At 39.8% G+C, this 141,829-nt stretch overlaps 13 protein-coding genes and 2 long non-coding RNA genes across 18 annotated transcripts in view; 5 read left to right on the forward strand and 10 right to left on the reverse strand.

The window, feature by feature from the left end:
• Nucleotides 1-13,874: 13,874 nt before the first annotated feature.
• Nucleotides 13,875-15,928, reverse strand: LOC116246477 (UDP-glycosyltransferase 72B1-like). The gene has a single exon (XM_031618373.2). The coding sequence runs from the start codon at nt 15,557-15,559 to the stop codon at nt 14,117-14,119; it is 1,443 nt and encodes a 480-aa protein (XP_031474233.1). The 5' UTR covers nt 15,560-15,928; the 3' UTR covers nt 13,875-14,116.
• Nucleotides 15,929-23,719: 7,791 nt separating this feature from the next.
• LOC116252518 (UDP-glycosyltransferase 72B1-like) lies at nt 23,720-30,087 on the reverse strand. Its single transcript, XM_031626837.2, has 2 exons — nt 28,914-30,087; nt 23,720-24,371 (listed from the first exon to the last, which is right to left on the reverse strand). The coding sequence occupies exons 1-2, from the start codon at nt 29,961-29,963 to the stop codon at nt 23,991-23,993; spliced, it is 1,431 nt and encodes a 476-aa protein (XP_031482697.2). The 5' UTR covers nt 29,964-30,087; the 3' UTR covers nt 23,720-23,990.
• Nucleotides 30,088-34,578: 4,491 nt separating this feature from the next.
• On the reverse strand, nt 34,579-35,391 carry LOC116268337 (UDP-glycosyltransferase 72B1-like). The gene has a single exon (XM_050075716.1). It carries the CDS (start codon nt 35,389-35,391, stop codon nt 34,579-34,581), a length of 813 nt encoding a protein of 270 aa, XP_049931673.1.
• Nucleotides 35,392-35,443: 52 nt separating this feature from the next.
• On the reverse strand, nt 35,444-36,270 carry LOC126409720 (UDP-glycosyltransferase 72B3-like). The gene has a single exon (XM_050075672.1). It carries the CDS (start codon nt 36,137-36,139, stop codon nt 35,444-35,446), a length of 696 nt encoding a protein of 231 aa, XP_049931629.1. The 5' UTR covers nt 36,140-36,270.
• Nucleotides 36,271-38,823: 2,553 nt separating this feature from the next.
• On the reverse strand, nt 38,824-46,355 carry LOC116246774 (uncharacterized). The gene is made up of 2 exons (XM_031618639.2): nt 45,921-46,355; nt 38,824-39,553 (listed from the first exon to the last, which is right to left on the reverse strand). Exons 1-2 carry the CDS (start codon nt 46,297-46,299, stop codon nt 38,970-38,972), a joined length of 963 nt encoding a protein of 320 aa, XP_031474499.1. The 5' UTR covers nt 46,300-46,355; the 3' UTR covers nt 38,824-38,969.
• A 1,594-nt stretch (nt 46,356-47,949) lies between these two features.
• LOC116246420 (probable GABA transporter 2) lies at nt 47,950-54,943 on the forward strand. Of its 2 annotated transcripts, XM_031618286.2 has the most exons (7): nt 47,959-48,483; nt 49,082-49,312; nt 50,447-50,544; nt 51,331-51,517; nt 52,023-52,153; nt 53,620-53,856; nt 54,061-54,940. In XM_031618286.2, the coding sequence occupies exons 1-7, from the start codon at nt 48,363-48,365 to the stop codon at nt 54,448-54,450; spliced, it is 1,395 nt and encodes a 464-aa protein (XP_031474146.1). In that variant the 5' UTR covers nt 47,959-48,362; the 3' UTR covers nt 54,451-54,940. The 2 variants fall into 2 exon arrangements, with proteins under 2 accessions (XP_031474148.1, XP_031474146.1); XM_031618288.2 differs by lacking the exon at nt 49,082-49,312 and having other exon boundaries at nt 47,950-48,483; nt 54,061-54,943.
• A 514-nt stretch (nt 54,944-55,457) lies between these two features.
• Nucleotides 55,458-59,816, forward strand: LOC116247462 (uncharacterized). Its single transcript, XR_004170851.2, has 2 exons — nt 55,458-55,724; nt 59,512-59,816. It is a non-coding gene; the product is annotated as an uncharacterized LOC116247462 (long non-coding RNA).
• A 965-nt stretch (nt 59,817-60,781) lies between these two features.
• Nucleotides 60,782-63,300, reverse strand: LOC116265179 (high mobility group B protein 6-like). Its single transcript, XM_031645729.1, has 10 exons — nt 62,826-63,300; nt 62,610-62,732; nt 62,378-62,512; nt 62,162-62,298; nt 61,959-62,064; nt 61,787-61,852; nt 61,614-61,679; nt 61,434-61,538; nt 61,118-61,288; nt 60,782-61,034 (listed from the first exon to the last, which is right to left on the reverse strand). Exons 1-10 carry the CDS (start codon nt 63,237-63,239, stop codon nt 60,861-60,863), a joined length of 1,497 nt encoding a protein of 498 aa, XP_031501589.1. The 5' UTR covers nt 63,240-63,300; the 3' UTR covers nt 60,782-60,860.
• A 2,222-nt stretch (nt 63,301-65,522) lies between these two features.
• On the reverse strand, nt 65,523-69,694 carry LOC116246098 (protein trichome birefringence-like 25). The gene is made up of 3 exons (XM_031617800.2): nt 69,088-69,694; nt 68,119-68,396; nt 65,523-66,703 (listed from the first exon to the last, which is right to left on the reverse strand). Exons 1-3 carry the CDS (start codon nt 69,332-69,334, stop codon nt 65,930-65,932), a joined length of 1,299 nt encoding a protein of 432 aa, XP_031473660.1. The 5' UTR covers nt 69,335-69,694; the 3' UTR covers nt 65,523-65,929.
• A 6,078-nt stretch (nt 69,695-75,772) lies between these two features.
• On the reverse strand, nt 75,773-81,865 carry LOC116261424 (protein ENHANCED DISEASE RESISTANCE 4-like). 2 transcript variants are annotated; one of them, XM_031640174.2, is made up of 7 exons: nt 81,578-81,865; nt 81,303-81,489; nt 78,619-81,208; nt 78,019-78,079; nt 77,676-77,899; nt 76,752-76,918; nt 75,773-76,000 (listed from the first exon to the last, which is right to left on the reverse strand). In XM_031640174.2, the coding sequence occupies exons 2-6, from the start codon at nt 81,415-81,417 to the stop codon at nt 76,864-76,866; spliced, it is 3,045 nt and encodes a 1,014-aa protein (XP_031496034.1). In that variant the 5' UTR covers nt 81,418-81,489; nt 81,578-81,865; the 3' UTR covers nt 75,773-76,000; nt 76,752-76,863. The 2 variants fall into 2 exon arrangements, with proteins under 2 accessions (XP_031496034.1, XP_031496043.1); XM_031640183.2 differs by having other exon boundaries at nt 76,744-76,918; nt 81,303-81,865.
• A 5,169-nt stretch (nt 81,866-87,034) lies between these two features.
• Nucleotides 87,035-92,674, reverse strand: LOC116262199 (uncharacterized). 2 transcript variants are annotated; one of them, XM_031641337.2, is made up of 3 exons: nt 90,239-92,674; nt 87,611-87,800; nt 87,035-87,375 (listed from the first exon to the last, which is right to left on the reverse strand). In XM_031641337.2, exons 1-2 carry the CDS (start codon nt 92,335-92,337, stop codon nt 87,611-87,613), a joined length of 2,289 nt encoding a protein of 762 aa, XP_031497197.1. In that variant the 5' UTR covers nt 92,338-92,674; the 3' UTR covers nt 87,035-87,375. The 2 variants fall into 2 exon arrangements, with proteins under 2 accessions (XP_031497197.1, XP_031497205.1); XM_031641345.2 differs by lacking the exon at nt 87,035-87,375 and having other exon boundaries at nt 87,399-87,800.
• A 1,254-nt stretch (nt 92,675-93,928) lies between these two features.
• Nucleotides 93,929-97,098, forward strand: LOC116247500 (uncharacterized). The gene is made up of 2 exons (XR_004170854.2): nt 93,929-94,575; nt 96,701-97,098. It is a non-coding gene; the product is annotated as an uncharacterized LOC116247500 (long non-coding RNA).
• Nucleotides 97,099-101,308: 4,210 nt separating this feature from the next.
• LOC116254988 (protein SUPPRESSOR OF PHYA-105 1-like) lies at nt 101,309-110,724 on the forward strand. Its single transcript, XM_031630677.2, is given in 9 exon segments — nt 101,309-101,555; nt 102,320-104,103; nt 104,708-104,865; nt 106,565-106,677; nt 106,680-107,461; nt 108,326-108,472; nt 108,972-109,289; nt 109,371-109,430; nt 109,636-110,724. Coding segments are annotated over 8 exon segments (3,498 nt in total). The 5' UTR covers nt 101,309-101,555; nt 102,320-102,375; the 3' UTR covers nt 109,828-110,724.
• A 220-nt stretch (nt 110,725-110,944) lies between these two features.
• On the reverse strand, nt 110,945-113,887 carry LOC116266727 (uncharacterized). Its single transcript, XM_031648037.2, has 2 exons — nt 111,642-113,887; nt 110,945-111,446 (listed from the first exon to the last, which is right to left on the reverse strand). The coding sequence occupies exons 1-2, from the start codon at nt 113,539-113,541 to the stop codon at nt 111,295-111,297; spliced, it is 2,052 nt and encodes a 683-aa protein (XP_031503897.1). The 5' UTR covers nt 113,542-113,887; the 3' UTR covers nt 110,945-111,294.
• Nucleotides 113,888-134,306: 20,419 nt separating this feature from the next.
• The window catches only part of LOC116252195 (tubulin gamma chain), a 9,058-nt gene continuing 1,535 nt past the window's right edge, over nt 134,307-141,829 (forward strand). Inside the window, exons 1-9 of the mRNA XM_031626346.2 lie at nt 134,307-134,583; nt 136,498-136,698; nt 137,108-137,219; nt 138,769-139,169; nt 139,387-139,440; nt 139,811-139,915; nt 141,184-141,258; nt 141,338-141,382; nt 141,539-141,667. Of these exons, the coding sequence (XP_031482206.1) occupies nt 134,455-134,583; nt 136,498-136,698; nt 137,108-137,219; nt 138,769-139,169; nt 139,387-139,440; nt 139,811-139,915; nt 141,184-141,258; nt 141,338-141,382; nt 141,539-141,667 (1,251 nt within the window). The 5' untranslated portion in view covers nt 134,307-134,454. The remainder of the gene's footprint in view (nt 134,584-136,497; nt 136,699-137,107; nt 137,220-138,768; nt 139,170-139,386; nt 139,441-139,810; nt 139,916-141,183; nt 141,259-141,337; nt 141,383-141,538; nt 141,668-141,829) is intronic.

Below are 141,829 nucleotides of genomic sequence, written 5' to 3' on the forward strand. Positions count from 1 at the left end.
GAAGATGGCATGTCTAGCTCGATCTGAATCCAAGACATGGAAAGGCGAGACATGGAAAGGCGATTCAAAAAATCAAAGTGGTGGTGGGAATTTCCAACGAAACCACAGCAAACTAAAATGTTCTCATTGCAGAAAAACGGGTCATCTTCGACAAAGATGCTGAGAACTCGTCGGCAAACCTGCACAAGACAAGGCGACAACCACTCCTCAAGTTGATCTTGCTCATTTTGTTACAAAAGAGGACTTAGAGAAATTTTTCCAAAAATTCTCAAAAATGAACCTCGTCACTTCTCAACCGGTTTGAAGGTAACAACCTTGCCCTCCTCACATATTCTAGTAAATCTATGTGGGTTGTTGATACTGGTGCCACCGATCATATGACAAATGATCTGACAAGACTGACCACTATTGATCATATGAACAAAAACCTGTCTTCTCAACCAACGGATCACATATTGCAGTTGATGGAACTGGAAAATTTTCTTTTTTTGAAAACAAATCATCCTCAGTTCTTTATGTACCAAATCTCTCCACTAGTTTGATGTCAGTTAGCAAGTTGACAAAGACTTACAATTGTATAGTTGTTTTCTCTCCCAAGAATGTGATATTTCAGGATCTGGAAACAAAGAGGGAGATTGGTAGAGGACGGGAACAAAATAAGCTTTATGTGGTGGAGACTCCAGAGTCAAGCTTCTTAGTACACACCAATAATGAAAAGAAGAGGCACGAATACCAGATGTGGCTCGCAAGACTTGGGCATATTTCAGACAGAAGCTTGAAAATACGTGTTCCTAATGTCACCATTAACAAACACTCTTGTGATGCTTGTGAATATTCGAAGTTAAGTAGGCTGTCGTTTCAAACATCCACTGAACGATCTACGGATTTTTTTGATTTGGTACATTCAGACGTGTGGGGACCAGCTCCTGTGGAATCCAATACGGGATATAGGTATTATGTGTCTTTCATCGAAGATAAAAGTAAAGTGATGCATATAAACGTAAAGTTAGAAATAAAAGTAAAGTTGTTAAGGTTTTCATAAGAAATAAAAGTAAAGTTGTTAAGGTTTTCATTAGAAATAAAAGTATATACACATGTATGTGCATCTTATCTATATTCCTCTCTTTCTATTCAAACCAATAAAGTTTTTACAATCTTTCATATATGTATATATGTGATAGTATATACACATGTATGTGCATCTTATCTATATTCCTCTCTTTCTCTTTTTCTTTTGAAAGTTTCATTTTCCTTCTTTACTTAAATTCAAATCTCATTTTCGTAAACTTACATATATGTATGTATACGTATATAGATATAGTTGTATATGTATATGTGTATATTTATACGAACGCATATTTTTTTTTCTTTTAAATATTTGATTTTGTGATTTTCAATATTTGTTTCTCTCTCTCCTTCTTTATATTTTTATTATAATCAAGTATCTAATCCTTTGCATCCTTTTGGACATTTTTCTTCTCCAAGATTATTTTCATTTACTGACTTCACTAAAACCATAACTCAAGCAATGACCCAATAATGATTCATGCTTGATGGTCTATAACCCCAATCCAATTTCAAAAACTTTTCTGTCTTTGTAAAAATATTTATGATAACTATAACAGAAATGTATGTTGTAGTAAGAATGCCTTTTAGATGAATATTGTGATAAGAATGCTTAATCATATAAGATCAATGCATTCATGCATTATACTCACTTAACATCACTTGTGATAACAAGCACCACTCCAAAGAATTTTAGCAAGATTAGATGAAACTCAAACTACGTGGTAACCGAATTAGAGCAATATCTCAAACCAACTTAAAGTCTGAAGAGAACACTAAAATGACTTCAAAATGATTTCCCAAGCTTTTCAAATGATATTTACAAAGATTTTCCAAACCTACTTTTTCTCAAAATGTTTCACATTGTCAAGCAATTTTTCAAGATCCTTTTCAAAAGTTTAAATCATCAAATCTTCAATATTCTTATACACCAGATATGAAAAGGATGTTTAAGCCAAAATGAAATGCATCAATAGTAAACATAACCCTTGGATTGATTACCCTCGATAAAGGTGTCGGGAACGGTCAATCCTTGTACCAACGAGTGAGTCCTTTAGTTGCTCATTTTCAAAACAAAACTCATTTTTCTGCAACAATTCAAATACTAATATTTTAGGATTGCGAACACTTAGCTTTTCTCCAAATCCTAGTGGCGGTTAGAGTGAGAGATTTTTTAGGAAAAGGTTTAGATAAAGATGAACTTTATCTCATGAGAAGTTTTTGAGTTAATCCCGTAACAACAAGGCAGTTACAAGAATTACGAATAGGGCTCAATGGCCACCTTTGCCCCTGCACACTGATCACCAGATCCTTAACATGTTTAAATGCATGACGGTTTGAGTTTCTGTGTTTTTGGACCAAGGGCGTGCGTTGAAGCAGCAGCCATGGAGGGGTCTAGTCAAGCTTGACATTCCACGCGAATTGTTAGTGTGTCCTTCTCAAAGGCCATTCAATTGTTTTTCGCTTATTTATGTGCCCCATTCACTGCAATGGCCTGCACAACCTGTTTAACAGTTTAGTCATTAGAACGAAGGTGCTTAAGGAATTCTCTTATAGGCAATATTACACTCGTAAACCTTTGGAGTGACCAAAACTCGTGGGATTATAAATAGTACCATTAATTGCGGCTAACCTGGCATAAATAGTACCACCGGCCGGACAATACACGAGTCTTTGAGACTGAAAATATTTTAGTTCAGAGACACGAATCGAACTCTTCTGACCTAATTTTAAAAGAGATTAGATGGACATGATACAGCATGATGTTTCCCATCGCTGAAATTCTTATAATTAGATCTAGTGATTAAAAATGCAAACGAAAACTAAAGAAACGATCGATACCAATAGCATGACGGAAATACTTACTCCCAGTTGATGCTAAATTTTCACTTTTGGGGGCACAAAAAATGTTCCGGACATGAATTCCAGGTCCATCAAACGCTCACCCTCGAGTATACAACTTGCTTCATCATTGAACTTGCAACATTCTCCGCACCATGTTTATCTGGTGGGGCGTGCCAATTCATGACTAATAAAATATTTGGGTTCTGCCGCACTTTTTGATGTATGAATTTCCAGATTCATAATCATCATTGAAACAAATGAAATAATACACCACGAGCTGATTCATGAAGCCCCTGAGTCAATATTAGGAACTTAGAATAGTGCCATGCATTAAAAAGTGAAGCTAAAAACAGAGAAATACAGTCATTATAGATAGGTTTGACACAAGTTATTTAGTTGATGCATTTATTAAGGACATGATTAGTTTTAGACCCGGCCCTCAAGTTTTTATGTATTTAATAAGGACATGTTAATTTACTGTCATAACCAGTTTATTTGATAACTGAAGTGTTGCAAGATCAACTATTTTTTCAACGTCAATAATTCACTTTGTTAAAACTATTGTCATCTTGTTCAAGCACTTTAGAACGATCATCAAGTTAATCGGATGATTCACATTCTTTTTTTCAAATGCCAATCTGGCGACCCATGTAAAAGTTTCCGATCTTCAATATGAAACAATAGTCGAAAGCAGGATCCATGAATTGGCTCCATCAGAGAACCTTTTCATAATCTCAAATTTCAGAGACCACATTCGAGAAGGTGGCCGCTTTGTTCGTAGCATGGTGACAAACCCGGGTTTTGTGATGAAGATGTAAAATGATTAACTATGAACTCAACTTGGGTACGCAACTTTCAATCTACACCCAAACTTCAACCCGGTCGAACTTAAATTTAACAGCATGGACAAGACAATTAGATGCTGGTCGAGTTTCAGTTTGAGTTTGAGGTTGGGTTTCAAATTTAATCCTTCGTCCACTTTGACCTGAATATTCAAAACTCAATTAAGTCAGACTTGGTAATGCATGCCTCGACCAGACCCGGATCAGATTGGAACCAAAACCCTGCTGCTCTTAGGCTAAAATAGAGCGCTGAAGAAGGAGAAAAATATTGGTATACTGGTCATATGATTCAGACCTTCGAGAGGGGAAAAAAATCCCAAGCGACTCCTGTAGGCAAGTATCCATTGCGATTCCGCGTGCAGTTCATATCTGGGCAGTGTAAGGAAGGTCTTACTAAATTGAAGCTGACCACAATCCACATTTTAACATGTCTTTTTTTTACGAGTGAGCGAAAGGAAAGAAGTATTTCATCCTACTGCCTATAATCCTACCACCCAAATGAAGCACTGGTGGACATAGGATTTTTCTATGAGGGTATCAAATTATAGTTTCAAAAGTTCAACTGAGACCAAAATATAATTTTTTAAAGATTTTATATAAGATAAATAAAAACTTTTAAAATTTACATGCAATTTTTCTTTTTTAATTTTGAAAGAGAAGGCGACCATGGCCATGGCCCATGCATGTCTCCTTGGCTCCATCCTTGCTCCAAGGTATAAAGTATTTTTTTGGTGCTTCGGAGTGCTGACATGCTTTAACTTGCATGTTGGTGACCTCTGGTTTGCGGCATATGTAGTGTCAGTGTCGTCAATTTTAAAAGCAATCCACATTTATATAGTTATAGTTCAGTGGGGCTTGTTGGATCTTCCTATCAAGGAGAAGAGGAGATCACGTTAATCAATTACGACATTCTTGGAAAGAGATGAGGAGATTGCGTCGATCCTGGACAGAGATTTTTGGAGATATCTCTTTCAAGCTTTTCTGGTTTATCCCTAACGTTTCTCTCCCTCTCATCTTTAGCCGATTGTAAATTGCTGCTATAAATATCTCCCTTGTATCTCTGATTGTTTAAAGTTCTGAATAAACAAGAGCTCCTCTCTTCTCTCGTGGATGTAGGCTAACATGCCGAACCACGTATTTTTCTGTGTGCTGTGATTGATTATGAATGTGGTGTAACAATCACAAAGTTTTCATCATGGTATCAGAGCTCATCTGAAAAGGGGATTCCGGTGATTTCCTGCAATTCTGGCCACCTGAGTTCTTTCCAGTGACCGAACGTGATCTTATCAGAATCACCCATCCCTGTAATGCTCATATGAGCAATTGGAGTTGAATCTGAGCATAATCGTGCAAAAATTGAGGACGATTGTGTTGCTGCCAGAAAACAGGGGAAGATCCGGCGCGAGTCTGCCGCTGCAGCGTTGTTCAAAGTGGGAATTATTGCGCAACGTCTGTTCACGAAGTTGAGAAGCTATCTGTAAGGAGCGTCTGATTATCCAAGTTCTGCTGGTCTTCAGGAAGCTGTCCTGTGACTCTGTTCACAGGGACTGAATCTTCTAGTTTCCTTTCCTGGTGATTAGAAGGATCTTGACGACCTTCCTGCTCCTCACAACGCTCGCCAGATCGACTAGTCAATTCCTCAGTGAAAGGCGTCGTATAGGCAAGCTTCAGATTAAAAATCTGATTTTGTGGCAGCCAGCGATAGTTCAGACTTGAATCACATCATACGCATTACATTTCTTCTCAAATTGTTTTTCCTACCATGGCGACAACTCACTCTGTCGGAGATTCGCCAAACAGCTTTAAGAGTGGGAACCATGACCAAGGTACGATAAAGATTACTACTGTTTTCTTGAATGAAACAAATTATCTGAGTTGGGCAAAAGCAGTTCGTTTATTCTTGAGCGGACGTTCAAAGATAGGCTATATTAATGGAAAAATCATGGCTCCTCTTCCATCTGATCCCAAATTCGATGAATGGCAATCAGAGAATGACATGGTTATGTCATGGATGATAAATTCCATGGAACCATCAATTGCAAATCTGTTTCTATATCAGGAAACAGCCAAAGGCGTATGGGATACTTTGAAAGAAATGTATGGCCAGCAGAACAATTTAGCTCGGGTGTATCAAATACAACTTGAAATTGCGAATCTGCAGAAAGAAGGTAAACAAACTCATCTCTACTTAAATCAATTGCGTTGTCTCTATGATGAACTACTACAATATCGACCAGCCGCTTCTGATCCGGAGGTTTACAAGCAGAGATTTGAGGAAGATAAAGTGTTTAAAGTACTCGCAGGACTCGGAACTGACTATGAAAGCCTTAGAAGTCAGATTCTCATGACTAAGCCACTGCTGAAGTTTAATGAAGTATGTCAAGCGATCCAGAGGGAGGACGCACGCAGGAAAGTTATGAATGTCACGTCCAAAGATGAGATTAATGAAGGGACTCAAGAACGAATGGTGTGTCTTGCTAACGAAGGTAAACATGAAGGAATGGCATACTTCACTCGACCTGAAAAACCCACGTATAAGGTGGAGCATAGAAACCAGACAAATACAAATACTAAAAATCGCAGCAAGTTGCGGTGTTCGTATTGCAAGAAAGTTGGTCATGCTCGTGAGAAGTGTTGGGAACTTGTCGGCAAGCCCACCAAGGAGAAAACAATCTCTTCAAATCAGGCAGATCTTGCACACTTTGTTACCAAGGATGACTTAGAAATTTTTTTTCAGCATTTCTCCAAATCCAACCTCGTCTCAAGTCAACCAGTTGGATCATCTACGGAAGGTAATAACCATGCTTTATTTACTCAAGCAAAGTCTCCTTTATGGGTTATCGATTCTGGGGCAACTGATCATATGACCAATGATCCTCTTAAGTTAGTCGATCTTGATAGAGGAAATAAAAAACCAGTGTTTACTGCTGATGGTACCACTATAGCTGTCACTGGGATTGGAAAAACCAATTTTTTTACAAATCATAAGACATCTAATGTTCTCTATGTGCCAAGAATCTCTACCAATTTAATGTCTGTTAGCAAAATCACTAATGATTATAACTGTGTGGCGATTTTCTCTCCAAAGGATGTGATTTTTCAGGACTTCCAAACGAAGAAAGTGATTGGTAGGGGTCGAGAGCAAGATGGTCTATATGTGATGGAGAACTTTGGAGTGAGTTGTTTTACTCGTACAAGCATGAAGAATAAAGAGTACCTCACATGGCACGCTAGACTTGGTCATATTGCTAATCAAAGCTTGAAGACCTTGGTCCCTCATCTCACTCTAGAAGAACATTCTTGTGACGCATGTGAATTCTCTAAGTCTACCAGGCTACCATTTCATACCTCTACTGAAAGGTCCACCAAGATATTCGAGTTGGTTCACTCAGACGTATGGGGACCTACTCCTATGGAATCGTATAATGGTTACAGGTACTATGTGTCATTTGATGATAAAACTCGTATGTCATGGATTTTCTTTCTTAGAAATAAGAGTGAAGTGATTGTTGTATTTGAAGAGTTCTATTATATGGTATTGACTCAGTATGGGACCAAAATTAAAAATCTTAGGTCTGACAATGGGGGGGAATATGTGAATGATTCCTTTTGCAATTTCATGAGAAAAAATGGTATACAACCTCAATACACGTGTGCAGGCACTCCACAACAAAATGGAGTTGCAGAGAGAAAAAATCGTCAGCTACTAAATATTGCTAGATCTATCATGATGCATATGCATGTTCCCCAAAATTTTTTGGTCTGATGCTATTGGTACAGCATGTTATCTTGCCAACCGAATACCAAACTCAAGTGTTGAAAATCAAATTCCTTTGGAACTCCTACTGCAGAGGCCTATTTCTATACGACATCTTAAAGTGTTTGGGTGTAAATGCTTCGTTCATATTCAGGAAAAATTTCGAAATAAACTTGAGAAGCGAGCAATGAAGTGTATTTTTTTGGGGTATTCCAGCAAGAAAAAGGGCTACAAATGTTATGAGCCAGTTTTGAAAAAATTGTTTGTGACCAGAGATGTCAAATTCTTTGAACATGAGTCATTCTATGAGAAAGCAAATCAGGGGGAGGCACACGCCCATGGAGATGGAATCATGGCATACAATGATAATATTGTTCTTCCTTTAGTGGATGTTTTTACCTCGACTTCCAAATCTATTATGGAAAACCAGCCTTCACCCACCAATTCTATCCTTGAACCTATCCAAACTAGTGAAGCTAACCAAGAAAATCAACTTCTTCGCCGTTCCACTCGTCCTACTAGACCTCCATCTAGACTTAGTGATTTTTATACATACCTATCAACCAACCATGATCATTCTATAGATAAGTACCTAACATTCGAGACCATGTCTAAACCTTATCGATCCTATATCTTAAACACTTATACTCACCAAGAACCCAAAACCTATGAAGAGGCTAACAAACATCCACAATGGAAACAAGCCATGATGGAAGAACTTTCAGCATTAGATAAAAATCAGACTTGGGATTTGGTTCCTCTGCCGAAGGAGAAGAAAACTGTGGGATGCAAGTGGGTTTACAAAATAAAATATCACAGTGATGGCACCATAGAACGGTATAAGGCTCGTTTGGTTGCAAAAGGTTTTACTCAAACTGAAGGGATTGATTACAATGAAACGTTTGCTCCTGTTGCTAAGATGAACACAGTTAGAACTCTTATATCTGTGGCTTCAAACAAAAGATGGAACCTAACTCAACTAGATGTTAAGAATGCTTTTTTACATGGAAAACTTGATGAAGAGGTCTACATGGAAGCACCGCAGGGAATATCCAATGAAAAAGGGTACGTATGCAAATTGAAAAAAGCACTTTATGGTCTGAAACAATCTCCAAGAGCATGGTTTTCTCGACTAAGTGATGCTCTTGTTAGTATTGGTTTTAAGAGAAGTGTTGCAGATTATACTATGTTTACATGTATTCGAGATTCAAAAATAACTATTCTACTTGTGTATGTAGATGACATCATTATGACAGGTGATAATGAGGAGTTTATGATTCATGTAAAAAAATACCTCAACAAACAATTTGAGATCAAGGATCTTGGAAAGTTGAGGTACTTCTTGGGGATAGAAGAAGATAGAAGTTGCTCATTCAGACAAAGGTGTGTTTCTATGTCAAAGAAAGTACACTTTAGATCTTCTAAAAGAGACAAAGCACTTGGGTGTTAAAACTGCGGACACACCTCTTGAACAAAATTGCAAGTTAAGAAAGGACGAAGGAACAGAAGTAAAGAACATCCAAAGCTTTCAGAAACTTGTTGGCAAACTTATATATTTGACAGTAACCAGGCCAGACATTACTCATGCTGTTAGTACTATAAGCCAGTATATGCATAAGCCAAGATCCACACATGTTGATGCTGCAAATAGAATACTAAAATACTTAAAGGGCTCCCCAGGAAAGGGCATTCTGATGAAACGTGATCAGCCTATTGATGTGGTAGGCTACTCTGATGCTGATTGGGCTGGCGACCCAAATGATAGAAGGTCTACTTCCGGATTTTGCACATTTGTTGGTGGCAACTTAGTTACATGGAAGAGCAAGAAACAATCTGTTGTAGCCCGATCAAGTGCCGAAGCAGAGTATAGAGCTATGGCGGCATGTACTTGTGAATTGGTATGGATGAAAGCTATTCTAAAAGACATGAATATTGAAGTAAAAGAGCCAATGAAACTTATGTGCGATAATATGGCAGCTATATACATTGGAGCAAATCCTGTCTATCATGAACGCACAAAGCATATTGAAGTTGATTGTCACTTCATTAAAGAAAAAATTCAAGATGGAACAATTCAGACGCCACATGTGAAGAGCGAATACCAATTGGCAGATATTTTTACTAAGTCTCTTGGGAAGGAACGACATAGATATATTGTTAACAAGTTGGGGTAGATTGATATCTGCGCACCAACTTGAGGGGGAGATTGTTGGATCTTCCTATCAAGGAGAAGAGGAGATCACGTTAATCAATTACGACATTCTTGGAAAGAGATGAGGAGATTGTGTCGATCATAGACAGAGATTTTTGGAGATATCTCTTTCAAGCTTTTCTGGTTTATCCCTAACGTTTCTCTCCCTCTCATCTTTAGCCGATTGTAAATTGCTGCTATAAATATCTCCCTTGTATCTCTGATTGTTTAAAGTTCTGAATAAACAAGAGCTCCTCTCTTCTCTCGTGGATGTAGGCTAACATGCCGAACCACGTATTTTTCTGTGTGCTGTGATTGATTATGAATGTGGTGTAACAATCACAAAGTTTTCATCAGTGCTATCCAATTGGGTCGAGAAATTAGAAGCCACTGTGATTGGGTCTGGACCTCATTGGATATTTCAGATTCAAATTACATTGGACTTGTGTGCCTAAACGTTATCCCAGTTTCCCATCCGCTAGTAATTTCAGATCCACTCTTTCACACTGAATCTTACCGAACCATCTTTACCCGATTTCAAATTCATCACAATTTAGAATGGATGTAATGAACGGCCCATATCTTTATATTAAAACTCTCCGCGGTTCACATATGCAACAACTGCATCCCAGTTGAGCCAGATCCGATTTAGGGTTCAAGTTTTTGTCGTCTTAAAAATGGTTGAAGCTTGGGTTAGATCTGGTGGGTAGTAGCGGGGGTTCAGCCTCATCTTTCAGATAAGAAGCCATGGGTTTTGATCTTCACACGCGCTTGTCACTCTTGATGCAAATTGTGCTTTCTGAAACCGAAGAAGTTGAGTCAAGAGCAGTTCCATTGCTGCTCGTCAAATTAAAGAAACATCTGGAAATGAAAGAAAAAGAGAAAGGAAATGCTCTAAATTTTAGTGGATTTCTACAACTACTGGTCGCAAATCGGATACTAAATATAGAGATTAGAAGAGCTGGTGACCTCTCGGATAGTAAGAGTTCTCAAATATTATAAGGAGCAACGTATACTAGTTAATGAAACAAAGCAAAAAAGAAAACAAAATGAAACTAAAACATGCGCATAATATTTAATAAAAAAGAAACATACCTACAACCTTCCGATACACTGTTAAAACGCATCTACGTTTTGCATTATTAATAACAAAAAAAAAAAAAGAAAATCTGTCAGTTAAACTTGGGTGTTACTAGCTTAAGTTGAAGGATATAGAGATAAAATGATTAAAATGCCTTTAATAAACAAAATTCCATGTTCATTATAAATTATCACTTTTGTTAATGTTGATAGAAAGCTGTGTGAAACAAAGAAGATACCTCTCTCTCTCTCTCCACCTTTTTCCCCCTTCTTCTCATGATGGATGAAGTTTGGCACATAAATTAAGAAGGATCCAATTGGAAGCTGACGATTATAAAGAAAGAAGTCGTCTCCTTCGTTTGAATTTTTGTGAAATTGAACGCATGAAGACATAAACTTTACAGCTTCGGATATAATTACTACTGTAGATGCATCACATATCTCAACGGGAAAACGCATGCAAGGCAAAAAGCGTACGCACGATTGGTTGCTGCCTATTTCCTGATCTGAAATCCTTGCACTTTGGAAACCGCCGTTTATGAAAGCAGTGTTGAGATGCCAACTTTCTGCTTCAGATCTTAGATCTGCGAATTGAGATCCACAGATATCAGGTCCGAAGGGTTCCCCTACTTTTCATATCTTTTAAGAGGAACAATCACACAAAAACCATACCCTCTAAGACCTCAGTGGCCCTGCCTTGTGAATTCATACTTCTGCTTAGTTAAGAATTTAAATGAAATCTTTTTGAATCAGATATCCAACCAAACTGTAAAAAAAAAAAAAAAAAAATCGGAATGGAATGTATTGAATCCGTTCGCTTACTGAGCCTCACACAAGATGCCATTGTCAAACCAGAAGAAAAAACAACAAAGACAGGGACAAGGACGATCAATTTGGATCTACGTGCCTCCTTCTGCCTCTTCACGAACTGTTTTAACCGAGGTGAACCGTGCAACGCTTTGTCATTGTGGGGGCAGTTTGCCAGATCATTTTTGCTGGTCGGATGGTTAATAATTTTTCATCTGTCGTACTTACTGTGCTCTCACAGGGCTACGAATTACTGGAAAGAATAGAGAAGCGGAAACTAAAAGCCAACAAATACCAGAAGAATGTTGAGATTCTACAAGGTCCAATGAAAGGGAACAACTAGAAATCTGTGAAGACAGAGAAGAAATTAAGATGGGCAGAAGATTAACCAAGAGAAGAAGCAGTACGCAACCTCCACATAGCCTGAAACTTTGGGGATGTCAACCGGTCGTTGAAGTCTATTGCCGACTTGAAATCAGAACTATTTAGTCAGATCCGGTGATCAAAATAGGACATAAATCCAAATTGGATTTGAAGTCTATATATATCATTTGGGTTGGAATGTCAACGGATCGGATTTTGAATCGCATGTGTTCTTAACCAACGGATGCTTACATATTGAGATTCACACGCAAATGAAAAAAGTCAAATCTCAATCCAAATATGAAATATGATTCCACAATCTGAACGTGGTCCGAAACTGATGCTTGAAGCCGAATTTTAAATTGAATCCAACTGACTTTGAAAATCTAGGGACATTGTGTATAGAATATTTATTTAAAAATAAATCCAATCTGAATCCAATGGATGTTCATGTATATTACAAAATCCGAACCCAAATTCATTGGGCGTCATTTCTTTCATCTGATTCTGACTTATTTCTCAATCCGATGTTAAAATTTTGTCCATATCACTTTTTTTTTTTTTATGATAACCGATATCCCTAGATTTGGGCGACCAAACTTTAAAAGCGAGTCTCATATACTCGAAAAATCGGAAAAGAAAGCCTGATCTGGTACATTGAGTCGAATCTCATAGTTGTGGTACATCTGGAAGTGAGTTTTAGAAATTCGGGTTTGAGTTGAATTCGGGATCTGAATAGATGTAGGTGTAAGTTGAATCACATGAAAATCTCATTGCCTGATATAGACGAGCTCTATGTACAAGTAGACGAAGGCATTTGCCAAATGAAAGGCAGAAAAGTGAAAGCCTTCCAACAACTATAAAAACGGGGAAAGTAAAAAAGGAACCATTTCGTTTGTTGATTGGGCTTGTGAGTGGTGCACCACTGCCACTGCCACTAGACTCAGTGCTCGTTCCCTCATGCCTGCCAAAAACTAGTGGCGCACACGGTATAGCCAATAACTGGATGCTCTGGTTCGAATTAGGGTTCGAGTTCCATGAGTGTCAGCTCTCTGCATAACAACTGTTTAGATTTCAGAACTCGGGCTGCATAACACATATCGTCTCAACCAGTGGCAGACCAAAGAGAAAATGATTAGAGGGTAAAACCAATAAGTTTTTTTTTTTAAACAAACTTTATAAGTGTCCAGTTCACATTGTCATAGCCATTTTTTGGAATCGAGAAAAGTGCTAGCGTCGACGACAGCAAGACAAAGTTTTTTTTTTTTTAGAAAAAGACCTTTCAAGCCATCAAACATGGCCTCGATTTGAAAAAAACAAAATTTTACCCTCTATAAACTTTTCCTGAAAAGTTTACCAGTCAAATATATACACTGCCATCAAAACCTACCTACCTAAATGAAGAAAAAATGTTTGAAATAAAAAAAAATATATATATATATATATATATATATATATATACTTAGATATGCTGTCAAAAGAATATCCAAAAACAGGTGCCATCCTCAAATCAAATCAGCCACTGAGTTAAAATCAATTTGACACACACAGAACGGGCAAGCTCTCCAATCGGGTCAGACCTCATGTTGAAGCTGCGGCGGAGATTCTGCCGCTGCATCGCGCGGGGACCACGCCCCATATCTTGAATATCATGCTCGAGCACCAAAAACCGGTCATTCTGATCAACACGTGGCGACCCAGTACTGAAGGAATTCATAGATTTCGCGTGCATGTTCCTTTTAGTTTATGCCAGCTTATATCTGTAAGGAAAAGAAAGAAAGATACCGCATTTAAGAAGAAAGGGTGGTTAACGCTGTGGACGCTTCTGGTTGCATTGAGAAACGCATCTTATTAATTGTTGTCTCTGCATTTACGCTTGGAAAGCAACTACAAAAATTTAGTCACATGTGGGACGAATTTCATATATCAGAGACAGCCAGGGATTCTAGATTCTCATTACCATCCAACAACAAGAAGACAACAACCGATAGGCCATACAACAACCAAACGATGCTCGAGTCAGATCAATGTGATCGACAAACAATATCTCCAAAAGAAAGATATAAAAGAAAAAACGAAATCCGCCTCTCTATTGCTCTTATCCACTGTTGTTCCTTTTTTTTTTTTCAATTTTTGCTTTACTGAACCTAGTCTAAGCTCCAAGCTCTAGGATCGATCAAGCCGGGCGGAGGGCTTGGTGTTGGCCCACTGGTCGGCGAGCAGGGCCAGGCGACGAGAAGAGGATCCCTCCTCAGCGAGCGCTTGGCTGGCGGCCTCTTTCAGCTCGCCCACTCTCTTCCTCAGCTTCTTCCCGACCTCGCTTTCCATCAGCAACCTCACCACCCGCTCGACCTCTCCTCTGGGCACCAGCCCCTTCTCGTAGTCCACGCTCACGCTTATGCCGATCTCATCCGCCAGCATCCGGGCGTTCATTCTCTGCTCCGCGTACAGCGGCCACCCGATCATGGGCACGCCGTAGACCACGCTCTCCAGGCTCGAGTTCCAGCCGCAGTGCGACAGGAACCCGCCGACGGCCTCGTGGCTCAGCACCTTCACCTGCGGCGCCCATTCCGGCACCACCAACCCCACCTCCGCCGTTCTCTCCACGAACCCCTCGGGCAGGAACCTCGCGGGGCTGTTGTCCTCTCCGGCTCCCGTCCCGAAATAGGCACCCGCGGCGAAGCTCTGCGGCTTCCTCACCACCCACAGGAACCTCTGCCCACTCTTCTCGAGACCCAGAGCTAGCTCCGCCAGTTGCCCCTCCGTCATTGTCCCTCCGCTCCCGAAGGAAACGAACAGCACCGAACCGCGCGGCTGCCCGTCGAGCCACCTCAAGCACTCCTCCCGGCTTTCGCCGGCATCGGAGCTCGCCTTCTTGACCAGCGGGCCGATAGGGTACACCGGCGGGATGTCACCGTTATAATCCCGACCCCCCAACAGGGACTTGATCGCCCTGGTCTCGAGCTCGTCGAAGCTGTTGACCATGATTCCGGTTGCCTCCCTGTAGCGGCAGGAATGGTGAAGGAACCACCTGTAGGCGTCGTCCTGCCGGTTTTGCAGCGGATCGATCAACTCGGTCCCCTTGAAAGGTGGGCAACCGGGGGCCTGCACCGGCTCCTTGAGATCCCTGTACTCCCCTGGGATCCTCTCATGGAGGGTGCGCAGGTAAAGCATGAAGGAGAGGACGGTGGCCGTCGAGGGGAAGAAGACGTAGGTCGGCAACGCGAGCTCCTTGGCGACGTCAAGGGTGTCAGTGGAAAAGAGGTCGGCGACGAAGGCGGTGATGGGGCGTATCTCGGATAGGACTTTCCTCAGGGGCTCGAGGGAGCGCTTGATGACGACGGACATGATGGTCTCTATCATGGTGGTCGGAGGGTAGTCGGAGGTGTCCACCGGAGGGAGAGTGATGGAGTCGATGCTCGGGTGGTCGGAGAACTTGGCAAGGGCGGAAGCGGGGAACTGGCCGGAGACGGTGACGAGGGTGATGGAGATGTCCCGGTGGCAGAGCAGGAGTTTGGCAAATTCCATGATGGGGATGAGATGGCCCATGCCGGTGCTGGGCATGATGAGGACATGAGGCTTCTCGCTGTTGTGATTCACCACTTCCATGGCTCCTCTGGAATCCTCGGTAGCCTGCGCAGGCAGATTCAGGAAGCAAGAAAGAAAAAAGGTACTGCTGCAGACTGTACAGATGGAAAACAAACGGAAGAGAACAAGCTCTCGCAGTTTTCTTTTGTCGTGAAAGAGAAGGTCGAGAGGGACTTTTTATAGACAGCATTTCTTATCAGGCAGTGGACAACTCTTCGTCAAACCACCAGCTCCACGTGCTTTTCCTCTGCGTGCAATCTGCACCCACCCCACATATCCTAAACGTGTCGCTTTCTGATCCCTTCATCTTCCAGATGGACGGCGCCCGCTATTCCAACGGATGGTCGAAGGTTGGAGCCACCCAGAAATACAACTTTTAACTGACTAGTCTGCCCACCATTTGACCAAAATTGGACGAACTGTGAACGCCTTGTGCATGAGTCCCATCGTCATGTGCCGTTTCTTGCGTCAAACGAGCTTAAAAACTTTTCTGCGCCCTTGCTAAGACGGAAAAGGAATTGAGTTGCGTGCTTGGACGAACCCAAGTAATTCACCCTTTGAATTGGCAAGTCATTCCATAAAGAAAAAAATAAAAATAAAAATAAAAATAGCCCGTGATTTTTGCTTTTGGCTGGTGTTTAGAAAGACCAAGGTCTTCATGTATAACATTGCAAAAACAAAAAACTAAATGGGGATCAGCTCGGCAATCCTCCAACAGCAGGGACATGAGAAATTAGTACGTCCATTTGAGTTGAGCTCATTGGTGCGACCAAGAGAGTCTTCCTCCGTGGAGGACGTACCTGTTCTGCCGCTCATGGCGCATACCAAACGGCCTGGTCATCCCGTTGACTAAGGAAAAGTGGGTGCCATCGTGGGGCCAGACGATCTTTCTTCGAGATGAACCGTGCTTGTGTTTGCGTGTCTAGATCCTGAATGAACGTGTATGGGTCGGGCTTGGCAACAATCGACGTTCCATCTATAATTCTAGAAACGGAGTGGAAACACAACTGGCTTTATTTGAACCAGCTTGATGATGCCGGGAATCTTCTCCTAGTCATCGTCTCCGGAACAAACACGAACTTGCTCCTTCTCCTCATCATCGTTCTTCCCGTTTCTATATGCAAGCGTTTGCTGCCAACTCGGCTCTACTCGTTCTACACCGTCTCGCTTCTTTTACATCCAATTATTTTATAGAAACAAGTTGAGATAGAGATGTCCATGATTATTGATTCGTCCTGTCTTTTTTTTCTTAGTCCAAAATTCTCTTGTTTCTACGGAGCAAATTAGTTAAACCTGCCTTCACTGTAGTTGGTTGGGTTGGTACTAAATGGAATCATATCGTTTTCATTATTAACCCAAATGTATTGGGTCAGTAACCAACGCAAAATACAACTCTACACCTTATTATTTGTAATTATTAAAAAAAAAATTGCAATTGATAAAGTGAAGCTCGGCTTGAAGGTTAGGTGACGAAAATGCTGACCGAAGCCGTGGTCAAAGGGCATAACGGGAATTTCAAAAAGTGGAGCCCTTCTGGCCCAAGATTGTCGGGCAAACACCGCCGTATATCGTCCAAGAAGAAAATAATAAATAAGAGTATTTTTAATAAATAATTTTAGGTGTCCGGTCGTGCGTCACCCTTCGTTCATCAGCTTTTGTGGCGTGGGAACGGGGAGCTCCAATCAATCCACATTCCAGAAGGAGGAGGCGGGCCCCACCCCCCCCCACGTCATCCTCACGCAATGCTGATTATATGCTCGGACTTTCGGATACCGGATCTCGTCCTTACTATCCAGCGCTCTGGAAATTGGACACTGAACCGAGACGGCCTGGTTCCCGATTCACTGAATCCGATGAGTTGTGAATCGGTAAAAAAAAATATTACTTTGTTGATTTTTTCTTAAAGTTGAGATGAGAAAATATGTAAGAAATACATCAAATTTTAAACTAAGTTTCTCCTTGTATCTTACAAGCTATGCGTTTTTGCATGGGGTGTTTGATGGCTTGATTCTAGAATCAGAATTCTAGAATCGAATTTCCATCTCAACCTGAAATTGGAATGAAAATTCCAGTTTCAATCTATCTTCGTGTTTGGTGGTTACAACCTTAAACTCAAGTCCCTGCATCTGAGATCGAGGGTCATCTAGCGTTGATGAGTATGTGAGGAAGTAATTACATGCTACCATATTAAACATCTTCAAAATGCTTGAAATACTCGTGTGCTATCTACCATTTGAGTCCTCTTGAGATATAATTGTTAGTAAAACTAAGCATATCAGGTACTTGGGGCTGAAGGACTTCAAAATAATTGCTAAGAAGACAAGCATATAGAAATATAGCGGGGAAGTGATTTCAAAGTACTGAAAGTAAAGTAAGCCTGGCATCCTGTGAGACAAAGAGAAATCTTCTTACGCAGTAAGGTGAAATACTCTTCTGGCTCAACCAAAATCGCCTCTCTCAATTGACACAAGGGTCTCAGAATGGATCCTTTGCGCACAAGTGGACAAGCTTTCAATCACATTTTTCGTATGGATGGAGATGGGTATAACCTTCCCCGCTGTCTCTGTTCGTAGTCAACCAAAGCAAGATAGGAGATTTCCAAATGAAATTTGAAGTTAGAAGAACAAGAATGGTCTGGTTGTTTTTGAGAAGATTAGGTGGGAAAGCGTAGTTTGAATGGCAAAAAACAATGACTAGCGAAAAGTTTCCTCGTTCAACTTGACAAAAAAGCAAAGCATTCGAAAGCAGAGAGTAGACAACCATTACTTACAGCTCCAGCTCTAACAACCATAAGGACAGCTCAAATATGGTGTCGAAAATGATGACAGAAATATGTTACAAAATTAGGAAAAGAGAGCAATTCCAATCCCAAGAATCTCTCGCCTAAACGCATGAAATATCTGGCTGTATATCTGTCTTGCATTGTTATTTTGTTTTAACATCAAATTTCATGAAAAAATCATAAAAAAAAGGGAAAACTGCCCCCCCTGAAAAAACCGCTAGTTATATAAGAATGTACAAATGATCAACGTAAAAACGCTTATAACAAAAGCAGACTAAGCAAAGATTGACATTTCACTGAAGCAAAGTACAGCTCCGCCATGAAGGCTCTTACAAAGAAGATTTCTCCCGCCAGCAAGTTTTCTCCTTCGATGTTTTCTGCAACAACGACTGTTACCGACCCGTGCAAATGATAATTCGCACGGTTATTATTGTTCTCACCACTAACAGTGATTGTCGAAGCACTACATTTGCTGTTAGACAAGTGATTTAATATAAAGAAAAATGTCTGCCCATCTGCCGCACGAAGCGATATTGTCATAAATTTTCAAATATTCATCTGCATAGTTGGCCAAATGCTCAGCTCACTTGGGTTGAGATGTCCAACGCCAAGGTCCGGCATCATTACCGAATGAGGATTCTCGTCGCTAGTGATTGAACATCGACCATCCATTGACCCTCACCTCGAGAAGTCAAGTTGAGTGCCCAACCCTTGGTGGGCAGCGAGGGCATCGAGGGCGGGGTTGCTCGACCGCGCTTGCTGGAAAGCAAAGGTGGAAAATGCTGTCCTGTAACGTTAATGGAGTTCGGAACCTGACCCTTGCCGGGCAGTGAGGGCATCGAGGGTGGGGTGGCCGAGTTAATATGGTTTTAAAATCACCTGAAAAACGCATGAAATATGGTTCTAAAATGCAGGAGATCATATTTAACAAACCAACCGAGAATCGACCGACTTAATGCTAGAAATTTCAAGTTTTCCCCTGGATTTGGACAACAATCCACTGGTTCAGTTTTGCGTCAAAATCTAGTCAAATGTTGTTGTTTTTTCATCAATTATCGATTAAAATCATTCCAAAATATCTATAAAAAAAAAGCACCATTTTAATCAAGTTGGAAACCCATGTTTGCATCAAAACTCATGAATTGCCAAGAGAATAGATCAAGAAGAACATATCCAGCACAGATAACAACGATTAATTGATCTCTCGACGTTTTTTTTTTTTTTTCTAAATCTTGTTTCAGAATCTTCTAAACCAGTCTTGAGACTCATTGAGTACAAAATGAATCAAAACAGACAGAAAATTTTGAGACTTCGCTTTAGAATCACCGTTGCACAATTTTCATGCAGGTTTCTGATATTTCAGGTTTTCGAATAAACTTTTGAGGCAAACAAAACAAAAATTAAACATCTTGATTGCCAACTGCTTAAGAAACTATCACAGATTATAAATCGAGTCAAACTATCTTACTTTTCACCCTTGCAGATAGGGGCGACGCCCCAGCCACATAGGTCTCTTTTTTATTTTTTAAAAGTTTCACTTGAATTTAACGGGTCAGATTTGTAAACTAATCTCATATTTTAATGTTTCTTTATACAAAAGGGCTGTTTGTGAGCTTCCGGAAAAAATTAAGTGCTTACTTGAGTTGATTCAAAGGTTGAAGGCCTACTTGTTATTGGGGTTGTCCTTTGTAACTTTTTCGTTTGATTATTTACATATTGTGTGCCCCGTAATTACTTGCCTAATGTTTCTTAATCATTTTATTATGTCTAATATTTTTTGAATGAATGTCCTTCGATAAAAAAAAAGAAAAAAAAAAAAGAATTCCTGGCTATGCCCTTGCCCCTAAGGCACAAGGTAATCCCATAGTAATTGATTCAAATCCATAAGCATGAGTTTCAGTGCAAGAGATCTTGTAGGACTTACCAATACCAATTAGTAGTATTACACAACAAAAGATCAATTATTGGAAACAATTAGATCGGATCTTTCGCTCGTGCGCCTGTTCTGGATTTCGTTTTCTAGACCCACAATTTCCAAACGATGCACAGGCGAACTCATCGTCCTCAATGTATCTTTAAACATGTTCGAAGTTATCAATCAAACAAAGATTAGTTACAGCTCCATTTCTCCCAACTTCACATTGACGTTAGCGTGTCCAACTCTAAGGAAGATATCGACAGCTCAAGTAAGGTGACGATGATCATAAGAACAAGGTTGGCAAGATTTGTAATATAAATATGTAACAAAATATATTAGAAAAGGAGGGGAATTCCGATCCCAAGAGTCTCTCGTGTAAACGTATAAAATAGCTGGCTGTGTAACAATCATATCTGTTTTGTACTTTTATTGTCCTTAGATTTGTGAATGGAATGATCGAGCGTGAGTGAGCTCGTCCTCCATGGATGTAAGTTCAGTTCCCACGTTAATCAATAGCCTTCATTTCCTTCTATGTTTTCTTTACTCTGATTTTCTTTGATCTAAACAGGAAATACTGTACATTTATGCTTGGATACACTTCTTTGAACTTAGCAAATATTCCAAACCACTGGACTCGAACAACAACAAATCTTATTGTTCAAATCCATTAGCTACTTTTGGCTCGGCCCGATTGTCGACAAGTTGAGAGATCCGCTGGTGAGAGAACCCCTTCTATGCATAATCAGTGTGAACTTTCTTATTGCTCAACTACTTTTCTTGGAATAAAACCAAGTATAATATTATATATCGCCAAGCCATAAATAATATCCACATCAATGAATAATTCACTTAAGCTGAGGGGCCACGAGATGAGCTACGCAACGGAAACAACATTGTTTGGGTGAATTGGAGGAGTATTTCATTGGTCGGGTAAGAATCTTGATCTTCATATTAAAAAATTACATACCGCCCACTCAATGAGGTATAATGAATAAAATAGTTATCAAAGCTTGCATGAACTAAACTGATTGGAGGCTATACATTCCCTTCTAATTAATGATGGGTCCGTGATATGAAGGGTTTGTTTGATACAAGTAACATTGGTCACTATTTCATGAATCTGTCATCGAACACTTATTTAAATAAGTGGACCATGAATATACACTAATATTTAGGAAAATTTCATTACACATTCATGCCAAACAACCCCAAAGGGGTCTGACTCTAAACATACAACCTTGTACATTTAATTAAATGCAGTGTACCGCCCAAAATCTGAACAATATAAACGTCTCATTAATGCAATGCCGGCAGATGCATTTTCCATGGAGATTGAGTTACAGAGTTGGGGTCTTTTAGAAATTTTTTATAAAGGTATATACTTTTTAAACTTTTGAACATTTTCATCATTTCATTTTTGTTCTTTTAAAAGTCTCCTTTTTTTTTTTTACTTTTTGGAGAACATTTTTACCATTTCAAGGTATGCAAGTAGCCAATTTCTTATTAATTGTAAAACAGACAATAAATTTACCTACGGAAAGGTGGGCAGAAAGCCATACAGGCCATAAAAGCGTATAGGCCCCTTGCCTTTAATACCGAAACTGGATATTTACAGGAAAAGAAAAATAAAATAATAGAAGGAGACATACACATTGAAGAAATATTAGTTCTAACAATCAGATTGATCTTCTCCCATTTGTTGATTTAACTTGCCAAGGACGGGCGGGTCACCACTGTCTTTGTCAAATGGAACCATGCAGTTTCATGCAATGGTATGTAGCCGTAACATTAAGAGTTATTTGGCAGCAAAAAAACACTTTGGAAGTATTTCACGAAATTGAGGGATATTCAAGAAGCAAATTAGTTTCGAGGAATCAAATTTGCCCTAAAGATTGAGGTAGGTTTATGAAATATTCACATAGCATTCCCGACATCATCAAATGAGCTCTTACAACCTGTTTGGGTGGAGAGAAACGAGTGGAAAGAAATGAAAATGGAAGAAAATGAAAGGGGACAAGATGTTTGGATGATGGAGAGGGAAAGAAAAGGTTAATAAAAGATTAAGCGTGTTTAGTTTGGAGAGAATGAAAATGAAAGCTCCCTTTTGTTTTCAAGCCCTCAAAAAACGGAGAGATTTGGATGGAAAGTTGAGGATTCTCTCCAAAATTCTCACGAGCCCAACCAACTGCCCATCGTCCTTTCCTTCTGCTTCGTCTAGTTAGAGCAGCCATTGCTGCTATCTCTGAGTGTCTCAGTGGCCATCGATAGAATATGGCCCCAATGGAGGATTCCTGAACGGCATCAAGACAAGAGGGGCTCTTAACAGCCAGATGCAGGCCCCATGACAAGGACATCACTGCTGCCTCGATGGGGCTTGGTTTACAACTTATTGCTAATGACGTAGGGCTTATTTTGTGAATTTAATGAGAAAGTTTTATTGACCTTCGATCTTGGTTAAATTTTCCTTGCACATTATTTGTTGAGCATGAGCATGTATTTTTTTAGAACGATAAGTGCAACGACCAACATGATCTTACTTGACAATTGTCATAAGTAGTTAGGTGCAGACCATGCAACAGAGATCTCTGTATTATGTCTCACACCTGGTAAATTTATGATGCAAGACTCTTGCAACAATTTTTTAATAGTTTTAAGATTTTATGCAAATTTATATCATTTTTTTATTTTGTTAATTATTTTATACTTCTAAATGATTTTTCTAAAAAAATGCATTTTTAATCAAATTTACTATTATAGATTGAAATGTCAAGTGTATTTTGCTGAATTGAGTGAAGCAATTGAGTAAAAATATTTTTATTTAGAGAATAAGTTGTTGAACGTTAGGTGTATTGTTGCAAAGCAATATCTTTTTCTTTTCTATATCTAATCTAAACAAACATGATATTAACAATTCATTTCTTTTTTTTTCTTTACTATTCGAACAAGCTTTACAAGAGTCTTTTTTTTTTCTCTTTCTTTTCTTTTCGTTTTCCACCTTTTCCTTCTCTTTCCTTTATAATCATCACACACACTGAAAAAGAAAAAAAAAAAAAAAGGCCAAACATCATGTCAGCAAGAGTGTCAAAATTTAAATGGCACCATTTTTGCACGGGTAAATGGAACAAACTTGATCAGCAAAAAATCAATGTTTCCTAATGTAGTGGAAAAACGTCGGGAAAAATATTAACCACACAACTTTTACTGACGTTCGCAGAGTAAAAGTTTTGCTAACATTTTAGTTATTTTTAGTGGTCAATTTCTTGCGTAAGAAAAGGCCCCCCTCTTTTTTTGGTAGTGAAAATAGTTGGTGGGGAAAAACTCGGGTCAGAAAACATTTATACTCGGTTTGCAATTCGAACTTAACCGTTAAGCCTAGATTTTGTGAGCCAATAAGATGTGTGTGTTTTAAAACTTGGTCCTCTTCAGGAAGAGCACAGACGCATAAGATTGCTACTTTGAAACTCGTTCCACCGTAGCCATAATCAACTTAATTTCGAATTTGCTGATCCCAACAATGCAGTTCTTCAACAACAACTCTTCGAGACAACAAAAGGGTTCTTGACTAATGAACTAGGAAAGAGGCTTACAAACCAAATTAGACTCAAGCAACAACACAACACAACCAGCCAACAATTTTCCAGCCACACACTATAGCATCACTTAGTGCTTACTTAATATTCCAAACCAAATTAGACTCAAGCAACAACACAAACTGAAACTATGATATCGAAATCGAGATGCAAATAATTGAGTCACAAACCATTCGCTAACTTTCCCTTGGACCAGTTGTTCACAAGCTGCGCGATCTGCTGGTGAGACGAGCCCTTGTCCGCAAGTGCCTTGGTCACTACCTTGCTCAGCTCCCTTGCTCTCTTCCTTAGCTTCTCCCCCACCTCCCCATCCATCAGCACACTCACCCACTGAGCCACCTCCTCTCTCAGAACCAGCCCCTTCTCATAACTCACACCCACTGCTACTCCCATCTCCTCCACCAACACCCGTGAGTTCATTCTCTGCTCCGCACACAGCGGCCACGCGATCATGGGCACCCCGCGTGCGATGCTCTCCAGTGTCGAGTTCCAGCCACAGTGTGAGAGGAACCCTCCAATGGCTTCATGGCTCAACACCTTCACCTGCGGCACCCACTGCGGCACCACCATCCCCACATCGGCCGTCCTCTTCACGAACCCTTCTGGAAGAAAGCTCGTCACGTCGTCCGCTTGGGTTCCCCCTCCGCCGAAGTATGCCGCATCGGTGACGTTGTTCGGCTTCCTCACCACCCAGAGGAATCGATGTCCGCTCGTTTCTAAACCCCATGCGAGCTCTACTAATTGATCCTGCGTCAACGTACACACACTCCCGAAGCACACGAACAACACGGAGTTTCGTGGCTGCATGTCCAACCACTTCAAGCAATCCTCTCCATCTATCTCCTCATTATTATTCTCATCCTGTTTCTTGACAAGCGGACCAACAGGGTAGACTGGTGGAATGTTGCCACCATTGTCGCGACCCTGCATCAGTGCTCTGATTGCGTTGGGTTCAAGCTCGTGGACGGTGTTGATGATGATCCCGGTTGCCTCCTTGTATCGACGGCAATGGTGAAGGTACCACCAGTAGTCAATACCCTGACGGTCTAGCATCGGGTCAACCAGCTCCGTGCCTCGGAACGGCAGACAGCCGGGGAGCTTGACCTTGTCCTGCAGGTCCTTGTACTCTCCAACAACCTCCTCATGAAGGATGGGCGTGTATAGAAAGAGAGACAACACTGTGGCGTTGGTGGTGAAGAGGATGTAGGCGGGGAGCTCCAGCTCTGTGGTGACATCTAGTAGGTCTGTGCTTAAGATGTCGAGTATGACGGCTGCAATTGGCTGGATCTTGGGGAGGAGGTTTCGCACGGGTTCAACAGAGCGCTTCGTCAAGACAGAGATTCCGGTGACGACCCCAGTGTTGGGCGAGATGTCGGAATTGTCGACGGGAGGGAGGGAGATGCAATTGATATTGTTGGAATATTCGGACAAGATGGTCATAGCAGAGACGGGGAAGCGACCAGAGGCAGTGAGGAAGGACACGGTGAGAGAGTGAAGAGAGAGAAGGGTCTTAGCCAGCTCGATCATGGGGTTGAGATGACCGGTGCCGGCACTCGGGATCATGACGACATGAGGCTTCTGGTTGTTCTCCATCCTACAGGAGGCAAAGAACTTGTGTGCGGAGTTGAATATACAGAATCCTTTCCTCTCTTGAACTCTATTTGATGGTAGTGCGTTTTGTCCATAGAGATGGGTGAGAGAAAGGATTTATAGGCGGGTTGAGGTGTAAGAAAACCCGAACTTGTTCATGAAAATGTATAACATGTAATGTCCCGCTTTACAAAGAACTTATGTAAGGTTTTTTTACGTAGTTGGTTGTTCTTATTCGTTCATTTGAGATAAAAAGAAAAGCTCAGGAAGGGTGAGTTAGGATACGTCAAAAAGGGCATTGAGTTAGGGTTGGCTCGACCGCCATTGCTAGAAAGCAAAGGTTGAGAATGGTGTCTGGGAACGATAATGGAGGTCGGGACCTGCCGGATATTGGAGATTGAGTTGTAAAGTTGAGGTATTTTAGAAACTTTTTATAAAGGTATATACATTTTAAACTTTTTAGACTTTTAAACATTTTCATCATTTCATTTTTATTCTTTTACATTTTAAACTTTTTAGACTTTTAAACATTTTCATCATTTCATTTTTGTTCTTTTAAAAGTCTCCCTTTTTCTACTTTTCCCATAACATTTTTATCAATATACATTCATGCACATGGGTATGGAAGCATACTATTTCTTATTAATTGTAGACCAGACAATAATTGTCCTTATGGAAAGGTGGGCGGAAAGCCATGGAGGCCATAAACGCGTGTAGACCCCTTGCCTTTGGATAGTTACAGGAAAAAAAAAAAAAGAAAAAACCTTGACCAGAGATAAAGAGTAAAACCCATGCAAGCGCGCTAATGGATCGGTCTTGTGAGTGGAAACAATGAAAGAGGTTTTTGTGGCAAACAAATACTGAACGCAGCACTAACTTAAGAAGGATGACTATTGACATATACATTGAAGAAATATTTGTTCTAACGATCAAAATGATCTGCTTCCATCTCTTGATTTAACTTGCAAAGGACTGGCGGGTCACCGGTGTTTTTGTCAAATGGAACCATGCAGTTCATGCAATGGCATGCAGCCGTTCCATTAAGAGTTGTTTTGCAGCAAGAATATTTTTTAGAGTATTTCATGAAATTGAAGCATATTCAAGAAGCAAATATATTTTTTATGAATTTAATTTGTTTGAGATTGAGATAGATTCATGAAATACTTATATAATGTTCTTGTCATCAAATGCCTCTTACAATCTGTTTGGTTGAAGAGAAACAAATGGAAAAGAAATGAAAGAAAAGGAAGAAGTATGTTTGGATGGTGGGAAATGGAAAGTTTAACAAAAGGTTAAGTGTGTTTAGTTTGGAGGGAATGGAAAGGAGAAAAGAGAATGAAAATGAAAACTCGCTTTTGTTTTCAAGCCCTCCAAAAATAAAGAGATTTGGACGGACAGTTGAGGATTCTCTCCAAAAGTCTCACATGCCCAACTACCCATCGTCTTTTCCTTCTAGACCTTCTCTTTGTCGTCTAGTTAGAGCAATCATTGCTGCTATCTCTGAGTATCTTAGTTGCCACCGACATAATATGGCCCCAGTGGGGACCCTTGATGGTCATCATGACAACAGAAGTTCAGGCCCTTCTGAGTGTCTCAGTTGCCATCGATATAATATAGCCCCAATGAGAACCCTTGATGGTCATCATGACAACAGGAGTTCAGGTCCCTCTAAGTGTCTCAGTTGCCATCGATATAATATGGCCCCAATGGGGACCCTTGATGGTCATCATGACAACAGGGGTTCAGGCCCCTCTGAGTGTCTCAATTGCCATCGATATAATATGGCCCCAAAAAGGACCATTGATGGTCATCATGACAACAGGGGTTCAAGCCCCATGACAAGGACCTAACTGCTGCCTCGATGGGATATAATTCGCAAATTATTGTTAATAAAGGTATGTAACAACATAAGGACTAAATTTTATGGGGTGTTACAATCCACTCTTCTTAAGGCACACTTATCCGTCGTATAGGACTACAAGTTCGAGTGTTGAACCGGCTCTGATACCATTATAACGACTCAACCCATTCTCGAACTCGGGCCCCTGGTTCGGTGGATCCCGACACACCTCTCTAGCAGTTTTAGTTACAATATCAAAAAGATTAAAAACCAAAACAATCATCTCATTAATTACATTCATTTATAAGCCTTTGAAGATTTCTATCAATCTTAAATATGAAAATAAACCTGAGATGTGGTGTTACAAGTAGGGTTTATTTTATCAATTAAATGAAAAGGTATTTTTAAACCTTCGATCTTGGTTAAATTTTCCTTGCACATTATTTGTTAAGCATGAGCATGTTTTGTTAGTATGATATGTGAAATGAGCAACAAAGATCTTGCTTGACAATTGTCATGAGTAGTTAGGTGCGGACCCTGCATAGGATCATTGCATTATGTCTTACACAAATCACACCATGTTAGCTGCAAATATCATGTCAGCAAGAGTGACAAAATTTTAGTGACACTTTGTTTGCAGCGGTAAAAGGAACAAACATCATAACTCTTTTTTAGTAACAGTTTTTTTTTTTTTTGTCAGGAAAAATTAATGTTTGTTAATGCAGTGGAAAAACGTGAAAAAATATTAGCCACACAACTTTTACCAACGTTCCTAGAGTAAAAGTTTTTCCAAAATTTTAGTTATTTTTAGTGGCCAATTTCTTGCTTAAGTAAAAGTCCTTTTCTTTTGTAGTGAAAACAGTTAAGGGGAAAAACTCGGATGAGAAAACATTTATACTCAGTTTGCATTCGAACTTAACCGTTAAGCTTAGATTTTGTGAGACAATAAGATGCTAAAGCTTTAAAACTTGGTCCACTTCACAAAGAGCTCAAACGCGAAAGATTGCTATTTAGAAACTCATGCTACCATGCCATTATCAACTTATTTTCGAAATTGCTTGGTCCCAACAAATCAACTCTTATAAACAAGAAAAGGGTACTGAATTGAAATAGGAAAAGTGGCCTACAACTCCACCACCAGCCAGAGGATTCAACGTAGCATTCCAACACATACTATAGCTTCACTTTGAGATCACTTAATGTTCCAAACGAAAGTAGATTCAGGTTACAACGCAAACTCAAACTATTCTCTGGAAATCGACATGCAAATTCAGTCATAAATCATTTGCTATGTTTCCCTTGGTCCAGATGTCCACAAGCTGTGCGATCCGCTGGTGAGACAAGCCCTTCCCCACAAGTGCCTTAGTCACCACCTTGCTCAGCTCACTTGCTCTCTTCCTTAACTTCTCCCCCACCTCCCCATCCATCAGCACCCTCACCGCCTGAGCCACCTCCTCCCTCCGCACCAGCCCCTTCTCATAACTCACACCCACTGCTACACCCATCTCCTCCACCAACATCCGCGAGTTCATTTTCTGCTCCGCAAACAGCGGCCACGCGATCATGGGCACCCCGCGAGCGATGCTCTCCAGTGTTGAGTTCCAGCCGCAGTGTGAGAGGAACCCTCCAATGGCTTCATGGCTCAACACCTTAACCTGCGGCGCCCATTCCGGCACCACCATCCCCACATCTGCCATACTCTTCACGAACCCTTCTGGAAGAAACCTTGTCACATCGTCCGCCTGGGTTCCCCCTTGGCCGAAGTAGCCAGCATGGACGACATTGTGCGGCTTCTTCACCACCCAGAGGAATCGATGTCCGCTCGTTTCTAGCCCCCAAGCGAGCTCTACTAATTGCTCCTGCGTCAATGTACCCCCACTCCCCATGCACACGAACAACACGGAGTTTCGTGGCTGCATGTCCAACCACTTCAAGCAATCCTCTACATTGATCTCCTTATTATTATCTTCATCCTGTATCTTGACAAGCGGACCAACAGGGTAGACTGGGGGAAAGTTGCCACCATTGTCGCGACCTTGCATCAATGCGCTGATTGCGTTGGGTTCAAGCTCGTCGACGGTGTTGATGATGATCCCGGTTGCCTCCTTGTATCGACGGCAATGGTGAAGGTACCACTCGTATTCAATATCCTGACGGTCTTGCATCGGGTGTACGAGCTCTGTGCCCCGGAAGGGCAGACAGCCCGGGATTTTGACCGTGTCCTGCAGGTCCTTGTACTCTCCAACAAGCTCCTCGTGGAGGATGGGCGTGTATAGAAAGAGAGACAACGCTGTGGCGTTCGAGGTGAAGAGGATGTAGACGGGGAGCTCAAGCTCTGTGGCGACATCTAGTAGGTCTGTGCAGAACATGTCGAGTATGAAGGCTGCAATTGGCTGGATCTTGGGTAGGAAGTTTCGCAAGGGTTCAACGGAGCGCTTCGTCAAGACAGAGATTCCGGTGACGACCCCAGTGTTCGGCGAGATGTCGGAATTGTTGACGGGAGGGAGGGAGATGCAATTGACATTGTTGGAATACTCGGACAATATGGTGATTGCAGAGGCGGGGAAGTGACCAGAGACCGTGAGGAAGGACACGGTGAGAGAGTGAAGAGAGAGAAGGGTCTTAGCCAGCTCGATCATGGGGTTGAGATGGCCGGTGCCGGCACTCGGGATCATGACGACATGAGGCTTCTGGTTGTTCTCCATCCCACAGGAGACAAAGAACTTACGTCGCGGAGATGAATATACAGCAAGTAAAACAGTATCCTTTCCTCTTGAGCTCTATTTGATGGTAGTGCGTTTTGTTCGTATACATAGTTGAGAGAAGGGATTTATAGGCGGGTTGAGGTTGTACATGATATCGAAGAGAACCCGAACATGTTCATGGAAATGTATAACTGGTACTATCCAGATAGATTTAAAAAATTTAGTCTCAAATTTAATTGGGGACTTATGAAAGGTTTTTTTAACTGGTTGGTTGTTTTGAATCCGGTATGAGAGAGAATAGGGTCGTTTCATAATATGCTCAACTACTTTAATTGGATTTAAAATATTCGAACAACGAGTTGAATTCGAACAAAAAAAGATTCTAGATTCTTTTATGCATAATTGTTGTCTCACCCTGCAGAGCTAATCGGTACATGATTCTTTTTCGTTAAAGTAAGTCCAAAAGCGGTACGTGATTCTTGTTCTTTATGAATGGGTTCCTGGTAGAAGACCAAAACAAATATATCTCTTAGTTTGCAGGCACACTGTTTCTCTAACGAAGTGGGATGGGACCACAATTTCCCGGCAGTGCAGCATCGGAAGTTATAATCAATATCCATGTATATAATCATATTTACGCCACGGATCCACATATATAAAAGCACTAATATTATTCCTGGACAGAACAAAGTGTCCAACTTACCTTTTATTCTTCATATAATGAAAAGTAGCAATTATGAATGTCAAAGCGAATCTTGTTATGTGCTTTTTTGGTGGTGCCCTTATTGATTATAAGTAAATGAGGGATCATGTATTATATGCTGAAAATGAGGGATCATGTATTATATGCTGAAAATGAGGGATCATGTATTATATTCTGAAAATGAGGGATCATGTATTATATGCTGAAAATGAGGGATCATGTATTATATTCTGAAAATGAGGGATCATGTATTATATTCTGAAAATGAGGGATCATGTATTATATGCTGAAAATGAGGGATCATGTATTATATGCTGAAAATGAGGGATCATGTATTTTGGTGGTGCCCTTTTTTGGTGGTGCCCTTATTGATTATAAGTAAATGAGGGATCATGTATTATATGCTGAAAATAACTAAAATGCCCTTATTGATTAAACCCAAAACCCTCCTGGAGTCCAAAAAAACCTTCTCCAAATTTAATTAGGTTACCAAAACTGCCCCTTTAATAAAACATGGGAACATGTCTTCCCAGGTTGACAGCATAACATGAAATTTGTCCTCGCAATTGTCAACGTTCACCGGCATATTTTTGCGGCTTCATTTCTTACTTTGCCGGGATCAACCAGTTCCAGGGAACAGTTGGCACGCATAGTGAGGAAGCAACATATGAATATCACTAGAAATTGGCCCCAAAAAAAAAAAAAAATTGATTAAAAGCAAAAGTGTAAAAAATTAACTTGGAGTTTCATAGTCAAATTCAATGGTGGCATAGACAGCCAGAAGTTCGACTCTAGGATACGTAAAACTATACTTGATGGGGAAGTTTTTATTAATATGTATTGGAATTTTGACAAGTAAATCGAAGGGAAGATATGTGATAAATGTATAGAACTCAAGCCTCTCCTGCAGTTGTTGCCAACGGATGACATCCTATAATTTTGTCATCAGGTTACTTGTGATCTATTTATTTATCGTCAACTGGGTGAGAACAGAAAGCAGCTCATGCAGATAATGCAAGATAAAGCACCAGGTCTCAAATGTTTCATGTGTGTACTCGACCGATCTCCTCATTATTATTTTCATCCTGTATCTTGACAAGGGGACCAACAGGGTAGACTGGTGGAATGTTGCCGCCATTGTCCCGACCCTGCATTATTACGTTGGGCTCAAGCTCGTCGACGGCGTTGATCATGATCCCACACAAATTGACAGTTCTTTATTTCAAGGAAAAGTTACAAGACACTTTTTGTCTTTACTAACAGCACATTAATTCCCTGATTTGTGCATTGTTTTTAACCCTTCGCTAATTACATCATTACATCCACCATATTGACTAGAGATGCACTTCCAACATGACGAGATTCTTATCATGTTTGATCTCATAATTATAAATACCTGCCATATTAATCATCATATGTACCCTTCACATTCCCCCTCAAACTGGATGGCGGAACGGAAATTCCAGTTTGTTGTAGATTTTTGCAAAAGCAAATCATCCTATCACATAGGCGGTGATTTGGCGAGCCAAATTTTCCTTCATAAAAATTTTCTTCAACAGGATGAAGTCCTCGCTTTGGTGAAGAAAGCAACAATCTCTTTGCTAGTCTGCATGCCATCTTTGGTCTTCCATCTTCCTGAACGAGCATTTTCTCTGATACCATGTTCAGAAAAAGTAAAAAAAGGAAAGATAAAAGAAGACGAGGGAAAGACTACTTTCATTCATCCTTCATGGTTTTACACCATGAAAAGCTATTATTGGCTTTAGTTTCACATCGTGCGATCTCTTTCATTTATAAACCCACACAAATAGATAGCTTCACTAACAGCACATTAATTCTCTGATTTGTGCGCTGTCTTTAATCGTTCTCTATGTGCATCACTATCATGCTCTTTGCTACCATGTTGGCTGCTGATATATTATGTCCACGATAATTAAATTTTTAGCATATGTGATCTCATGATTTTTGTTGTCTTCCATATTAATCATGATATTTATACTTTACAGGATCGTCCTTTCCAGCTACGGCCGTTTGAGACGCCCATTCGTCGTCTTCCTCTGTCGTTTACCAAAGCACTCTGAGCTCATGATCTATAAATATTGATTACTCCATCGTCATACACTGTCTCGAAACGTCACTCCTAATGCACCCACGTATACGCCCCCACTGGCTCCAAGAGGCCAGGGAAGAAGAACCTGATCAAGCCGCCGGTAGGTGGAGCCGTTCTTCCCCCTTGCCACGACGGCCGATGGTTTTCAATCTCCTCCTCACCTCCTTCCCCTCCTCTTCTTCCGTCAGCAGCGTCGCCGCCTCCTCCACCTCCCCAATCCGCACCACCTTTCCCCTACTTTTTGACATTTATTTTATTAACTAAGCTTTAAACTTTTAATTTAGTCGTCGTTAATGACTAAAATGCTTTTAATTCACACTGAAAAAAACTTTTTGTAAAAATAAAAATAAAAAACAAAAAAAGTAAAAAGACCACAAAGAACATTTTTTTAAATTATAAAAATACCCATTGCTCTTTTACTGCTCAAAACGAATTCAAATATAGTTGTACGTGATTCTTAATTGTTTATGAATGGATTCCTGGTTCTGTCCTTTGGAAAGACCAAGAGAACAATATCTCCTAATATGCAGGTCCACTTTTTCTCTCTGGCGAGTAGAAAGCAGCATATTCTTTCCGCACGTAGAAAACAGGTTATTCTCTCGCTATTAACATAACAAGTTTAATTTATATTTTAATATGGCAAATACTTTCTCATCTCATTTCATGGGGCTTGGATCAAGAGAATGTGAAATGATGCAGACTGAAAACTCCAACAATTAATTGTAGAAAACCACTTGATCGTAATTGGTTTCTTACGCGTGGGCTGATAATAAATTAACGAAAGCTTGAAATAAAAGGTGATGTATGCCTAATTAATTTCTGTTCTTATCGTGATGGTTGGCTTCTAAATTCTTCATTTAATAGGATGTGTGATTTTTAGGCATAGCGACAAGGGCAGGGAAGTGTTTTAAGCAATAGAACATTTTTTCAAAAAAAAAAAGACAAATAAAAAAGGTGTATTTCGTACTACTTAATGAAAAAAAAATGAGAAATTAAAAAAAAAGTGTATTTCGTATTAGTAATGTTTAAAATCATCCCAGTATAAGGGGCTAATGAGTTCAATGTACGGGGTATATTTGACAAGCATTTGGCACCAAGTTTTAGAATTTCGAGTGTTTGGGTGTCAACAAAACCGAGAACGATGAAAACTTAATCTTGTCAAAACCTGGCTTTATAAAAGGATTTATGTCATTAGTGGGTGCAACCGTCAACGGCTTCTAGGTCTCGAGTTCGAATTGCCAGGACGTTCGTTTGAGCAATCACATTTGTAGACAGGCTTATTCTTATTGTTCTTTTTACTTTATACTATTAAATGTCCTAGGCATTACCGAGGGCCTCCGAACCTTTCAAGAATGAAGGGCCGATTTGGGCACTAATATATAAATAAATAAATGGTTAACCAGAAGGCTAATATGTCAACGCGCGTATTAATAATTTTTGTTTTCCATTGTGCACTTCGGTGAGTTTTTGTGAGGAAAATTAAAACTTGGTCGACTACACGAAGAGCTCAAACGCGGAAGATTGCTATTTAGAAACTCATCCTACCATACCATTATCAACTTATTCTTTTGCTATGCTCCCAACATTGCGATTCTTCATGCAACTCTTATGAACAACAAAAGGGTACTGAATTGAACTAGGAAAAGAGGCCTACAACTCCACCACAAGCCAGATGATTCGACGTAGCCTTCCAACACATAGTTTAGCTTCACTTTGAACTTACTTAATATTCCAAACCAAAGTAGATTCAGGTTGAAACGCAAACTCAAACCATTATGTGGAAATCGACATGCAAATTGAGTCTAAACATTCGCTACTTTTCCTTTGGACCAACTGTCCACAAGCTGGGCGATGCGCTGGTGAGACAAGCCCTTTCCCGCAAGTGCCTTAGCCACCACCTTGCTCAGCTCACTTGCTCTCTTCCTTAGCTTCTCCCCCACCTCCCCATCCATCAGCACCCTCACCGCCTGACCCACCTCCTCTCTCAGCACCAGCCCCTTCTCATAACTCACACCCACTGCTACTCCCATCTCCTCCACCAACATCCGTGAGTTCATTCTCTGCTCTGCATACAGCGGCCACGCGATCATGGGCACCCCGCGTGCGATGCTCTCCAGTGTCGAGTTCCAGCCACAGTGTGAGAGGAACCCTCCAATGGCTTCATGGCTCAACACCTTCACCTGCGGCGCCCATTCCGGCAGCACCATCCCCACGTCCGCCGTCCTCTTCACGAACCCTTCTGGAAGAAAGCTCGTTACGTCGTCCTCTTTGTTTCTCGCCGTGCCGAAGAAGGCAGCATCGGCGACGCTGTACGGCTTCCTCGCCACCCAGAGGAATCGATGCCCGCTCCGTTCTAGCCCCCAAGCGAGCTCTGTTAACTGCTTCTGCATCAATGTTCCCCCACTCCCCAAGCACACGAACAAAACAGAGCCTCGTGGCTGCTGGTCCAACCATTTCAAGCAATTATCTTGACCGATCTCCTCTTTCTCGCTTTCATCGACCATCTTCACGAGGGGGCCAACAGGGTAGAGGGGTGGAATGTTGTCACCATTTTCGCGACCCTGCATTGGTGCCCTGATTGCATTGGGCTCAAGCTCGGCGACGGTGTTGATCATGATACCGGTTGCCTCCCTGTATCTACGGCAATGGTGAAGGTACCACCAGTAGTCAACATCCTGACGGACGGTCTAGCATCGGGTCTACCAGCTCTGTGCCTCGGAAGGGCAGACAGCCGGGGAGCTTCACCTCGTCCTTCAGGTGCTTGTACTCTCCTACGATATCCTCGTGAAGGATGGGCGTGTGTAGAAAGAGAGACAGCGCCGTGGCGTTCGAGGTGAAGAGGATGTAGGCGGGGATCTCAAGCTCTGCGGCGACATCGAGTAGGTCTGTGCAGAAGACGTCGAGTATGAAGGCTGTAATTGGCTGGATCTTGGGGAGGAGGTCCCGCAGGCGTTGGACGGAGCGCCTCATGATGGTTGAGATGGCGGTGAGCACCTTTCCGTTGGTGGGGAGGTCGGAAGTGTCGACGGCAGGGAGGGAGATACAGTTGATATTGTTGGAAAGCTCGGACAGGTTGGTGATGGAAGAAGCGGGGAACTGGCCGGAGACCGTGAAGAAGGAAACGGTGAGAGAGTGGCAAGAGAGAAGGGTTTTAGCGAGCTCTATCATGGGGTTGAGATGACCGATGCCGGCGCTCGGGACCATGACGACGTGGGGCTCCTCCCTGTTGTGTAGGATCTTCATGCTTTGGGTGGGTGGAGACGAAACCTGACTGTCTCGAAGTGCGCAACTTTGGCAGAAGAAAGGGTCGCGAACTCTCTCCTTTATTAGGTGCTTGGGGCAGCAAGATTTCGAATTCGGCATGACATGCTATCGTTTTGTAGTGTGGCGCCAAGTAATCGGCGCTGTTCTTTATTTGGCGACGGGTGGATGTGTGATCCTGCTGAGTGTTGAAAAGCCAACCCCCTTCATGGTTGTGAAACATCTGGAAGGGTCGTCCACCACATATTGCATTCTCCTCCTTTTGCTTCTCATACTTTTAGACGTAAAAAAAAAAAATCACATTATAAAGTTCTAAGATAGAATTGCCAATTATATTATATTGAACAATTCCATCCATGTTGCGCTAATCTCTCAGTTGAACAAGTTTAAAGTTAGAACCTTCTACTGTATTAATAAGATTATTTAAAGTTCGAAGGTCCAACCCTTCGGGGTCTATACATTTCTAGTAGTTGATAGAGAAGTTTTTGCCGATTAATTTTTAGATCACAGGTATGACTGTCGTGTTCCTTTTGTTTTTTTAACCGATTAATTTGACTGTGACAAGGGGTTTGACCTTAAAGAGATGAATTTCGATCTCCCAAGTGCCACGCATATGAAGAAATTCTCGATCTTAAAAGTATTCTTGCCGATGGTGACATCCGAACCATTTTTGAGGAAGCGGCACTAACTTTTTTGTTAAATCACAACATGCGCGTCACCTCTCATGAAATATATATGATTTTTTTTAGTTGTTTGTGTTTGTCCTTGTAAGGACTTTTTTTTTCTCTTCCGTTATCTCCGTCTTCTTTGTTTTCAATAGGAGCAATTTTTTTTCTTGGCAGACGAAAATAGTGAAAGACCATACGAACAATTTCTTTATTTTGGGTTTTGGCTTCACGGTCAGTTATAATGCTATAATAAGAACTAAGGCTTTCATTCCAACGAAAAGTCAGCTTTCTTGAGGAAGCAACTCGACCGCTTGATCTGAATCTGATCGGACCAACACTAATAACCATCTTCCTTTAACACGTAGTAAACGCCAACTCTTTCCGATGGCCATGGAAATCCATCAACGATGCTGCTGACTCTGTTCAGTAGCCGATTACCCGCAGGCGTAATCACCATCCTCCATTCTGATCACGTTGATAGAGTGAAAAGAGAGAATGAGTTGCATGCACGCAATCAATATAAACCAAAAGAAGAACAAGGGTATTTTGGTCATTATGTTAAAATGTTGTTTTTAATCTTTTTATCAACTGATGTCAATAAAAAATAAATATCAACTTGTTATCGGCCAATTGTATTCATTTTATATATATATATATATATATATATATATATATATATATATCATTGATTACTCCCTCCAAACCGCTGTCGCTCAGAAGTTCTTTAGTTGTTGGTGATGCTCATGGTTTAATTAAAGCTTATAAATCATTGATTACTTGATAAATTTTTAACGAATAAACTTTTAACATTTATTTTTTGAACTATGCATTGAACTTTTAAATTTTCAAAATTTTAAACTTTTTCAATTCGAAAACAATTCAATTTGATCGATCTTTTGAATTTTTTGAAAATTCTTGGTTGAAAACCAGCTAGCGGTTCCCATAACGTTAAAAATATTAGCTGATATACTTTCTTCTGACACAGATGCTCCAGGTGAATCTTGGAGGGCAAGGGAATGAGAAGGGCTTCGAGTTTTGAATCCATTTTGTCAAATCTGGTTAAGAAATGAACTAAATCCTATTACCAATCAGATTCAGATTGATTGGCAATTTTATAGTTAGATCCAAATTTCACTGCCAATCGGACTGAGACAAGATAAAAGCCCAATCTAATCACATATAGACTTTTGGGTTTATGTTAATTGGTCAAAACTTAATTGAAAAAGAAAAAAAGATCTGAATTTTGGTTTTAAGTTCAATTTCGTAGAATTTTGCTTCAAGTAGATTCAATATAGACTGAATCTGACCTTTTTCATCGCCTTTCATATTCGCCCTGTATGTCCAAAATGTAATTTCCTTTTTCTTATGGAATGATGCAATCTTCCTTCTTTTCTTTCCTAAATATTTTCGACAAAACGACTATCAACGGATCATATTCAAATTATATATACTCTTAACCATATCTACTTTTTAGATATTCACATCTTTGAATTCGAATATGAATGAAGAAAGATCATATTCGGATCTGAAATCCAATTTCACAAACCACATATGATCCAAATCTGATGTTTACAAATCTGAATTTTGAACTGATCCCGACCGATTCTCAAAATGTAAGGATATGATATTTGTTTAAAACTAAATCCGATCGAATCTGAATCTAATCACATATTTATCTATGTCCGAATTTAATCGGATGGTGTTTCTTGAATTTGAAGTCGATATTTTTTTTAATTGGATATTAACTTTTTTTCTATCAGATTTTTTTTCAGAATGATCAGACACCATAATGCTTCGATGTAAAGGTTGCATTTAGAAAGTAGGTTGTAAAGAAAAAAAATGAAAATATTAAATGGTAGTCAGCATCTCTGAATTGTAGTTGTAGCCAAGGCAAGTTGGATTTCGAATTTTCGAGCTGCTAGTTTGAGATCCAGTATCCACACCTAATTTTCGCGATACCAACAACTACGGGAAGGACCAAACCTGGTTAGATCCGGCCGACCATTCATTTGTTGGCTCGATCTTTAGCTTTCGAAAACCTGCAAATGAAAAAGTGGTGAAATTCGGAAAACGGTTGCGGAAAATTCCAGAGAAGGAGAAGAAATCACTGCAAATTACTTTGTCTAATGGCAGTGTTCATATTCATCAAATCGTCTCATCTATTCCTAAAATCTGTCCGTCTTGAAATCTGTTGGTCCCCAGAGAGTTCATATTTTACAGCAATAAAGAAGATGAAAGAGATTCTTCGGGATGGTGGAAAATTTTCAGGCGTAGGAAACGCCAAGAGAAGCGTTGAAGCAGAATCTCTCTGACACCGTCTTCCTCACTCTGGAGTCGTTCTCCTCCGGTATGGATAGAAGAGTTCCGTTTTGGGGACGTGGCTGCTCCCGGCGCATCGGGAGCGCCCGCCTAACGTCACCGCCGGCGTCTCTTCTCTCCGCGGTGGGTCTTGTCCTGAAGATCAGTTGGAGCAGCTTGCTGAAGTGCCGAAGGACCGTCTGCCGCCGCTGGCCCTTCCTGAGCGGTGCTGGTGCCGAAGTTGGTGGCAGAGACGTCGACGCGAAGTGGGGCATGGAGTTTGACCTGCAGGAAACGGAGGAGGTAATGGCGGAGTCGAGATGACGTTTGAAAGATCTGAGCTCGAAGGAGTCGTAGAGGCAACTGTCGCAGTCCCAGACCAGCTTGCTCCTTCCCAAATGCTCTTCCTCCTTCTCCTTGCCTTTCATGGCGGTGGCATCTTCCAAGAAAGAAACTTTCCTTACCCCCATTTCTGCCTGCTCTTCCTCCAATCTCTCCCCCTCCCCTCCTTTTTTTATATGCATGAAATCCGTGTTCTCCGTCTCCCTTGCTTCTCACTGTCAACTACACACACGCAAAGTGCCTGAAGTCGATGTAAAAGTCAGAATGGCACCCGAGAAAGGGAAGGAGATAGAAAAAGATACACGACAGAGAGAACCCCGTGCTGGGAAATGGCGCATTTATCTCTGGAATCAGAATTCTCAAGTCTTGAACAGAAAGAAAGAAAAAATAAAAACTAAAACTCAACAGGAGCGCACATGGAGACCTCGTGCTTAGTTTGGCTTTCAATTCAAGTATAAAGAGTGAGTAGTTTTCCGTAGCTTCACGCTTAGATTGGTGGAATTGGAACAGGGCAGGATCGTTGACGAACAAGCAATTCCAAATCCCAAAGCCAAAAAAGTAGAACACTTTTAATATCTTTCTTTGTCTCTCCATTGCTGCATATATTGCTGTAGATGGTTGATCTGAGTTTTAAAACCGGCGACTTTCAACCAAGAGACTTTGATAATTAGACGTCGATCTTGGCGGATATGATTTGGAAGTGGTCTAAAGAATCCCATTTTATCAATTAAAAAAAAACACGAACAAAAAGTAGTTGGGGTTAGACTTCAACAGTGGATTCGCCAAAGTGGACTCTATAATCGAGACCATTTTCTTGGACTCCCACATGTTCCTTCTTCATTTTTTATTTTCAAGAAGCTACCTTCGTTTTACTACTTGTTTGTTTCTGAGTAATTGTGCAATCTTTATGTAATCTTTCTCTCTCTCTCTCTCAATTTGTTGGAGGGGCACCATCATATTACTAGTTCAATAGTAATACGCAATCGAGTTACAGATATAAGCAGGGTGGTTCAAAGATTAAGGCGGCTTTGAATTAGGTGGAGTTAACATGGCCCCTACTCAGGGGTGGATCAAATTCAAAATTAGAAGCTGCACAACTTCGTTAAATGAGGAAAACATAAATAAAATGGTTGCCTGCTGTCTTCTTTTCTGCATCGAGAAACTTGGTGTGATGAACCTGAACGAGATTATGTGGTAGTAACCGCTTCTGTCTCCAATTAAATCACTTTCATCTACAATCAATAAGGAAAAAAAAAAGAAGGAAAAGGTGAACAATAAGTCAAGGCCTAATCGGCTGGCCACCAAGTTGGCACCTTCCAGGAAGCATGTTATATTGAGAAAACCAGCAGGAAGCGGACAGATGAAAGGCTGCATCTCACCAACCTTCATTTAAATAACACTCCTTTCCCACGGGCATCACTTGATTTTCTGCAACTTTCCACTCCCCACTACTCACGGCGTTATTATCGAACCTTCCTTACAATTTTGCATGTGACAGAGAGACATTCTCACTCAAGTGTGTGAGACCAAGTGGTCTCTTCACCCGAATCCCGAGCATGAGGAGAATTGCTCACCAGTCGAAGCATTACCATCGAATTCATGCTACCGCTGCAGAACAGGTGATGAGAAGCCAACGGTGATCAGTTGAAGAAGAAGAAGGCGACCCGTGAGCTTTCTCGTATAGTTGCTTGCTGAAAGCATGAGATTGGGAATTAATGCCTTTGATGCAATTTATTCTCAGCCAACAACCGGACATGACTAATTTGGTTCAAGAATCAAAGGAGACTAAGAGAACATAATCAACATGTTTGGATGTGATCTTCAAAGTCCCTGTAGTACTCTGGGTAGGGGTTTGACCTTTAACCAGGCGGTGGGTCTCCCTGAAAGGCCAAGAAAAGTGCAAAGTCAGTTTCAGTAACTCCATTCGTAGGTCAATTATCCCGGTTTGGAATAATTTTATTTATGTACATATTAAAATATTTTGTTTGCCTATCTTTCACTGAAAACTCTGTTCTCGAGCTTTTGAAATGCTTTTAATGTTCGTCTGTACTACTTAGATACTTACGTATCTAAACATATCCCAATGCATCCAATTATTGATTCGCCACAGCACCTGTTTGAAGTCTGAACCTGATCCGTTCCCACCAGAGTTACCGGGTGGACATCTGTATCTTTGCGTGCACGAAACATGCAATGTTCATATTCCAATCTCATTTCATTAGGGTCTCAACCATATTAGATCTGGAAAATATACAGTTGTCACCATGTTCAACTAATCAAAGATTGCTAAGTCCGACTCACTGTTTCCTCATAGTTCCGATGATGTTCACATTGATTGGATTTAGAAGCAGAACCAGATGGGATCTAAAATATTGGATAAGAAAATCGCACACAAAGTCGTAACTTCCATTCTTTTAATGTTCATCTCAAACCCAACTACATGAATCAAAGATCAGATGATATGCAGATCATTAACATCCACAAGTGCCATGCTTTCGTCTGCGAGGTCGCCCATTTTCCTGTGGCCGATCCCATCTACCTGATCCGTTTTAAGATAAACGTGCTTCTGGTTATGTCTCCTTGGCGAGACAAGCGAACGTAGAACTATTCTAATATTTTTGACGTTTCTAGCTGGAACAGAACTTTCAATATTTAACCTCATAAAATATTCTTATAACCGAAGAGTTATCCATCAATAATATGCAGGATTCGGCAATAAGATGGTTCGTAAACACAAAGCTCATCCTCCCTTAAGCAATAACGGAGAGAAACGGGCACCTGGAATCAGATTAAGATCGATCTTATATAGTATTTAAAGTGCACTACTAATCAAACATTGGTTGGTAAATATAAAATCTCTAATTCTGATTTTTATTTGCAATACCTTGAATGTAGAGCCACCCGACAGAATTCAGAATAATAGACAATGAAGACATACATATACCAACACTTTATTTCACAAAGACTACTCTTGGCATTCACATATATTGAGACTCATATCAGAATGTATAGTTTCACACAAATGTGCAGTAGGAGAGATGACAGTAGTTCCGTTGGTTAACCTTTAAAAAAACAAAAAACAAAAGTCAGGCATAACATAATTCATACAACGTTCCGCACACTGTATACACATATCCAGTAATGCACATCAGAATAAGAATGAGATCATGCCCAAGCTCCCACAAGGAAAAAAGGGAAACAAGAGAAACTTACATCCAAAATACATTGATGGAAGTTGCACCAGAATTGAATGAAAGGACAAATTAAAGTTGTGCGAGAAAACCAATAAAAAATTGCAAAAATACAACACAAGTATCAGATCATAAGCTCAAGAATTACCAACTCACAAGGTTTTAAATCCAACATTGTGGATACACAATGACAACTCACAGAAACCAAATCGAGAAGCATATAGTCACTATACACCATTCATCAGTCACCATAACCGAAGTTGCTAAAAAAGCATGATCAACATATAAAAGTCGTTCACTCCTGCATGGAACAAACACATAACTCCACTTAAGTAGAGGCCGGTTCGAGTCCAAATAGTACTGACCTGGGACCAGATACCTTGAATCCATGAGATTTTATGGCTGACCCAGCTCAAATATGGATAAAATAATGAGATACAAGTCCGAGTTATGCTGACCTCTTAACAGGAGTTGTTCGATGCATGAGCTAACAATGCCTCTCCATCTTTCCAAGTCAAATTACAGCAAAAGAAACCCTTTTGAATCTTAAAGGAAAACCAATAAAATATTTCCCAAAGACAACGCCAGTATGAGATCATAAGCTCAAGAATTACCAGCTCACAAGGTTTTAAATCCAGCATCGTGTACACTGAAGGACAACTCACAGAAACGAATACAGTCACTATACACCATTCATCAGTCACCAGGACTGAAGGTTGCAAAAAAGCTGGATCAACATATAAAAGTCATTCACTCCTGCATGGAACAAACACATAATTTCACATAAGTAGAGGCTGGTTCACGTCCAACAGGTACTGACCTGGGCCCGCTTACCTTCAAACCATGAGATTTTATAGCTGACCCAGCTCAAATATGGATAACGTGCTCAGATAACCTCCCAACAGGAGTGTTTGGATGCATGAGCTAAAAATGCCTCTTCATGTTACCAAGTCAACTTACAGGATAAAAGAGCCTTTTGAATCATAAATACCACATGTTTCACATTATCTACTTCAGTTCTCAAGGACTGCCCAAAAACACTTCTCGAAAGTCACATGAGGAAAATTGAAGGTGACTATAAGTTATCATTTATTACTGCCATACAACTGAAGCTAAGTTGTGGCTCGATTCTAACTCCTGAATATCATGAAGACCTCCAAAACACTAATTCAAATACTATCCATTGGTTGCTAAAGTTTCGTGATTCCTTCCATTAGTACCAGACCTTGGACAGCTAAAATCCTACAAATCAAACATCAAACAATTAATTAAAATCATGACTCTCACTTAGTTTTAATATGATTAGTTTATACATTTCACAAAAACTTCTCATTATATTTGCTCATTGAGTGGTCAATATAATCCTAAAGCATGTGTTTGGGATACAAAGGAAGTAAAATTCTGCACCAATTCCTGTAATTCAACCACTGGTTGCAACAGGAAGTTCTAAAAATCATGGGACTTTCAAGTTCCAATCTTCTAATCACTCGCACCTTAATAATGATTGACACACTGTCCAGCTTTTGTTCTAAATCTTCCATATAAAAAATAATGTATCTAAAAAATTGGAAAAAGAAAAAGGTGATACAAACATCAGTACGAATTGAGTTATCTCATTAACAACAAGCATAATGCCTTTTCAGCCACAAGGATTCTGGAACACTGGCCAAGGTAAAGAAGGAAACTAAAAATCAAGAAACAGGACTAAATTATTCAACCAAATAGGCGAAAGGAATTAGTACAGTCTCCTAATACCACCTATTATGTGCAGAACACATGTAAAAACATCTTTACAGCCATATTAATTGTTTGACTAAAAAAGTTGAACCATCCATAGAAGCTAAAACATTCGCAATCAACCTCATTGCTTTGATAACAGGATGTTTCTCAAGATACACAAACGAGATCTCCCATAATATCAATCTTTTTACCTAAACAATAATTCATGAAAGCAGAAATCTCTGTCTGTATATGGCAGGACACGTGGACAGGAAAAGAGGGAAGAGAAACCAAACTTATTTGTGATTGATATGGCTTTCTCTAATGACAAAACTGCTGGGTGAAACCCATCATCGAGTAAACTAATTAGTTGACACGAAAATTAGTTAGTTAATGTAGTTTTTTTTTTAAAAAAAAAAGAAATGTTGCAATCCTTTTTCAATAATTTTGAATTTTTCATCAGTTCATTGCGAAAGCTCTTGCAAGTTACTTAACCACATTGTATTGGTTTATAATCTATATATGACTATACAAAATCCTGCATGGTATACAAATAAAACTCAAGTTACTCTTCAACGAACATGACCCAATTGGTAGGAACTATCGTGCACAGTATCCCCCTATGCCCTCTCATCCAAGAACTAAATCTGCTGCAACCATTAAGATCTACCCACTACACTTTTCAGTTAATCTAAAATGTACAATTAGCTTCGTGCACATGAGGGCCATTAGCTTTTGTACACGCACACACACAAAATAGAATGTTGTACAGCCATGTTCCAAAGTTCCCAAGCTTCTATATGCTAAAAGCTCCACGCAAGATGTCCAAATGGAGCTTTTAGACCCTTCAGGATGAGCCACACACGCACGTCTTTCTCCATATCTCTTTTCCCCCTTTTTTCAGTCATTTTTTGACATGATATGAAAAGCAGTCATCTTTATGTTTTTTGATTGCCAAACTGGTGCTTCGGTCTCCTTGTCCGTCTTTAAAAGCAAGTTTTCAGCATTTTTACAGCTTAGAACAAAGATCCATGAATTTCAACATGATTCTTTGATTTTCTAACTCCACAGCAATTTGTGTTGTTCATCATCCCGTCTGATTTATTTTAGCGTTTGCACGTGAAAGGCTTCTTCTACTTACTATTCAGCTTGATTGAGTGTCAGAATTTGCATGATGTATACCAAATGGAAAAAATCTGACAACTTCCGGTTATAATCTTCACAGTATGATATCTTATCTTCATCCGTAAAATCTTTATCGGTATAAGCTGTGGACAAATTTTCAGGAATTAAGTTCTTCTAACTTGTACGAATGTGTACTCAGGAATTTAATGAAAATAAAAAGGCCATATTTTTCACCTAGATGTAGGTTCTCTGAGCCACCTTCTCTACGTATCTGCTATCTCATCTTCATTTTCCCTTCAATCGTTTTATTTATTTTCCACGGACTCTTTGCAATTCTGCCGCTAACAAGAAAGGAACACTATTAACATTAACATCTTCTGGGAGTTTTTGTATGACCTCAACAATTGGAATCAGAAAGATGGTGTTAACAATTAAAGAGAAAATAAAAGAAATAAAGCAGCTACTTTTGCGAAGTATCTAAGGAAGATTGTTCAGATGGGTAGCGAAATCCACCCACCTGGGAAGAAAGAAGTCAGGAGCTTTCAGCAGAAGAGTGAGGAGAAGGGACCTCCGGGTTCTTGCCAAGGGCGTGGGCCTCTTCTTCTCTTGGTAGTTCCTCACGCCTCGAGGGCAAAGGGTTGGAGCCCTTGATGATCCATCCCAGGGCGAAGAAGGAGATGCCGGCGAGGATGGCCGTGCCCCAAGCGTGGGAATACCACTTGCTGTACTGTCGAATGGCAAACCTCCACTGGTCCCTGAGGGTTGCCGCGTCGGGATTCACGGCGTCGGGAGGGTTGGGATAACCGATTTTTCCGGGAAGGGCCTCTCCAACTGGAGCTGATGATGACGACGACGACGATGAAGCCCCAGAACTGCCGGCAACCTTGTCCGGTGGTAGGGTCTGCCGTTTCTCAGTCATGGCTCGCTCGCTCTCTCTCTCTCGAATCTGGAACAGTCGGCCCTCTATCGAACCATTTGAGAGTCCGGACATTCTGGCGGTTCGGATTCACCGTTCACATCCAGTCTCATATCAAAAACTGAATCCAATATCCATTTCATCGGATTCGGCAAACAATATTTAGATATCCACTAGCATCAATAGTCAGATCCAAAACTTTTAGTTATTCGACATCTCTTTTTTAATATCTGAACTGAACCCGATTCTAACCATAAATAGAACAAATAAAAGATTATGAAAGCGTATGAGGAAGTAATTAGCTATTGGTATGCATTGGTGTGAGAACTTTCTAACATTAGTTAAAAAATATTGCACAATTATTTTAAATATCAATAACATAATAAGGTATTCATATATAAATTAATTAATCGTGTTTTAATATGATTAGATATATTAAAAAATACTACATAATTATGTCATAATTTGCTCATTAAGCCTAAGTTATTAAACTAACTTGATCTTTGGTAGAGTAAATCGACTTCTTAGAATGCTGACTTTATGACTTCTAAACCTATCTCTCTCTTAATAAGCATTCAATACTAAAAGCATATATAGTTTTCCATTATCATAAAGAACTTGAAAATCAACCATCAACTACGCATATTTGATTAACTATATATACTAATTGCATATCTCATAAAATGCTTCATAACTCGACACTAACTTACATCCCCAAATCGTAACTCGTCAGGTGATCAACTTGGTGACTTGGGCTATGTTTTATTGAATATTGCTCTTTAAAGAAGTCGCTTTTGGTGTAAAATCTACAACATTGATATTTTAAAAGTTTTGGTTTACTTAAGTGTTTGAACGGACCTATAATACATTGTTCAACTCAAGTGTCGTGTTTGCTACATTTTACAGGCCACAGAAATAACACTTCAAAACGTGACAGCAGATTTAAATGTCCGATCCCTTAAATATATACTGTGTCAATTGCCACCCGGTTGTACGCTAGGAGTTCCATTTTTACCATTTACATTTCTCACTGTAACATTTGTACAACATTTGAAGGGAAATAAACGGACGGAGCTTTCAAGCGTCACTATTTTAGCATATTCCAAAACAACCCCCACTTTTCAATCATTTTCATAAAGGAGCCTTCCGTTTTTTTCATTTAACCGTGACAAACCTATATCAGTCAACAAAATTTCAAAGATCATCATGTCGATACTAAAGAGGGTCACGCGTCCTTCCAAGGTCGATTTCAAATAGAAAGGAAAACGTAATTGTGGTTTTGAAACGAAATAAGGAACACATTAAGTTGGATGTTCTCAAACGAAAAACCAACGATAAAACATTTATTTAGAAAAAAAAAAAGGAGGTTCTCGTTGCCGTTGTAGATTAAATATATGACTGCGATCTTTGTAACAAACTCATGTTAAAGCAAGTAGATTTGTTGATAACATATTCAGCGGTTCCTATGTTCGTGCTTCAGAAGAAATTGGATGTTCAGGAAAGAAGCTAAATCTGAAATCTCAATCGGGTCTTGCTTCTGCCATATCTTTTCTCTATAAGAGCTGATGTTCTTCATGGCGCCTTAAAAAAACAGACGGAAAGATATTTCCTATCTCATGCCAACACGCAATAAGATCATTTCTTCTGAAGCAAATCTCTTTATTTCATGTAACCGAACAAAAGGAAACGTCAGTGGGAATCCAATACGGAAGCTTTCACCATTTCCAATTTAATGGCGTTCTACATTGAGAGATCTCCTATGAGCACCACCACACTGCGTGGCGTCCCCATTTGGTAAGACCCATTTTGCGACGGTATCTTTCGTCGTTTCGCTCCGCTTATCGGCTGCGGGGTCGCCTCGCTGACCGTCTCCCACGCGTTCCCACCCGATCAAAGAAGTAGCTCGTTCTCCGGCGCCCTTTCCGACGATTTTATCCTCATCTCTTCCCACTCGCGGCTGCTTCAAGTTCAAGGAGTCAACCACAAGTTTGAGGAATGTTGTAATGCATGCGTGAAGTGTGTAAAGTCTTTCTCTCTGTAGAATAACCCGCTCTCTCCAGCTATATATGCTGTCAAAACCGTCCACTGGAACGACCACAATCACCATGGGAACGGTCGAACCTCACGGGTTCTCCCCCGGCCGCCGGGACGCAGATGCCGGAGCCATGTTCGTGCTCGAATCGAAAGGTGATTTTGCTCTTTCCTGTTATCAGTTTCTTCCTTTGATTGGATGCTTTGGCTCTGTTTTGCGGTCAGAAAAACGGATCATGCTGTTATGCCAGTGGTCGTCTCTTCAAATGGAAGGTTTAGTCTTTTCGATTTTTTTGGCTGAAGTAGTGGGTATTCGCTTAATTTGCCATATTTTACGGGCAAATATGAAAACCAGTTTCATGGGCACCTTAATTCAACCAGTTCTTGCCAATTACAAACACGTCTATCCAATGTTAAGTAGCTGAAAATTTCTGCAAAACAGAAAAACAAAAACTTTTATAGATGTTTTCGTATGTTGTATTTTTCCAGTTTTCATAGAACAAGGAAATTCGAAACGTTGGAATAATCGGCCCCTCTCGTGACCGCCACATTCCGTCATCAAAATGGAATTTTCTTCTTGTTTGCATCGATGGCCTCCAGATTCTCGCTTTCTTTCCTTCTTCTTTCTTTTAAAACGTCCAAGAAGTTGGGGATTCTTGTGCCATGTTAACGATCGGTGCCCTCTTTAATCTGCAAATTCTGACAGTATCATCTTTTCATCTTCGGGTCTTCTTGGGCATTGTTTTTTCCATAGGGAAATGGTGGCACGCCGGCTTTCACCTAACCACAGCAATCGTTGGGCCGACGATCTTGACGCTGCCATATGCTTTCCGGGGGATGGGATGGGCGGTGGGCATCGTGTCGCTGACCGCGACGGCGATGGTGACGTTCTACTCCTACTACCTCATGTCCAAGGTGCTCGACCACTGCGAGAAGGAGGGCCGCCGGCACATCAGATTCCGGGAGCTCGCCGCCGACGTTCTAGGCAAGATGGCTTCTCCTTTCTTCATATTCTTCGTCATCCTCTGTTTTTCACTGGTCGCCGTATCGATATCGTTGTCCGTCTTCCATCATCTAATTCATCTCGACTTCGACTGATACGTTAACAAAATAACAACCAAACTTGTGCCCCATTTATGTCTTGAAATGGGAATGTTCAGGCGGATGAAACTTGCTTCACGAAATCCAGAAACCTGCAAAACTATTATTCTGAAAATATCAAGCACTTTCGACACAGATCTTGGACTTTGGGAGAGAAGAAGTTTCATTTAGTTATTGAACTTTGGACTTACTTCGGCTAGAGGACTTCTAAGACAAACCTGTCCACACAAGCAAGAACTTTATAGCAATTTGGCTTGGCCTTTTCTTGTTCACATCGACTCCATTTCTCCCTTCATTTGCTCTTGTCGCTCTCAATTTGATCAAGAAATCAGATGGGACCGAAATTCAAAGGCCTCTCGTTCTTGAGCGAGCAGACTTGAAAAATTCTCTGTGAGGACCGAATTTACCGACATGACGACGTGGTTACGTGCACAGAATGGTCCACTTCTAAGACTACGTGTCATGCACAGAAGCTTGTGCATATAACAGCTTCAATAAGATAAGAACAGGCAATCAATTGGGTGTCCTTTCAAGTTTCCTTTCACTATGACCTTAGCAGTCAATCACTCATCTCAATTATTAGGGTCGTTTAATCTATCTTGATATTTTGACAGAAAACTATTGAATTTACAAGCGTCCAAAACAGACTGTGAATGTGATCTTTTTATGGTTTAAACGTGTCTAATTACTGCATAATGCATTGACGTTGTTCGGATTTAAAAAAAAAAACAGACTCAATAAAATAGTCAACTGTTCTGAATGGTATTTTAAAACTCTCCTCAGCCTAATTTACTATGCTCATACTTCTTCCTGGCTAGCATGAAAGTGCTCACATTTATGTCCGCACTGATTGGCTCTATGTTTCCTTGTTCTTGACAACCTAAAATAGTTGAACACAGATACAAAGATACAGATGGATTTGCCACATTCCTTAGTATAATGTGGCTGGTTGAATCCTTCATTTCTTTACTGATTTGTCCAGATTTTCTTTGCTTTTTCTCGTGATCCGTGGTCTCAGGGTCTGGCATGATGTTTTACTTTGTAATCTGTGTTCAAACCGCCATCAATACTGGAGTTGGAATTGGATGCATACTGCTCGCAGGAGAAAGTCTGCAGGTAATTCTTTTCTCAGTTTTCTAGTCCAATTCATTATTAAACCAGATCATATGCTTCGTCATCGATAAATTATTTGTGAAAGAAACAGGAGCAAAAGAATACACAAAGAAGGTGGCGAAGTAATCTTATCAAACTAAACAAAAAGTCGACGGGAATATGTTCTGCAATTTGAAAACTAACTATGCAGCATCCCTTTGCATTAAGTGAACATACAGAAGGGATCATATCTAACGCGAGCAGCTTGTCTTCAAGTTTCTGAAGTTTGAAAGTCCACCTTTACAATGTTCTATGTTTCAATTATGAGATTAAAATAATTTGGAATTTTCTTTTGTTGAAAGAAAAAAGAGGATGACATTTTTTTTAATGGACAAAGGCTACAGCAAATTAAGAAGGCAAGAAAAAGTCATTAGAGTGGGGTCGCATCGACCATTCTATTTAATTTTTGGATAGAAGTTTTTGTCTGAGGGGGCACTAATAGTATATATTTTAATCTTGAAGGGGCGTTCATATATAACTAAATAAAAATGATCTAAAGTCTTCATGTACAAATAAATCAATTTTGTCGACTAGTGTGGGCTTTTCTTTGTATGATCTGTGCAAAAAGGCTTTTCTTTTTTCTCTCTTAAAAGTAGAGTCAACTTAAAACGATGGAAAGAAGGAAGACTGCGAGATCAAGTTTTCCTTGGGAGTGTTCATACAGAAAATTTAATTTCATCTTCAATTATTGTCTTCATTTACGACCTCAAGCTGATCGCCTGCTGACTGTTGAAAAACTGTTGTTGCTAGATCATGTATACAAGCATTTATCCGGATGGGCCCTTGAGATTGTACCAGTTCATCGCCATGGTCACGGTGGTGATGATACTTCTCTCTCAGATGCCATCCTTCCACTCTCTGAGATACATAAACCTCGCCTCCCTCATCCTCAGCTTGGGCTACTCTTTCGTGGTTGTTGGTGCTTGCATTTATGCAGGTTTGGACTTCACACACTTACTTCACAGTGACATATCCTCTTATTTCTTATTCATGTTCCATACGCAGGACATATAATTCATGCTGACCCTGCCCACCTAAGTATGATGAGAAAATTCACACTATATTTACCTTGAAATTTCGTGGACCTGCTTGAGCGGGCTAGGTTTTCAACAATTAATCAACTGAGTTAGGTACGTTGGAACAGTATGTGAGTGTTTCATGAATTACCAACAAATTCCTTGAAACTAATGTTTATGAATCTGCTCTAATCTTTGTGGATTCATGAAACACTTATATACTTCTAATAGAAAAGCTGCCTCATTTTGCAGTTTTATATCCGAAATTTTGGATGCCGAGGTGCCATTTTGGATTGGCTTTGAGTTAACATGCTGGTCCTCTGAGATCTTGGATTTGGATCCAATTTTAAATCTCGATAATGAGCGCGGCAAGATCTAGGATGAATCAAGTGAGCTGATAGTGTTCTTTACTGTTTCTTTTGTTAGGGTACTCGAAGGACGCCCCACCCAAAGACTATTCGCTAGAATCATCAAAGTCTGCACGGACATTCAGTGCCTTCACGTCCATCTCCGTCCTCGCTTCCGTTCTCGGTAATGGGATTCTCCCCGAGATCCAGGTACGCCTGATCCCAAGAATGTTTCATAATCATCTCTTAAATCATCTGCTTTGTTCTAATAATAGATCATATGACTGATAACATTAATTCCACGGGCTTGGATTTGGGCACAGAAAAAATATATATATATATAATTTGTTTCGCATTTGGATGCCCAAAATTACATGAATGACCCCAAGAAAAAATGACAAATGGATAAGATTAGGAATGTTAATGGATCAGATTTTAATCAGATTTTCAAATATTCATATGTTCGCATTTGGATACTAACAAAAAAAATATATTTGGATCTAAATCCAAAATCTAATTTCACAATCCAAATCTGACCTAAATCTGATTTTTGCATTCACTCCCAAATTCGAATCTGAATTTTGAACCGAATGTAATGGATTTTTAAAAATATAAGGGCGTTGGATATATAATATTTATGTAAAACTAAATCTAGTCAGAATCCAAATCTAAATCTGATCAGATTACTTATGTACATCCCAATCCATATCTGGCAAATGTCATTTCTTAAATATGAATCTGATCCAATTTCTTAATTGGATATCAAATTTTGTTTTCTATATCCAATTTTTTCAGAATTGATGGGTTGAATATCCAATCCAAATTAAATATATTGACACCTCTATCTAAGACCCAAATGAAAGAAGAATATTTATCTGCTCATATATCTACATTGTTTCTGGGAAATTTTAAAAATTTAGTTCTATTTTAGATTTGAATTGGTTATGTCGCTTATTCTCATTTTCTCAAATGCTTCGTCGCGGAATGCTTAACGAGAGTTGAATATGGTAATGATATATATATATACTCTACTTGGTGACGTTCCATTAGCGTAATAATGAAAAACTTTAAACTTCTCGTCAATTTTTTTGGGATTTCGCTCGCGTCGATAAACATCCACTCAAGTTCATTGGTGACGGATATTCTAAAATTCCAGTTATTGTTTTACGTATAAAAAATTTAAGTCAAACTCAGCTGATCTCAACGATCTCGATAACGACCAAACCATTGATCTCCACAACTTTGATTGCCATTGTCTTAAAAATTAATTTGTTAGAGTACATTTAACTAAAAACAACAGGAACTACCTGAAACTGGTTCACAATTCCCTTGATTTTTTCAAATTGGCAAGCTGTTAGCCAGGCCAAAAAACTGGGAGATTGTGTTGCGAGACTCAAAATCACCAAATTTTAGCGTGCTATTGAACATTCACCACTACAACGTGGTTGTTTTTTTATGTCCACTTCTCTATAGAGGTTCTCATGTTCTACATCCCAACTCATCCCGAGTCGTCATCCCGGCAGGGGCAGAAGCAGGTGAGGTCATTCTGAGTCAGGCGTATGCTCTACAAAACTTAATTTAGTGTTGAATCTTGGGTGAATCTGAATTCAGAGTTGTATGGGTAATGAGATTGAGTTCATGATCAATTGAAAATTTGTTAATATTTGTGTCTATAGGCGACTTTGGCACCTCCGGCAGCAGGGAAGATGCTGAAGGGGCTGATCATGTGCTACACTGTCGTAATGGTGACTTTCTATTCTACGGCCATCACCGGTTATTGGGCGTTCGGCAACAAAGCCAGCTCCAACATCTTGAAGAGTCTCATGCCCGACGATGGGCCTTCTTTTGCTCCCACATGGCTCCTTGGCCTTGCCGTCGTCTTCGTCCTCTTGCAGCTCTTCGCCATTGGCATGGTAGGCAGCTCGCAGCACAGCCTGTTTCTAATTGCACACACAGAAAACAGCAGCGCCGTCATGGGGTTCGCCAGATCCACTTCTTTCTTACAAACTTCCTTGGCGCCATGAACACTTTTTTCAGAAAATACGAACCATGCTAGTTGCTTTTTAAATGGATTGGGGATCTTACAAAGGAATTGCCTGGCCAATTACCATCTGCAGGTATACTCTCAAGTTGCATACGAAATCATAGAAAGGAAGTCGGCAGATGTGAGGAAAGGCATGTTCTCAGCGAGGAACCTTCTGCCCAGGTTGCTGCTTCGATCCGTCTACATGGCAGCCTGCGCCTTCGTCGCGGCCATGCTTCCCTTCTTCGGGGACATAAATGGGGTGGTGGGAGCCATTGGCTTCATCCCTCTGGACTTCGTCCTCCCCATGCTCCTCTACAACAAGAGCGTGAAGCCACCTCGCACCTCCCTTACCTTCTGGATCAACGTCTCCATCATGTTTGTGTTTTCCGGCGTCGGGCTCATGGGTGCTTTCTCGTCCATCAGGAGGCTGGTTCTGGATGCCAATCGATTCAAGCTCTTCAGCAATGATGTGGTTGATTGATTGGTGTATATCCCATTATGTTCATTCACATTCTTCAAGCTCTGTGGCAATGATGTGGCTGATTGCTTGGTGTATATATATATGCGGACACTTGGGGCTTGGATTTCTCCGTTCAAGTTTTACGACGGAGAAATCCTCCGGCCTCTCACAGCATTCCGCGCATGTTGGAGATAGTTGTTATAAAATTAATAGAACCTTCCCATCATCAACAACATATAAGATCGCAAGATCAAGGGCGGTGTTGGTCGAAAACCATGTCTCAGGTGTTTTAATTTTGAGTTCATCCACGGGCTTGGCTTACCTTGTGGGGGAAGGCTTGCTAAGTTGCTGGGGTTATTCGTCGGTTACCAAAAAAAAAAAAGGAGAAAGAAAACAAGAATTTGAGTTTGATTCATAATGACCTTTTGTAAGAAGTCCCGTCTGTTAATTTTCACTGTTTTATTTTTCCTTCTTTTGTATACAAAAATTATATTGAAAACTAATCAAAGATTGTCATGTTTCACTATCTTTAGCTGCATTCCTGCTATCTGAATGTCACAATTGAAGGGATGACACTTAATTATTCCATCTACCGACATGCCTTTAACAAAATTACAAGGTAGAAAAAACAAATTAATACTAAAGGGGGATGTCAAGTTTGAGAAACGAAGAAAATGGTTCTACGAGAGCAATAACAACGAGATGATGCAAAATCTCTTTACAAGGTGATCATAGATGAGGGATTCAAAATTTAAGGTGATTTGAGAATCTGGAATCTTAAATTTTAATATTTTGAAGAAGGATGTAAAATCTTTTCCTATAATCCATGAATTTCAAGTCAAATCTCTTCTTTTTTGAAGAATAGTGAAGACCTTGAATTTATGATTCTCGAATTTTCAATCTTCTTGTACTTAGACGTATGGAAGATCCAGAGTCTAGATCCATGAAACATGCTAGTACGCTGTTTTATGTATTTTTAAATTGGAAATATTCTGATTATAAAATGGATCGACAAGAAGTGGGTGCATGGTGGCACGCTGCTTAGACTTCACGGGTCCCCAACTGAACCGACCCACATCTCCAACGGAGCTCTTTCTTTATTACCAAACCGTGCAACCCAAGCCGACGAGGCTGACAGGAGAAGAAGGAGAGGAGGGCTGACAGGAGAAGAAGAGAGCGAATCAAGGGAAGCGAAGATGATAATGAAAAAATGGAGTCTGCTCACAGGACCTACCATGATCTTTGGGGCTGTCGCCGTCGTTACCACTGCGAGGGCTTTCTTCGCCCGAGATTACGTGAGCCTTCTTACTTACCCCTCCTGGCTTTGATTAGTCCCTTCTTTTTTTCAACAGGATCGCTTGTATGTGGGGAGCTCCGTTTCGATTGTCGATATGGTTTAAGAGAACTCCTGTGTTGTGTCCTTTTTTGCGAGAGATCATTTCCTTCAACATTAGGTATCGGATGTAATAAATAGGACTTTTTCTGCTTCTTAGTTAAGGATACTTCCCGTTACTTGAAGATCTTTCCTAAATTTCAGGCATGATCTTCCTAAATTGCTGGCATGATTTGGACATGGCCCAAGTCTAATTCGAATCTCGATTAAGCGTTCACGGTTCTTATGTGCTATGCCGTGGTGTTCGTTTGCTTTTCTTCTGTTTGCTTAGATTGATTGAGTGCGCAGGTTAATCGGCAGCTGATTTTGCTTGTGTATCTGGTCTGCTCTTCTTTTTTTTCATCTTATGAGAAGGGGATCTTGTATTTCTGGTTGGTTGAATCTAAACTTGTTTATAGGAGCTTTCAGGTGAAGGGTATCATTTGTTGCACGTTCAATACTTGCAGTGGATAATGCGTTAGGGAATACTAGTTGTGTTGGTTAGAATTGTCACCTGGTTGCATTTCCCTTTCTGTTAGTGTGTAGTAAGCGGTTTACTGTTAATTTTTCTGGATATTTTCGTGCATTGTGTCCTTACATGTTGCTTCTATTGAATGTCAATGCCGTTTTTTTTTTTTCTTTTCGTGTTTACTCGTACTACTGTGTACATGGTATGCAGGTTCGTCCTTCTTGAATCCCTTTCTCCTATTTATTTCTTTGCACATGCTGTAGACTGTCATTTTTAGTCCATTTTTGGTTGTGTAATTGTTGTCTGATGTGAGGTGTAGGAGATTGCCATTGCCTCAAATAAGCCGAAACATTTGTTTGCAATGTTTGGGGAGGAAAGGGGATTTTGAAATGTCTATTTTTTTATTGTTTAGCAAATTTAAGTAAGATGATCCATTCTGAATCTTGATCCATCAGGTCTGAGATGTGGAAGTATTTTGCACGTAACATTCAAATTAACTTCTGTTAGCATGTAAGGGAGAATCCTATTCTTTAAAAGAAGGAAGGTTCACGCCACGCTCGTATCGCAGTTCATCATATGCAATAGTAGGTTTATAACCAAAGACAGGATGTGTAAAACAAAAGTAATCATTCCCATTTGAATCGGTGTTGATATGATAATGGCAAGGCAATGATTTACACTTACAAAAGTGTCTTTCTCTGCATTGAGTTTCTAGCTTAATGGATGTTCCCATCTATTTTCAAGGTTAGCCTTGGAATTTCACTGAAGACGTGTAAAGAGCGCTTGATGCTTTTTCATTGTGATTATTTTCATTTTGTGATATTTGACACGCCATCACTCCTCATAAATGTGACCTCCTTAGCAAGGTATTCAATCTTGAGATATAGTCACAGATTCTAGACTCTGCACAGAACAAATGATGGGCTTCCAATCGATTAAGATGGATAGCTGTGGAACATCCTTAGCAATAGGTAACTCTGTGGCAGTGATGTCCACAAAGCTCAAACGTGCTAGTTCATAATTGTATCCTGAACCTTGGATGCAAATAACATGATAGACGGATAACATTTTGAGCAACAGAAACACTTGAAAAAATTGCCTGTTACAAATTGTAGCTTGCATTTTACTTGTTTACCTCCTGTTGAGGACAGCGCAAGAAATTTTAACTATAATGTTATCTTCTGTTCTTTGTCTCCTACTCTTTTAGCTGCTTAAAAATGTAGCCTTAGCTGTAACTACAATTGGAAAAAAGTGAAACTGTTAGAAGGGACCCAAAACATAGTTCAACGAGTGGGATTGCAGCCACGTGGTAGTGAAAATGTAACATAACTGAAAATCTTCTGCTGAATTTCTAAGGCCTTCCAGGCTTTTACCATGATATCATATGTTCATTGTGGATTTTTCAGGATATTCAGATATCTCATGAACTGAATAATCCTTGGAGGCTCTGGTGTCCTCCATTTTTTAGTCTATAGGGATGAACCAGTAGATACTAATTTGAAGTTGTTTTCCTATCGCTAGCATGTTTCCAGGTACTGTTTATCATTCCTCTAAATGCTGCTTTACCTCCTTCAGACTTATTTCCCTCTGACTTACTAGGTTAAGCTTTCATAGAGAAATCAAGGGAGGCTGTCCTTGTGACTCTGTTACCAAATTTAATGAGCAGAATGGATTTGTAAACCTTGCAACCAAATTCTCTTGAAAGATAGTCATATTCTAAAAATATATTTTCCTCTACTTCAGTAATGAAACCAATATTGACATTTTCTGTCTAGAATTTAGTTAAGTCACCAGTACTACGTCTCAGTCGAACCCACCATTCTCTCTAGTTGACAACACTAATATATGGCCGAGATGGAAGTAAGTCTCAGTAGTGAAAAGAATAAGGTATAATGTAGTTGAGGCACCAGCTCATCTCTGTAAAACCAACCACTCTCTACTAATGTCTGAGCTGATTTCTCAACTGATCCTATAAATCTATCTTTACCATATCCACATATCTGCCATAATTTGTGTGGTTATATTGTATGCTTATTCAAGAATTCAAAGCTTTCTTACTGTTGACTTTGCCCATTTTCTTGCTTAGACGTTACTTTGAATTCTCAAGTCACTAAGTACTTGCTGTAATGCACCTTAAAATGTGCAAGACCAATCATCGTAAGACTAAAAATATCAATTACTCATGGTATTTCTGTACATGTTTTCCTGTTTTTGGATAACTTTGCCTGGTAGAATCAAGTTTGTGATCCATGTTGACACAGTGGCGGAGCCTCATGTGGGCCTGTGTGGGTGGGTTATAAACTGATAGTGAAGCAGAATTTGTGTCTGGAGGTCCCACACACTGGATTCAGGTCCATGCCTCAAATATTTTATTTGATTATGAATCAGTTATCTGTCTCCTGATTGCACTTTGGTCACCAACGGGAGAATCTACTGCTCTCTCTTCAAGCCATTACTTAGTGCCCCTTAGCCTAAAATTTCTAGCTACACCATTGTGTTGACATAACCTTTCAACTACATGTATGAAAACAATTGATGGTGAAAATTTCTTGTCATTTATTTCTATTTAGTAGTTACCGAGCTGCCAATGTTGACTCCATTAATTAAATACGACATTTCTATAACTTCATTCTTTTTACACCCATTGGAGTGACCTCAGGAGAAAATATGTACCCTATGGACATGATTTGCGCGGCTTTCTTTTGGTCATTATTAATGTGTTTATGGAGGTGGTTCTGTTCCAAACTGGACGTACATGCCTGTGCCCTAGCTTTGGTAGTTTTTGACGTGCCTATGTGTGGTCTTATATGAATGAGGCCACAAGGTAACAAAGAAAAGCTGTATTAGAAATGGTCCGTCAAAGATATTCTTAATTCTAGTGGCTGATGTGGATCGTCTACAGGACCATTGCAATAATAAAGGTTAGCATGGTGTTGGGAGAAGACTTAGAGCCAAGGGAAAAACCATTGAAAGGTACGGAGAGAGGAAAATTTAGACTGGAAAACTACTACTCTGCAGGTGACTCCATCTAGCTAGTAGCGTATGTTGAGGATGATTTATGGTGGAATTTCTCTGCTTTGTTTAAGGTCTTCTGAGCTTCCACCATTTTGACTGGTCAAGATAGTTTCAAACTGCTGCCACCTGCTTGAATGGGTCTAGGTTTTAGGATATACCTTGTCAACACTGAATTGTTTGGTTGCATCTGACTAACATAGGGCCTCTTCTTGTTTGCTCTTTGCAGGAACGATACCTAAAGACACCTAAGAAAGAAGCACCAGCGACATGAAGATGGTGAAGGCAATCTCGAGTACAGCTTGGATGTCCTCTATGAAATGATCCTACTTTGCTGTTGACTAAAAAGGGGATTTGGACCGAGTTGCTTGAAAAATAAGCTGAAACCAAAAAACTGGTTGCGTCCACTCCTACTTTGACATCTTTTGGTTCTGTTAGAACATGTTTGGTTTATTGTTGACATGGTCCACTTATTTTCTGATGTTATGGCTCCTGGGTTGATCAAATGTGTCGCCACAAATATTGTCTTGGCTACCGTCCTTGTTGCAGATGTTTTTCTTTTGGCTGCTTTTGTTGCAGATGTTTTTCTTCAACTCCTGCAAATGCAAACCTCACGATGCGAGAAGCGGAATTTTGCCCACCTAAGAAACCAAGGTGCAAACACGTCGATTCCTCGATATAGTACCTCAAGTAATCAACTAGTTCGCGTTTTGCTATTTATTCTCATGCACATTCCTGCGTCCTTTCCTTTAAGGAGGAGATCGACCTCGTCTGGCTCACTGGGACTGCCATACTTTTTGTTCTCCCCTTGTGGGCACCCTCGCTGGCTTCTCACTACCTCGGCCACCTTCAGGCTTGCCTCTTGTTACCTTGCTGCCTTCAGCCCTTCCGTACCTTACCTTCCCAACCAGGCTCTTTCGTTTCCTGGTCCTTCTCACTGAGACATTGTTTTTGCCGGCTGCCACTTAGGCCACGTCAACTTACCTCCTGCTCGTTCTTTCATCACTTTTGGCCTCTTTGTCTGCTCTTCTCCACGCATACCCTCTTCCATGTCAACTTACCTCCTGCTCGTTCTTTCATCACTTTTGGCCTCTGTTTTGGCCTCTTTGTCTGCTCTTCTCCACGCATACCCTCTTCTTTGTCTGCAAGGTGTTTTACCTGGTAGTCTTGGCTTATCAAACTATTGGTGGAGAATCTGGGAGGAGCGGAATAATCGGGTTTTTGAAAGACAACTAATGCAGTTACGTTGTCTTGTGTGGTTTTTCTTACCAATTTTTTGTCAACTGGCTTGCATTTTGTGATGCCAATGAATTTCCATTTTATCGTCTCTCTCTCTTTCTCTCTCTCTCTCTCTCTCTCTCCATTTTGTGATGCCGAATTACCAGTTTTTGTTACCAATCTTCATTTTTTCTTTTGCTTTTTTTTTCTCCTTAATGATGTGAATGGAAAAAATGGAGGATGCTTTTTCGTTTCCAAGTTGTTATAATTGCGCCAAACTATTGGGAAAGAACACTGTTAGCTTGCATTAACTAGGATCCCCTTCAAGGACCAAACTGGAAAAACAAAATCAAATCGTGTTCAATGGACCTCTTTGAACACGTTCAACTTCCTTGATTGAACCTTGTCAGTGGGCAGCGACTTGTTGCCTTCAGCTTCTGTTGATCTGTTGTATTCTTCCATTGCTTTCTTGTACGCTTCCATCTCTTCTGCTGCTTTCTCATTCCATATCTTTTTGTCCGCCTCATTTAATTCCTGTTGGTGAGCCAAGTTCGTTTGGATTAGCACGTTTTAGAATGGGGAGAACAATGACAGTAGAGGCGAGATGATAAAACTACCTTCCAACGCACTGAAATGAGAGCGTGCAATGTGCTGTTGCTGACGCCTGGATTCCCCTCCATCAACGTCTTTCTAGCTTCTTTGCTGAAAAGCAGGAAAGAAGTTGGTGGTTTCTTGGGCTTGTTGGTGTCTCTGTTCTCTTTCTTCTTCTTGTGTGTTGCCTTTACCTTCTGTTAGTATAAATAAAATGAAATACTTGGTCGAAAGTTTATGAACAACTGGATACAAATAAGACAAACATGGATCATCTAGATCAAAATAAGCGTGCCATTCAAGAGCCATGTTAATGATAGTAAAATGAATGAAAACGCTGACCTTGATTATCTTTTCTGTTTTTTCCTTCTTCTTTAGCAATTGCAACGCCTCCTGTTTCTGCACCTTGGTGTTCTCTTCCTCTTGCCGACGGATATTCTCCTCTTCCTGATTCAGAAACAGAAAGAATCATCTGGCTATTCGTGGACATCGGCCACTGCTGCTGATGGTTGAAGAAATTACCTCTGCTTTTTTCTGCTTATAGAGTTCCATTTCACGTGAATATTGTTCCTTTTCCTTCTTTGCAGCCTAATTTTTTTTACCAAGAGAGTGAAAGTTCAGTAGTTAGGTGCAAGAACTTCGCATATATAGTAAAACTCTAATTGATGAAAAGTGCCAAGATTTGATGTTTTTACTTCTTCATATGGTGCCCTATCCTCCTCTGTCATGTTCTTCCACTCTTCTCCTACGATCTTGGAAATCTTCATGGAGAAGCAAGCCAGACAAAGGTTTCAACATTAAGGAAAAAAGTACCATGGAAAGGATGAATATTAAGAGAAGCATGCATCTTGCCGGTTCTGGTATTACCTCCAATACATTATTGTTCTGTGTAACTAGAGACGGCCTTCTTTCATTACAATACAAAAAGAAGGATGACAATGGCTTCTTGGGTTTCAAAGGGTCCTTCTCTTTCCTGCATATTGCAGAATGAAAATTTAATAGTAATAATAAATCCAAAGCAAAGCAAAGGATAAGACACCGAAGCAGAAAGGCTGAGCACGCCAACCTACCCTTTCTTCTTGGCCTCTTTATCCCCATCCTGTTTGAACTGGAGATACTGCTCTAACAACTCCATAGCTATTCTCTGTTTCTGCTGTTCCATGAGCAGCTTCATTGCTTCATTCTCACGCTTCTCCTTCCCAACAATCTGCATCTTACGTTAAAAGGTTAAGAGAGGAAGAAAAAGAAGGGAGAGAAAACGTTTTAAGCCGTAAACTACGTCTTGCCTGTTGGTATGCTTGTTTATCAGCTTGGCATCTGTCTTCATAAGGCTTCTTCTCCTCTACGCTCAAGCTTTTCCATTTTGATCCAAGAATGTTGCTGATCTCCTTAAATTCTGCCCCAGGATTCTCGCTCTTCACCTGTAATGTCACACATCCAGAAAATGGGTAAGTTCAGAGAAACATGGTTCACATAAAGCGGAGGAGCAAGAGAACCGCAAGAGGAAATCAAGGTCACCTGATTCCACTGTTCTTTGCTCCACAAGATATATGCCGAGCATGGCTTCTTATCCTTCTTCTTCTTTGCTTTCTTCTCTTTCTTGTCCTTCTGCTTGTCTTCTGATGTGCTTGTGGGGAGTGCCTGATCCACCAAGAAAATAAGAAACAAGACATAAGAACAGAGTAGCAGCGAAGCAAGATATGTTAGAGAGAAGTTCTTGCTTAGTGTACTAACCACATTGGGATTGAACTCCTTCAGCTTCTGCAGCTTCTTAATTTCAATCTGGAGCCTCTCCTGATCCTTCCCTCTGATCTCGAGCTCCTCTTCCTTCTGCTTCAGAAGCGCATCTCGCTCTTTCAAGAGCTCCTCCGCTCTCTGTTTCTCCAGCGATAGACTTTCGAGTTTCTCCTGCATCTTCTGCAACTCCACGGCCAGTGATTCGGAAATGTTCTTCTTGTTTTTCCGAGCCCCATGTTTGGGGTTCTCCTTGTCTGCAATTGGGATGGATGACAGCCCAACAGGAGAAGGTTCACAGGCATTACCGACCATGATATTATCCTCGTTCTCCGGGTTTTTCCTCGCCTTCAATGGCTTCCTTGATTTCTTGGGAAGATTTGCCGATTGCTGATCTGCAAGAATGGACGCCATGGCTGGGAAATTGAAAGGATGGCTTTCCTGCTCTGAGAGGCGGAAGACAGTAGTTGGCACTGTAAGTAGGATTGGGATGATGAGACTTCATTTTATAAAGACGAATTCCAACGGGTAGATATGTTTTTCAAAATTCAAATTGTTCCCCACAAACGGTCGGCGTGACGGTCGAACCCTTCATAAGAGCCAGAATACTTTTATGGCGCGACCCGAGTTCGACTCTGAATGGGTCCAATGTCCACAGAGCTCCGCAAGCCACAAACAACACCTGCGTTTTAAACACTAGATCTGCCCTTTCTGTTTGATGTTGCAAATGGGTCGGACGCATTTTAGTATCCGATTTGAGTTTGCCTCGTTATTTACACATTTAAATAATTAAGGACATGTTTAATCTTCCAGACAGTGCTTCTGGAGTGTATGTTTACTAAGTGTATTTACATTCTAAAATGTGTGAAGAAAGTCGCATCTCTCACTGATTTTATTTCCTCACCATATGCTTAATTGTTTTTAATTTTGGGATTTGAACCGGATTATATCCTTCGACATATCTGATTTAGTGGATGTTCAGTTGCCGCCACTCAGACTACTCGCATGCCGCTGGACAAGAACGATCCGTAAAGTGATAATTTCAGCTAAAGTTCGATGAATCTAATAGTCACTGGCACCCCTGATTTCTTCTGGTTAAATTTGTCTCTCAAAAAAGTATCTTTTATAGAAGCTGATTTTGTTGCTTGCTTATAGAGAATGCAAAAAAACTTGATTTCTCATCAAATGCTTCCTGCATAGTTGGAGAAGGCAACTGTATGCATAGCAGGTTAACTTAAATCAGCGTGACCAGTTTTCTTCCCAACAGTGGCTCTTTTATTCTTGAGAGAGTGCTTTTTGTGCTTCTAAATAAATAACAGACATTGTTTTGGTTTACAATTGGCTTATTCAGAAGAACAACAGACAAGTTGCCAGTGATTGAAGTAAAAGAGAAGCCAAACTATTTTGGGTTTAAAATTTAGTAATGGTACCTCAAATCTTTTTCCATTTGTTCTTTTCACCAGGTGAGGAGGCCGCTAGCTAAACAACATTAGCAGCAGAGCACACTATTGAATAGGGATGCAAACAAATCAGATCCAAGACAATAAAATGAACTGAGAGTGAAATAGAAAACGAATTCAGTAGCTTATAGATTGACGAATTCTTCAGACTAAATCAGAACCACTTGCAACTCTAGCATGAAAGAATAGTTTATGACTCTAATTTTTCCCTATCATGTGCAAAAGAGAGAGAGGGGTAGGTGGCCGACGAAGTCTTCCACCAAAATCTCTCAGATCTAATACCAAACGCACGGCCGTTGTTATTTCCATTTTTCAAGAGCTTTCAGTAAATAGTTCCAATAAAAGGGTTGCTGGGAGGGTCGCTCCCTACTTTATTGCAGCTTTCAGTAAATAGTTAAATATCAGCTTCCAAGATTAGGTGACTTCTTAGTTCTCAAGCCCAACAAAGAACTGCTTCTCCACGCAATGTGAAGCACTAAACTTGTTATACTTGTTCACCAACCACCATTGCTACGGAACATTGTTACCACCGTCAATTATTATGATTATTATGTGACACCGAGAGGAGGCATTTATTTATGCACTCCAAAAACTAACCTCTAGAGTAGTGCATGCAGGAACGTAGTTGAAAGCTGCTGAAGACGATCATGCCAATGCAGAGAAATGCACATATCGATCAATGCCAACTACGAAAATATTGACACCCTTACCTTGTTTTGTAACATGGAGGTTGAAAAGTAATTGCTGCCACCTTTCGCTTTTGCAATGAAATTTTCTTTTGTTTAACACTTAATTGGAGAGTTGAAGAATTCCAATTTGGAGAGTTTTTAGCTACTATGGCGAAGAACCTGCTGTCTTAATTGACACCACATGGAATTATTTTTGCTTAAAATTATTGCAGAATATTGAAGGAAGTCAATTTGGCAAACATACGAAATAGATTTTCTAAAAAAAAGGGGACGCGTACCCATAATAGAGTAACTTGGATGGCTTACTAGAGAGGCTGATCCTGCTCAAATGACGGAGATCACCAATGACAGCGGTACATGCTCCTCATATCACTGAAAGGTTGAATTTTTTATTTGAATGGAAAACATTCGCATATAACTATTACAGAGAAAAGGCTCCCATGATTTGTTTTTCACGTGATTTGCTTTTATGATGTTCCGGAAGAAACCATGTGGATGTCTTATAAGATTCATTTTTCCTTGTTTGGCAAGGGGAAACACCACAAGAATGATAATGTTGGTGAACCTTAGAATCTAACCGTACTCGAAGAACAGCTCCAATAAGACAGCCAAATAATACAAGTGGAGAACAATTCAAGAACAGATGAACAACACAAATCGCAGAGAAAGACCAACAACTCACCCACTACAATGGACGCTTTAGTATACTGCGGTGACGAAGATAATCTTCACTTTTTGTCACCTATTTGTGGCGTTATAAAATCATCAAATGACTCGCAAACTGAAGTAGTGATGGCCAACAAAGTCATGCAGCAACTGAGTACAGACAGGAGGATTTAATCTTCGCTCCTGTTGCAGATTTCTGCTCTGTCATCATCTTCCTCAAACTGGAATCCAATTGTCTCTGCAAATGATACAACCATCTTCACCTCAATCTGGTGATTGTTGAGGACGCTCAATCATCTTCTACCATCTTCATCAACATGTCATTCCAGGAGTCTATAGGTCCAGGCAGGCACCAATGCAAACAGTCGTTCTGCACCTTAGCATTTTTGTCCTGTGCAAAAGGATGGAGCTGTCTGTATGGCCCAGGATGCCCATCAGGCCGTAACAATGACAGCATGGTTGTGTCAAAAAGTTTAAATTTTGCTGTATTTGCTGTCTGCCTTTCAAGTGCTTTCTCGAATTGCTCTAGCTCAATATCTCGCAGGATCCTGTCCATATCACTGATGCTGATCTCATTTTCTTTGAATGGCCTAGTCCTTTTGCATGTTCCCCCACTAAACCACTCTCCATTTTCAAAGTGAGATGGTGTTGAGGTCCTAAAAAATGTCACAACATTGTGCTTGGATGTTGCAATATAGTCAAATACCGATCCAAGTACCTTCCTGTAGGAATGCTGAAAACCAAGTTCAGTCAGATTCCTTTTTGGGCAATAATGGCAACCAACTATCTTCCCTTCCTCATAGAAAATACTGGTCTTCAGGAACCACTTGCCACCCGCAATAACGACGAAGTCGAATTTCTCGAATTGGTCAGTCCATTTCTTGTCCAGAACATCAAGATGCAACTCAATTTCAGATGTTGAGACACCATTTATGTCCTCAAAGATATCTGCTTTTGCAAGAAAAGGTGACCATATAACTGCAAGAGTGAAGTTGTATGAAGGAAACTGCCAGGTCCGGGACTTGTATTCTTCGTCATGGTAAACATCAACAACTTCAGCCACCTAAGGCAAGATAAGTCAGGACTTAGCAACAAATGCAAGAAAAAAAAAACTTGAACCTAAATTTGTGGCCCAAAATGAAGCCTCAGGTCCACCGGTCGCATTGACAGAAAAGAAAATGCTAGTAATACAATGGAGCCAATTATATCAGAAACATTGTAAGACATTCTTTTCCATTTTTTACTGGAAAACAGTAATGTATTTCTCCTCAAAACTTCAAACTTACCAACAAGACCCAAACTTTGAAAGTTCAGGAGACCAACCAAACATTGTTACAAGGATACTTGAACCAGTTTATGCATAAAATGAAATCTGAGAATCAGATTATTTGTGTTCAACACTTGTAAACTAGGTCATCCGGAACCCAGATGAATTCAGAAGGATGACCATTTCAATGGACTGTGTAAAAGCTACACATCCTCATTGCAGTGCATATGCATGGAGTCATGGGCAGCATCAGTAAGACCCAACTTTCAATAACTGAAAGAAACATAACCAATCAACAACAAAACAAAATTCTTAAAGATGGGTCATTGTCTACAAGGCAACTTAGCAGGTCAAGGGAAGCCACACGTCCTCAATAGTCAAAACTAGGTCATATTCATTAAGAAGAGTCCACCAGAGCTAGAAATGCCATCACACCTTTATAGTAATTAATTATCATTTCATAATATATGATGCTAATTTCTGGATTATCCCTTCTAGTGATAGGTTATAGACCAAGATGCATGTATTGTAGCTACACAGGTCGTGGCAGGTTTGGTATAGGAATCCATCTTACCACAAGGCTATGAATTAACAAATTCTTTTTGAAACCAACAGTCCTTCTCTGACATTGCCAAAGTTTGATCTTCAATCCTACATGCCTCAGACAGAGCCAAGTTGCTTATTGAAAGGAATATCAAACTTGATACCAGTTTTTGAAAAGACATTGTTGAATGAAGCCCAAAAGCAGGACCGATTTCTTTTCTCGAAAAAAGATACCGTACAAAAGACAAAAGAAAACAGAGTTTGGCCAAGGAGAAATGACAAAGAGAGACTGAGACCAACATCTTGAAACACAAAACGTGGAAGGTGCAAACGCAGGTGAGAATCATAACCATATGAGGAGTTGAGGACTAGTAATGCAAGTTCCCTCACAGAAACTAAAAACTAGTAGGTTGTAAACTGAAGCAACAGAATTTGAAACAAAACCATGTACCATACGCAATGAAGCATTCAACAATGTAAACCTCTAGATGGAGCAGTCAAATTTGAGATCAAGAGGACAAGCGCATCAATGTGCTCTCCTTGGGATATCCAAACTCGTACAAAATTTGAGGGACAATTTACTTCCCACAAATCAAACAGTAAAGCACATTTTTCTAGGAGAAAACAATGGCAGCTGTGCCAGCTAAGTCTTAAGAACTATTCCATACCTGAGACAGAAGACAGAGGAAAGACTGAACATGGTTCCTGCTAATGGAGTCCCCAATAAATGCCCATGTTTTATTTCTCATCATCTCTAGAAATTTCTCTCCATCAAAAACCGGCATCTCGCAATACCGAGGCTTCCACCTCCAATACAGATAGTCTGAGTCTGGTCGCCCATTCTTCATGCAATTCTGATGATCTTCAATTCTCGGGCAAGTCGCGTTCGTATATCTAGGCCCAGATGGATAGTAGATCCAGTCTCCAACAAAAAAATCGCATTTTCCTGCATCAAATTGAAGCGTAGCCGAGATAAGCTTTACATGCATCAGAAGTGAAACAGAATTCCTCGATAATCAGAATCTGGGAAGCTCAAAATATAGAAAAGATATTCCCTATGATGTCACATGAAATGGCTCCACCATGAATGCAGCAGCTAGGGGCAAGAAAACATGACATGGAGGAGAAACAGCAAAAATGACAAAGAAGAAAATGGTCAATAAATCACATCCGAAGTTCACGGCATTTCCAGTCGCATAGAGTAGCAAACAAGCCAAGACAACGGCTGGTACCAAAGTCCTTTTATATTTCCTAGTAGATCAACTAAAAAATATGGAACCAATTTAAATATAGTTTATGAAAATGGAAAGCAAATCCGCGACGAAAATCTGATTAACATAATTGATTTCACAAGAACGCGTGAGCTAAATAAGTCGTATATGAATTATGAACTTCTCCTGGCTATTCTCAAACCAACAGAGGAGCCCAAAAAGAGAGAGACGGATACAGAGAAGAAAAGGGGAAATTTAAAATGAACAGCAGAGGCAATCGTCGAATTCCCCAAGTATTTACCGGCCAACGTTAGTTGGAAGTGGAAAAAGGAAAAAAGGCAAGCAGAACAAAAGAAGAAGAAGGGAGCTCGGATGTCAATGGGCCCTTTCAGCGAGAATCCGAAGAAATGGTAGCAGATCACTCACCTTCCCCACTTTTATTCGTTTGGGTCACCGAAGCTCCCGAATCTGGCACCTGGGTGTCCGATCTTTCGCCTGCGTACCCGTCGGAAAAGGAGAGATTGGACTCTCTGACCTCGGAAACCCGCTCCAACCCGCCGGAACTTGAAGCAAACAGACGGAATGCGAGACCAACCAGCAAAATGGAGACGGCAAGCTTTATGATAACGTGATTGTGTTTGCCGTACCTCCATGGACTCCAATCAGAGCCCATTTCCTCTCCCTCTAACACCTCCCTCTCTCTCTCTCTCTCTCTCTCTCTCTCTCTACCGCAACTCCAGTGATAGCCGCAGCATGCCACCACAGCCTCTTCTGTACTCGAAACAAATACCCAAACAAGAATCACACAACTAAAAAAAACAGAGGGAAGGGAAGGGAATGACCGGCCATCAATAAAAAAACAATTATATTATGGATCTGCTCTGTCGGTAATCTTCAATAAGCCTCTGATTTGCGATTAACTTGTTGCAGTTGGTGAACCCTTATCATGTTCGGCCCCGCTTTTTTAATTCGTCCGCTAGATCCGTCCGATTCTCTCAGCTTTTCCAGATGGGCGGTGAGTAACTGGCTCCAAAGACACCTGTTGACGTCGGGAGCATCCATGCCTGGCCTCTACTCAAATCTCACGTTTCTCATGAGATCTCTCTCTTTGGTAAAATCCAGATAATTTAAGTGCAATTTGGTTAAACTTAGTAAAATCAGGAAAACCAAAATCTAAAATTGATTCTTGATAGCTTATGGGACAAAGATGGCCCACTCAATACTGAACGATTACCAGATGTTTTTAAGGAAATTTTGTCCTTGAAATGTAAGAAAACTAGATTTAATTTTGTTCAACAGTCCATTAGCAGTTTTTTGTGGTCTATATTAAAAGCACGTAGTTGTGCTTTCAATATATTAAAGATGCTTTATTTTTTGTATCGCCGTATCGAATAGCACGTCACCGTAAAGAGATCAAGTGGAAGATTGAAGTGGAAGAGAAAGAGGTCCTCGAGATCAAGAATTTTGCGAACATGGTGTTTAAGAAAGGCATCTCCATCGAAAGAATTAATTTCTTTTCTTTGAGTGTTAAACTGTACAATTCTCTGATGTCCTTTACTATTTACCTGAAATTTTAACCTATCATTGAATTTGGTCCAACGAAAAACACCCAATTTAGTTTAGCTGAAATTTAACCTCCCGTTCAGGGTGCAAATTTTTTCTTCTACCTTCTTTTCAGCCTATCAAATGCCCCCATGAACAAGTTAATTGGTGGCAGTAAAGGAAATGCGAATTTGTTCTATATTAAGTAATATTAAAGGAAAAGGAGGTCAAACTAAAGCTGGTCGGTTTACAAGGGCCTGTTGTTAGTTTGACTCTTGTGAGTGTTATTGTCTTTATATTAGTAGGTGAAGTCGATAGGCACCAATATATCTCTGAGGACAAAGAGGAAAGAAACTTGGGCTTTCATCCTGGCATTGGGTATATTTTATTCCGTTCACCTGCAAAACAAACGAAGGTGAAACTAAAAGTTGGGCTAACTATCAAATCTCAGCAGTTCAAACTAAAAGTAATTCCTTAAGATGCACACAATTTCCAGGAGTCTATAGGTTTATGGTAGATCAACTAATTTTGATGCATTTCTGATATGCTTTCAAGAACCGTGGATGCGATTAACTCAGGCGGAGGACGGTAAATCGCTTTTAAAATGAATTGACAGATCACCAGATTTTGTCTCTTCATTTTATAAACATAAACAAGCTGCTGGATGTCAATAGGCCATGGCATATGCAGCAGCTCAATGAGTTGAGGGCCCTGCAATAATTTGTGGCTCAAGAGTGAAAAGAATAACTCAGAATAAAGAACAATGTGGATATCCCAACAACGCCAACATCATTAATACTAAACTATAAGTATTGTAGAGAGAGGAGAGGGAGAAGAACCAGTCTACTTAGTCTTATAATGGTGCTTTTAATCTCAAGATCAACACTACTCCCAAGAGACTGAGGATGTGACTACAACACGCCATCAAGTTCAAACTGATTGTACTACCCATCACTTGATAAAGTTAGGGAGAAAGAGAATACATTTTAAAATTTAAAAAAAAAATTAAAATAAAACTGCTTCCTCTGGATATGGGTAAGACTACACTGACATTTTCCTTCACATCAATAAAATCGTCATAAAGGTTTTGCTGACGTTTTCACTAATCTTAATGAATTGTTTATTGCCTAAGTAAAAACATGTGTTTTTTGTAATGTATGAAGGCACCATGTTCAATATATATCCGCATCATATCGGTTTTTCACTGATCCGGATTTGAACTGACACGAATAACACTCTTGAAAAGATCGAAAATTGCTAAAAGTTATGGCAACGAGAAAAGGTTGAAGAACTGTATTGACTTTATTTTGGTATAATACACACTCGGAACCACAGATTGCATATCTACATCTCGTGTTGAGAGAGAAGTAAAAGACGCAATCTCAGCTTTTCCTTTAACCGAGATGCCCAAAATCTTTACCTTCACTTTATATCTCATCTCAAACGGTCGTGATATTCTGTCCAGTGTCCTCAATATCTTGTGAGTTGTAACAAAAGAGCTTTCCATTTAAATAAATAAAGACTGTAGCTATTTTCATCTTTTAATATTAGATCCATCAACAGAGAGACTGTCAACTCGGAGGGGTGAACAGTGAACTACCACTGCCCACATGGTGGACAAGGATTTCGTCACAACTGGCAAAATTAAGGCGACATTTGTTGCAATATTTTCAGGTCCCGATGGGAACTTAGCCCAAGGAGTTGGCATGTTTTGTTAATGCTTTGAAGTTATTTTAGAGTTATGTAGATCTGATAAGCAGAAGATTAATATCCCAACGTTCAGAGGTCTGAAGACCCTTCATTCCTCTTATTCTTGTGGTTCGGAGCTGCGTTAAGAGTTGGCATGTTTTGTTAATGCTTTGAAGTTATTTTAGAGTTATGTAGATCTGATAAGCAGAAGATTAATATCCCAACGTTCAGAGGTCTGAAGACCCTTCATTCCTCTTATTCTTGTGGTTCGGAGCTGCGTTAAGAGTTGAGTGAAATATGGTACTCCAGAGAATTAAAAGATGGGAAAAGAAGTCTTCGACTTTTTCCTACCGATTTCTGGTACTGCAGAGAATTATAAGATGGGAAAAGAAGTCTTCGACTTTCCTATCGTATATTTGGTTGTCTGGTATAGTGAAAATGACCTCCACAAGAGACAATTATACAGTAAAACTGGAAATATTTATTCCCATTGATCTTTTGCACCAGCCCTGAAGAATGGGTCAGCACCTTTCTGTCCCTATATATATTATGGCCCTATAATGTCAACATGGAATTTGTCTGAGGTCGGATGGAGGGGTCCAATTTTAAATCCATGCATCTCAGGTCTGCTGTATAACAAACACGACCTATTTCAAATCACCTCCAAATCCCAGATAAACAAACGCCCAATAATGGGGAAAAGGAAACAAATTGTATAGAATAAACAGGGGTCTCGAGACTCTTGGTAATTTGCCTAACTTTCCGCGTGGAAATATGGAGAAGGTGGAAATGCCACACATCTGTGTCCAACTCAAGCTTGATGGCACAAAACTGGAGAGGAAAGTGTCAAAGTTGACTAAGGAAATATCACTGACAGACGCATATCAAGACCCCAGAGGCAGGGGGAATGGGGGGCTCTTTGTGTCTCGCTTCAGGCGGTGGGAAGATCCTCTCGCTCACCCGAAAAATTGACTAAGGAGAGTTTATCGACAAGATACTTCTAGTTGGTGCTCTCCCATTAAACAAACATTTTCTGAGAAATAGAGATCAAGTTGTTACCTGGTTGACCCTCGGCAACCTTACATCAAGCTTGTCGGTGTAATCTGATGAGAACAGTGTTATTTCTGGCTGTCACCAAATGCATGTTAACTTATTCACACAGGCAGTAACTTAATTCATTTTTTTCCAGATCCCATCTTACTTGTTCATGAGTGTCTAAAAATGTGATCTAAAAGAACCTTAAACTATTATGAAAATAAATTGATTTAAAAAAGTGAAAAAAAAAATCAGAAAAGTATGCGATAGAATAATATCACAAGCTTAATTTTTCGCCAGTGACACAATTTCGTAGACAAGTCAGTGTTAAAAAATGTACCGCGATATGGTCATCACATTTTCAAGGTAGCAGGTTAGTTCATTGTCACAAGGATGATCAAATTCAGATACAATGTAGCTGCTATTTGGTGTCTGACAGAAAATGGAATTTGAAATTTTGCATACAATCAGATTTCAATGTATATTACAATCAGGGTTTGTACTGGATTTTGTAAGAAAACCTTATCCAAGTACAAATTTTCTTATTCTATACAACTAATCAGATTCAAATTTGAATTTAATACCAGCTAACACCTAAACCATTGACAACTATATATTGCTGTCAAATAAATATTGATTCACGCTTTTGACTGATTGCTTTGCCCTTGCATGCTCTCATGTGATGAACACATTAAGATCCTCAAATTCTTTACTTCTCATTACTGCTCAAACCGGGAGAAGACGACATCATGCCAAAAGATTTAAAAATAAAAAAATCCCGCACCATCACCTTTTTTAATCCTCATGTCATGTTGATGCCTGGTCGTTTTCAAACAATACTCAAATGGTTGATTTGTCTTTATCTTTCTATCAGTAAGCCAAGTAACTTTTCATCTTACAGTTTTCATTTTCTTCAGTTGTTATATGGTGTAAGACAGATTCCATGGTCAATTATCCCATCGTGACAATCCCAAGTCCTCAGCTTTGAACTCTTATCATCTTTCAACTTAAAGGTCTTAAATTCAAACCTTGAGTCAGTGGCAAAGTAAAAAAAATCGCCGAAGGGCTCTAGTACATACCCACTGAATTTTATACTCTTCAAAAACCCCTAGATCCTTCAAATACATAGCAAAGTGGTTGTGCAACACCACTATATAGTAACAAATTATGTGGGTCCATGTGGGCAACTGGCCACACAACACCTAGCACGGCTAGCGCCTGAACCAAGTGAACAGAACACATTTGCAAAGTACACAGTTTCCCTCTCAAAGTGCAGCCATTAGGTGGTCCGGGCCCTAGAAAGATTGCAGATTGCTCATATAAACGATGCATGACTATATATATATATATATATATATATATATATATACAGAAACACATACAGACTAACAAAGCTAGAGAACAAAGGCTGCTTTCTTCGTAGGTTATCTTGCAAAGAGTTTGGATCACATTCAACACTCCAAGCTTAATTTGGTTCTTGTTGTGCTTCTTTGGAAACACAATGAGGAAATCTACATCCTTTGTGGGTTAATAACTAATAGGTTACATTTTGCATGTGTCATTCCATGAAATGAATAGGGAAATGTCTACTTAGGGGTCATTTGGCACAAAGGCTCTGGGAGTGTCCCATGAATCATCTACATGAAAAATCTACATGAAAAATAGAGCATATTCATGGAACATGAAAATTAGTATTCCATGAATCTGCCCTACTTTTGAGTCAGAATCATGGAATGCTCACTTAATATCCCATTATGCCAAACGACCTCTTCAAGAACCCCACGCTGGCTGATATTATAATGTGACATGCTCACCTAACTTGTTGACTAGGGCGACATATGTTAGGGGCCGCTGGGATGTGAGTTTGAGAAAAAATAGGGACAAAGAGACGCTGAAATTTCTTCTTACTATATCTTTGGGAGGAGAAAAAATTTTAGTAAGAAAAAAGTTTCACTTTGTTTCTATTCTCACCCATTTTTTGACCTGAAAAGCTGGGTGAAAAATTTGAACACTTACGGAGAGAACATTTTTTGAACACTTATGGAGAGAAAATTTTCACCCAAGGATACAAATTCAAATGTCAGGATGCGTTTGTCATTCTCAAGCAAGCATTCTGTAGATTGCCCAACTCTCTGATGGCCATTTTACTTTCGACTGAGTTACTTCCTCCTGTTACTAACAGCGCAAAACAGTAGAAGGATTTCAATGGCTTCACCTTCACAGGAAATGGGATTTCAGGTTTTCACGTCTTCAATAACCAGCAACGCATCCCTTGGCATAAAAGTGGTCAGATCTGCTTAACAGCAGCTTGTCTATCCGAAAGATAAATTGAACGAGCGGGGGCAGCTTGGCAATATAATCATGGCCAAGAGCATGGCTGGCAAAGGTTGTCATACAAAATGGAGACGATGTGGTTTGTGCATACAGAGTACGTCAGGATAATTCGCTCCTCTCTCTTCATTCACTATCCAATTATAAATCATTGAACAAGAAAGGTAGAAAGAGTTTTCCCAGTTATTTGGGTTGGAATAATCAAGATCAATATCGATATACATATATATTAATATTGATCATTCCAACCCATTGATAATTCCAAGCCAAAACTCTGTGCGTGTGTGTGGGAGAGAGAGAGACAGAGACAGACAGACTCAGCACTCAGCAGTACATACTATAACTCTACAAATCCGACGCACTTTTTTATCGTGTCAGATCAATCACCCGTCTCCCCCTCTCTCGTAAAAATTTGCAATGTTGCAGTTTGTGTAGAGTTGATTTTTCCTCTCTCTCTCTCTCTCACTCTCTCTCTATAATATATATATATATATATAAAGAATTTAGAAAAAGATTTAGCTACAATGCCAGGATTGCATAGAAAATTACAAATGCTTTTTACATACAAACATGGCTGCAAAGTCCCACTCCGACCAGACTGCCTAGATGGGCCAATTTGCTCACGCAAAACAAACCACCACCTCAAAAAAAAAAAAAGCATACCAACCTAAAGTCATTCCACAATCTTGAGGAAGCATTTGAATCTAAAACGACCTGATGAGTTAGCTGACATGAACAGTTCCTGCCAGAAAACAGTAGCAGGTGAGTCAAACACCAGAAACCAAAAAAGGAAAATAGTGTCTATAGCAATCAAAACAGGAGTCAAATTTTTTGTGAAGCAAAATTTTCATTGGCAGTGCATCATCAACTAATGCTCTAAAAGAAGCTCTCTGAACACAGGAACAGGAGGAAGCCAAGGTGCCAAAGGAGAATCATAAGGTTCTCAATCATTACAGAAAGACATTGAGATACAGCATGTTGACACAAGAAACCATTACCGAGATTTGATTTTTTTAGAACTTATAACCGACACTTGCATGAAACAAAGAATCTAGCAATAACAATTAGGCATCAAGAACACCAAAGCGGAAATTATGACAATATAGATGCAAAATCAGGAGATGCCACATTTGGTGGAGTTCTACAAAAAGTTTCCACGTTCCAAAACCATGAACTTTATGATCTTGAAAAAACCTATCTAAATGGTTTGTTTTAAATTGTGCACCCCCACAGACCAATCAAACTTATCATAGAGGTTTATTCACAAAACCAACATTTTTTTATCCTCAACCTCGTTGCTTCAGGGAAACAACAAAGATCAGACTTAATAAGAAAAAACATATCAAGAAAAGGCAACAACGAGACAGGGTGTGGAGATCATGATGAACCGAAGATATTGCACCTAAATTTCACAACACAAAAATAGGAACACAAAAAATTGTGGCTTTAGCAACTATAGCAAAGAAAAAGTTAACCAGGAGTTACATTTTTACCAAGAATCTCGCTGATGAATCTTTAGCCTTTATCTCTAAATTTGCAGCTTCTGAATCTTCTTTAGATAACAATAATAAGGCGTTCACAGAAGAAATATTTGCAGATTTTCATCTATACAATTGCCTTGGGAAGCCGCATTCCAAACCCACGTTTTATTTTCTCAACACTGCACCAAAGTTCATGCAAGTCATTATATGCAAGCAAATAGATAAAATCATCAGACAAAAGCATCTGTGATGAAATTCAGTTCATGAAATTTCCTTCAAAAATACTAGGACATGGTTAGATGCTAACATAGCAAGGAAAATGCTTCAAGAATGAGACAGGATCTCAGCATAAGCAAAACAGGGTCCAACCTTACATATTGCAATACCCTAACAATAGAGTTTTCCCTTTAAAAGTTGCATCAATATGATAGAAGCTTCTCTATTTCATTCAAACCATGAAGCCAAATGTATGGAAAACAAACTGTAGAATACTTGCTTGTAGAAAATATCTGTACCAAAAGTTATCATGTACGAGGCTGATTAGTTTGTCATATTCTCAAATAAGGCCCGCTGCATGACATTCATGAGAAAATTAACTTGCACAAGTGCAGCAGCTACATCTGATGTAGTATAGTTGCTTAGAAGACATATAAACCTACATGCAAATACATTCTAAAGAGGTGCAAAATTGTAAATATGCAACCAGGTTCAAAAGGCACTTGGCAACACAGCTGGTTGATTCTTATTACTGCCATAAAACAGCCAACGAACTTCTATAGTACATGCATCAATAATCTATTTAGAAGGTGACAGTATTTTTGTTTGGTTGAAATTAGACACAGAAATCCTACACCAAAGCAGACTAGACTTCTCAGATGGATCTTGCCTATAATTGAGAAGAAGAAAGCAGAACATATGATCAAAAGAGAAACTTACGTTGGTGCAAGCTTGCCAAGGCAGTCCAACTCTTCTCCTGTGGCCTCATCAAACACCTTCCCTGAGATCTCAATAATGTATGACTTGTCTCTTGTAGTGGGCAGTCCCCTGCTAACAAGTAGGTCCCAATCTTTCTGGTGAAGCTCTCGACCATTGACAAGGACACCAGTGTTTCCACCAGAACAATCTTTCGGCACAGGATAATCGAACTCTTCTATGGATGGCTACATATGAGATGAAATGCCATTGAAATACTCATACAAAAATGCCTACCAACAAAGAGTAATGGAAACGGTACACTGGCTAAAAATGGTTTGCACTTTGAACTAAAATATAAACTCACAGGAATTATCCCAATGCAAGGCTGTCCCATGACACCCCAAAATCCAGCTCGTGGGTCATACCTGGACGATGACAGTTTCACAATTCACCATCAATATTATACCAAATGCAAGTAAAGTATAGAAGGCCAACCAGCAATAAAACTGAAAAATGTACCATAAATTGATTTATCAGTAGACATGGAACACTATAGTTCCTAGAACAAGTGCTGAAATAAGACTAACGATCAGAAAGCTTACCATGAAAACAAAACTAAACAATCAGGAAGCTTACTGTTAAAATTAGGTGAAGCCCTTTACATCTAAGTTCGTGTATGCCATAAGTAATAATGCAAGTAAAGTATAGAAGGCCAACCAGCAATAAAACTGAAAAATGTACCATAAATTGATTTATCAGTAGACATGGAACACTATAGTTCCTAGAACAAGTGCTGAAATAAGACTAACAATCAGAAAGCTTACCATGAAAACAAAACTAAACAATCAGGAAGCTTACTGTTAAAATTAGGTGAAGCCCTTTACATCTAAGTTCGTGTATGCCATAAGTAATCAAAACAAAAATTTTGGAAAGGAATAGAGATGACAAGAAAGAATGTGCTGACCAGTAATTCCCAGGATAGATAGGACCAGCTTGCTTTTCAGCCTTCCTAACCAATTTCTCAGGTATAGGTTTGCCATTAACTGAGACATGAGTCTTCTCGCTATCTGATGAATGAGTAACCCTTGAGAAGTCCTTAAAGCTCTTCTTTATGAGATTAGTGAAGAATGACTCGCTTCCCTTCATGCTCCTTTCAGCAGATTCTTCTCTTCTTCCCTCCCCAGGATCTTGTGACACATCGAGGCTGGAGTCCCTTGGCATTGAAAGCTCTATCTCAGTTGCTACAGATGGCTCTTTGAAAGAGTGTTGTTTAAAGTTTCTTGTGGGCTTTTTCTTGGAAGTGCCTTGTGATGGATAAACTTTCTGCTCGTCTGAACGCTTGCTCCTGGTTCCTTCAAAATTAGAAACCATTTCATCATAAGATGAATGTCCAGAGTCCTCTTGAGGTGGAGAAGATGCTGCTGGTGAATCAACCCCTGACTTAAAGGATAACTGGTTGTACAGCTTTCTGCTTGTAGCAAGATTCCCTTCCCCATCCTGCGATGTGCTGGAAGATGAAAAATCAGACTGCCCTTTTTCAGGTTCACTCAAGTTTGGCCTCTCTTCCATCTGATCAATGGGATGACACAAGAGGACTCCATTTTCAGTCATGTTACGGTTAGACAAATGAGAAGGGAATGCAGATCTCCGATTTTCATGAGCCCCACGAGATGGATTTATCTGCCCATGCGAATAATCTCGGTCATGAAAATTACCCTGCCCAGTAGTCGAAGAGGCTATGCGAGAAAACACTTGTTCCCTTGATTCGCTATGAACGCTACCAGCATCTACAGAGGTAATCAGACTCTTGCCATCAAAAGAAACTAGGATTATTTTTGAGCACGCCCCACATTGCAACTTGCAAGAACCTTCAGCCTGGGGGCGAAATTTCTCAGGTAACTTGAGCAACTGCAAGCAATGACAACAGGAGATAAATGGAGCTCCACCTCCAATGGGAAAGCATCCTCTTGTATACCCCACTTCAGGTAGATCCCTAGGCAAACTACGGTTCTGTCGCCGAGAAGCCTGTTCTATATCAGTATATGCAGCCCTTCGAACAGTGCGACTGGATTGATAAGAACTCAAAGGAGGACGAGCGGCATCCAAACCAATATAATCATGTATACCTTCTACCAATGGAATATCAGCATCATCATGATAATACATTGGACCACCCACAAGCTTCGGCATCCTCTGGTGATATAGAAGCCTAGATTGAGCTTGTGCTGGAACTTTAAGCTGTCCGTAGTAACAATTCGAGCAAGAGCAAATGGGAAAGGAGTCAACAGAATCAGGGTCAGTCTCCACGTACCTTCCAGTAAAATAACTGTTCTGGTCTCTGCTCATCAAGCCTCTCCCAGCCATCGGCATATGTGGGAATCGGGGAGCTTGGTGTGCAGGAATTCTTATCAATTGATCCCCATACGGATCCTTGTAGTTCAGAAGTTCATCATGGGCATGCCTGTGGTGACCAAAAGCAGGAACACCCAAGTGCTGCCTGCCCATCATAGTATGAGAAGCAGCTTGTTGGTGGCTATCGAATTCAAGATCACGGCTATAGTAATACGGTCTCCGCATCAAATCTTCATGGCGAGAATGGTCCCTCAAGTTTCTCACTGGACCATAAGAACCCTGCTGCGGAAAACCTCGAGTTCTCCTCGCATTCAAAGGGATTCCATCATTTGGTGGCAAACCAGAGATATCACAGGATCTGGTGATTTGTTCCCTCAATTCGTCGAGCTTCTTGAGGAGTTCCCTCCTGTCCTGCTCCAGGTGCTCCACTCTATTGGCTCCGGCCACAGCGTGACCGTAGAAACCATCCTCATAGTCGCGGGCACCTCCATGATGGAAATTCGACGGGCCTTCGTCTGGATATATCCGGTACTTGCTACAACCATCAAGCAAAGGACGGGTCCTCAAGCCACGGTCAGACTCGTCCCTCCGAATGTCCGGCGGCATCGAAATTTGATCAACAGAACCCCACGTCAGACCCTTCCCTTTGGTCTGTCTGCTATCGAGCTCCCCGCCGTCGTTCATAATGGAGCTCCGGTCGCTCCCGGTCGAGTTCTTAACAGGGGCATCAGTCGAATCCCCTGTTCCACTCCTGCTCGTGGTTCCTTCAGCACTTTCCACCCCACTACCATTCCCCAGAACCTCATCAGTCTGTCCCACCACCGTTGGAACCTCCACTTCTGACTCGTTCGAAGGAACAATCCCCTGGTCTTCTCGATTCTCTTTTTGAGCAACCAGCACCGTTACTTCTGGAGAAGGAACTGGCTCGTCGTCACTAACACCCTGCTCCTTCTCCTCTGCCATTTCTCCGGCTACCTCAACAACATCACCCACAGTCTCCTTCGACGGCTCACCGCCTAAAGACTGTGCCTCCTCAGAGGCATGTGAAGGTGAACTCTCGTCGACAGAATTAGGCAGTTCAGTGGATACTCCCTCCCTCTCCGAATTAGGTAGCTCGGTTGGTACTACCTCCCTTTCTCCTCCAGCCAACCCGTTCTCCTCCTCCTTGAATTTCTGTTGCAAACTCGCGGCATACCTCTTCGCTGCTCGTAAACCAAAACAAAATCAATGACCAACAAAAACAAATAACCACGGGAGAAAGAGATGCCGAAAACAAGGTAGGGAAGGAAGACTCACACTGAAGTTTAGCGCCACAACCACCGCACTGATACACAGGGTAGTCAGCGGGCTCGACGAGGAGGTTCTCGCATTTGGGGCAACGAACCAATCGAGCCTTCGTTCCCTCCACCATGGTATCCGCCAGATAGAAAGACAGTGGGGACCAAGAAGAAGGTTCACCACCTTGTCAAGGTTCTGCTCATTTCTTGAAGACGCCAAACAGGAGTCTCAGAACTTCGAGAACGAAGAAAAGAATGAGAGAGAACGACAGAACGAGGAAGAAAGGAAACTACCGGACACCGAAATCAAGACAGGAGGCGGAGGCGCGCTATGATTGTTGTGATGAGTGGCAGCAGGGAAGAAGAAGAAGGAAGGGGAGGAGGAGGGGGCGGGGAATTGTGCAATTTCGAAGGAATTTCTAGGGACCCTCTTCCTAGAAAGCAAAAGAGAAAAGAAGTGAGGATTTCCAATGACTTGCGGAAAAGAGAGGGAGGAAGAGGGGAGACTGTGGAACGGGGAACAAGCAAAAGTCATCGTTCATCATGACGCGTTCAGGAAGAGCGAGAGAGAGAGAGACGCCAGAGTCCTTTTTCACCAGTCCCTCTAATCTACTCGGTAATTAATTGATTGACGTAGTCTTATCATCACGATCATTTGCAGAATGGGATTTTTATGTTTTTCAGTAATAAGTACAATTTGATTCATTAGCCAAAAGCACCAAAACCGGGGATTTTAAATTGCAATATCAGCCATTCTAGTTTTTCAGTGAAGATCCTCTCGACTTTAACAAAGTTCTTTCTCATAAGGAAAGCGACATTAAAATCTGGTGAATTGTTGGAAAACTTGATCCCTTTGAACTAATCTGCTCTTGAACAATTCAATTAGAATACGTAAACATGTTTTTGACCCACTAACCAGCCCCACGCGTAGTTGGGATGTTAATTATAAAAACGCTCTGATCGTATCTGCTTTGACTAAATACAGTAGAGCAAAAGATGCATATTTTTTCTATGTGCACAGTTGGGGAGATTATTTTATCATTACTTAATCAATTTAAGCGACGGACAGGGTCCAAACTAATCAAAATACAGCATTGGCCCTTGCTGCACTTGTGAAAACTAGTCTCTCTTCAAACTAAACTGCCCTTCCCGATTCATCCAGATTAAGCTTGACTGTAATCATCTTAAGATGGATAAGAAAGACTTGAATGCTGAATTTAAGATTAAGCAGCATGCAAGGCATATGGGGGGCGTTTCCTTTCTCCCTAAAAAGAGAAAGAAACTAAAGGCAAACATTGGATGCTTCCTATTTATTTCTTTACTCAAAAACAGGAAAAACAAAGTACCATACCTCAAAAGAAATTCAAATCCGTCAATCGAACACTGATCCCCACAACCAATTCGAAGGCATTTCTTTTACCACCTTCTTGAGTTCTGTCAAAAGGATATGCTACTCCCCACTTTCGCTTTTCAAAGGCATCATGGCGCGCGTTTGCCAATCATGTGAAAAGCTCACCAAATTCCCAAAAACCTCATCGATGGCACTCAAGAATCCCTCACGAGTTCACGATCTCGGCGACGAATCATGAACCCATGAATGCAACCGAAAGCGATTGCTCTTCTTTCTCTTCGTCTCTCCCATTCTTTTCCAAAAGACAGGTTTTGTGCGGTTGCTAGCATGGAAAAGAGCGTGAAACAATTTGCTTTCGATGCTTTCTCGCTCTACACCACACCAAAGGCATGTTTTGTCAGGAGGAGGAGGGAGGGGCAGTCTTCCGAATTTCCAAAAGTTCGAAAGCGGGAAAAGGAAAAGGGAAAAGCAGAGAAGCACAGTGCAACTTCCGTCTTTTTGAAAAGATCGGCGATTTTTTTCCCCTCTTTTTTTAGTTTCCCGGTAAAGAGAAAAGCCCGGTCTTGTCCGTCTGAGTGCTGGGCCCCGCCACGGTCTGGGCCGAAGGCTAGGGAGGGAAGAGCGGGTCCCACTTTCTCTGCCGGGGCTTCTGACTGTCAGACGCATCGCCCCTCGGTGGTCCCCACGCTCCCTCTGAAGTGGGGTCCACCTTCGCGAATGCTTCCGTTTTGTTCTTTTCTTTTTTCTAATTTCTTCCGCTTTAATCAGCGGCGGAACAGCGGGGAAAGAAGGCGGTCAGACGGAGCACGATTCCGGGAGGGGATCGTACGGCTGTGCAGATGCCGTGCTCGAAACTCGCGCTCCGGTGACCGTCGATTGCGGTCAATTACATCTCGTCCTTACAACGTAAATTATCTTTAATTTAACGTGATCGAGGGTTTACTTGCTCTCTTAAAATCTAATTTAAGTTTCGTATCTAAGATAAATTATCTCCAGAAAAAGTTCAACCACATCGAGCAGACGTAAGCCCACGGATGCCTACCTTACCTATATGCTTATAATGTCCTTTATCGGTAAGCAATGGCGGTTTTGTTTTAAGGGCACTTTCACCATGTCACTAAGAAAAATGTTTGACTGCTTTTTGGGTGAATGTTATCCGTAGATTGCTTCTTCCTTTTCTTTAAGAGATGAAATGCTAAAATCGTTCTTTTGCTTTCTTCTTTTAAGGCAATCTAGGTGTAGAGATCATGCGACAGAAGATTCTCACTCACAGTTGAACCTTGAGGAAGAAGAGATATAAAGGAAGTTGTCAAATGTTGAGTTGTCGGTGTCTAATCTTGTTGCTCTACATGTTCTCTAAACAATGATAAAAGTTACGTATACTTATTTTTTAGCGTTTGAACAACATTTTGATTAATAACTTTATACATAAAGTTATTTTTCTAAACTTAAAAGTATCAAGTACTTCCAATTAAGTCAGATGAAACAAATGTAGCGTCCACTTCGCTTAGGCCAATTCAAAGTCCTTCTCATGCTTGCATGGGCAGCATACTACGTTATAATAATAGGTTTAGCAGCTTCTGGGCGTCACGAAGTGAAAAAAGTTGGCAAGTTTTGGCAGAGATCATGTTTGATAATGCGATGAGGAGATATTTTTTGATGGTGGGAATCAAACAGGAGCCTTCTCGGAAGCAGCAATTGAAGAACGTCAGTCAGTGTACCTCCCTGACCGCTCGCTCGCCGGCGCCAATTAAATTTTTCTCAGGCCGACAATCAGGTCCGTTCCTACTGTTTGACAAAAATGATGAGCAATTAAAGAATACGTGACGAAGCCAAGATGCGGATATGGAGCGTGTTTGAGAGGTGAAGGATGTGCTGAGCTACCCCCTGGAAGGCGACTTCGCCGGAAATGGCGGACAAATCTGATGACGGCAGAGAAAAGTAAGCGTCGCAAACAACAAGAGCTATTTTGAGATATCTTTAATCTCATTCACCTAGAAGAATAATTGATTTTTCTTCCACTCTAAGGTGTGTTTGAAAGTTTGCGAACTGAGTGCTTGGGACACCTTGTCTAGGACGCCCTATTCGTCTTCATATCCTAAAATTTATTGTTGTACTAAAGACTGCCATGGAAATAAAGGTAGAAAAAATCAAAAGGAGAGTACGACAGATACGCCCAACAGTAGCACATTTAATTTTTAAGTTGTACTTCCGAGGAGCATCTCAAAATGACTCCATCCACCTCCACCAATGTGTTCTTCAGGCATTCATGGCGGACGCTGAGAAGCTGAATGTGGAACATCCATAAACATTGTTTCCTGGTAGTCGACACTTTGTCACAGCGTTCCATTGGATCCGATCAATTTGCATATCCAAGTCCCCTCACATGTTCCTCTTTAACTTTTCAGTAACTCTCGAGTCACTGACTCAGCTAAATCAGTTGTTAATCTGCCAAAATTATTGCAAACAATGTTCAAAAAATTGAAGAAGAATGTTTGAAAAATAATTACATGTAACAAAATTATAAAAACTAAGTTATATATATATATATATATATATTCTCTGTAACTGAGATTTCTGGCTCTGTCAGTGGGGTGCAGTTGCTGCACAGATTCGTGACGTTTAGTAAAATATTAGATGAACAATGTTACTGAACTGATTATCCAACTGGTATTTTTTTTTCATAAGGATAAAGACAGCAAAGTTTATTGAAGAGGAAAGGATCTACTGTTTGCCAACAGGAATCGTTTGCTTCTGTAAATCCACGCAGAAACTTAATAGGGAAAATGCACTAAAGTAGATTGTTAAGGAATTGAACTTGCACCATTTTCTTGGGAAAACCAATCCCTTGGGCAGACTCGCAGAGTTCATATCATTTCACAAGAAAGGGCATTCCCATGCCTCGAAGGCCGAACCCTTGGGTATTGACTTCGTTAGGCCTGAAGTAATGAGAAAACATTTTCCTAGGATTGGATTTTGACAGGGATGTCAATTGATTGACGAAATAGATTTTTAAAAAATCGGATATTGTAAAAAAATTTATCATCTGATTCAGCTTTATATTTAAAAGTTAAATTCATATTTGATTGTGAACGTAGAAGTCGTATTTGGATCGGATTCAGATTTTGAATTTCAAATTCAGACTATGGTATAGACGTTTCGTCATTAGCATTTGAACCATAGTAATATGTGAACTTCCAATGCCCTAATAATGCTGACCAACCTAGATGCTGATGTTGGCCAATGAAATGGCTTTTCTTGAACCCTAAGTTATACTTATCTTGTTATGACGTTTACGTTGAATTTTATAAATAAATCCTAACAACTGAAGTACCGAGTGTATTTTCCTTGGCTTAAATTTTTTATCGTTAAACATTGCGTAAAAAAAGGGACAATCTGAATTCTGTTCACAATCTTATCTCCCTACCTAATCGACAAGTATGTTATTTCCCGTTGCTTACTTTGACAAAAAAAGGTGAAGAGAAGCTTATCATATAAAACAGAGGACGCTAGTAGCCATACGTTTGGGGCACGCCGTGTTTGCTGGGAACAAGTGCATCGCATCATGAGGCCGTAGGAAATTGGTGTTTTGCCCACCGGAAGGGGAACATCTGATGTTAGAAAGGGGCCGAATACATGTCCGGCCTCGAACACATGAGCTCCTACCTTCTGCGGCAGTTTCATATGAAATCCCTTTCTTCTAGAAGACGTTGATTGGCGTCAATTGTAAGCAAGATAAAACAAAGATCCTGAGAAAGGATTTTGATGTTTAAATTTGGATTTTCCCCATTAAAGCTCTCTCACATAAAAGCTGAGTCGCTGAGGTCCACATTTTTTTTCTTCAATGTGCTGATCAACTCAACCTGGAAATACAGTCGTTTTCCTGTCAAATTTTCTATTTCGATCACAACATGTATACAGCAAACTAGTCCTACTAGGTGAAGTCAGCAACTGCATGAGGTTCTAGGTAATAATTGTAACATAAATTTGTTTGGTTTCTTGAGACCAACTTCAACCCTCTATGTATAACGAGCTTTAGAAGCAAAAGGCAATATTGTCTACGCCTATTTCGGCTGAATTTTTTTGGCGGATGGACAGATGCATTTCAACCCATATGGGGAACTTTATGTATACACTTGTATTAGAAAATAATTAACAGCCTGAATTGGCATATTTGAATTGCTATGATACTATAGCCAATAGCCAATTCAAGAGTGCCACAACACGTATTGCTTTTGGTTTTCTAAAAATAATTAAAAACTTTCTAGTTAATCATTTTATACCTTTTCTATTTGTTCAAAAAAAAAAAAATTGTAGATTAACAACAACTTATGTTGAATCACTGAATTGGATAAAGGACTGTTAAGCTCGGAACCAATGTTTGTAAGAAACGCTCGATATCAGAACGTATCATTCCCTTTGGAATACGATACAGGGCATGTTTATATATTTTATATTTTTCCAAAATTAATTTAGAATATATTACATTCACTTTTAAAATTTAAAAATAATTGAAAACTAGGGCAATACTGGCCGACACATATGCATCAACCCGATAAAAAAATACCTATGAGCAAACCATACCGTCCAGATGTTATTTACAACGCTGCTCACGATAAAATTATGCCGGATTCTGAGTGCAGTTGGCAGCCGCGGAAAGACCCTTGATCTCAGCTGGCCAGACTTTAATTTCCGATTAGTTATATTGAAAGGTCATGAATAGCTCGCTCCAAGCCCAAACCTGTATATGTATTAGTCAAAAAATAGTAAGTCAAGGGCTTTGCCCCTCTTTCTGTAAGGGTTTAAATGTCGGTTTTCCTTCTACATTGGGGAAAAGGGGGAAAAGAAAAAGCTTCCGTATTTTCTTTTTACAGAGACTGAAGCAGGAGATAAGCAGAGAAAATGACAAGCCAAAATAGTAGAACAGAAGAAGTATAAAGCAAAAGACAATGCCCAAAGGTGTAGCAGAAGCTCACTCAGGATGATGGGCAAAATAAGGGATCTTCCCGCTTCTGATATATCTCAAACAACTGCTTGGAGTAACGCATAGCCAGTTCTCGGCAGTACTCAACCCCCTCAGGCTTGTGCCTCTCCAATTCTTTTGCAGACTTCTTCAGTGGACCAAATGGATCGCCGTCAGTCAGAAATTCTGCTAGTTCAGATCCCCTGATAAAAGATCCCACAGTAAGAAGGTAGACCAACAAGACAAATTATTACAACTAAATGAGAAAATTTCCATCATATTTACAGGGAAGAATAATATGGGTGAAGGAAGAGATTGGTTCAAGTTCCATGAAAAACCAAAAACATTTCCAATAGCGATTAGTAGAACTAATTCAAGAGAAATGGAATTGACATTACAAAAGAGAAGTGGCTAAAGGGTCTAACGAGTCGATGACCAAGAAAAGGCTTGGACGGATCAATAAACAAGAGAAGGAAGAGTACGTTATGAAAGAATGAAGAAGAAAAGAAATGGATAAATGGGATGTTCTCCAATATCTTTCTTAAAAGCCAAGAACATCAATAGTTTTCAAACGTTCAACAACTAAACTAGCTTCCACTTAACGAAGAGGTTGCAGAAATACAAGACTGAAGTTGTAGCAAATTTGCAATCAAAATGCTGGACTAGCATTTAATTAACAATAGTCAATCTTGAGCAATAATTAAAAACACGACTCAAGGAGAGCGAAGAGAAAAGATATAGAACATATTGTTCCAACACATGAAGTCATTTGCTTCACATTTCTGTAAAAACTCAAGTTCCTGATTTTGTAACATGAAAAGAGAACTAGCAGAAAAGATATACAAGATATTGTTCATGAATTCTTTTGCTTCATACTTCCGTGAAAACTCAAATTCCTGAGTCTGTAACATGAAAATAGAGCAAACAGAAAAGACATACAAGATACTGCCCGAACACATCAACATTTTAACTTAAAACTAGAGATCCTGATTTCGTTATAACTTCAACAGTATTGATTTCTTGTTCTGGTTCATATGAAAAAAATACATAGATGCTGCCTGAATTTTTTCAACCAAATGAACAAAATGAGCACAAAATTTTCATGACAGTAAGTCCAAAAGACATATGCACATTGGCTACCAAAAGAGAAAAACACATTGCTCTGTACCCACATGGAAATATATGGATAACATAATAGTAATTCTTCAGTAGCATTTCACGACCACATCTGCTTGTTCTGCCTGTTTTAGAGAAAACCACAGCACAGAGACACCACTCGGATCTAAGGGATAACAATAACAACAGAACACCACGCAGAATAATTTCACAAATCTGTACTCGCAAGTCCCCAAGTAAATAAGCCTGTGCATGGGTGTCATAGTCCTTAATTCTTGCTGGGAATGTCCCTCAACAAACAACATATGATTATAGGAAAGCACGCTGCTCCATGATAGGGAGACAGAGGATGCAGTCATACTGTGTCTTGTCTCCATAGAATTTAGCATCGTACTCTTCGAACCCTTGTGCATCCCATTGTGATCACTTCAAAATACTTGATTATTTGGGAAGCAGAAAACAAAATAGCAAGCAACGTGCACAACCTTTTTAGGAAGTCGCATTTTGGATCAAGTAAAACACTAATAAGATGGAGTAAATAAAGAATAAAAAATAAAGAACACAATGCAAGAAATGATAAGCCCCATCAAAAGTAAAATGAAAAGGATTTGGGATTTCCTGTGACTAGGAAATGGTTTCATGTTTGGCAATTGGGTTTCCTGATGACTTCCACATCCTAATACCTAGGAAGAGGAATTCCTACTTAGTCCAAGTGATTCTGGAGAACATGATGTGCGGTTTGCATGAATAGAATAAAAGCTCTAAGATGACATTCATCTGTTGGTAGTGATTGTTATCTATGCTTTATGCAGTGACAGCAGCTTGTTACCTCCCAGAATGCGTAAAATTGATTGTCGAGTATAGGCCTGCTTTTAGGGGATATAACTATTTGAAGAGTCTAGAGTATTTCTTAGGGCATATAACTGTTTGAAAACCTAGACCTGTTTTTTAGGGCATATAACTGTTTGAAGCAATGCACCGTGAAGTGTGTAAATGTATTTTGACCTTTAAAGCACAAATTGATCCATCAAACACCTTGTAACAACTTTAACCTTTCCCAACGAACATGAAGGGATAACACAGTTTTCTCAGGCAGATAACTGTTTGAAGAAATGCTGCCTACAGATGCCTCTCACACTTAGGCACATATTTATACAGGTAGCTTCTTGTATGTACTTTAGCCGTTCCCTGCTAATATCAGACCAGATGAAAAAGTTGGGTCCTTAACAGACATCACCTAGAGAGATCAAATTTTAAGCAAGTCTTGACAAATGAACCAATTAGCACCTCATTTTCTGAAAAAGAACCTAATGCACTGCAATAATCCTAAGAGGCTAAAGCAAAGGTTTCTCTGGTCCACGTGCTGGACAGATGCATACGTAATGCATCAAAATCCTGCCCTTCAAGTTTCATATTTCCATGTGAATTTCTTAAACTGAAAACTATGGCAAATACCATCTCACAAACCTATATCCAGGTCAAGGTTTAGTAAAACAGGTTCTAAAGTGTAATTTGTAATCCATACCTCAATGCATCAAACTTATTAAATCCCCGGCGGTTGTGATATAGTGAAGCCTTGCCTGCTTTCTCTTCAGACGTTTGCTGCCTATAAAGAGCACAAACAGCCTTCATGCAAAGCTCATCATCCCTCTGAAATGAAGCAAGCATATCAGCCTCAAATTCCCAATTTTCTGAACCTTTCTTCTTCTGGATTCTCCCTAAGATGTGGGTGAGTGAGTCCTGAGAAATGGAACCATCATCAGCTCCACAAGCTGATGAATCTGAAGAACTAGACTCAGCTTCTGATTCACCAGCCCCGTTTACGATAAATCCACCCAGACTTTCGCTTTCACTGCTCTCGATGGCATGGTTTTCATTGTGTAGATTTTCAGGAATAAATTCACCAGCAGCTCTAGATAATGTGCTCTTCACATCGTTGGCGTCACCTTCATCTGCAGGAACAACTGAAGAGATCTCTCTTGTGTCCCTCATTTTCTCTAGTTCTCGTAATAGATGAATGCGCTTTCTTGTAGGAGTCACTGGGCTTTTAAAAGTACTGATCTCTTCACTGCATCCAGCAGTATCAACCTCCATCAACAAAAGACTGGTCTGAACAGAATCTTCGTTTTGAGGAGTGTCAACTAGCCGCTGGCCATCAACAAGAGCTGCAGGATCAGCATTCAATTTACCATGCTCATTGCCTGCAAGCAGATCCACCAATAGCTTCTTTGTTCTACGCGTAGAGTTCCGGTTGTCTTCGTCCTCATCACTCTCGCCGTCACTTATAACCTTAGAAAGACGCCTTCTCTTGGGTGACAGAATACGGTCGTCCTCTTCACCCGGGCCCACATTTTTTTTCACTTCAATACTGTAATTTTTGTCATTTGAACTCATCTTTGAGGTTGTTTCTGTCAGACTGGAAGAAGTTAGTTGCGAAGTCTGCACCAAGTCACCTAGGCCACAAGTCTTTGCCGCACGACCTGTTACGCGACGGGTACCTTCACCATTATCATCCACAGCTACCACTTCAGAGAGCAGCTTTATCTTAGGAGACAGAATACGACGCTCAGTACTTGAGCTAATATTGCTATGCGAAGCAACTACTCTTGTTTCACTCGTTGGAATTTTCAAGCTCGAGTTTGGCGTTTTTTCTGTCAAATTGGTAGGAGGTCCCTGAAGGAGAGACTTCACCATATTATCGGAAGAAATATTCAGAGTACCACTCTTTCTACTGGCGCTTGTAAGCAGTGGTGCGGGTGAGGCATCCACTTCTTCGTCACTGTCACTTATATCTATGACAAGTTTGTGTGGCCCTCCTGCCACAGTAGAGTGCTTCTTGTCAATTATTAGACGGTCTATAGGGGTTTCTGCCTTGGGGACAAGGTTTGGTGCACAAGGTTGACGGTTGCTTGATCTGTCGATCTTGGCGGCAGGGCTTAGGAGGGGAGGCTGCTGATTCGTGCTGTCAACCTCGTCAAACTTCAATTCAGCTTCCCTATAATGTTTGCTCGGCTCTCTTTTCTTCCCGAGCTCCTCTAACAACCCCTTAATCTGTTCCTTCATCTTCTCCACCTCCCCATGAACCACTGGAAAATCTTCCTCCAACTTGTTGCATTTCCTCTTCCAATCCTCCAGCTCCTCCTCGACCATCCGCTTCTCGCCGTCCAACTCGGCAAACGCCCTTTCAAGTTCCCCAAATCGGACCGCCGCTTCTTCCTCCTTCTTCATCAACGTGTCGATTTCTATCCGCGCCTTCCACTCCTCTTCCCTCAGAAAGGTGCACTCCAACTCCCACTTCCCACACTCATCCTCCAACTCCCTGTTCCTCACAAAAAGACTCTGCAATTCCCGCTCGCGCTCCTTCTCCCGTCTCGCTGCCTCTTCGTTCTTTTCCTCAAGTTCCCTAATCCGCTCATCCTTCAACTTCGATTCCTCCGCAACCTTCCGTAGCTCTGCCTTCAGGGATGCTTCCTTCTTCCCCGAATCTTCCTCTCTCATCTTCAGTATATTCGCGGCCTTCTCGAAATCCGTCCTCAGGAAAGACCCCTTCAGGTAAGAAACCAACTCCCCCGCGCTGCAATTCGCCTCCGGGAAACCCTTAGTGTCGACGAACTCATCATCCATTCACTAAATTCACAACCTAGTAAACATAATTCACGCGACGGTTCTACTTCACACATCAAAAAGGAAACGCGGAAAAAGGAACCCTAACTCACAGCGCTGCACAGGACCAAGAAACCCATCCACCAGGAAACCTGACAAAGATCATCCCAGATGACCGACTGCACCTCCAGCGTCGAGCAGAAAGACAATCCACTGACAATTGTACGGAACTCGTCGGAATCCTCTCTATCCGTCCCTTTCTTCCTCTACCCTCCATCGACTCTGGACACCGAAAATGGAGAACACGCGGGAACGGCACAAAAGATGATGCCGAAGGAAGAAAGGCAGCAAGCTCGCGAGACGGAAGGTATACCGACGAACCGAGGTTGATCCTCATCTGGATTTTTCCGAATGCCATGCTTATTTGTAGGAAATTGACATGTACGTACCTCCATCATATTGTGATTTTTTCAAAGGGCAAGCCGAATATATTTATATTTTTTTAAAACATTTGCTCTCTTTATATCATTTAATATTGTAACTGTAGCACGGACATCAATCTCGTTTTAGTCAAATACGTCATTTGAAAATATGTGTATGCCGTTCTTACTCATGTTGCTCTTCTTTGTTTCCAAAGAACTTTTTGTTGGTAAATCTGAATTTTGGAAATTATTTCGAAATGCTTAAGTAAGAAACTGGAATGATATTGACAGAAAGGTAAAGTTGAATTTCTTAATGATCCATAAGATGAAATGAGTAGAGAAAAGAAAATCCCTTTCCTTTCTAAGAAAGTTTGCTGAAAAACTTCAAAACTTAATCTCACAAGATTTATTTTTTCCAACGACTTCTAAAGAGGAATTACACGTTGATTGGCCACAATTTTGCTTTGTGTACTTTTTTTTGTCATGTTTAAGAACATACCTTATGCAAATCCGGGCAAGGCCGACTTGCTTATTGATTCATGTGAAATTTATCGAGGTCGAACTTTACGCTCTGAAGGCGCCCAAGATCCAGATATGTCAAAAACTGGCTCGCTTTTTCTATTAGTTCAGAAACCCCTTTTTTTCATCGTAATCGATGATCCCACTGTCCGCAGAGATCCGTCGCCGACCGCCGTCTGGCGGCGCCCCTCGGAAACAATGTTGCCCACTTGCCTTTTGCCCCCTCTCCAAGTCTGTCTTTGACATTCTCTCGACCACCACCGTCACCCACCTCGGCACCTACCCTCCCCGCATCTATATAAGCAACAAGAAACTGACTAAACCCTAGTCCCTTTACTTTCATTCACCTATAGTTCTCAATCTTCCAGTATTTCTAATATCGACGCCAAGCATTCTGTCTAATCTCCAGTAAGTTCGATCACCTTTGCTAGAATGTCCGTCTTCTGCTTGGTTGTCCAGATTTGAATCACAATCTTAGTTCGTTTCTTGTTTCTATTCCCATTTCTTCTAGTTTGTTTCTCAAAAGGAATATGTCGGAGGTCACGCCGGAGCCCGTCTGCGCCAAGGAGGCCCTGGAGCTGCTGAACTGCGTCGCCTCCGCCTCCTACGACTCGGATCGCTGCGCCGCTCTTCTCGAGTCCCTCCGCCAATGCGTTCTTAAAAAGGCACCAATTTCCATTTTCCATGTTATCCTATTCTGATTCCTCGTCGTTGATCAATCTTTCTGCTTTTCTTTGTTGTGGTTGGCTTTTGGTTTGTCGCCTTCCGAACTGGTCTGTGTTACGCCCATGTAGTGCATCTTCTTCTTATTGAATTGCTTACCAGTTGCTTCATGCGAGCCTTTTCCAGTTACGTGCTTTGCGCAGTCCTGTGATTTTTTTTTGGTGGATTCTTTGGAATTTTTTAGCTTTACTAACAAAAGATTCTAGTGAGGAACGCTACCTATGCAGGCGTCTGAGTTGGTCGCTAAGTATGCACGCCCAATTCTTAGAAGAGCTCCAGCAAGTACCTGCTAACCAAATTTTCAAAATTCTTAAAGATATGGAGTAACATTAGTTTTTCTGCTGTCCCTTTCTCCATTCGTTTCTTTCTTCCCCACTCTTGTTTCTCTCACCTTTCGATTCTTCACCACTTTACCAAGCGATCGTTTACTTGCCACCACCACCACCCGTGGGATAATATCACCTACACCATTGATAGACGATCCATAGTTGATCAGTGAGCTATGTGAAATGCAGGAGAGTGAAGCGTAGGCAGGTCAAATTGAATGCGACAGGGTGCAGGGCTGCGTAACTGTGGTATTTCTACCAGGCCTCAGGTATTTCTACCAGGCCTCATATCTTTGTTGTGTCGCGCGATCCCCGAACCAGTTAGATGGATTTTGAGCTCGGATTTTCTCGTTTGTGCTTCTCCTTGTATATGCTTGGATGAGAAAATCTGCTCCGATTTACATTTTTTCTTTATCGTGGTTTCTTAGTTAACTGTATGGCATATGCTTACAGATCTAGTTTGTAATTGACAATATAAAGCTTTTTAACCAACTTTCATAAAATGTTGCATAACTGTGCATTTCCATTCATATATGCCATGCATACGCCACGTCACACCCATATAGATTTAGCATGTGGATAGCAGCAAGATTGAATGGGCTAGACTTTGCTATCATAGGCATATAAACAAGAAAATATGCCCCGATTCGATCGGCCATCATGGGGTGAGGTACTTCAATGTTCCATGTACAGATGTAGAGCCGTAGAGGAACATAGATTGGACTCCTAGATAAAGTTCAGCAAGTGAAATTTGGCAGTTTGGGGAATGAGTACTTGAAAAGGGAGGAGGAGAAATGAAGGAAACAGAAGTGGTTTTGTTGTGGAAACGGCAAACATATGTAATGCATATTTTTGGGAAGTTCTTTGTCTCGCATGTCGGAGACATTTGAATATTGTTTTGATAGGTGTCATCATCAAAGGGTACCAATTACCAAATAGTTGCTTTTCTCTCTTTCTGTCAAGAAAGGAAGGGTCGGATTGGTAGATTCTTCTCCTCCAGTGGGTGCACCTTCTGAATCTGATTGTTTCTTCTTCTCCTCCAGTATGTGCACGTACTAAATCTGATTAGAGTAGCATATATGTCCTGAATTTCTCTTTATTTTTGTTTAGCAGTCATTTAGAGCTAACAATATGAGGGGCTCTAGTATGGAGCTTCATGTGAGTCTTTCGAGCCTATTTTTCCTGCACCAAACACAAATTATAAGTGAACTGTGGAAAGGTTGATGGCTGAAGTGAGCTGTGGAAAGGTTAGTCAGAGGGTTGGTCGCAGGAAGATTTCATTTGTTCAGAGATTTTGTTTAATTCAACACTTTATTTTAAAAAAGAATCCTCATATGACTCAGAGTAGATTGCATTTTGGTCAGTGCACTTTTGTCTAAATTTAACATCTTATTTCAGAAAGGATCGTCATATGACAAATGATCATACTGATTTAATTTCATTGGCTGTTCTTTTATGAAGTATGCAGACCCACTTTTTTATACAGCTTATATTTTGAGAAAATCTAAGCCAGCGTTGAGTGGTTTGTAGTGGGACCATTTTCTGTTCACTCCAAATCAGCCCTTACGGATGTGTCTCACAATGCCAAGGAATGAATGTGTATTAATTGGATAAAAGAAGGATGGAGAAAATAAAAGCCTACATGAAACATATAAATTTGGATCTTCAAGGGTAAATGCTGATTTTTCTTTTTCAACAAGATGTTAAATAAAGATTTTGGAATGAAAATAGTGCTTCTAATGGGACAAATTTGTTAACAGTGAAAAGGAAAAGATTATATTTTGGATGAAAACTTTTCTGGCATGAGTTGAGCTAAAATATCTGGTTATCATTTTGTTGTTTTGGTGACCAGTGAAACAATCACTCTGCAATCATGGTGTAGAGTTTTAGTTTACAAAGGACCAATAAGGTCCGACCATCCCTGTTCATGCTTATTGAAAAATACTGAATAATGGCTCTTCATCTATGGGTTACCAAGTAATTCCACATTGAATCTAGAAGCTCTTGGGTTCCCTAATGTTTTTCATGTCAAATTATGAGAACTGTTCACTGTTCAGGATTAACTGGTTTTTTACCTGTGATATTCCTCTTAGCTAATTTGGTATACACACTTTTTGGTGGATGCACACACAATGTGTTGCATGTTACAGTCTGTGGTGCTCGAACCTGGAATTGTCTTGTCATTGGTGTGTCGCACTGAATTTTCTCTCATAGACATCAGATGTAATGTTTGAAACAAAGAAACACCAACTTGTGGCACAATACACCAACAGTGGCTTAAGACTGGGAGTGTTTGCATGAGAATTTGTTGCATGTTTTTCAGTCGTCTGGCTTCTTTCTTTTTTGAGTTCATGTTTGATAGTTTTTCTAATATTTTTGGGTAAATTAATGCAGAACGTGAAGAAGTTCTCCCTCTCTGGTCCTAATCCGCCAGCTTCAAGCGCAGATGAGAAAAAAACTCGCCCTTGAATTCTGATTACTAGGCGTCCTGTTGGATGGACAACAAAATTTTGTCACCCGCAAAAGTTTAACGAGTGATACACACTTCTGCGTTTGTTTCATTATGCATGTTTGAATAAGTAACTGTATCTGATACATTAAACGGTGTTTTCTGTGGACTTTTGACACCAGATTTTAATATACTCAGTTCGACCGAGCGATGAGAATCCTTGTGGAGAAGCTTTACGGCGAGCTGAGGCTAAGTTGCCTACGGCAGTTAACACAGAATTGTTTTTTATCTGATTTTAGCAGTAACTAGAAATGTAAAACTGCAATGTGTGAGGTTCTTGCCACTTCATCTGTGTCCTTTTGGCCTTGATCTCCTGTCCTGCATTGGGAATGGAAACGCCAATCTTATTGCTTTAAATTAATTGGCACTCTGAGGATTAATTTGGTTGTTTGTATTCTGCAAAGATGGAAAGCTCAGTGAGATGAAACAACTGGGGAAAATGAAACCAGAGATTCGTGGGCAAGCCACTTTTCAACTATATACAGTTCCCATTGAAATTAATTTGTCTTTATGCATCTATACTTCGACGCCGCAAACTTCTCTGCGTCTCCGGCTTGCTCCGATGTTCTCTTATGGATGCGTTGCATGCCTACCTTTGGGGATCCCCTTAGGAAATGTAGCTTACTATGGGAAAATGTTTCCCCAGGGGAACGAGGTGACAACACAGCTTTCATTCGAAGATGGGTGCATGATAGGAGGAGGTCTCCTTTAATACGAAAGTGGGCCTTTTTCTTAAAATTTGACGAGGAACTTGGGGAAGATCGTTTCGCATAAGAAAACAAAACCAAGATATTGCTGTCTCATCTCAAAAGATGGATATTGTCATGTTGGGCTTTCCGTGTTCTTGTAGTTTCTTCCAAGTTGTAGAGATTTTTAATTTATGATGGACCCCTTGTTCCTCTTATCCTTTTCCCATCCACTGAGTGCCTATCCAAAATAGAAGGGTATTCTCATCTAGGGCCTTTGCAACTCGCCCCAATGGATGTACTTTCTCCAGCACCATATTCTCATATTTGTTCTTCTCAAACCTTATATGTATATATATATATATATATATATATATATACATACATAATAGGAAAAAGGCAAGAGCACCTTTTCCTATTCAATCACAGACCCCTTCCCCTTAATGTTCTCCTTTACTTATTCATTCATAAAAGTGCTATGCAACCTACAAAAGGCTATTGACTTAACTTTAATAAATAAAGCTAGTCCATCACTCGACTGGCTTGCGATGGACTTCTCCCCATCTAGTCCATCCCCACTTCCTCTTTACTTGATATAGACTATGAGACTGCCATAATTGTGCTTACTATTTTGCACAATGACACCAACCAGACATATGACATATCAATTAATTGTCACATCATCGAAGGTCACAAGATGAATTCAATGCGTGGACTGAACAGGAGTGCAAGACCTCATAATGTGGCGTGATGTCGACCCTTGGGGGTTGTTTGGAAAAAGTAATAGTATGTTACTGTTTCATGCATCTATCTAAAAAAGTATAGTAATTCATCAAACACTTTTTTAAAGTGTCCAATGAATCTAACCAACTTCAGAAAACTTGGTTTTGTCAAAATTGGGTTTTCTAAAAGCCCAGCTTTTATGATATCCAAACACTCTAAAAAGTTGGTTTTGGAGGCAAAACCAGATTTTGTCTCCGAAACGCGTACTTTTGAAGTGTCATCCAAACGCCTCTTAAAAGTCTACATTTGCACAAGAATCATTCAAATGATGCTAGAAAAGTTCTAGATAAACCGAGGGCAATTTGTGTGTGCCCGCCTCACATAAGGGCGCATGTTAGGGTGTCTTCTCCTTGTGCCAGGTGCACACTAACATGCCACTTCACGTGATGCAGGCAAAACATAGCCTGCTCATAGTAGCCTCCTGTACAAATGTTTTGGATTTTCTGTAACATCTACACGGTCCCAACTGAAGATCAATAGTTTTTTCACGCGAACTAGAAAGAAGTCCAATTATATATTCCACTCAAATCTACAGGATCTAATTGATAGATGATGGACTTCAAGCACAACCTGTATTCTGCTTTAGATCCGTAAATTTTAAGATGTAAAATAAAAGTGATCATTCTACCGAGTAGGGGACGGCCCTGTTTCATGTTCCTCGATGAGCAGGGTGTGGCCTCTTTTGTGAAAATTTTAAGATGACCCGCAATTCTGTTGGGTTCTGCTTTCCTTTACATGATGGATTCTGATGTATGAGACGCCCGACAATGAATCTCGCTGGCCCAGGCCGGCCCCAATAAAATATATTATTATTATTATTTAAATATTTATATTTATATATATAATATAAATATTTGAACTTTTTATTAAAATTCAATCGGGCCAGGCGGGGACCAGGCTGTGAAGCGGAGGCCCAATCGGCCCGATGCCCAGCCCTACTTCAAACCCAGGTTGGAGGACTATGTTGTTAGTGCAGGTCTGAAGACCCACTCGAGGAAAAGACCATAGCCTTGAACTGTAACTAAGCCAAAAAAAATGTTTTCAGATCTTAATTGGAGCTCCATTTAGATCTGGGTCTGGCTCCAAATCGTAGGAGACCTTCTTGTTTACCGCCAAGTCTGGATCCTGATGGGTTTGGATCAATCCTGGCTACTGTGTAGTTCTCCTCATTTTTTTTGTACCCTCAACACCCTAGACCTTTGTAAGCCCTATAAAAAAAGGTCTCGATTCATCATAGTGTCAGCCCTAGCTTTTGATCATGTGAGGGAAAGTGACTATTTCAAAATCCAACAAGGAGTTGAAGGATCTCTTGAAAGATACAAAGACTTGGAGTGAATTTTCCAAAATCCAACAAAAAGTTGACAAAATCTCTTGAAAATGAAAGACTTCGTTATTTTTTCAAAAACTAACAAAAAAGTTGAAAGATGTCTTGAAAAATACATGTTTAATCAAGAAGAGGTATTGATTTCTTCGAGATCTTTGAGTACATTTTTCATCAAATGCTAATATGCCATTATATGTGTTGTTTTCTCTCCACTTGTAGCAGTTCCCAGAGTATGTCTGCAAGTTGACACCCAGATTCGAAATTCGATGAGGAAGCCATTCTCATTCCTCCAATTCTATGGATGCTTTCAATATTGCTTGGATCATTTTTAGCCCAAATTTTATTTGAAAACCTTTCAATGTGACACTTGAGATCTTTTATGCTGATAACATTTTGAATAAAACTTAAATAGCACATCTTCTTTGTTGATTATATAGAAAAACAGGTTACTACCAGATGTCTATATATATATATATATATATATATATATAGAGAGAGAGAGAGAGAGAGGGATTTACAGCTATGATCCTTGTGATTAGATAGGCATAAGAAATGATGAAACCAAGAAGTGTAATATCAAATTATGGGGAGAATAAACTACTTACAGTAAATCCACCAATAATGTCCCAATTTCCTAAGGAAAGTTTACATTATCACGTGCAGCCTTTACCCAATACGACTCGACGGTATTCTATATAAATCGGACTCAATTAATTTCAGGTTTCCTAAAACCGAATTTGGAGTGGAGCAACGTAAGCAAGATCCGATATTTCTATCGAACTACGGTTCAAATTCGGTTACGCAATCGCGAACCGTATCCGATTCAATCGGTAATCAAATCCGAGACTTCTTTATTGGATCCGACGAAGGTCAAGTCAAAATCAAATCCCTGGTAAAACGTATCCGACCCATTTACATCCCTGTGGGTCGCAGCGGACAGGGCCAAACCGGGGAAGTTGTGGGTCCCACGTGGGGGGGGGAGGGGGAAGGGGTTTGGTGCTGAGCTGGCATCGGTTGTGGAGCCAGAAGAGGCAACGGATCATGTGGGAGTGGGCCCCGCTGGACGTTCACCCCCCACCCCCATGGCCTTTGGGCCCCACCGGGTACGCGGCGACATTCGGAGGACCCAAGGCTTCGGCGGAGTGACGTGGCAAACCTGGGGCCACGTAAATCTCCCCTCACCACCAACCGATGGCGACCGCGTGGCCTCCTTCCTTCCCTCCAGTGTCCCGCGACGAACTCTTATATTAAAAATATAAAACATCTCCGGTAACCACAACCGCTTCGGCTCGTATTTAAATCCCCTTGCCGGTCACCGTAATTACACCCATGCCAACGCGCGACCTCGACCCACACCGACCGATGCACCAATAGCCAAACCGATCCACGTCCAAGTTTTAGGGAGAAATGAAATTCACTTGGTAGGCAAACTAAACGAAGCCAAATAAAACGATTTCTTTTCACAACATGGTAGTTATATCGATTCCTTCTTTATGTAGTAAGCAAATATTATTTTACTACCATATTAAAAAGGAGAAATATATGGCTGACAGACCAGGTCGGCGTGGGCGACGATGGTTCGAACCGACCTGGATGGCAGAAACGCAATACTTTTGAAACAGAGGTCCGTTTCACGTGGCTCGTGGTGACTATGGCAGTGGCGGTGCAGTAATTCGGCGAGAAAGGACGAACTACGCCACCACTGCTTTTCAGTTTTCTGCTGCCAGGAAAAAAAAAAAAAATCCTCCGCGTCTCTTCTCTCTCTCTCTCCGTCCCTTCTTTCGATTCTAAAGTTATTGTGCGTGTGCCTTTGCTTTGGCGCGCCCTCCTGTTTAGTTTATTTTATTTTGTTTTGCCTTTTAATTTACCTGGGGCTTCCGATGTACTCTTGCGAGCGAACGCGACGGACGCCGACGAGGACAAACGAAGCGATTTTGCACGGAAAAGGTGAGATTTAAAAAATTCTGCTGCAATGAGTTTTTAGTTTTGTGACGGCTGCCTGCAGTTTCCTGCTCTTAGTTGAGCTCTGAGGAAAAGCCAACGGAAGGAAAAAGCGCGGAATTTGAGCCATAAATCTAGCGGCTAGGGTACAATAATTCGATTGATTTCTCTTGTGTTTATTCGTTCTCCGTTTTCATTTTTGTTCGGGGTTCATCTGTTTCTCTACGGGTTAGGGTTTCGTAGTTGGGGTTCGACTGTGGAGAAGATTAATTCTGGGAATTTAGTGTTACGGGCGATCGTTTGCGGACTGGTTCTCTGTTTTGGTTTGTCGTTTGGTTCTACTCCGTCGAATCCAGTTTGTCCCGATTTTTTTTTTTCATTTTTCCTTATGTATTGGGGCCTTTCTGTTATACCTCGGGGGAGTGATTCTTGGTTCGGGTGCCGGCGGAGGTTGATTAAATTCTTCAGCTGCAGGTCCTTATCTTTTCAACTCTTTCTTTTCCGCTCTTATCGGATGGATTGCGAGTTTTTTTTATAAAAACGGAGCTGGTCTGTAAACTGTCGAGTTATTGTGCGTGCGAGTTGCAGAATTTGAATGTTGGGGGGTTTAAGTTAGGAAGTTCAGTAATTTCAATTGAGTTTCTTGCCATTTTAGCTGGCGATTGTTGGCTGTCGTGTGGAATGAATTATTGGTTTTGCGTTTTTTGTTACTTGCTGGAGGTTTTTTTTTTTTTTTTGGGCTAAACTTTCTCACATTCTGGGCACTGCAGTTGATGGTTTGTAGCTTGCTGGATGATGTGATTGTTTCGGATCTGTTTGGGGATCCATGGAAGGGATGGATGAAGGTCCTCAGAGCGAGACGGTAAAGCAGACGACGGGGTGTCCGCCCACTAAGGTAACCGACACTGATAACGTCCTGCAGCTGGATAGGTGCAATGCGTTGGAATCTCAAGCCCAATTTGCTTCATCAGAGCACGAGTGGCCAGAAGAGCTCTCTTCATTCAGGTCACTTCTGGCACATAATGCCATTAGTTTGTACCCTGGATCACCAGTGGTTTTTGGGGAGATTTTAGAAGCCAAGAGACAAATTCTTGATAGCTCAAAAGGTGGATCCCTTTCCCATTCTTGGTCTAATTCTGGGCATGATTGCCCTATGAATAATACTGACTTAATGGTTGAAGAATTGACATTCAATAACTACAAAGGGAGGCCAAATGTTTCCTCAGCGGATGGGTGCTCGAATGCTGCACCTGTTGAAATTTGTGAAGTTGGGCAAGCGCAGGGAAGAAGAGTCCATGGGCAGAACCCTCACCAAATCGTGGATCAAGGAAGTGGAAGTGCACACAGTCAGGTGACCTGTAAGGAACAGGCAACTGTCGATTTTAGCGCAAAAATGCCCTCTGCAGGAACTCATGGTGATACTGACAAAGAGAAGTTCAGGAATGTCCGGTTGCACAGGACTTGGGACCAGACGCCGGTTTCAATTCTGCGTCCCTGTCAAGAACGTAGTATAGTTGTTGGGAACTTGGAGTCCAGTGATAGGCATCACCAGTTAAGCGCTCCATCAACCACTGAAGTGCAGGGTGGGGGGATCCGCACCAGAGTTATATCATCTTCTGGATTTTCCGAGTTCTTTGCCAGGAGCACCTTCAAGGGAAAAGGGATTGCAGTTAGGGATGTGGAGCCTCTTAAAGAATCTGATGCTGTTGCAAAACCTATAAATTTTGGAAAAGGTGTTTCTGATGCTAACATTTGTTCAGATGCATCTGAAGGTTCTGTTGCTTGTGCTGGTACTTCATCTTCACAGACTGGTTGTGGGATCAGTTTTGGTTCATTTGAGGATGCTGTTAATGTAAGGGAGTGGCTTCAGCCTGGGAGCCATAAATTAAATAAATCTGAACGACTGATTGTATTTAAGCAAATTGTAGAGCTAGTCAATCTGGCTCACTCTCAAGGGGTTTTTATAAAAGATTTGTGGCCATCAAGTTTTGTGATCTCGTCACAGAATCAAGTTAATTATGTTGGTTCTTCAAGTTTTCATATGCCTTTGGGTAGTTCAGGTGGTACTTCTGCTTTCATGCACTCTTCTGTTGGTGGCCATTTGAAACGGAAGCGACAACATATGTCGATTCCTTTTGACAATAGCACAGGAACTGGCATGAAACATGATTACTGGTCATTGGGTGGTTTTCACAGCCATTTAAGTCCATTGTCAAAACCTCAGCGGTTCAGCAGTGGCTTGAGGTTATCTAATCAGCATCCCTTATCACCATCAACATATGATTTAAGACCTGAACCAGTAGCAGACGTAGCTGCAAATACTAATTTATTACCACATTCTCGGGGTAAACTGAGGGTACATCAGAGTGAGTATGAGGATCGTAATACCTCAAAAAGGTACATTGGCTCAGATTTGCCTAATCAACCTCAGAAACATTTTGTTCTTAATGTTAAGCAGTTGGAAGAGATGTGGTATACTAGTCCAGAGGGGATCAACGGCAAGGCATGTTCCTTACCATCAAACATATACAGTCTTGGTGTTCTCCTTTTTGAGGTATGCACATGCTGGAGATATGATTGATTCTTTTTCTTTCACTTACCTTGAATATTGTTTTTTTTTCTTGGTTATAAGTTTCATAAATATGACATAAATCAAATTGCAAAATTCTTTTTCAGCTTTTTGAATATTAGTATTTCACTATTTCTAAATATTCTTAAAGATAAATGAAAACAAAATGACAAGAAAAGTAATGTTCAAATTTCTACCTTTCATAAATTCTCTTTTTGTGGTGCTTCTTTTTACAGTTGCTGCAAAAGCTGTCATGGTCATGTTTTTTATTATGAACTAACTCCATGTCACTCTAAAAGATCTTCACTTTATCATTTCTGTTAGTGAACCTTTGCTAACTTGTATGCATATGATTATGTTAATCGGCAAAAACTTATGGATTTGCAAATTTTTTATGGGGATGCTAATAAGAATATTCTTTGTCTAAAGGAATTTCAAACAAATAGATATTGGACATTGATTGGGATTTTTTATGTTTTTGTTACTTGCATGCTCTTGAGCTTCTGCCGCTACAGGGATTTCTTCTTATGCTATGCTGTAACCTGTATGTATGAACTATGAAGCTAGTGGCAATGCTTTTTTGTGTCAGCTGTTTTGCTGTTCCAAGTCATGGGAGATGCATGAAGCATCAATGTCAGATTTGAGGCATCGTATCCTCCCTCCAAATTTCTTGGCTGAGAATCCAAAGGAAGCGGGTTTCTGTCTTTGGCTGCTCCATCCCGAGCCACTATCTCGACCTAAAGCGAGGTATGTACTTAGGGGAAGCACTTTTTTTGGTAGAGTTCCTTTAATATGTGTACCATAGACCATAGTACGTTGTTAAGACAAATTCCAGAATGTAGCATCTTCCCTTTCAATGCAAAATAGTTGCAAATTCGAAAACTGCACCACCAAATGGAGGGTGATACATATATTTCCAGCTATGAACATCACGTGTTGGCAAAACATGGTAATAAGCAATAACACCATAGAGAATCAATATTAGGGGAAGAATGGGTGAGAGAAGACATCACATCGCATGTGTTTGATTGTATTTATGGTAATATTAGGGGAAAAAGGGGCAGGACATCACATGGTATGTGTTGGTCTAAATAGTGGCTCTTAAGAGGTGCTTAAATGGTGGTCAAGCTAAGACAGACTTTTGACTGGACTGTACATTCCTCATTGAAACATGGTTTTTAAACATAGTTAAGGGCATCCCATGACATGTTCTGCCAAACTTGCTTAAAAGCCTCCTTTTCTAAAAATTTCTGTTGCATCCTTGGGTGCGACTGAAATGGGGGAAGAGAACATCTCAGACATTCTCTTCCATCTCTCAGGCACACCTTACTGTGTCTTGTTAACATGGGATTACTTTTCCCCTCATGGTATCGTATATGTTAAGTAGAAGTTTCGCTTATTCATGTTAAGTAGGAAAGAGAGAGAGAGATGGTTTTTTTTGCTAGTGTGTGGCTGCCTTTTTACTATAATTATTCCTCCAGAAGATGACAACACTGCCAATGTACTAAGGGAAAACTATTTTTTACATAAGCAGAATTAAGATGAACATTTGAGAACCTGGTGTTGTTGGTATTGGCAGAAGCAAAAGGTATGAGGTCGTAACATTTATTGGTCATGCAACAAAAAGAGATGGCCAGGATTGTTTCTGTGTTGTGGAGTCATGCTAAAGTATAGCAAAACTGACTGTCTACCACGGCTGTCCTTTGACAGTATAGTAAGAAGAATAAAAAAAAATCATTGTTGAAGAAAATAAAGATGAATGAACAAGAAAACTATTAGTAATTTTCACTAAGCAAGAATGACTGATAAGATTTATGCTACTGTATCGAGCATGTTTGCAGGACTATATTCTTTTTTCGATTTTTATATTGAAATTTATACATAATTACATATTTTTATTATTTAAAATTTGAACATATTTATTGAGTTAAAAATCAAAGAAATTCATCCTGTTTTTGGCTTTTACTGATATAATCCAGCTTCTGTTTTTTGATCCTTGTTCAGATCTGTGTTCACAACATTACTTTGAGTGATTCTATGGGAGCTATGTCACAAAAACACTTAACAGACATTGTCGGAAGAACACTTTATAGACATTTTTTGTATTAAACCTGTATGTCATGCAATCAACGTAGTCTCATTCAGCTTATTTGAACAATATGCATTGGAAATTTTTATGAAATTTGCATTTATTCTATCTTTATTTGGACTGATTTATTGGTGTTTTAATTATAATATGGTAGCAATTGTTGCTTACAGTTTTCATCTAAAATGCTGTTTAGAGAGAGAGAGAAAGAGAGCAATTTCATGTGTTTTATTTGGTAAATAGCATAGGCCTCCAGAGAATGGAAGTCTTGATTGTCTACCTTATCAAGTTAGTGTAAGTTTGGCATCTCTGCTTAGACATGGAGGCTTCTCATTTTTCATCCTTTGGTATAACAAACAGGGAAGTGCTGCAATCAGGTTTGATCTTTGAATCACCTGAGATCTCAGGGGAAAATAATTCATCTCTATCTCTTGATGAAGAGGATGTTGAATCAGAGTTGCTGCTGCATTTCCTTTTACCTTGAAAGAGCAGAAGCACACACTATCCTGTAAGCTGGTTGAAGATATCGGAAGTCTAGAAGCAGATATATTGGAAGTTGAGAGAAGGCAAGCACTGTTGCAAGGTAATTCCTTTCTGCCGAAGTCACACAAGGAGGATAAAGCAGGCGATGACTTGAGAACTCAAATTCAGGATATCACTGAAAATCTAGGTTCAACATGTCAAAATAAAGAATCTTTGGCAACAAATGTGGGAGGTTCCTCTTGGTCACCTATCTCATGTTCTAATGAAGCCAGGATATTAAAGAATATTAGTCAGTTAGAGGATGCATATTTTTCCATGCGTTCAAAACTTAAGCTTGCTGAAAGTGAGAATGTAACACGGACAGACAGGGACGTGCTGAGGAATCAAGATAGATGCTCCTCACCGTCAGCTGATAGTGCTGAGGGTTCTAAGGATTCTGAAATAGAGGACACACGTGGAGCTTTTTTTGATGGCTTCTGTAGGTATGCACGATACTCTAAGTTTGTAGTACGTGGTGTTCTAAGAAATGGCGATCTCCTCAATTCTGCAAATGTTATTTGCTCTTTGAGTTTTGACCGTGATGAGGAGTATTTTGCTGCTGCTGGTGTATCAAAGAAGGTCAAGATCTTCGAGTTCCAGTCCTTAATGAATGGGATGGTTGACATTCACTACCCTGTGATTGAGATGTCAAGCAGATCTAAGCTCAGCTGTGTATGCTGGAATAGCTATATTAAAAACTACTTGGCATCAACTGATTATGATGGTGTAGTTCAGGTTTGTCTTCAATATCTACTGGAAAAAAATAATTGGTGAAAATGTTTCTCATGCTGATAGTTTATTCATTGTTTTTAGGAATCATAAATAGTGATTCTGTTAATTCCTTCTGCTTTATCTTGCAACTTCTATTTTCTTCCCAGCTCTCTAACATGCACACCTAAATCAAACCACTCTTCTTATTAAGGAGGCCTAACCAGCTCGTCTCATCTTGTCTTTCTTGAAAATATTTAAAATACTGAAATAGAACAGGAAAAGCCAGGAACTAGAAGTCTATTTAAGAAATCTGAAGCTGGTCGTTTCTGCAACTGTTTCACACATTTATTGATTTATGTCATGCTTCATTCCATTGTGTTCTTGTTTAACATGTGCTTCAATATGTAAACTGTTGGTAAAGAATTGAAAAACCTCATAGTTGTCCTGAATGAAACCAAATTGCTTTGACAAGGAAATGAAAATTAGGGACGGAAGTGCAATGTTACAAAGGAAAAAAAGCACTTGATAATTGATATTATTTTGAAGTTGAGGAAAAATTACCTTGGATTAGACAAACTTTATCTCAACCTGGAACCATAGCTGGACAGTTGAATTAATTTGTAAAATTTGCAATAAGTTGCAGGTTTGGAAGGTAGACAATTAAGCTGGACAATGTAATTAATTTGTAAAATTTGCAATAAGTTGCAGGTTGGAAGTTAGATACCTAACTGAATCGTTGGAATAAGAGACCACTAATGAAGTAAAAAATTAGTTTGTGATGACTTTTTTGTACTTTTAGATTGTAATTTTTGCTTGATTACAATTTGCGTGCATCCTTGATTAAGGATCTGATCTGTTTCATTTTTTGGTGTGGTACATCTTTCTCAGCTATGGGATGCAAACAGTGGGCAGGGATTTATGAACTACGGAGAGCACCAAAAGAGAGCATGGTCTGTTGATTTTTCTGTAACTGATCCAACAAAGTTGGCCAGCGGAAGTGATGACTGTTCTGTGAAACTTTGGAGCATCAAAGAGGTATCTGTTTTCACTTTTCTGTTAATTACACTGCTTTTGTTTATGGATCTTAATAAGCAAAGATATGCAAATCAAATAAGAATCCACTCTGGTTCTTTCCAGTGGAACATAGGTGTGGAGCTTATTGAATGATTGTAAAATAAGGTCCATTCTGATTTTGCCAGCCTTGTATAGCTTTGTCATGACCTGTCCACTTGCAAATGAGGAACTGGAGATGCATTAATCATCTCTCTAGAAGATTGTCAACTAGTGTTCGTTTATATTTTATAGCTTGGCAGCCAATTGATTTCTTTGGTTCTATATGAGAAGCCATTGGAAAAATATAGGAGAAAGGCATTATTTTGAAAGTGGCTTTTTTTCTTTCTAATTTCCATATAGGAATGTGATTGTTTGATCATTAAAGGAACTAATTTTTACGTGATTTTGATAACTTTGAAGAAAGTTTGCTTTTCAAAATTTGCAGCTCACCCAAATTCTTTTCTTTTCATTTTGTTTACAGAAAAACTCTATCGGCACAATAAGAAACCATGCAAATGTCTGTTGCGTCCAATTTTCCCCATATTCCACACATTTGTTGTCCTTTGGCTCAGCTGATTACAAGGTCTTCTGTTATGATCTTCGAAATACAAGAGTACCATGGTGCACGTTAGCTGGACATGAGAAAGCTGTCAGTTATGTGAAATTCTTGGATGCGAGCACAGTCATTTCAGCATCCACTGATAATAAACTGAAGATATGGGATCTCAATAGAACAAATTACTCTGGTCTCTCTTCCAGTGCTTGCAGTTTGACCTTGAAGGGTCATACAAATGAAAAGGTTTGTGTTCTAGTTTCTGAAATAATTTTTCAAAACAGTTATCTTTATGCTGATGAAGATATAAATAATTTTATTTTTCAGAACTTTGTGGGCCTCTCTGTTTCTGATGGGTATATTGCATGTGGGTCTGAAACAAACGAGGTACTTTTTTTAACTTAAGTCTCACTTTGTCTACTTATCTCTTGCAAATGACACTTTAGTATGCTAGAAAATTCGAAAGAATATGTGTGGTACTTGCTTGATCATGACTCATCAAATTCAACGAAGATAAATTTTGGTTTTAGTGGATTCCTAAACATTAAACAATCTGAACAAGTGTTGCTTATTCATGCTACCTCTCCCACAGGTTTATGCCTACCATAGGTCTCTTCCTATGCCGATAACTTCTCACAAGTTTGGTGCTTTGGATCCAGTGTCGGGGCAAGAGATAGGTGATGATAATGGGCTGTTTGTTTCTAGTGTTTGTTGGAGGGCAAAGTCAAACATGGTTGTTGCTGCAAACTCCAATGGTAATATTAAGCTGTTGGAGTTAGTTTAGTATGGGCATGAGTTCCTCAAGGAGTTTCATGGTTGAAAGTTAAAATCCCCAAAAAAGGTCTTGTTGCGGCCTTTGTCAATTTCCATATCTCTGTCACATGGACAAAGCAGCACGATAAGGGTCATCTACTTCCAGAATTTCTGAAAGACATAAAGGAGCCTGTACAGGGTGCTTTAGTGACATAAACCCAGTACCATACATTGGGCCTCCCCTTGTTGTTGGCTGACGTGACAAATGAGCACAATGGTTAACAGCTGCATATGATGCATGGGATACTCATGGAAATAAGGGAGACTCCAAAGCATCAGCATATTAAGGCTTTATTGCTTTGTTGCTGGCTTTTGATAGATTGCAGTGATGGATCTGATGTTGTGCAAGGCACTGTTCTCATGATGCACCAACCTTGATTCGCTCTTGATATCCTTGATTTATTGGTACACCTTAGAAATGACCGTTATGATGAGCTTTTGTACATATTTTTTGATGAAAATTTTTGTTGGACCATATGCTGGGGTTTTTGCTTCTCGGAAAGCGTAATGCCCTGCTCTAAAATCTTACGGACTTCACCAGATGACCTATAGATTAATGGACACTGATTAGAACTGTAGAATTTGAGATGATCTCAACGTCTGCATACTGTATAGCTTGATTTTGCACATTTTCAAGTATGTTTGAGAGCCCTGATGATGATACATCTTGATGGCCCCTGCTGCGTTACAAAACCTCCAGTGCTTTGAAGAAGCCGCTTCAGTGCTATCTACCAAATCTCAGGGTTGTCTGACTGAACCAAGATTGCAACAATTGTACATAAATTTGTCGTGCTAGAAGCAGCCAGATTTGTAATGTTTATTTGTTGCTTTAAACAGTTTCAAGTGAATGTTACATCGTTTTCTGATTGGCTTCGAGTCAGCTTCATCCGAGTGTACAAGGTAGAGGAGAGCTTGTAATAGGGCAGGTTTCGTAATATCTATTTTACGGGAAAAATTTTGTATGTTTGACACCAAGAAGCTATAATTCTTCATATTCTCAATTTATGCTGCTGGTGTTCCAGTGGAAAATTCAACGTTTACAAGAACTCTACTAGCCATTTGCAATTTTCTTCATTACGTAAGAGAGAGAGAGGGAGATTTCAAAAGCTGAAATCTCTGTGATTGGTAATATACGAATCTCCATACAGAGGTTAACATCTCCCCGCTTCACAGTTAAAAGGGGCTTTTTCGAAAGTCGATAAAGATAAAACGCTAACGACCAACATGGAAACTTGTGTTAAATATCCACAAATTGCCAACCGGAGATAATCACATAATTTTTTGCTTAAGCAGCACAAACTTATGTCTATTGCTAAGCAATCTCAGAATCAGTGACATGATCGGATCAGCTTCGCCTGTTTGGCTCATGGCCATGGGCTGCAACTGGCTCTCTGAGTTCGTGATATTTTGTTTGAGCAGCACAAAATTATGTCTATTCCTAAGCAATCTCAGAATCAGAGACATGACCGGATCTTCTTCGCCTGTTTGGGCTCATAACCATCGGCTGCAATTGACTTTCTGAGTTCATCCTCATACTTCGGCCGCATGCTAACTGAGGTGGTCTTTGCGTTCTCGCTTTGTTTTGTTGTCCTATGATAAAAGAAGGGCGGAAGAGAAATAAGTGGGAGCTGAACATGAGCATTCATCGGCAGCTTATTAACATTTAGTGAGCTTTTCATAAAAAAATGTAATTCCTGCAACATCCAAGGGCGGAGAGAAACTTTGACGATGCCAACAGAATGCATATTACTACTGTGTTCCAACCGTTGAGTAAAGGGGGGTTACCTGAGGTTTTGCTGGCTTTTGCATCTCCCGATTTCTTGGTGGATGGTTTCCTGATGTTGTCTGAACTGGAAGGTGAATTAGACAGTGCAACTGGTGTAGAAAAAGGATCCTCTGGTGTGGGAGTGCTGTCGTCCTCGCAGACCGATGCCTCACTTCCGGACTCTGAGTTTTTGTCTTTCAAGTTTATGGTTATCCTTTCCTTCTCTGCAGCTCTGTAAGCAAACATCTGAAAGGGTACATCTGCCACTCGGGTGGTCTCTGAGTGTGCCCATCCAGCTACATTTTTTGAAAGAACTGTTTCAAGTTCACAGTAATCAATTGCTGGTGCAATTGGCTCAGGTTGACTATGATCAGGATTCAGTGCCAGAAAACGAGAGATAAACCGCAGGGTCTTGCAGATGGATGAGAAACTTGGACGCTGACTGGGTTCTGCTTGCCAACATTTTTTAGTTAAACTTGTCAAGTACTTAGGTGATGGAAATGGAAACAGGGGCCTCTCGCCAGCTCTTATATTCCTACTCATTTTGCCTCCTTGTAGATGACCTTCTTCAAAGGGAACTTTACCAGTTAAAAGCTCAAAAGAGATCATGGCGAAGCTATACACATCTGCCTTCTCTGTGTACCTTGCGTTCGTTGTGCTTCCCTGGTCTTGCTCTGCAAGAACCTCTGGAGCGTACCAAATAAATGAATCAGGGGATGCTTGAGTCGTCGGACTGCGCGGGCCAAATTTCTTGACGGTTGGTAGGCCAAAACCGGATACTTTTACATGCACATAGCCTTCCAGAGAGGAGCCTCTCATCTTCACAAGTATGTTTGATGGGTTCAGATCACCATGGTATATCTTCTGAGAGTGCAGATACTGCATTCCTCTTGCTATTTGAAGCATGATGTCGACAGCTACTGGGAGAGAGAAAGGCACCCGTCTCCTCGGACTGCATACTTCTTTGATATGGCTGCCAAGATCCTTGTTCATGAGCTCCATGACTAGAAGGCATTCCTTCTTTTCTTCATCAGTAAATGCACAAAGGAAATTCATAATGTTTGGGTGCATTAGTGCAGACAGCTGACTGATCTCTGGAATCAATGACTCAACCTCTCCGAAGAAATGTCTGACGACCAGGCTTTCTCCCATCCACTGGACTTCCTTATACTGACTGCCATTTCCCAATCTTCTTCTAACCTGATAATCCTTAGAACCGACCAGTATCGATGAAGGGAACATCTTCCCTTTGGACGGTTCTAGACCCTCATAGTTATTCAGCAGAATGTCCAGGATTCTGCCTTCCTGTTTCATTCCAGCGCCTGCCAGCTTTCTCTTTTCGTCGATAGCATCCAATAACATCCTTCTATCTGAATTCCAAGCTGCTTCTATTTTCTTCAGTGTATCATTTGTCACCAAGTACTGTTTGCCAAATTTCCAGTGAAAAAGCTTCCTGTCCAGCCATTCCTTCTCATATTTCTTGGAGATGAGAATCCTCTTCTTCTGAATCTCACACTGATCACAACCCGCAACCTCGCTTGCAACTTCTAACGCTTCCATGGCAATACAAAAGCACATGAAGAAGTTATGGATGTGGAATTCAACGCAGTCGTTGTTCTGTGCAAGGCAAATTGCCTTGACTAACCATTCTTTTGGCTCCAAGCACTGCCTTATGTATGCTTCCCCCTCTTTCACAGTTCTGTGAAGTTCCCTCAATGGCTGATCCAAAACCTTCCATTTCGTTAACCTCTCTTCGAATTTCAGATTCTGCGCCATCTCATCGGCAATCACGTCGAACCCAAGATTGTAAATCTCAACCAACACCGTGCATTGGTTTCGATTGATCTTAATTTCTTCCTTGAAAACCATGAGAGCCTTCAGGCTCCCCAGAACCTCTCCAATCTGCCGAAGTCTCTCCATCGTAATGGTCTCCTCCCCACCTGGAGAAACCGTTGGTTGAATTGATAATCACGAAATCTTCCAATCACACTTCTCTTACCAACAAAAGGATCAAAACAAAAAAAATCTTACAAATAGCCTGAGAGGGAGGGAGGGGGGGGGGGGGTGGTGAGATGACCAGAGCGCCTCAGAAACCTCAGGCTTCAAGGTTGGACTCTAAAAGGAAGTGCTTCTCGAAAGCAAAAAATCAAGAAACAGAAACTCTCCCAAGGACTTGAATGAGATGAAATCAATCTGGTAGATTTTGACCATAACAAGAGAGAGAGAGAGAGAAGTTCTTGGGCTCTGGTTGTAGGAAGAGGAAGGATCGTTGGTCATCACTTTAGAGAGGGAGATGGTGGCGACCCAACACTTGTCGCCACGTCTAAATTAGAGGCTTACAGGTAGGAGCGAGAGGGAGAGAGAGAGGGAAATTGCGGTTGGAGAGTTTCGGTTGTTCCAGTTGCGTGCGTTGGTGCTAATTTTTCAAATTGCCGTGTCGACGTAACGGTCAGCTTAACCGCCGCCCTCTTCGTGCGTACACGGCAAAGGGAACAAAGAGGCCCCCTCTTCTTTTTGACGATTTTTTCCCGTTTCTTAATTTACAAAACTTTACCCATTCTTCAAACCTATTTACGAGCAACCGATCACTTATTTGAAAATTTACAAGTGGTACCTTAGAAAACAAAACTATTCTCAAACAACCGACCAAACAAACTTTCTAGGCTTAAATAAGGGCGGAGACGGCGACCTCTCCTGAGGGTTTTCGAAAAAACTGAGCAGTAACTATAATTTAGCCCGTTTAAATATTTTAAAAAATATAATGACCTCTTGTGAAAACATTTCAAAAAACCTTTAAAGGTTTTGAACAAAATCTCCGGACCCCCTCATATTAACCGGATGGCTTTTACAGGTTGGTAGTTGTAATTCAAATACATAATTTAGCAAAATATCAAACGCATCAAAATATAACAATTTGTAATGCATCAAATTTTGATTACATTAAAAAAAAAATCATAAGTTCATTCCCAAGAATGTGGATTTAAATGAGAAATGTTGAATATACTTAGCTAGCGAACTTAATGAAATAATTCTTTAGCTTGGATGTAAAGGCACAACTGTTGGCCGTTTTGGGTGTTAGGTTGTGTGCTGTGTGTCAACAAGAGGGCAATCCTTTTCACTCTCTTTCACCATAGAGCCGATAACAAATGACATTCTTTCATCAAAGTTAGGGGCACCCGTAAATAGAACAAGAAAGGGTGCTTATTTGTAAATTTTGTTTTGTTCCTTTCTTTCTTGGACAATTTTCATAAATGCACTGAATGAATTAACAAAAAACTCCAAACCGCACTCAAGCTTTTAATATTGTTAGAAACACCATAAGTTCTGCACCCTCATTAAAAAAAAAAAAAATCCTCGAGTAGCCCTAGGTTACAAAATGACAAAAATACCCTCAGTAAGGTCAATAGTAGTGCTAATTCATGATTAACTATATCCAAACTAATTTACTTTACTTTTATTAATATCTAATATAATGTGTTAATTGTCTTTCACAAATGTTGAAAAGTTATACAAGGGAACCTAAATATTGACGAAGGTGTATTTTTCATGTTATTTTTAGAGGATAAAGTAGTCATTTTACGCTGACTGAGCAATTAATTTGCCAGAAATGAGCTCATGGATTTTTTTTTTTTGGTTGACCAAAAAAGTTGAGAGTGTTTTCATAATACAAAAAATCAGTTTTTTAATAATCAGCAAATCGTTTGGTGTGTTTCTGAAAATTGTTATTTATTTTTCTTCTTTTAACCAAATGCGTCAGCCTTTGGTCTTCAGATTCTTTGCTGGTTTGACTGGAGATTTCCCCTTAACACACTCCACCAAATTTCCAACCTTGCCACTCCTTCATTACTTTTTCCTATTTTCAGACATCTTCCCTAAACTTTTCCATATATTAGTGCAAGACAGCCATGAATTTCATTCCGGGAAGCTATTTCTTAATTGGAACAGTAAATCATTTTTTTTTAACCTTTAAAAAAAATCTAGGCGAAGTTATTTGTAATTTGTAAGAAATTATTCCTGACTACTGGTCTTTTTTTTGTGTAATTGTAATCAAATTAAAAAAAAAAAACAGACTTTTCTGCTAAAACTTTATTCGTTTGTTTATTTATCTATCTAATTTTGTTGACATAATAATAAAAGCTCGGGGGTCATATTCTTATCTCGGATCTGAGCTGATCATACCATCCTCAGATTTTGAAATCTTTATAAAATAGTTTAAAAAGCAAAACATGGATCTACTTAGTTTAAAAAGGATAATAAGTATATATATATATATATATATATATATATATATATATATATATATATATATAATGCCACTTAAAAATGGAAATTTATAAAATAGTGCCCCTTTAAACCAAAAAAAATCTAGCTCTGCACATTGTTCTTTGTACTTCAGCAAAGCATGTTTTTCAAGAAATTATATTCTTGTCTTAAAAAGCATTGGCAATCACGAGTGTCACTTCCAAATCTCATAATCAATGGTGGGCAAAATTATGCCATATTTTATGAAACTGTGGTTTGGAGGATATGAAATGCCCCACTTTGAGAGTCTCATTTTTAAAAAACTTATAAAGTTAGTTGGTTGTTTTTTTCTTAATTTTTTGTTTAAGGTTGGAACTGAAACTATTAAGAAAAACATATGTTGGAATCCGTCGAATCAGGAGTCCGAGCCAAGATTTTTTCTAGGGTCAGGCCAAGACGATTTGCAGACCGGGCCAGTGTCGGGCCAAGAAGAACGATGAGGAGCGACCGGTCGGGCCAAACTAAAAAAATTTGATTTTTTCAATGTAAATTTTTTTTTTCTTGCGCTCACTCGGGCCATGGCCCGGGCGGGCCCCCCCCTCCCTCCGCCCCTGTATGAGAGCGAGTCAAGTCGTTTGAATGTTATTGAAGCATGGTTCAACACTCAAGCCTAAGATCCCACACGTGCAAATATATTAACGGGTGGATTGTAATGCCACCTTTTAGAGTTTGGTCCTTCTTCTTGTATTGAAGATTGTGATGGTTTTTAACAATTTTTCAGGTTAAAACAAAAGTTGTTAAGAAGTAGGATAAGATCCATCAAACGAAATCGCCTGAGCTTAGTGTGGAAGTGGGTCGAGTTATTTTAGCATGTGTTTGACAACATGCATTATAAAAACATAATTCGGCTTTTTAACTGTTTGTAGGTTACAAAAATACTCACATTGGGGGATAAAATGACTTAGCTACCAGTTAAATGAGAGAAAAATGCCAGGGTAGCTTTGCTATGTTCCTCCTCCCAGGTGACATATGCCAATCACTCGTTCAGTAAGTTTGGAGTAAAAGATGAATATGCATTTTTGTCTCCTTGAGGATGTTAGTGCCATCACATCAAAATGGAATTTAGACTTGATGTTTAGCATAAGAGAGCTCACACTTATATCCAATTGAGCTGGATATTTGGCGAATTTTAATAACATGTCAGATTCGAATCCAGGCTCAACGATGAAACCAATTAGTTATTGGATCCAAATCTCTTTGCCAAATCTGACTAAATGAATTTGAAATGAAATCAGTAGATCGATTTACATGCTAATATTTGATGTAGAAATTCTGCAAAAGCCGCTAAACACTTGAATAACGTGTTTACTATTAATATTTTATTTAGTCACTTTTTAATTTCGAATACAAGATTTTTCTGTGTCAGCTGCTTCCACCCCAGCGGACGGGACGGGGCGATGGAGGAAACGGGCGAAGGAGAAAAGAGTAGGAAAAGGAATCCTGCGTTTGCGTTTGGGAAGAAGATGAGGAAAAACGAAGGAAATGATGTGGGCGCCACCACTGAGCAACGGGCCCACCGGAAATTGATGAGCGCGCTTCACGAGGAGCCGGCCGCCGTGGGCCCTCCCAGTTATCGCTCGTGGGGCCACTTACGCTTTTGTGGTGTTAAAGTGGTAACGCTCATGCCGACTAAATCAACACGCAATGTCAAGAAACCGTTAACCGAGCATCCTGACATCATATATAATATATATATATATATAGTTAGTGATTGATCACTCAATTTACTGATAAGGATTGTGACAAATATTAAACGGTAAAACCGTTTTTAACGTTTTTTTTGTTTTTCTCTCAACTATTCATAACTTCAACGTTGGATGACTTTCCATAACCAAAGTCAAATGAATAATTACTCTCTAGCTTTCCAAAGTCATCCAGCAAGGGCATTCAATTCAATATGATGGATGATTAAAACAAAAACAAGGAAAAATGTGATGTATATTTTGATTATCTAGTGTTAGCTTATGTTTTTTTGTCTTTGTTTTCATCTCAAACATCCATCTATTTTATATAAATGATTATAGTTACATGGTTGTGTGATTATGGATAACCAGAGTTATCATTCGTTCACTATATGGATATATGTATACGTAAGACATAAGTGTTCAGTTTCATTCATGTATGAGTTATGCTTCCGAGGATAGAACATGGGGGCAGGCTGAATTTACATTCTTCCTCCTTGAGACCTCGATGCAGTCATGACCCAAATAGAAGAGTAAAAGTGCTGAGCTTCCCTCTTACTCACCAAGTAAAGTTGATTTTATAAGATTTAGTTTAATGAAACAGGAAAAAGTAGAAACCATCTTAAATTTATAACTCATTACTAAGTGGAATTAGACATGAAACAAAATTTGAGAGCCTCAATCTCAATCTAGAGAACAGCTCGGTGGCTAATCCACAGCCATCTAATCTAAGCTCAGTTGGACCCATTATAAACCTTTCATGTTTTTGTGAGCCCCCATATTTTGTGAGCGTGTCTGCTTTTTCTATCACCAACCAACAGAACCCCTCATCTTGTCATTGCATCTCGAATCTGGTGTTTAAATGTCTGCCTGGCTTTTTCAAAAGAAGATTTGATTGATTTTAAGCAATTACGTACTCAAGCAGTAGTTTATAATTTAGACAACCTCTGCCAGCCACAAGTGAAAAACAAAAAGAAATAGAAGTTAGAAAATTGAACTCTTATTTTTCTTCAAATATTAAAGATGATATTTGATTATTTACTCATAACTTAAGCGGGTCGGGTTGAAATATAATAGGACATGAAGCCAGACCAGACCCATTTGCGACGCCACATGAAAAGGTGGAGAGCGAGAAGCTATGGTTTTGAGATCATCAGCTTTCTTCTCTGTCTTCTTATTTACTTTAAAAAATAAAACTAAAGCATTCCCTAGTGAGCTATTGGCGTATATCTTGGTTTCCGGGCGGCAGATTCTCAAGGGATCAGCCTTTTGTGACCTTTTTTTTTTTTTTTCCGGGCTTTTTGTTGCCAATCTTTTTGTTTTTTCTCCCCGAAAGAACGATGCCGCGCTTCGCTTTTTAACTTTTTAATATCTTTGCGTCACAGAGTTTCCGCGTAAAGTGTGATTCTATTCTCTTGCCAAATTAAGACAAACTTCATTATTGATCCCATGTGTCAACCAGGTTCACCTTTTCTTCGAACTTGGTGCTGCTAAATCACGTTAAAATTTTGCTTCTAACATCAAACTCTGTTCACAAAAGCTCGTTAACGTTCGTGTTTAATTCTTCATTCAAGTTCCATGAGTATCTTCTTTTTAAGACTTGCTGATCAATGGATGGTAATGCCATTACTTTACCCTTTTCTTTTATATATATATAACCACTTGAAAGGCACCGTCAACCAAGTGGAAAGGAAGGAATATGGAGGGCATTCAATATTCTCCTTTCAGTAAATGATCCGTTGGTTCGAAAACGACCGGACCTGATAGAGAATGCCTGATTTAGAGACTAAAAATAAAATATATCATCGAGTCCTGTAATTTATAAGCACAAACTTGGCAGCTAATATGTGTCCATTTCCAACGATCATTATGGACTATGATTTCAAGAAAACCTCACTAAAAACCCGAGTTTAGTGCCAAAAACAAGTCTCTAACTTGATTTTTAGCTTAATCCAAACGGGTGCCAGCGTCTAGCCTTGAACCAACACGATCTTAGTGGACATCAATTTGCAAAAAATAGTGCAGATGTTTGTGCATCGACTTGTGGAACCCTTGGAGGGCCGTTTACGTGATATTTTAACATCGATAAAAAGAGACAGATCTATGAGATGTTTGCCATTTTGATAGATAGGATGATTACTCAGAAGTTTCAACAGCTTAAATTTTAATGGATTAATTGGTTTAGTTTTTGATCCCTGGAAATGAACGATCCAATGCTACTGAACTGGTATTTTGAAGAAGAAGAAGAAGAAGCGTGATCATACTGCACTAACAAGTAGTAACTAACATTACTCTAAAGATTATTGCAAAGATGATATCAGAGAGACGCAGACACAGAAGAGACCAACACACAGAGAAGCACCTACATATTCACAGAAGCTAACGATAACCATACATTCAGCAATCATGGCAGACGCAGAACCATGATTTCACACCAACACAGAGGGGACCCTTCATATTAATGACACCACGAGACCATCTTTCTCTCTCTAAGAAACACTACTCGGCCCGTAAACGGTCCAGTTTCTCTCTCTAGACACACTTACTCCAACCTACATCTCATGCAGTCTCCCGGGACACGGTCTCTAGGCGCCGGAGGAGGGCCAGATGAAGGCGCCGATGGCGAACTTGCGCTTGTAGGCGGCGTCGCCGCTGATGGGCAGCCCGTACTCCGCCAGCAGGCAGTCGAGCTTCCACTCGGGCATCGTCTCGTAGTCCGCCCGGGTGAACCTCGGGTAGTGCAGCGGCATCTGGAAGTGGCGGCCGCAGTCCTTTCCTCGCTGCCCATCTGCCCGGAGGTGGCCGCTCGGCACCATCCGGCTGACGGCCTCCATGCTCGCAGCGTTCATCTCTCTCTCTCTCCCTTGCCAAATCTGTGTCTTAGGAGCGTATGGGTTGAATGATTCTGTTGGCGCCTGGGGACAGGTATTTATAAGGGCATCTGCGGATAGAGGCCGGCAGGAAAGTGCTCGAAACCGGCTGGGATTTTATCAAAATATCTGATATCTGGAATCTGTATATCTATAATATGTCTATAATAAGTTAGCTACATTTAGCGGGTGGTGGAAATTTGGTTGTGAGTTCGATTTTTATAGACATTGTTCTTGTAGAATAAAATGATATCTCTATAATATATTAACTCAATCATATTTGACATGGACATAGATTTGACCCTCAATTAATACACAATGAAAAAATAGAGCACCAACATCATTTTTTTTCCCGATGACTTCAAGAAAACTTGATCGGCTCATAAGAAAGTGGAGCACAAAAACATAATATTTTAAAACATTTCACTTCATAACCAAGAATCTAATCCACATGGCTAGACGGTTGGATTTAAAAAGCTAAAGATATCAAAGCTAAAGTTAAGCGTCGATCACAGGTGTGGCATCGTGGCTTCATAAATTGGATAACTCCAGTTTCAATCCCGCTTGAATGATTAGGAACGGTGATATGCTTGGGAGAGTGGAACTTTCTTTTAAGGACGGGTTTGAATGGCATGATAATCTCTATATTTTTCTCCATACAAAATCAAGAACAAACACGATTTTTTTTCTTATTTTTGCTACCCCTGCAACATTTTATGCTTCAAATAAGGGGAGACCTCTTGACTTTCATTCTTGTGGTATATATCTTTGGTCAATGTATAAGTTTCCATGTCCATTTTTATGGCTAAGAGAGAACATTTGGTAACAAAAACATTATGTTCATAGAATACATGAATAATTATGTTCGGTATCTAATTGTTTCAACGAGCGCTTGATTTGTCATATTATTTTAGATTACATAACATTGCTCAAGAAAAACATAACATTTTAGATTACATATTCTAAAATCATGTATATGTTGTAAGAATACAATGTTCTTCTTATCAACCGCCCTCTAAGGGTGTCCATGTGACAAGGTCCGACAATGGCGGGCTGGCTTGGTTTGTCTTCCAACTTACTGTAAGAGGGATTGAATGGTGAAAAGGACCAGCTAAAATTTGTGTGAGATGGATGCCGTTGTCGTGGGGACACTCCCCAACTACCTCTCCTGGCGACGCGTCCCTCATTTGTGCTGATTTGTGAGATGAGAAATGCGCAACTCATCGCACTCAAATTTCCTGTGGAGAGGCGTATATATCCAGAGTACATTCACATTGAAAGCTGAATAAGACTGCTTTTATGGAGTTAAATTCCCAGGATAAGACTCTCTGCCTCTCTCACTCTCTTTCCACACATATATATATATATATATATATCTGTTTTATGGCCTTGGAAACCTGGTTTTGTAAAACTTGATTTTCTATCAACCGAACAAACTGAGAACTAATTTTTTCTTTAAGCAGCAAAGTATCTTCCAACAACAATACATATCTTTAAGAAATTATTCATAAACTATGAAAATGTATGTCGTATGGCTGTGTGTCAGGATCCATGTGTTTCAGACGCTTGTCTCTGGTACTGTCATCAAAGGCATGTGACCAACCAAAGTCACTTGTTACTGCAACGTAGAGTAACGGTTCTTTATTTTGTTTTTAATATGCAAGCAGGGGTTAGGCAGATTATGACGCCACATGCGGACTCCTCGTGCTGAGCTCTTGGCATTTTCCAACTTCAGTTGTCTTGTTTCCTAAACCAACACTCTTAGTATTTCGCTCTCAAATCATGAGAATAGAACTTTAGAGTTTCGCCTCAAAGTACAAAACAATGTTCAATTCCTTTTGGTTTGTAATTCGAGAAAATTGCACTTTAGTCGAGAGATTTTGTTGCATGTGCCATAGCATAAAACCACGGCCTCCAGGGCCTGTTTTGGTTTATGCAAGGAAATTGTTACTGTTCAATAAACCTGTCTTAAAAATTGAGGTAGAACTATGAATCTACCTCAATTTTTTGAACAGTTTTACTAGGAAATAACAATTTGTTATTGGCTCTAAACAATCTTATCGAGGCTGCTTGAGAATAATAATAGAATGTTACTGTCGTATGCATCTGCTATAAAAAGTGGGTAGATTTATGAAACACTTATTAAAGTGTCGAATGTAACCAATTTTCGAGTTAGATGCATGAAACAATATCATAATGTTACTGTTCCCAAACGAACCCATAGGTAATATATATCTAGCTGCTCATTTGGTGTCAGGACAAAACCTGAGTACAAATTGTTACTATCTCATTTAATTCGGTGACATCTATAAGTTCCCCTCCATACTTTAATGGAGCCTAGGCAAGCACTAGACCATAGGTTTCCAAATTCAATTCTCTTTTCCCCAAAATTCCTGAAAAATTTTGGTTTTTCTAAAGTAATCACTCACTTGGTGTCCAAGGGGTTTGGTGGAGCTGGTTGAGCCACAAGGAGATATAAGGCTATTTACTGGCTTTGTTTTTATAGGTGTTAACTCTCTATATAAGCTTAAGCACGCAACTGCTCTAGGGCAGGTGCTTGTTAACAGCAAAGTCTCTCGGCCTGGGTGCGGTTTTTCTGGAAACCCAAATTAAAAAAAAAAAAGCAATTGGTATGTTTACCCAAAAAAAAAAACAAAAAAATTGCAATTTGACATCACTTTTCAAATCATGATATTGGCATTTCCATGTCTTTAAAAAAAGACCATAGAATAGCAAGCTATGTTGCCCCATATTATTAGTTTGGCTAGCCCAACAACAAAGAATCTTTAACTTATTGTACAGACAAAAAAAGGAGGTGCACTTTCAGTGGCTTGCAATGCAAGCAAAGCCTAGCCTATGTATTGTTAGAAGGCTAAAATCCCAACTGTGAAAGTGTCAGCTTCATAACTAAACTAGCAACCAAAATCAGGATTCTGACCAATTGAAATTCAGCTTGAATAGGCCAATTGAGATCCATTCAGTATCACTAGAATGATGAGTCTGGGACTTGATTTAGGGTCTTCAACTTGATACTCAACAACATTTAATACAAGAGATGTTTGATTAAGAAGTACAGTGATCAAGAAAATGTTTGATGGGTTACTGAAAAATGCCCTAGAAAAGGATAACAATAAAAATGTATTACAGGCTAAATATTATCTGGTTATATGGAGGAATCATTTTTGAATTGATGGTTTTTGTTCCATACATAGGCCAATTGTGGCAATTTATGGTCAAGAAACGCACTTTGTGAACATGTGGGGAGCAAAGGCCTTCTATATATATATCCTAGGCGTTGGGGATCATCTTATTCCATTTAGCAATCCTTTTTGCACTCATTTCTATAGAGCGCATCTAGAAATTCTTATCAGATATTCACATTAAATTGGCACGATCGGGGTAAAATGGTAGCCTCCACAAGTTTCATTTTCGCATTCTAGGAAACCAAATTCTCTCTGTTGCTTGTTTCAGTTTCCAACTACAACTTTTCAGGTTCATTCAGTAGTGTTTATGTGCTGATAAGCCTCAAAGTTTTTCGTCATATGATCTTAAACACTGAAGCGAAGAAGTAGAAGAAAAAGAATTGTTGATATAGAAGAGGATTTTTTAAGCTTGATGTCAGTTGATGAAGGTCACTGCAGGATCGTTTTAGCACCAATAGATTTAGTGGTTGAGAAATGAAAGAACAACCTGTTCTAATGGAGGTGGACAGAGGATTGTTTGAAGGTAACCGCCTGATGAAATGTGTGAGTGCCCATTAATTAGGAACTGGTGATGTAGTATGTATACACGTAAATAAAGGCAAAGGCACAGGTACATGTCAACGTATTATCCCTTTAATAAAGGGCGATACATCTATTGATGTGCCCCTGTCTGTGCATAGATGCAGTGCATGAGGATGAAGATGTTATGAGAAAGACCCTTTCCTTTGCAATTGGTGAGCAAGGTCCCCCTCTCTGTAGATGGCGATTGACCATCCTTGATAAATTATTGCTCTCTCAGTCTCTCTCTAGATTCTTCTCTATGTGGTGAAAGGATAGGAGCCGACGTAGCTCTTTCAGCAATAACTTAGTATCAGTCTCGATACTGGAAGCCCCTCTCTCTCTCTCTCTCTCTGAATTCTTCTGTAAGTGAAAGAAGAGTAGGAATCGAGACTGGGAGCTTCTCTTTAGTTTCTTCTCTATAGGAGAGTCGGAGCTGTGTTAGCACTTTCAGCAATAATTTAGGATCAGTCCTGATGTTGGTAGCTTCTCTTTCTCTCTCCTCTCTCTCTCCCTCTCTATCTCTCAGAGTGCAGTGAGAAGGTTGAGGACGTAAAGCAGAGGGCAGAGGGCAAGACCAGTGTCGTTCCCAATGCCCTAGAGAGGAGGGAATCTCTCACAGTAGACATTAATTGCGCGTCTCTGTTACTAACGACTACTGCATCTTGACTTTGGCCGTCAGCTTTTGTATCTAGGCACAGTCCCAAAACCAGGCATGGTTTTCTGGAACTAGAAGTTTCATTGGGGATTCTTTGGTTCACAGGAAACGAGTTAATAACCAAGGGAAAAACCCATTTATTCTGAAACCTTGCATTTGCATCTCCTGATTTTAGTGAAATGAAATCGATTATCTGGATTCTTGAGGTGCTTTATTCATCTTTTTCATCTGTTTATATATGGATGGGTTGATCTTGCCTTGCCTGCATGGTTTTCTTAAGCTGGGATGATTCATATCTTTTGTATTTTATTTCTGAAAACCAACTAAACAAGATTTGTGAAATTGACTCTTGGGCTGTCGATCATACCAAAGTTTTTAACTAAAGAGCATGAGGGTCATTCTTCTAGATTATATGGGAATGTTTGGCAACAACATTCTGTTACTGTCATAAGAACACGTCTTCAAAGATGGTGCAAATTCGCAAGACACTATAACAAGTATTCTATGAATCTGTTTTATTTTTTTAGTAGATTCATAGGATCGTAACAATATGGAACTGTTGCTAAACAGCGTTTATATAATCCACTTTTTTGCCTTTAGCCGAGGTTCCTATTACTTTCTTACTTCTAGAATCCAAAACCTCAACCTGGGTAAGGAGTTTGCCCGCTTAAATGCTGAAAACCAGGTACCCCCTTCCATACTCTCAAAGTTACAAGCCTATGGAGTTAGAATCTTCAACAACTGAAAAAAGCTGACATTGAAAAGCAATCGCCTTGCACTACGCACAGTTTGTACTATACTTGTTCTTATCATGTGTATGACATTAATGAAAAATTGCAGAGTCCCTAGATTTTCTGAGGATGAGATCTATGGTTCAGGCACTTTGTTTTCCTCACCCTTTAGTTGAGTCACTAGATAGCAGGAGTTAGAATTCTTGATGTTCCAAGTATAAATGGATCTATAAACAGAACTCATATTTATATCCAATCCCAAATCGCTATGAATTGGGTTCAAAATCACTCTAGTAACAAGAACAATAATAATAATAATATTTGGTATCAGCTCTTTCAGGCCAATAAAGGCTATCAGACAGACATCTGATCGCCATAATTAAGTTCAGTTGTCTATGACATCATATAGAACAGACACTTTTTAATAAATCACCCGAAAGCTACAACTATATGCAGAATAAATATTAGATATCAAACCTTGGTGAACTTGAGGAGAGCAGCTCCTATCAGGAAGCAACTCAGACAACAGAATCACAGGGAAAATCTCTCAGAAAATCTTTAATACTGGGTGAATATATCTGGGGAGCCTTTACCATCATCCTCAGATAAAGGGGAGCACAAATATTTATGACTTTGATTTTGTTCACTCATGGAAGCTTTCCTGACAGATTTGGTTCATTAATTTGAAGAGAGTTGGCCAATAAGATTTTGCAAGGTAGTAAGAATAAATTCAAGCTGTTAGCAAGTGGGATTGTGATCTGCCAAACTAGGAGCTCGGGCTTGATAGGAAAGTAGGCCGTGTTGTTACACAAGGAGTAAAGATTCTTCCTTTCCCTTTGCCCTTTAAGGTTTAAAGCTGCATTGCCTCGAACAAAACTAGGACTGCTACCGGTGGCTGGTCTGACTAGAAACAACAAAGCCTTTGGAGTCCTAGGTCTCTACATAGTTGTCAAAGTAAGACAGTCCAGTTACTGCATAAGCCAAATGGGTTAGGTTGCTAGGTTGAATCCATCTACAAACTCTATTTTTCTCAGAGAGACTTTCAGGTGAGCGAGAGGTATTAATCCCACCACCCAAAATATGACCGAAGCCCCCCCCCCCATTCTCATTGCCTTCAGAATCCAGAGCTGCATCGGTATCAGCAATAACAACGGTGCATCTTTTAACTTGGATGTCATGTCCTACCACCTTAAGACACATAAACATAGAGTCCACAAGAATCGAGCTAGAGACCTGCCTTTATACATGGCCCTAGCCCGACCAATTATGCCCCTACATAGTTGTCAAAGAAACTTGCTACCAAGACTATTGCTTAGGATTTGTGGAAAATGTTCATCATCACTGTTGTCAAATATGGACATTCATCTCGTATAAAAAACATAAAAACAAAACATCAAAAGGTGATATACATACAGATATAGATTTAGTGAACTCTAACTCTAGGATTCATCTATCTAACCAGGGCCATCGGGCTGTTCTCTGTTTTGTTTCGTTTTTTTTTTTTGTCATGCAAGAAAGTTGCGGGAAAGAGGAGAGGCTGAAGGATTCCCCTTACTGCCACCCAACGCTGCCCCCTTCCCCTTGCCGGCACACACTTCCCATTAGGATGAAGATAGGAGGAATGTTTTCATAGCTTACACAGTAAAAGAAGGGATATGCTTTTGTAAATTAAAAAAAAAACATGTGTTTTGTAGTTTTTTTTTTCATTTTTATCTTACCAAAACTTGTTTTTTTTTTAATGAACAATGAGTACTTTTGTCATAAATCATACTGGCGCATGAAATTTAGTGTATCGGTATCACACTCTCCAGGTTTGAGGCAAAAACAATAAAAATAAAAAACAAGGGCCCCTTTGAAACGGGTAGACCTCTCTCTCTCTCTCTCTCTCTCTCTCTCTCTCTCTCTCTCCCCCTCTTATATATATATATATATGAGAGATGGAAAGAAACCATACTAATTGGTCAAGAACAAAAGCCAGACACTTTAAATTATGATATTTAAAGTTTTTTTTTTTAAATCTAACCTTACCAATATGAGCTTATTAATGTAAAATATATATTAAGTTAATTATTTTTTAGGTTTTTATAGTATTTTTATAATAAGCAAAAATAAATGGCTCAAACAACATCAACATTTGATAATAGAAAAATCAACATTTTTTATAAAAACAACTTGATTCAAAGCATGTTTTATATTAAAATGGTTTTATAAATATATTATCATGTTTAAATTTTATTTGAAATACCTTTTTAATGAAAAATTAAAGGGTTTGATTTTTGTCTCCGACTTAAGTGTTTGGCTTATATATATATGTGTGTGTGTGTGTGTGTGTGTGTGTGTGTGTGTGCTTGCTACCTCCACTACCTGCTCAGCTTCCAAAGCTCCCTGACTGATCATGTTTTATATATATGTGTACCTCTGCAGCTTGCGAAGCTCCTTTCGGAGACGGGTCTTGTTTCCTGAATATTGGAGAAGAAAATCAGCAAACTGATTTTCAGGAATCAAGAAAATCTTTCCTATACATCAAACAGAAAGTAAAATTTCAGGAAAGAAATTATAATCTTTCATTCTATTGTTGTAAATCACAAGATTGTGACCTTCCAATCCCAAAATTTGTGGGATCTGCACATACTGTAAACTTGTATAAATATCCCATCATATATGAAATGATGCAACTCTTTTGGCTCATTCATCTTCCTCGTTTCTCTTTTTCTCTCACGCTTTTCTTCTCATGGTATCAGAGCTAGGTTGTAGAAAGAAGAGTGAGAAGAGGTGGCCGTCGTTGATCTATCTAGCCGCTTGCACCAGAGAGTTGGGTGGAAGTTGTGCCTCAATCCTTTCTCTGGTTCTCTGTGCTGAGGCCTCAATCGTTTGTCGCGTCCCTTTAACCCACATCAGGGTTTGAAGGTCGGTTGGTTTCACCTTCCGATTGGTCTGTTCCTCCTTGATCAAGTCGGTGATCGTCAGCCCATTTTTCGACCAACCGTCAGCGGCTTGTACCAAGGGGGGACCTTGCTTTGTCCTCAACTCCTCGCTCTCCGCAAACAACCTAGTCGGGCGCTTCCTCCCGCAGCACGAGCTCCTGCAGGAGGGCGCTGAGTTCGCCGTAGATCTACATCTGTTGGTCGAGGTCATCCTCCTCGACCCCATCTCGCTCATCGCCGTCTTCCTCTGGCTACTGGAGCAGAGTCTCTTCTTGGACTGTCGTCGCTGGTCGAGTGGGAGACCATTCACATCGTACTCTCCAGCAGCCTATGCCACTCTAGAATCGGGAGGTCTCGGGCAGTCTCTGTCCCCTCTTGCCCAAACCTCAAGTTTCGTGAGGATCAGCGTTTTTCGTCCCTTCTCGATCAGATCTTCGTTTCTACTTGGGAGGGAAACCTGTTGCTGGCCTTCTGAAGCAGAAAGGGCTCCTGCGAAGATACCATCACTCCCTTTTCTGCCCCCTTATGTTATTGCCAACGGTCCTTGCAGAAAGGGATTTCTATAAGTCGGATTCAGATCTGCAGCTCTATGTCCTGTACTATTTTTTTTTTGTGGGCATTCGATTTTTTTTTCTCTACGGCGACAACTCCTGTGGTTGATCGGACTGATATTTCTGGTGATCAAAATGAGTCACCTTTCCTCATGCACCACTTTGATAATCCTGGTGCATGAGGAAAGGTGACTCATGCCCCAGGATAACTCATTTTTGTGTCATGGTATTTACTCAATTCAATACTCATGTGAAATGTGTTCGGAGTGATAATGGTGCTGAATTTATAACTAATAATATGCAAGCATATTTTCATGAGCATGTCATAGAACATCAAACTTCATGTGTTGGAACTCATCAACAAAATGAGCATGTTGAGATGAAGCATCGTCATCTATTAGAAGTGGCACGAGCACTTAGGTTTCAAGCAAATCTACCTATTACTTTTTGGGGTGAATGTATTTTGACTGTAACTTTTTTAATAAATAGAATGTCATCAACTCTTTTAAATGACAAGTCTCCATTTGAACTTCTTTATAATGAAAAAACCCAATTATGCAGACTTGCATGTTTTTGGATGTTTGTACTATGCCAAAAATTTAAATCTACTGCACAAGTTCTCATCACGTGCACACAAATGTGTTTTTGTAGGTTATCCTCACAATAAAAAAGGGTATCGTGTATATGATTTAGATACCAAACAAATTTCTACAAGTAGAGATATAACCTTTTTTATGATCATTTTTCATTTCTAACAAAAAACTATCATACTAATGATTTGAATAATATCGTTTTATCTCAACCCCAAGGTGATTATCTTAATGAGAAGTATATGACACCGTGTGAGAATGGCGTTCCAGAAAATTCTTTCCCACTATCACCCATTCAATCTCACGATTCCATCAACAATGACTAAAATAAGCCAGTCTCTCATGTTTCATATCAACAAAAAAATTTCACCTCCAGACTCACTTGCTCTACGCCGATCTAGTCGTACTTGTCATTCCCCTTCCTACCTTCAAGACTATGTGTGTTCCAATATGAGGGTTACAAGTTCACCGCCTAAGGAATCTACTTCAACTAAGCAATCCTCAGGTACATGTTATCACATACACAATTTTCTATCTGTTCACAAATTTTCTAAATCACATTATGCCTTTTTAACCTCTATTATGAGTGATGTTGAACCTAGCTCGTATGCGGAAGCCGTTAAGTATCAACATTGGCAAAGTGCTATGGTTGATGAGATTCGGGCTCTTGAACAAAACAGTACATGGTCCATTACTACTTTGCCTCCAAACAAACATCCAATTAGATGTCGTTGGGTTTATAAGATAAAACGACAATCAGATAGAAGTATTGAACACTACAAAGCCAGACTTGTCGCCAAATGGTACACTCAACTAGAGGGACTTGATTATCATAAGACATTTGCTCCAGTTGCAAAATTAACAATCATGCGCACGCTTCTTGCTCTTGCCTCTATTCAAGGATGGTACCTATATCAAATGGATGTGAGTAATCCATTTATACATGGAGAATTATATGAGGAAATATACATGATCATCACCAGGCCTCTTGCGTGATGGGGAGTATACTAGTAATAAAGTGTGTTGCCTTCATAAGTCTCTGTATGGACCCAAGCAAGCGCCACGTAACTGGTTTCACAAGCTGTTATCAGCACTCAAAGGCGCTGGTTTCATTCAATCATCAGCTAACAACACTCACTTTACTCGGAAACATGAAAAACAATTTATTGCTATTCTTGTCTATGTTGATGATCTTATTATTGCAGGAAATGATGAACCAGGAATTGCTTCAGTTAAGCAATATTTACATTCGAAATTTCATATTAAGGACTTGGGAATACTTAAGTATTTTCTTGTCATAGAAATTGCAAGAGCGCAATCGAGAATATTTCTAAGTCAAAGAAAATATATTGTGGATATTTTGAATGATGCAGGTTTGATGGGAGCTAAGCCTATAGACTTTCAATGGAGCAAAAAATACGATTAACTCCCAATGATGGTATTCCACTGAAAGATCCAACTAAATACAGGAGGTTAGTTGGACGTATGATTTATTTAATCATTACTCATCCAAACATAATGTATTCAATCCAAGTTCTCAGTCAGTTCATGCAATCATCATGAACTACACACTATGAAGCAGCACTTATAGTATTGAAGTATTTGAAGGCTTCACCAGCAAAAGAAATATTTTTATTCTTATCAAGTGCAAAACAATTGAGGGCTTATTGTGACTCAGATTGGGCTAGCTGTCCTACCACTCGTAAATCAGTTAGTGGATATATTGTGTTCTTGAGGAATAGCCCTATCTCTTGAAAACCAAAGAAGCAATCTACTGTTGCTAGATCGTTTGCTGAAGCAAAATACCGAGCAATGACTTTGACAACTTGTGAAGTTGTTTGGTTAAAAGCCTTATTGAATGAATTGCGTGGAGTCATGATAAACCAGCCAATTTATATTGCGACAATCAAGCAGCTTTGCATATTTCAGTAAATCCAGTTTTTCATGAAAGAACAAAACACATAGAGCTAGATTGTCACTTTGTAAGAGAAAAAATTCAGCAAGGAATCATTCGGGTTCATCATGTATCATCATGTTTGCAACTAGCTGATATTTTCACTAAACCATTGGAGAAAGATAGTTTTCAAACTTTAAGAATCAAGTTGGGTGTTTCAGATTTGCACACACCAACTTGAGGGGGACTATTGGAGAGGAAAATCAGCAAACTGATTTTCAGGAATCAAGAAAATCTTTCCTATACATCAAAGAGGAAAATCAGAAAGTGAAATTTCAGGAAAGAAATTATAATCTTTCCTTGTATTGTTGTAAATCACAAGATTGTGATCTTTCAATCCCAAAATTTGTGGGATCTGCACATACTATAAACTTATATAAATACCCCATCGTATATGAAATGATGCAACTCTTTTGGCTCATTCATCTTCCTCGTTTCTCTTTTTCTCTCACGCTTTTCTTCTCACTGAACTTGTTGAAAAGATTGATAAGCTGGACACCTTTCTGCCGTTCTTTTGCTAAATGTCCCCATTTCTTGCTTCTTGGAAATAGCAATCCAGAATTATCAAAACGCCCTTGAAATTATAGTTCAACAAGATGAGACCAAGTTTAAGTTGCCATCCACAAATCAGGGCAGATGCCATCTGAGCCCAGACGGGACGAGCAATATTATTCATCTCATTCCTAGAGCCACAAAAAGAAAACACAAATCCTAGGGGCCATTTGACAGCGATTCAACGGATTTGAGATGGCTGAACACTTTAGACACTCGGTTGAAATTGAATATGAGACAATCAAAGACAAAACAACATTTTAGTCAAAACTGGCTCATATATGACCTTTAGAGGGCGTTTGATGGTCACAGGGACACGCAAAGCAAAACACATGTGTCTTGTTCAATCGATTTTTTTATTAAACACCGTCCGCAGTACATGACAGACACGGCGGACAATTGAGCAGGGGTATAAATTACCTATTGTTCCACATTGTTCTGAGCTAACCCTCAAAACAACGTGGAACAGAACACCATCTCCCGCCTTCGAGCTGCCCTCGCGTTGAGCTTCTCTCCTTCTCCTCTGTCTCTCCGCCTTTTCTCTTCTGTCTCCCCCTCGCCCCCATCTCCCCTTTCTCTCTTCTGAGTCTCCCTCTCACCACTGCACTAGGCCTTTCTCCTCGACTAGTTTGATTCTGAATAATAATTCTGTTATTTTTGTACTATCATAGCATTTGTTTCCTTTTTTCAAATTTTAAGTTTCTATCCTTCAATGATTTGATTCTTCTCAAAAATGGTGCAAACATTTTTTATGAGTTGCGAATCTCTTTCCTTGAACAGCTGCAATTGCTGCCTACTTCATCGATCCTAGAGTGTGCAAAGAGAAACACTCATGCAAATTTTGATAAGTTGAATTAAGAGTATAATTCTTGGCCACTCCATGTACTTGGCTTTCTCTGCTTCGTCTGTTGATGATTTTCCCCATAGAGCTTGTTCTATGATGTTGATTCCTATTGTCATTGAACAGAACTGCAGCTTAAGCTGCCTTTGTCTTCCTTTAAGACCTTATGTATCAGAGTTGGAGTTGTACATCTTCTTCTCATCTCTGATATGTTTAACTCTGAAATATGAAAACCAGTAATTCCTACCATGGCATCTTTTTTTTCTTCATGTTGGTAATTGGAATTTGAAAGCTCCAATTAAATGGTAAGACATTTCCCCATCCATGATATTGTTCGGCACAAAAAATCTAAAAATTTTAGTTTAACTTATATAAAAATTCTAAAAAAAACCTTGCAACAAAAAAATTTATAGTTCTTCCCTTACTTTTATTTTCAGTTTTACTTTACCTGCCCTCAGCGCCCCTCCATCCATATTGTGATTTGGTCATTGATCATATTGACTAATTTAAGTTGGTATCTGTAACCAGTTCTGAACCCCAGTCTAGCACATTGAGTACTGCAACACACTGTGTTCTAAGAGCAGATGTTTTATCACAAAAACATTGTGTTCTTAAATATTTACTCTTAACGTGTGCTTCAAAAAAACATTATGTTCTTCGCTTCTGTTGTTTCCGTAGACGCTTTGTTATGAATGGTATCCCTCGATTCAACACTTAAATATTTGTCGGCATGTTCCATGAAACGAAAACACGGTGTTCATAATTATTTTAATTTAATCTGTGGAGCTTTTGAATGGGTGAATCAACAAGTTCACTATGTGAAACACCTGAAAATGTTTTAGAAAAAATATAAAAAACTAATTAACATAATAATTTTTTTGTTTGAAAAGATCATATTAATACTACTTAAACATAATATTCTTCTTATCAAAGTGCTCTTCTACTGCTCTTTAAGAAAGCCAGAGTGTGACTTTCTGTACATAAAATATCGAAATTATTTTATGTATCTTCTATTTTTCAATAGATGTAAGAATATTTTTGTTCGATGCACTTCTTTCAGTTGCTGAATCGGGCGATTCATTTACCGCTTCCATTCAAAATCCGATTTCTTTTGTGACACTGGCTTCCGGTTCTTCTATACTTTTTTTTTATTCTTTTCCAATCGAAATTGGCGCGCAGACAGAAATTGGTATTTTACTATTTTGCCCTCTTCGAATTATTTATTTAATCATATGTATATATATTTCTGTATATTTGGTGCGAGACTCTCCCTCACTCTTTCTCACTGAGTTCCGGGAACTGCTGTTGGCGCGTCCGCTTCATCTCTTTCCTTTTTGAAACCCTTCCCTCCTTTCGGGACCAGGAAGAAGAAGAAGAAGAAGCAGAAGCAGAGAGAGAGAGAGAAAGAGGGAGAGAGATGCCGCGGGAGATCATAACGCTGCAGGTGGGGCAATGCGGCAACCAGATCGGGATGGAGTTCTGGAAGCAGCTCTGCCTCGAGCACGGCATCAGCCAAGACGGCATCCTCGAGGACTTCGCCACCCAGGCACTCCCTCGCCTCTCCTCTCCCTTCTGTTATTTTCCTTTTCGCTGGATTTCTTTTCTCAAAAGCCGTCGTCGTTTCCCCCTTTCACTCGGAGCCATCGTCCTCTTCTTCCGCCCCTCCCGAGTAGAATCGTGACGGCCGCCGTTGGGTTATTTGATCGAATGCACGGATCGCACGTTTTCTTTTCCTTTTGAGACGTCATTACGAAGGGAGGGGTTGCAATTCCATTTCAAGAAGTTTGCCCCCGTGAATTGGAATTCAGACGTCTTGTGTGTGAACAGCCACACCTTTAGTGCGTTTGTACTTTGCTGAAGCTCTACAGATGTCCGCTTGATTGCCTGTATTTAACGTTGGTGCGAAAAGGAACCTCTGATCCATGTTTTGGGACTAAGCTGACGTGCCTAGTTCTTTCTTTTTCTTTATTGCGGTTGGTCCGATCCTGTTGCTTCCTTTTCGATGTGTTTGGCTTGCAACCTCCTATTTCTCCATTTTTATGGCGGCTGAAGTTGGCTACTGTAGCTAGTTCTTAAGATCAGCAGCAAGTAAGCCCACCAAGGGTCCAGACACCAAAAGGAGGAGAATGACATAAAAAGGGGGAGAGTGTATCTAATAGATGCTTGTAGAAATAGCAAAAGAGTGAATGTCGAGCGGTGTCAACAAACAATTGAGTTTCAACTTTCTCTTCATCACAAGCGCCACTAGTAAATGATCACAGGATTTGAAATAATCTCGCTTCTATTCTGAGCTTATTAAATAATAACACCACCGGAGGAAGAATTTCGTCCGATCATTTCATAAATTACTTGTTGCACAATCTAGTCTGAAACATTATTCTCCTAATATACATGTACAGATTGCGCTAAAATTTAAGTAACAAACCAAGGTCATCTACCAGATACAACTACATTTTCGCAGATTACAGTGATTATATCTCAGTCGAATAGTAGGGGAGAGGGGAATCGAAGATTATGGTGATGGATCTTTTTGTTGCTTAAAAGAAATTGTCATGGTGTGAAATGAAAGATTAGCGCCGGATGGCATACATATACATGATGACAACTGCATAGACAGGCTACGTCATGTGATGACTGAAAGTTGAAACTGCGCAAGCAAAATGAATGTAGGCACTGGAGGTATTTTAGGGGAAAAAGAGAATGAGTGCACAAATGATTGCCTCGGCCCCCACTAGGCCATTGTGGAATTCGTTTACCTAGGTATTGCCTAGCATTTTTTGAGTCTTAACTATATGGCCAGGGTGAGAGTGCAATGCACGTTTTTTATGACATGGAAAGTCATTGTTCATGTGAAATGTAGTGAATGCTACTTAATACTTGCGAAGGGACATTGTTTTTATTGATAAAATAAGGCCTGGAAAAATTATAAGAATTGTTCATTTGCAGTTCAATACATATCCTATTATTTTGTGTAATGACTTGGGAAACTTAACATGTTTGTTTTTTTCTTTTGAGTACTTTTATTATAATGCATCTTGTAATTTATCAAAAATTCTGTTATTCAAAGCATGTCAAAAATGGTAAAAATTCTCGTCCAATGCAATTTTATCATTTGAAATGGTGCTTTTGCTGATCAGAAAATTTTCTTCCTTCCTGTCATTGAGAAAGCATTATTCATTCCTCTTCATTGGTTGGTGATATTGGCGCTCGAGACAATTATGAGAGATCTGAACAGTTCCTGGTTTATTTTGCCATCCATATTCAAGTTTATTATTTTCTAATGCATCATTAATTTGCATGTTCTTCATTGCTTTCTCGTGGTTTCCTTTATGGCTGATAGGTTTCTAATTGGCCTCTAGGGAGGTCATAATGATGTGCATTATGTGCTATCTCCTAAATTCCTAATGCATATGGTGGAGATGGTCCCTTACCATAAAGGTGCCTTGAAAATGTGATGCAGGGTGGAGACAGAAAAGATGTATTTTTCTACCAAGCTGATGATGAACATTATATACCAAGGGCTCTTCTGATAGATTTGGAGCCTAGGGTCATTAATGGCATTCAAAACAGCGAGTATCGGAACCTGTACAATCACGAAAACATCTTTGTCTCTGACCATGGAGGCGGTGCTGGAAATAATTGGGCTAGTGGTTATCACCAGGTCCGTCACTTATGATCTTTTTCTCTTTATGCAGTTTATTTTTTCATTGTAAGGGCATGATATGTGCGGGTGATTGTGTTTTTCTAGATTATGGTTGAAAACTTGAGTTTTTATTTTGAAAAATCATAGTAAACATGGATTGTGTTTCAGAACCTAGGTCCTTGGAATTTATTGTAGCCTGTCATGCATCGTCTGTTAGCATCTGTGCCAGAATCATTCTATAGAGATTCTATACCATGTCGTCTTTTACAAATTTCCAGCAAAGCTTTTTGGAACATTTGTTATTGGTTAGTTTCTAAGGATCTTGTCTTCTTGCTTTTGTAATTGCATGCTATTTATATTTGTATTCACCTGGTAAAAAGGCTGACCTTTAGACCACTGTGTTGTAATAATTTTGCTATCCCCTCAGGGTGAGCAAGTTCAGGAAGATATTATGGACATGGTGGACAGAGAAGCTGATGGAAGTGACAGCCTTGAGGGTTTTGTTCTCTGTCATTCAATAGCTGGGGGGACAGGCTCAGGTTCTCAAATATGACCTTGTTTTTCTATTTTATGTAATTATTAATAATATTTTGAATACATTCTATGGATGTTAAATTTATACTTGTCATTAGAACTCCTTTACATTGTTAGGTAAAAACAACCTGAAAAGGTAAGACAGCATGAGAATTTAATTGGATTCAGATTTTTCATGATTTTGTAATGTTTTTTACATTCTATAACTTATCTGTATACTTAAAAACGTAAACGGGGATTATTTAGGTACTTGCCAAATGTAGCTAAACAGCACAGATTAAATATAGGCCAAAGGCAAGTTCTTGGGCATTAAGTAACGGGAAGACTTGCCTATAATGAAAAAAATATGAAATCACAATATAACAATTATACTTTTTATGCCCTTTACTGCTTTTAATTTCAACTGGTTTATTTGGATCTCCATACACTCCTAGCACATGAGCCTTTAGTGGATGTTTAATAAATAATGGTCTCTGTGTCAATGTCACTTGTGTTGCCATGCATCTATAAATTGCACGAAAAGAAAATTTAAGTTCTTCTTCCATATAGTTCCATTTTGTTTTCTGCTCAGCTTCAGGCAAAGGTGCTTAGCTCCTTCTCAGGTGTTCGTGATTTATTGCTTAATGGGCTGGTTAATCAAGGAAGGCACCACAGTAGCACCTTTATTTCACAAACTATACTCATATTATATAAACAGAATGCTTCTCTTGAAACAAAGATTCTTTGTGAGTTTTGGCTTAAGTCACATGGGTATGGGTACGATACAGGTATGGGTACAAAGATGCAGGTACAACTACGATGATTTTAGAAAATTTGGGTGTGGGGATACGGCAGTTTATATATATATATATATATATATATATATATATATATATATATATATATATATAGAGTCCACAAAAAATGCTCAAAATTAAGGAAAAATGAGAGGAAAGTATATAATATTAGTGGAAGGGAAATACAAAAGAAGAGGAAAATCAAAATTAAAGAAAAAATTAAGTTTGAAAATATAATTTTAAATGTTTTAAAATGAAGCCGTACCAACGTACCCGTGTTGTTGTACCCATGTACCGGCACGGGTATCTGGGCAAATTACAAGTACCCGTGTCACATAGGTTTTGGCAAAATTTTGAAAGCTTTGGCATCATCACCTCGTTTTATACACGTCATTGTGTTGTTGCAGCAGATTTGTCCAAGCCTTAATGAAGTAGGAATTTCTTCAGAGTGTTTGTGTACTAAATTACTAATGGTTTCTTGTTTGTATTATGGGTCTTATGCACAACTTCCCCTGTGAACATTTCACTCTTTTGGTAATGCACACGAACCTTTGATAGAGGGTTTGTGTGACAGGCTGACAGCTGGAAGTATTTTGCGTTTCCTGTGTAAATCAGGATTACTTTCATTATTTTATCAATCTGTGGATCTACCTTTTCTATTGTGGGAATTCTAATTTTGTTATTTTCAATTGTCATTTCTTTTATGAAAATTTCAAATATTATATCTATATATTTATGTCTGTCGTATTTAGTTTGATTTTTATCTTCCTGATGGCAGGAATGGGCTCCTATCTTTTAGAAACTTTGAATGATCGCTACAGCAAGAAACTTGTTCAGACATACAGTGTATTCCCCAACCAAATGGAAATAAGTGATGTGGTGGTTCAGCCCTACAACTCTCTGTTGACTCTGAAGAGGCTAACACTAAACGCAGATTGTGTTGTTGTTCTTGACAATACTGCACTAAATCGGATCGCAGTGGAGCGACTTCATATTCCAAACCCTACATTTGCTCAAACTAATTCACTGGTTTCGACAGTGATGTCTGCAAGCACGACCACGCTTCGATATCCTGGATATATGAACAATGACTTGGTTGGCCTACTTGCTTCCCTAATTCCTACTCCAAGATGCCACTTTCTGATGACTGGCTATACACCACTAACAGTGGAACGTCAGGTCAAAAATTTCCTTATTTGGCAAATTCATTTGTTTTCTTTCTCACATGTCACTAGGCATAATATTTTTGCTTTCTTTTATTAGATTATCAACCTATGAGAAAGAGACATCTTCGATCTTTCTTCTCTTTCACAAAATATTTATTTGTATAGTAACAATTCCTAGCCACATGTTTGTTGTAAGAGATTTTCATTTCTTACTATTCCATGTTTTGCAGGCCAATGCAATTCGAAAGACCACTGTACTTGATGTCATGAGAAGACTTCTTCAGGCAAGTTTATCCCTATGAGTCACTTGTTCACTGACCAATTACTTTGTTATTACAGCTATCAATATCATTTCATGGTATAATAATATAATTATTATCATCATTGATGTAATAACTCCTTTTTTCTTAGAATACAATTTTTAGATAGTCATACTCATTCTATTTGACTAGTTGATTGTCAATGGATTGATTATAATACAGTCCATGTTCTTGTGAGAAGGTGGAGCTTAGGTAACCACCAAGCAAGGTTGTTGTGCACAAATGTGCAATGGATATATTAATTTACTCTTGTTTTTTGGATAGAATTATTTGCTTGCCATGCTTCTTTTATTTTTATTTTTTCCTTATGTTGTCTGTTTTCGGTTTTTGATAGACAAAAAATATCATGGTTTCTTCTTATGCTCGTACTAAAGAGGCCAGTCAAGCGAAATACATATCTATATTGAATATCATTCAAGGAGAGGTTGATCCCACACAGGTACCTTGTCATCTCATACTCATGTTTATTGTTTTCCTGCCTAGTAATTGAGTTTATGGCCATCTTTTTCTGCTACCCAATGTCAGCCTCTTTACATTGAATATGCTCTTTATAGATTATGTTCCAAAGAAAAAAAAATGGTTATTAGATCTCTCAGGTTAATAGTTGTCCTTGAATTGCAGTACATGTGCAAGCATAAATTGAATCTTATAGCAACTTGTGTTTGTAAGTTTCTTGTGGTTGTAATCTTTATGTGGATTTGTAGTTCAGGTAACTGTTGACTGGACCTTATTTGCAAGTTATGTGTGTCGCACGTAGGAATTTCTGCATCCTTGTCCTTTGCGAGTGGTACTGATAGGACATAGTTGGCTGAAGCACTTGTGGTTGAATAATATTGGAGAACATAATTTCAGTCAATAATTATTGAAAAGATAAGATGATATTGGTATTGGTTAACTCTGAATATAATATATTTCCTTCTTCGTATTCATTTTTCTTACGTGACGATAAGTATGGCGCAAGCATACAACTGTACAAGAAAAACAAGGGTTGGTAGAAGTTGAACGTGGTATATTTTTCTTTCCTTATTGAACAATCTTGAACCTGAGAAATGAGAATGTGATCAGTATTGTCCAAAGAAAATGGTCATGAAACTGTGGAAAAATCTTGTTCCAAATGCTTAATAAAAGATGTATATGCGGGCCAAGACTCAAGAGGTAGCCAATACTAGCACACTGAACTGTATCTTGAGATCTTGAAGTGCACATGGTGTGGTGTGCATGCGGATGCTCAGACAAGTATCAGAAAAGAAATTTGATGAAGGTACTTGAGTGGGTATTGAGAACTACCTATAGTCAATGAAACTAATTCTTGAATTTTCTCGGTTCTTTATATTTTGTTGAAACTTGCACATTCATTAGGAGTATTAATACCTTAAAGAAAGGCTATTGTGTAGTTAAATAGTAAGAAAGTCTTGCTCTTGCACCAGGAGCTTTTTGGGACAAGGCAACATAAGCATTTGTATGGTGGAAGAGCTCAAGAGACTTTTTAGTATGGCACGCTTACTAGATCTTTCTGAATATTAACATTTATAATATTATTGTGGGTTCATAATTAAATTTAGGTCATATCCCACTAAATGGTTCTTATGACTCATTTAATTAGTGGCATTTTGTATGGTTTGTAATAATGAATAAATATGATGTCTCTTCATATGGGCTTTTAAGGTTTACTTTGCAGTTTGTACTTAAATATTTTCTTTGCAATAGGTGCATAAAAGCTTACAAAGGATACGTGAAAGGAAGCTTGTCAATTTCATTGAATGGGGACCTGCAAGCATTCAGGTGCATTTGCGTTACAGCTTAGTCTTAACAACTTTCAATTTTGCAGCTGTGTCAAAATGATGGCTATCTCTTATTTCAGGTTGCGTTGTCTAGAAAGTCCCCATATGTGCAAACTGCTCACAGGGTATGCATTTGACTTTATTACACTCATCTAACATTATACTGGCTTTTAGTTTTTTAATGTTCAATACATTATTTCATTATGCTTCTGCCATTTATATGAACTTTTTGGTCATATGGTTACCTGAAGGTACAATTTGACTATTTAAATTGCTGACAGGTTAGCGGTTTGATGCTGGCAAGCCACACAAGTATAAGGCATCTATTCAGTAAGAGTTTGAGCCAATATGAAAAGCTTCGGAAGAAACAAGCATTTCTTGATAACTACAGGAAGTTTCCCATGTTCGCCGTGAGTGCCTTCCTACTTTCAGGAATGATATGCAGTGCTTGTTTTCATTTGGGAATACATTGACGTTCATACATTTTTCCTTCTTGTATGTTGTTTATTGTTCATCTGCTTTAAACTTGATTCAGTGTGTGCATCTTTATGTTATGGAACATAATAAGCTTC

Source organism: Nymphaea colorata, chromosome 1 (genome assembly GCF_008831285.2).
Source record: "Nymphaea colorata isolate Beijing-Zhang1983 chromosome 1, ASM883128v2, whole genome shotgun sequence".
Classification (NCBI taxonomy): Eukaryota; Viridiplantae; Streptophyta; class Magnoliopsida; order Nymphaeales; family Nymphaeaceae; genus Nymphaea; species Nymphaea colorata.

Coding starts and splice junctions, on each gene's coding strand:
- LOC116246477 (XM_031618373.2), bottom strand. CDS start 15,559: ATGGAAGTGGTGAATCACAACAGCGAGAAGCCTCATGTCCTCATCATG.
- LOC116252518 (XM_031626837.2), bottom strand. CDS start 29,963: ATGGAGAACAACCAGAAGCCTCATGTCGTCATGATCCCGAGTGCCGGC. Junction 24,372..28,913: donor TGCCGGAATGGGCGCCGCAG/GTTAAGGTGTTG, acceptor TGGGTGCCGCAG/GTGAAGGTGTTGAGCCATGA.
- LOC116268337 (XM_050075716.1), bottom strand. CDS start 35,391: ATGATCAACACCGTCGCCGAGCTTGAGCCCAATGCAATCAGGGCACCA.
- LOC126409720 (XM_050075672.1), bottom strand. CDS start 36,139: ATGCCGAATTCGAAATCTTGCTGCCCCAAGCACCTAATAAAGGAGAGA.
- LOC116246774 (XM_031618639.2), bottom strand. CDS start 46,299: ATGACTGAGAAACGGCAGACCCTACCACCGGACAAGGTTGCCGGCAGT. Junction 39,554..45,920: donor TCCTCACTCTTCTGCTGAAA/GCTCCTGACTTC, acceptor GACAGTGAGAAG/CAAGGGAGACGGAGAACACG.
- LOC116246420 (XM_031618286.2), top strand. CDS start 48,363: ATGCTGTCAAAACCGTCCACTGGAACGACCACAATCACCATGGGAACG. Junction 48,484..49,081: donor GTTCGTGCTCGAATCGAAAG/GTGATTTTGCTC, acceptor TTTTTTCCATAG/GGAAATGGTGGCACGCCGGC. Junction 51,518..52,022: donor TGGTGCTTGCATTTATGCAG/GTTTGGACTTCA, acceptor TTCTTTTGTTAG/GGTACTCGAAGGACGCCCCA.
- LOC116265179 (XM_031645729.1), bottom strand. CDS start 63,239: ATGGCGTCCATTCTTGCAGATCAGCAATCGGCAAATCTTCCCAAGAAA. Junction 61,289..61,433: donor AAACAGAAAAGATAATCAAG/GTCAGCGTTTTC, acceptor TTATACTAACAG/AAGGTAAAGGCAACACACAA. Junction 61,035..61,117: donor TCATTTCAGTGCGTTGGAAG/GTAGTTTTATCA, acceptor GCTCACCAACAG/GAATTAAATGAGGCGGACAA.
- LOC116246098 (XM_031617800.2), bottom strand. CDS start 69,334: ATGGGCTCTGATTGGAGTCCATGGAGGTACGGCAAACACAATCACGTT. Junction 68,397..69,087: donor AACGAATAAAAGTGGGGAAG/GTGAGTGATCTG, acceptor AATTTGATGCAG/GAAAATGCGATTTTTTTGTT. Junction 66,704..68,118: donor TCCTCTGTCTTCTGTCTCAG/GTATGGAATAGT, acceptor ATCTTGCCTTAG/GTGGCTGAAGTTGTTGATGT.
- LOC116261424 (XM_031640174.2), bottom strand. CDS start 81,417: ATGGTGGAGGGAACGAAGGCTCGATTGGTTCGTTGCCCCAAATGCGAG. Junction 81,209..81,302: donor TTGTGGCGCTAAACTTCAGT/GTGAGTCTTCCT, acceptor GTTTACGAGCAG/CGAAGAGGTATGCCGCGAGT. Junction 77,900..78,018: donor CTTGCATTGGGATAATTCCT/GTGAGTTTATAT, acceptor TCTCATATGTAG/CCATCCATAGAAGAGTTCGA.
- LOC116262199 (XM_031641337.2), bottom strand. CDS start 92,337: ATGGATGATGAGTTCGTCGACACTAAGGGTTTCCCGGAGGCGAATTGC. Junction 87,801..90,238: donor AATAAGTTTGATGCATTGAG/GTATGGATTACA, acceptor ATCTTTTATCAG/GGGATCTGAACTAGCAGAAT.
- LOC116266727 (XM_031648037.2), bottom strand. CDS start 113,541: ATGGAGAGACTTCGGCAGATTGGAGAGGTTCTGGGGAGCCTGAAGGCT. Junction 111,447..111,641: donor AAAAGCCAGCAAAACCTCAG/GTAACCCCCCTT, acceptor CTTTTATCATAG/GACAACAAAACAAAGCGAGA.